At 39.9% G+C, this 144,179-nt stretch overlaps 3 protein-coding genes across 4 annotated transcripts; all 3 read left to right on the forward strand.

The window, feature by feature from the left end:
- The first annotated feature begins 7,299 nt into the window (after positions 1–7,299).
- DISP2 (dispatched RND transporter family member 2) lies at positions 7,300–50,450 on the forward strand. Its single transcript, XM_070756715.1, has 8 exons — positions 7,300–7,382; positions 31,085–31,540; positions 35,316–35,345; positions 37,548–37,671; positions 38,795–38,907; positions 39,460–39,578; positions 45,654–45,751; positions 47,043–50,450. The coding sequence occupies exons 1-8, from the start codon at positions 7,300–7,302 to the stop codon at positions 50,448–50,450; spliced, it is 4,431 nt and encodes a 1,476-aa protein (XP_070612816.1).
- A 9,628-nt stretch (positions 50,451–60,078) lies between these two features.
- On the forward strand, positions 60,079–79,728 carry KNSTRN (kinetochore localized astrin (SPAG5) binding protein). The gene is made up of 8 exons (XM_070734265.1): positions 60,079–60,173; positions 61,894–61,975; positions 62,918–63,053; positions 70,261–70,360; positions 72,563–72,677; positions 76,034–76,095; positions 76,457–76,531; positions 79,022–79,728. Exons 2-8 carry the CDS (start codon positions 61,906–61,908, stop codon positions 79,154–79,156), a joined length of 693 nt encoding a protein of 230 aa, XP_070590366.1. The 5' UTR covers positions 60,079–60,173; positions 61,894–61,905; the 3' UTR covers positions 79,157–79,728.
- A 2,369-nt stretch (positions 79,729–82,097) lies between these two features.
- On the forward strand, positions 82,098–115,116 carry IVD (isovaleryl-CoA dehydrogenase). Of its 2 annotated transcripts, none has more exons than XM_070756724.1 (12): positions 82,098–82,305; positions 90,151–90,240; positions 93,956–94,007; positions 94,158–94,327; positions 98,064–98,157; positions 101,001–101,137; positions 103,363–103,459; positions 106,409–106,502; positions 110,018–110,099; positions 112,372–112,476; positions 113,605–113,677; positions 114,538–115,116. In XM_070756724.1, the coding sequence occupies exons 1-12, from the start codon at positions 82,156–82,158 to the stop codon at positions 114,669–114,671; spliced, it is 1,278 nt and encodes a 425-aa protein (XP_070612825.1). In that variant the 5' UTR covers positions 82,098–82,155; the 3' UTR covers positions 114,672–115,116. The 2 variants fall into 2 exon arrangements, with proteins under 2 accessions (XP_070612825.1, XP_070612831.1); XM_070756730.1 differs by lacking the exon at positions 82,098–82,305 and adding an exon at positions 83,425–83,559.
- Positions 115,117–144,179: the final 29,063 nt, after the last annotated feature.

A 144,179-nucleotide genomic window follows, 5' to 3' on the forward strand; every position in this document is an offset into this window, starting at 1 on the left:
GAGGCAAGAGGTGGCCTGGATTAAATTGCAGGGAAATCATGGGGCAAAGCAAAAGCCAGGGCGGGAGAGAAGCGCGGGGGTGGGGAAGGAGGAGAGCCCGTCAGCGCTTCCCCTCCGCCAAGAGGTTATTGCCGCCGCCTCTGCCTCCACTCAGGCAGCCATCGTGGTTGAGCTGAGCGAGAGGAAAAGGCGCGGTGACCACGGTGGCTCCCTGAGTGGAGGCAGAAGCGGTGGCAATAACCTCTGTGCTTTCTACGGCAGCGTGGCTGAGCTGGACGGAGGGAAGCGGCAGCTCCCACTTGAGGAACCCACGGCAACGGGCGACGGCTTGGTGGGAGGCGACGGCGGGAGACACAGGCGGTGGGAGGAGAGGGAACTAGGAAGCGACTGTGAAGCCCAAGACCATCCACAGGACGACACTCAGGCAGGGGCGCCGGCAGCGCCCCGCCCAGCTGGAGCTTCTCGCGGCACACCTGGCCATGTCTCGCGGCACACTACTGTGCCGCAGCACACCGGTTGGGAAACGCTGGTCTAGAGGTTAAAGATACTGTCTTACAGGCAGACTCCCCAGGTTCAAATGCCGGTAAGGATATGGCTAGCTGATAAGAGAAAAATAGCTTGAAATAGCTCTATACCAGTCTCCCTTCCTTTTCATTATCTGCAAAAATATGTTACACATATAGAATATAGTTTGTCGGCTATAAAAATTTAACTGCCTTGGATATGGCCCCAGGGGGGGGGCAAAATGCAAAATGGAAATAGTATGCTCCCTCCCATATTTGGGTATACTAGGGTGATTCAACAGAAAATAACATATAACTCTTCCCTGGTCCAAGCTGGGAGGAGGAGAACCTGTGGTCTAGAGCAGTGATTTTCAACCTTTTTTGAGCCGCGGCACATTTTTTACATTTACGAAACCCTGGGGCGCATTGAGCGGGGCGGGGAGGGCTAAAAAAAGTTTGGACAAAAAAATTCTCTCTCTTCCTCCCTTTCGCTCTATTTCTCTCTCCCTCTTTCTCTCCCTTCCTTCCTCTTTCTTTCTCTCTCTCCATCCCTATTTCTTTCTCTTCCTTCTTCTCTTTTTTGCTCTTTCTCTCTCCCTCCCTATCTCCCTCTATGTCTTTCTCTCTCTCTCCTTCCCTCCCTCTCTTTCTCTCTCTCTTGCTTTCTTTCTCTTGTTCTCTTTCTCTCTCTCTTGCTTTCTTTCTCTCTCTCTTGTTCTCTTTCTCTCTCTTGCTTTCTTTCTCTCTCTCTCTCTCTTGCTTTCTTTCTCTCTCTCTCTCTCTTGCTTTCTTTCTCTCTCTGAGCTTCGCGGCACACCTGACCATGTCTCACGGCACACTAGTGTGCCATGGCACACTGGTTGAAAAACACTGGTCTAGAGGTTAAAGATATTGCCTTACAAGCAGACTCTCCAGGTTCAAATTCCCCGTAAAGGTATGGTTAGCTGATCAGAGCAAACTAGTTTGAAATAGATCTGTACTAGTCTCCCTTCCTTTTCATTATCACCAAAAATATGTTTTACATACACATGCACACACTTGTATTTATAAATTATAACATCCTTTAAAGCCCGGAGTCACGTTACAGGGGAGATGGGTGGCATAAAAGTTTAATAAATAATAATAAAGGCATGGTAAATCAGAAACAACAATAAAAATAGACTTTTCATTCTACCTTACTTGATTCATGAGCTGCTTAGTGAATTCCACTCCTGAGTTCCATCACAGCCAGTGAAGTTCTCTTAGCTTCTCAGGTCCTCTATCATTTTTTTCCCTTTCGGTACTTCTCAATATATATACACTGAACTTAAATAAAAATAGAAACAATAGGAAAAATAGTGATATTCAATGTTTTATAAGATGGAGTGTAGTGGTGCTTATAACAATGTAGGGTCATAATAGAACAAGTGTATCTTTTCCTGTTAATGATGTGGTTTTTTTCTCACTTAATTCTACAGCTGATCTGATTGTTGGCTTGTGTATAGAACTTTTAAAAAAGGCTCCACAGCTAGGAAAGCAGTATCTTGTCTTAATTATTAAGATTTTGGAGTTGATTATAACTTCCAAATTATAGATTATGGAGAGGGATTAAATTGGCTTCATTTAAATTACTCAACAGTGTTAAATTCACATTCTAAATTTCTATCCAGTTTTTCCAAATATTTCTGTTCTAGTATTTTAATTACATATTGCTTTTAATATATAATATATAATGTAAAGTATAATAAATACAGATTTAATATATTTTGTTTAAACTGCTGTATTATTGGAAGGGATTATGAGTGAGTATGTCAAATATATATCAGTTCTGATTACTCTAAAATGTATTGCCATACATAATATACCTCATATATCTTTAACAAATATTATATGCTGTCTAACACTGTTCAGCATACTTAACAATTTTCTCTTGCATGATATCCTTCATATATCAATTCCTATATAACAGTAGTGCTGTCTGAGATGAAAGTTATTATTTATTACATCTACATCATTACGACGACTTACTAATTCTCCCATACTGATTAGTGTGAAAATACAAAAGAACTGTACATAAAAATCTAAATTTTACTTAATATGGGATTTAAAATTAGATGTTGTAATGACACATCTTAAATAATACTCCAGAAATAATTAATCAATAAAGTTCTTAGATCTTTAATTGGGAGGAAGGGTAACTGAAATAATTTTACTAGCTCTTGAGCAACAACTGGAATAATACTCTTGAATGTATGGCATCATTTCCAGTTTCTACATTACAGTTATATTGAATACCATCACAAAATATTAATTTTTTAAATAATAATAATAATAATAATAATAATAATAATAATAATAATTTATTAGATTTGTATGCCGCCCCTCTCCGAAGATTCGGGGCGGCTCACAACACAATAAAAACAGTATTATACAGGCACAAATCTAATATTAAAAAAAACCTAAAAACCCTATCATAATTAAAAACCAAACAGCACATACATACCAAACATAAATTATAATAAGCCTGGGGGAAAGGTGTCTCAAATCCCCCATGCCTGGCGGTATAGGTGGGTCTTAAAGTCAAAATGGCAACAATAAAAGCTACAGTAAAAACAGTGATGGAAATAACAACAACAACAACAACAACAACAACAGAGTTGGGAGGGACCTTGGAGGTCTTCAAGTCCAACCCCCTGCTTAGGCAGGAAACCCTATACTACTTCAGATAGGTGGTTATCCAACATTCACAACTTCTGGAGTTAAATATAAGACTGCAGGTTCATTATTATCCGTTCAAAGTGCCAATGTAAAATTAATAATAAAAAGAAGTTGATTTCTACATGAGATGGGCTTCTGCAGAAAGCTTGCCAAATTGAAACATGATTTCCAATAAGATCTTAACGTCTATCATGAGCTCCATATCATAGAGAAGAATTGCATACAAATGCACATGTTTCTGCCCTAATGCTTTGAAAATAAATTTTAGTGAACACACTAAAGCCAACATCCTAATAAATATGCATAAAAAGATTGCCCGTATCACATTACCTCTTGAGGATAAGTCTTCCAGTGTCTTTTATTTATTTGTAACATATCTCAAGAGAGACATTAATTGTTATAGACTTTACACCAAACATGTCTTCATTTTAATTAAAGATGACTCAGACAATGACACATATTGAAATTCCAGAATGCCCACCCACCTAGATTGTTTTTTTGAATTTGTTAGATCCCTGCTGAATTGTTTAGAGCTGAAGTGCCTAAATTCCCAAATGAAGATCTAGTTTAGATTTTCATATCTGTGCTTCATAATAAAGTCATCATGATTGATTGCGGGCGTCACTGAAAAATACAGTGACATGTTTTTAGAACCTTGTCAAGTCAATTTGCTCATAAACCTCAGCTGCTTACTTAATTTTTGTAACTTCTTTAGAAAGCTTCACAAGAGAACAAATCATTTAACTTCTAATGAATAATCCATTATCCTTTTGTTAGATTATTTATTTTTCTGCTGATATACTAGTTAGCCATCTTAGATCTATCAACTCTTAATCTTGTAAACCAGCAAATTTACCATGTAAAACCAGTAGTTTATGACTTAAGCAAGTTAAAAAGATTTTTTGAATTCAATAGTTGGGAGAAATTTTTCATTTAAATCTTGCAATTTGTGGAAGAGTCATCCTTTTCTCTCCATCATACCAAGGCTTGGCACACTTACAGGCAAGAGAAAATTAAGTCCTGTTGAACTCGTTGGGATTTGCATAGAAGGCATGCAAAAATATGTTCTCTCAAGTAACTGTACTAAAGAAATATGCAATGTGACATCACAGAAGGGCCTCTGTTCTTTGCTCTCTTAAGACTTCATTTAGAAGGGGGAGTCTTACTTGAACTGCAGTGAATTAGTAGATTTTCATAGCTCCCAGAGTTTGCAAAATATTCCTCCATGAGTTGTGGATTCACAAGATATGAGGAACAAAGACACTGCTCTCATCAATAGGAAATACTGTAGTGCCAAAGACCCAAAGAATATTATGCAGTTACGATTATGTCTATGGAGATTCTCAATCATCTAGATCATGATTGTCCCAAAGGTGCTTCTTTTTTCCTTTTGAAAACAAACAAACAAAAAGTCTGGTTGCCTTTTGAGGAAAAAAAGAAAGCACCTTTGGGGCAGCTACTATTATGATACAGAAATGATAAAATCAAGATGAGTTTTGCTATTATTCTCAGAGATATTTACAGTATATTACCGTGTTTCCCCGATAGTAAGACACCCCCGATTGTAAGACATATCGGGGGTTTCAGGGGGGTCGGCTAATATAAGCCACACCCTGAAAGTAAGACATATGTCTTACTTTCGGGGAAACATGGGGGGTATTGCCGCCGGATCCTCTCTAGCGAAGGCAACACCCCTCTGCGCCCACCTCGCGCGGCGAAGGGGGAGGGATGGGACGGAAAGCAAAGCTAAATGAGTTAGCACGGCGGTTTTGCTCTCGCTGGCTCCCTTTTGCGCTTCTGTTACGCTTGCTTTTGCCGCTGCCGGCAGTCTACGAGCGTCCGCTGGCCGCTGCTGCAGTCACTTTCTGCCTCCGCTGGAGCCGGCTGTGGTTTCATCCTCTGCTTGGAGAGGACTTTGGAAGTGACGCCGGCTGCTGTACCAGTTTCTTTCCTTCTCCCCCACCCCCATTTTTGTAAGGAAGTGCTGAAAGACACCGCGGAACTTACTGCTGAGTAAATTTATTATTTTAAAGCAGCCGGTGTCACTTCCAAAGTCCTCTCCATGGCAACTCCTGTCTTGTTTGCCTTCGGACCCCAAAATACCCCCCCGCACGCCCTTTTCCATGGGCGCGCAGTCCCCATCCCCCCGCCCACCTGATAAGCTCCCTCTCCTCTTCCGCCGAAAGGCAAACGGCGCACCCCGCCGCTTAGGCTTTTGCTGCTTCTGGAGGGGTGGGCGCCGATGCCGAAAGCCTCAGTGCCGTTTGGCTGCCGGGGGGGCGGGGAGGAGAAAATCCTCCCCCCCTCCAGGAGCAGCAAAAGCCTAAGCGGCGGGGCGCGCCATTTGCCTTTCGGCATCGGCGCCTTCCTCTCCACGAGCAGCAAAAGCTTCAACGACGAAGCCGAAAGGCAAAAAGCGTGCCCAGTCGCTTAGGCTTTTGCTGCTTCTGGAGGGGTGGGCGCCGATGCCGAAAGCCTCAGTGCCGTTTGGCTGCCGGGGGGGCGGGGAGGAGAAAATCCTCCACCCCCCTCCAGGAGCAGCAAAAGCCTAAGCGGCGGGGCGCGCCATTTGCCTTTCGGCATCGGCGCCTTCCCCTCCACGAGCAGCAAAAGCTTCAACGACGGAGCCGAAAGGCAAAAAGCGTGCCCAGTCGCTTAGGCTTTTGCTGCTTCTGGAGGGGTGGGCGCCGATGCCGAAAGCCTCAGTGCTGTTTGGCTGCCGGGGGGGGGAGGAGAAAATCCTTCCCCCCCCTCCAGGAGCAGCAAAAGCCTAAGCGGCGGGGTGCGCTGTTTGCCTTTCGGCTCCGACGCTTAGGCTTTTGCTGCTCGTGGAGGGGGGGTTGGTGGTGCCGATGCCAAATGCTTTCCCTCCGCGGTGGGGGGTGCAGGGCAGGCACAGTCAGCCCCAGGAGACAAAGAGAGAATGAGAGAAAGGAAAGAGACAGAAAGGGAGGGAGAGAAAGAAAGAGTGAGAGATAGAAAGGATAGATAGAAAGAGGGAATGAGAGAAAGGAAAGAGACAGAAAGGGAGGGAGAGAAGGAAAGAGTGAGAGATAGAAAGGATAGAGAGAAAGAGGGAATGAGAGAAAGGAAAGAGACAGAAAGGGAGGGAGAGAAGGAAAGAATGAGAGATAGAAAGGATAGAGAGAAAGAGGGAATGAGAGAAAGGAAAGAGAGAGAGAGAGAAAATAAGAGAGAGAACGAGAGAGACATATAAGACATACCCCGAAAGTAAGACGTAGGGGGGCTTTTGGGGGTAAAAAGAAAGTAAGACGCTGTCTTACTATCGGGGAAACACGGTATCCTCATGTGTTGTGAGTACATGTTTATTTATTGTTTATCCTTGGTGGAAGGATGTTCAATAATAGTAGATAGGAAATTGTCTCTTTGCGGACAGGAGAGGCCAGGCACCCTAACCCTAAACCAAATCCCTGATGTGAGCCAAGCCAGTCACATCATCTTTAAGCCACCACCCGGTCACATGATCATCAAGCCATTCCCACCTGGTCACATGGCCAGCAAGCCACACCTACAAAATAAGCCACACTCACAGTGTGGTAGTTTAAAAAATGTGCAGCCCTTCACTGCTGGTACCTTTCAACTCTGAACCCTGTTACCCTAATCAGTAGGGACCATGTAATCTGAGACCCATAGAACAGTGTTTCCCAACCTTGACAATTTGAAGATATCTGGACTTCAACTCCCAGAATTCCCCAGCCAGCATTTGCTGGCTGGGGAAATCTGGGAGTTGAAGTCCATATATCTTCAAGTTGCCAAGGTTGGGAAACACTGCCATAAAATATGTCTTTTAAGACACCCAGAGCATCGGCGGGCAAGGAACCTCCACCAACGGGGCCGGGCGGTCCCTCTTTCTCTTCGCCAGCCGCCGGACCACGTGGCCGGCTCGACCCGGGTCTCCTCCTCGATCCGCTCGGCCAAGATTAGCGCACGCGCGGTGGTTCGGTAGCGGGAGTCGCCGCCGCAGCGTTTGGAACCAGCTTTCAGCACCGCGGAGCTGCGGACAGCGCCTTCCGCCCGCCCTCGGCTACAGCCCTGCCAAGACTCCGTTCACAGAGCGGGAAGGGCGCCTTGAAGGGCCATGGAGGGCGCGGCTGGCTCCCAAGTGCTGGCCAGCCAGAGGGCAGAGGCAAAGCTCCCCGAGGAAGGGTGCTGCTCCTCCAGGTAGGGCTCGAGGACAGGGCAGGATCTTTGCCTAGTCAAGGAGGTGGTGGGTTTGCACCCCCTCCGTTCCCTGCTCCCTCGTCTCTCTTTCCTTCCCGGGGTTTATTTATGCTTATCCTTGCTATCCACTCCTTCCCTGTCAACAGAATTCCCCCTTCCCCAAGCGAGCCGTTTCATTTCCCAGACAATAGAGGCATCTCCCTTGGGCGATGGAAAATGGTGGAGTGGGGAGGGGATCTGTTTGTTTTCCCCCACCACCACCACCACACTCATCCAACTGATATGGCTTTCCCGTCGTGGCATCCTCTCCTCTCCACCCACGCCCACATGCTTCATCTAACCAGACCACCCTTCTTTTCAAAAGTTGCTATTGTAAAGAGGTGGAGTAGATGAGGGAAAGCAAAAAAAGAACACGCTTCCTTTTGCACAGCTGGGCCATTGAGAAGGTCAATCCTAAGACTGGGTACAGCCGGTCCATGCCAGAGGTCTTTCTCCTGCTCCATTCTGTAGGTGTGGAAGACTAGATCGCTGCAGGGAGCTTTATCCAAAATGCATCCTATGTGTCTTTGGGAAGCCATATGCAAACTAACCTCCTCTTGAGTCAGCCAATGCCTAAGTCTTTCCCTTGCTTATTTATCAACAGGGGGAATCCTAATAATAATAAGAGAATAATAATAATAATAATAATAATAATAATAATAATAATAATAATAATAATAATAATAGACAGGAGAATCCTATCTCCTTATATCTTCTTTTTTTTAAAAAAAAAACCTATTGATTATAACACAGAAAAACAAAGACAGACATACTACAGCTATTGGGTTATTTACAACCCCAATTTCGTAAGAAGTTCTTGTCAGAGGTACTGGAGGCATTATTATCTGAAATTTATACATTTTGACATTTATTTGTTGATCCTATATCTAACACTTCTTATACTATATCCCGAGTCTGCGGAGAGGGGCGGCATACAAATCTAATTAATAATAATAATAATAATAATAATAATAATAATAATAATAATAATAATAATAATAATAATATATGACTAACATTTCTTACACTATATATAGGATTGCTTCAATTTTTAACTACTTTAGATTATCTCTATAGCTTGGTTCTCTTCACTACTTCTCTCCTCTAACCACTTATAGAATTTGTCCCATACTTTATAGTACCTGGGGTTTTCCTGCCCTTTCAACCTCCTTGTCATAATGTCCATTTCTGTGCAGTCTGTGAATTTTGTGACTGCCCTCTTATATCTTCAAATTAGCATGATATGATACATAAATCCTTGAGGCATATAACTGCCATTTGTGTCAGAGAACACTTCTTCCTACACTCCAGCATAAAACAAAACAATGAAGTGATGCCCTCATCTGTGGCACTACAAAGAAACAAGATAAATTTTTTTTGCACATGCTTGCTAACTATTTAAAAAGTGGTTGCCAAGGCAAGACTGGACACTGCCTTCACAACCAAGAGGAGGTTTTTTTCCCTCCTCTTTCCTTTTCCTCTTCCTTGTTTTAACCAGACTAATTCAGTGTCTTTAATTGCTGGTAGAAGAGTAAGAAGTGAAAATATATGTAACAAGCAATGAACATTGCCACCCAGAAAAATTGCATACAGTACTATACTTTGAAATATGATTCTCTTCTTTTACAAGAAAAAGAGATCCTACTAACAGTTCTAAAAGAAGAAAGCAAAATGTGGCATTTCAAAACGTTTCCTGTTGGGTCAAGTTTGTGAACTACTCAGTTGCTAGTTAGGGAAAATTATTATTTTCATAAACAATAAGCATTCATCCTAATAGCTGGGACCAGGGGTGGGCTACTTCCCAGACAGAGGGGTGGAATGCAGTGGGGTAGTGAAAATGGAGCTCCACCCCAGAGCACCCAATTTGCACTGAAAGATGTTGAAAGAAAATGCAGGGCGTCCTGCATAAGCCACGCCCACAGTGTGGTAGTAAAAATTTTGGTAGCCCTTCACTGGCTGGGACAATGTAAATGTCAATCTTCCCAATCTGATACCTTCAAAGTATTTTGGGAAAAGTGGAAAAATTCCCAGCCAGTTTGGATGGGGTTAATCTTTGTTCAGTATTCTCAGCTGATTAATCATGTTAAAATTAGGCATAATGGAACTCTCAAAAGCTATTTGTGAATAATTGTGGTTGTGAATAATTTGGACTGATGTTCTGGATAACAGAAGCCACACAGTTAAGAAGGGTTGGCGATTGTTTATCATTGTTTCAATAATTTGTTGGCAGGGAAAAAAATGGGTAGTCTGCTTTTATTGTCATTTCTTCTTACCACTTCCAAATTGGGCATTGCATTCTACTTTTGCCTCTTTATAATCTAATGTTTACAGTTTGGTGAAAGCCAATTTGATGTACGGATTAAGATACAGTGATCCCTCGATTTTCGCGATCTCGTTCTTCGCGAAACGTTATATCGTGATTTTTCCCACCCGATGACGTCACTCTCTTCCTTCCTTTCTCATCTTTCTTTCTCTCTCTCTTTCTCTATCTTGCTTCTTCCTCTCTCACACTCTCTTCCTCCCTCTCTCATCTCTTTCTTTCCTTCTCTCTCTTTCTCTATCTCTCCCCCTCTTGCTGGCGGGCGGCGGGCGGGCGAGTGGGGGCATCAGCGAGGAAGACCCAGGGAAGGTTCCTTCGGCCGCCCAGCAGCTGATCTGCTCGGCACCGCAGCGAGGAGCCAAATCGGGGTTTCCCCTTTGTGTGGGCGGCGGGGAAACCCCGATCTTCGTCTGCTCGCTGCTGCTTCGCTGCTGAGCAGATCAGCTGCTGGGCGGCCACAGCAGCAGCGAGCAGACGAAGATCGGGGTTTCCCCGCCGCCCACGCAAAGGGGAAACCCCGATTCGGCTCCTCGCTGCGCTGCCGAGCAGATCAGCTGCTGGGCGGCCGAAGGAACCTTCCCTGGGTCTTCCCCGCCGCCCACGCAAACTCCACCATCTGCGCATGCTCAGCCATGAAAAAAAGGGCGCGCATGCGCAGATGGTGTTTTTACTTCCGCAACCCTACTTCACGAAAAATCGATTATCGCGAGGGGTCTTGGAACGGAACCCTCGAGATAATCGAGGGATCACTGTACTGAGTTAAAAATTACTTTGGGAGAACCCAAAAAGACTGTAAGCTACCCTAAGTTAGGTAGAATTGGTGGATAAATAAATAAATGAATGAATGAATGAATGAATGAATGAATGAATGAATGAATAAATAAATAAATAAATAAATAAATAAATACACAGGGCACTGTTTTATGTTGTATGATGTGCAGTCTGTGTGTGTAACATTTAAAAAACTAATAAAAATATGATTAAAAAAACATTTATATTTCAAAAATAAAAAATAAAATAAATAAATAAATACAGTTTGAATATGTTCAATAAACACAGTTGTTGGAATATTACTACTAGAAAGCACTTAAGGGCAAACATGAGCAATTCATGGGGTCCCCATGCAACCCCATATACCTTTTGTGAGGACTTGGGATCCTCCAAGATCACCTTAGAAAATTACAAAGCAAATTTGAGAACATGGAACAATTTTCTAGTCTTTATTTTATTTTTTAAAAGGAATAAAACTTGTGTTAAATATCCAACAAATTTTATCATGCTGATTTAACTTAGTCTTGCCTCCTCCAAGTTCACATAGTGATACCAAGTGCATTCTGGATGGAAACATTGAAAAGTCTTCAGAGAAGGGCGCCATACAAATCTAATAAATTATTATTATTATTATTATTATTATTATTATTATTATTAATAATAATAATAATAATAATAATAATAATTTAAAAAAAATTAAAAATTAAGAAGAACTTCCTAAGCATTTCTACAATACGGTTATGTCTTTAGCCTAACCTATTGCTCATTCCTACAATACAATCATTATTGAACCAGCCTCCAGTGTTGCTACTGTTGGCTCTTCATAATTCTCTTTTAATTCTTTTGCATGTTTAATCACAAATTGATTAGAGTTTGCCAATTGTTGTTAAAGTGCCTAGAAACCAGGAGATTGTATGTACCGGTCCCATTTTAGGCATGAAAGCCAGCTGGAGTACTTTCTTTCAATCCAACCCACCTCACAGGATTGTTGTTCTGGGGGGAATAGATGGAAGAAGGAGTGTTATATATGTTCAACATCTTGAGTTGTTTATAAAATAATAAGTGTCAGGGAAAAAATCAAAAGCATAAAAATAAATAAATGAACTTGGACAATGAGAAAATAATCTAAAGAATCTATAGAATCTAGGCATCTAAGGCCTAGATGGATACAAAACACTCTTATTAGAGTACTAAACTTCCGACCTTTTGGACAGTAGTTCTTGCCAGAAAAGCAAGAATGTACAAAAACATGTTTACATCCTGTAACAAGATGAAGAAATCCTATTGTTGAGGCCAATAAACATTCGTAAACAGGATAAATAACTTGATGGATTAATCTAGAGAGTTCCAAGGAACTATGATGAAATTGGATGCAAGACAACCCCATATATGGACAGGAGGAAGGGGGTGTAAATTAGACATGAAACTACTATAAAAGATGGTTCTTGAAGTTAGGTACTTTACCTTTTTGAGTACACCTTTTGAGTGTCTTTAATTGGTCCTGATATGATACAGTGGTATCATATTGGTGTCTTTATGTTATGTGTTGATATATGTTATGTGTTGATATATGTTATGTTTAATAAATGTTTATATGATATATATATCATGTGGTCTTTTAGCTTTTATTCTCATGGTCTGGGGAATTTTTTTAACAATTGGCGCCCAACGTGGGGCCCGAGAACTTTTTTCCTGGATGGAGGACGAGAGAAACCTGGCAGGGCCCTTACTGGAGTTTTTTCCAGTGGCTGGTTTTCTCTTGCTTCCATGTCCAGGAATTAGCTTCTTTTCGAACTGAGAGGCCAAGAGAATAAGAGGTTTCCCGGGGGAAAAATTGCAGCTGCCGGCGAGAGCAAGCGTCCTTGGTGAGTAAAGGTGGCCAAGGGGTCTGATCCTGAGTTGGTGATATGCAGTAGCATGATTGAATACATGTGGGCACGCAGAGCATGTGAGAGAAATGTCTCTATATTTGTGCTGGGTTCTTGTGCACGAGAACTAATTTAAAACACATGTTGGGTGGTGACACTGTGGAGTAAGAGTTTTAAAAGGATCAGAGTGGATATTTACATAGTTGAATATCGGCTTGCTTATGTTTCACTTCAGGGTGAACGTTTATGTCATAATGAAACAGGGTTTTTATTATGGAACAAAAATATGGGTGTTGACTTTAAATTTAGGACATAGCGTATGCTAGGAATGGGTTTCGTCTACTTACAACTGACAGCAGATGCTGTGGTAGAAGTATGTGTTTTGTTTTGTTTTGTTTTTCTTCTTTCTTTTTCTTTCCCCCTCTCTGACAAAGGATGACGGCTGCTGGTAAGTTGTATCTTAAAGAGCAGAATGGTGTCTTTATGGGGGGATAGCAGCTGTGCTATGTAATATTTTGTCCTTTTGCTGGTATGATTTAAGAAGTGTAATACATATGGTTATAGTTAGATTGCTGGTAGAGCGAAAAGATTATTGCAAGAGGTGTAGGGAAGTCTAACTGATATTTTTGAATTCTTGAGAAATAGAGCTTTTGATAAATGTGATTAATAATCGAAGATAGAGGTTTTGGGTGAGCAGATGGTAAGTACTAAGGGTTTTTTGTTTTGTTTGATGAATAGGAGTTGAGACTGTATGTGTAGGGTTTATAGTATTGCTTGTTTAAGACAAGGAATGTGAGAATATGAGGCTGTCTTGAAGTTAAGTGGGTTGACAGGCTGTGTTTTCTTTTTGAGGAGGTAAGTTGTTAATTGTTGAGGGGCTATTATTGTTCCTGGGATAGTTTGGTGCAGTAGGTTTGAAGGAGAATTAATTTATTATAGCAGGCTTGGTTTATAAGCAGCTGGAGATAAGGGGATTTGTGGATATTTGTTATGTGAGAGAGTAGAGAATTTAAATATTGTATTGGGATAGATGGCATGTGTTTAATACACAGGTGAAAGGTTTGCAGTTCTGTGGCTGAGTTGTTACGTATATTAAGAGGTTGAGGATGAGAAAGAGTTATAAAGGGGTTTTTTTTTATGGCTTTATGTGGCAGTTGGAGGGAATTCCGTATAGGTGAATTCCAAGATTAGTGTGTAGATGTGGGTATGAAAGAGGTTTTTTTTTTCCATGTATAGTAGTGTGTATGTTTTACATATGATGAACTGGAGTCCAGTATTGAGGAAAATAACTGGCTATTTTTGATGTTTTTTGATATAAGTGTATATCTTGGTTTGAATCAGAGAACTGAGATGGAATGTCAAGCCTACTAAGTTACTAGTAATTACTTATTAAGTTAAAGTAAAAGCTAACACTGTATCTCTAAAACAACCTAGTTAAGATACATAGCAGGAATTGGATTTTTTTTTAACAATTGCCTTTTATATCTGTTGGAGGTAATAGTCTCCTATTGTATGCCCATAAGAAAATTGCTAGCTGAGAGATTTTGAAGGATATCTTGAGATTCAAGATGAGGGGAATCATATTTTTTTTTAAAAAAAAGCTTTGATTATGAATTATGAATTGTACACAAATCTGATAAATGAAATAAAGTACTGGTAGGGAGTCTTGTGGTGTTATGAAATGAAAATATTTAATTGTTGCTGTGACAATTGTTGCTGGATTTTACAATGCTCGTAAGGAAGCTAAACATTTTAGGAAAAATTTCACAATTGAGTAGAATTCGATGATAGATAATTGTTTTCTGGATTAAATCTGTGGCATCATTGAATACAGCTGAGAAGCTCGTGTAGATTTAGATAAATTGGTTCTGTGACAATAGATTTTTGCACTGTATGGTAACGTATTTCTGGATTTGGCTCTGTTTTAAGGGAAGAAAAAGTTGTTTATGAGTGTATGAATGTTGATTGTGCAACATTTTTTTCTTTTACATATTATTTTCTCTGGTTTGTAATGTGGTTTGTAATCTGAGAGAATGCAGGGAAGTGTGGTTGTTTTGTACAGTATGGTATAAGTAGTGTTTATACATATGTTTGGGATTGTGGTTCTGTGTTTTATATTGTTTATTGATGAAGAAATACTCCTATGTGAAAACTGTTAGAAGATATGATGTGGGATGATACGTATGAGGATGCTGGAATGCAGCCAGCGATTACATAGTGGAGCGGTTTGCCTGTTGTCATTTTTATGAATTGGTAGAGAGCTGTTTGCTGAAGAAAGGGGGTTGGATTAGATGACCTTTGAGGTCCCTTCCAACTCTGGCTGTTATAATAGTAGTGCTGGTATTTGGGTTGTTTGTGGTAGTAAATGTTGGGTTAGCTACAGAATGTAATAAAAAGTGTATAGCTATATTAGATAAACCTGTTGTGATTTAGAAGACAGGTAGTTTTGATAATTTTGGATTGATGATTTCCTGTGGTGAAGGAAGGTGTTAGAGGCTGAAGGCATTTGAATGGATTAGTATAGACTGATAGGGTGTCTGTTTATAGTATAATTTTGTTTAGCTGCTAGTAAGTGAACTGGGAAAGGTTTTGTGAAAGGGGGTTGCTTTACAAATGTAACAAAATTGGATAGAAGAGATTTAACAAGCAGTGGTAGTAAGCAATGTATGTGATAAGTAGGGGTTTTTTTACATGCTGTCTGAGAAAAATAAAGCTGAATGATCGGTGTGACTGATTATAAGAAATGCCTGTATAAGATGTGGATTATTGAGTAAAGATGAGGTGCTGTAAAAGAGGCAGTAGGGAAGAAGAAGGTCAAATAATTTAACTTAGTGTGAGAAAATGTTGGACATATGCATGAAAGGATGCATAACTGTTTTTCATTCATTGTGAAAGAAAGTTTGTTTTTGATTGAGTGTGAATGAGTGTATATACTAAAACATGGATATTGGAATAACATAAATAAGGGAATACAGTGGTTGGGATGAATAACCTGATACTGTTGATAACAAAAGTAAATCTGGTGTACCTGGTGAAGAAGGTACTCCAGGACAAACTGATATTAGTAGTAGTCAGCCCTGCTGGCTTTAGTGGTGTTGCTGGGTTTTTTTTTTGTTTTGAATTACTTGGTTTTCCTGTTGACCAGGAATCTCCAGGCGAGCCTGGTGAACCTGGTTAAACAGGGCCTCAAGGTTTTTGTGGTTCAATAGGTTTTTTTTGGAGAATCTGGATCTTGTGATCCAGGGTCTTATGGCAAATATGGTGATACAAGGTTTAGGTGGTGCTATTAGTCCCCACTGGTGAACCTGGTCTGATGGGTCTATGAGGTCTTCCAGGACAATTTGGAAGCCCAGGTCTAGGTCTTCTTGGTTCAACTGGACCTGATGGTTGCCCTGGTCCAGCTGATCCAGCTGGTCCACAAGGTGAACCTGGTAATATTGAATTCCCAGGACCAAAGGGTCTTTAATGGTGAACTTGGAAAATCTGGAGAGGAGAGTATTTCTGGATCTCAGTGTACTGTTTGAATTCAAAGGAATGAGAGGACTAATTGTAGTAGGTAACCTGCTGGCTGGTTATTTCAGTGAATTGAGTGGAAAAAAAAAAATGCCAGCAGTTGAGATATGTATTTGGGTAAGAATTGAATCCTTTAAGTGGATGGGTGAAAGCATTTTCATTTGTAATGATAAATACTTAAGATAAGAGTGAATATAATAGTAAAATAAATATGCCTTGGTATGGAAAAGTATATGTATATTAATAATGTATATTAATAATGATAGAGGTACACGTTTTATGGTCTATTTAGTAGAATAGGGAACTGAAAAGGATTCCCTTCTGTCTGAGTATATTTGGCAAAGGCTGGGGAGAAAATTGAATCCCAGAAGCAGTATAAAGTTATAACAACTTTGAAACGTTTACCTTTAGCATTTGTATGTGTATAAATGTTTGTGCAATGTATATTTAAATGTGTAATACTGGAACGAGATGCACTGAGATGCTAAATTGTCTCTGAAACAACTAAAAGAACTTGTCCCAGTTTTTTCTCGTTTAAGGTCTGACGGGCTGGTGGCTTATTTACAAGTGCATAATTTTAAGAGTGGTGACTGATTCCTGAGTGAAAACTTAAAAGGACACAACTGGAAGCTTATTTGGGACTGTCCATTGAAAAGACTGATAATGATTGAGATGACTGTGCATGCCATGGACACATATGAAGGGTTTTATGCATGAAGGAATGGACTTTGTCAGTTTATCAGTGTCTCCCGGAAGCAGAGTGAGAGAAAGAAGGACTGAGAAACCTTTTAATGTTTTTTTTTTCATAAATGGAACTTTGGAGGGTGGATTTGTGAATCTGGATAGGAATGTTTTATTTTGCCATTGTCATTTTTATATTTGAATAAGTCACATTTATGTTGTGGAAATTTGTGAATGTAAGCCCCTGAATTCAGAGTGTTAGTGTATACAATACTATCACATATACACATGACATGCAACTATACGTTGGGGGGGCCTAGTACACATAATACATAGCAGCATGAATGTGATAATAAAGTTGGTGATTGTTTTGTGAAATGTTATACTGTACACAAAGGGGATGGGATCAGAGGCTGTGTTATCTAATCACCTGGTGATAGGATAGCAGCTCTGTTGCCATACCGGACAGGATCATTGATATACACAAACATCATCACTAGCATTAATTGATCCAGATTTGAAAACTGGAATATGCCTCAGATCCACTAGCTATGAAGTGGAAGTAATTTATAAATAATTCTTTTAAGGGTATAGATTACACACCTTTTGTATAAGAAGTGAAGGATTATAGAAGAAGAATCATTATTGCTATAGCATGAAACAAAAACACCTTCCAAACTGGTATTTTTATACAATGTAGCCTTAGCAAAACTGTGCAATGAGCTATGTGAATGAAATGAGACGAAGTTAAACAAGGGAGATGGGAGACACATTAAGAAAAGGGGAATTAACATATCCAGATACAATGCATATATGTCCCCTATTGTTTGAAGAAGTCAAGATTGTTATGAAATCTAACTTGCAAGTGTGGTTACGTGGGATGTTCTAAATGGACAGAGTAAAATATGCCTGGTGATTGTAGGGAAATATGTTACCAGCTAATTAGTATGTAACATATAGGCAAGAGGTGTGAACACAATTATCCATAGAGTTGCTGGAAAAGGAAAAAGCTGAAGCCCTAGGACAAGTGGGGTTTTATTTGGTGACTTATATGTTCATGCTTATGCATTCTTGCAACTGGATTAGATGAGCCCTGCACAATAGACAAATCTAACATTTATGGAGGTAACATTTTTTTTGTAAACAAATGGGTCATTTGTGAAAAGGTAACTGAGCAGAAAAAATCATTCTACACTATAACATGATAGTCATGTATTAGTAGGCATTACATAAACATGTCCCAGAAGGTGGAGAAATGGTATATGTACCCCATTATAAGCATATACCAAGATAATGGTTTATTTAGAGGCCTATCTTTACAAAAATTGTTTGATCAAGGCCCGGAGAATAGAATGTAATTGGTGACATATCCCACACTTATGGATAAGATACAAGGAGTAGTAAGGTGGGAGTAGTATAAACATATAAGATGATTTGTTGAGTATACGTCCCTGGTATGCCTTAAGGAACTCAACTTAAGCAAATGAGGTATTGTACCTGTGCAATAGAAAGGGAGATAATGAATCGATAATGTGAAATAGAGTGACCATAAAGACATATGGATATAGCCATGGGAGATGAGTTATTCAAGTAGAAATAAAGCACAAGGAACTGTAGTTAAGAGTAGAATCATACAATGCTGCATCTAGTGAAATATGGAACACCCCAACTCTTGGTTGCCAGACTCATTTGTAGGAGTTATTATAAGCATTGTATTAAGTTATGTACTAAGTTCTGTGTCTGTATCAAATGTATGCTGGTTTGCTTTATCTGATGGAAGGCCCGCTGACATAAGGATGAATATCCCCATGAATTGGGTGGTCTGCATTGTGATAGACATGTTCTAAGAATTTGAGTAAAAATTCTTAGAAGAAAGAGAGCAGGGATTGAGAAAATAATCTAAAGAATCTATAGAATCTAGGCATCTAAGGCCTAGATGGATACAAAACACTCTTATTAGAGTACTAAACTTCCGACCTTTTGGACAGTAGTTCTTGCCAGAAAAGCAAGAATGTACAAAAACATGTTTACATCCTGTAACAAGATGAAGAAATCCTATTGTTGAGGCCAATAAACATTCGTAAACAGGATAAATAACTTGATGGATTAATCTAGAGAGTTCCAAGGAACTATGATGAAATTGGATGCAAGACAACCCCATATATGGACAGGAGGAAGGGGGTGTAAATTAGACATGAAACTACTATAAAAGATGGTTCTTGAAGTTAGGTACTTTACCTTTTTGAGTACACCTTTTGAGTGTCTTTAATTGGTCCTGATATGATACAGTGGTATCATATTGGTGTCTTTATGTTATGTGTTGATATATGTTATGTGTTGATATATGTTATGTTTAATAAATGTTTATATGATATATATATCATGTGGTCTTTTAGCTTTTATTCTCATGGTCTGGGGAATTTTTTTAACAGACAAAATTCATCCTACTGATTAATATTCATCCACATACCAGCACTTAAATACTAAGAGATTTTTGTGAAATGGATTACTTTGTTACTCAAAGAAGAATTTTCGAAGAGCATGTCCACAAGAGAAGTATTAGATTGAGAAGTAGAGGAGTAACAGTCTTCAATATAGTAAAAAAAAATATGTTCTAGCTGATCGTTATAGTATAATATTATGAGTTAGATCTTATTATGCCTTGGCTGTTTCCAAATGTTGCAGCCTGGGATAATGCAGAAGACAAGCCAAATCAATTGGTCTTGGTCTTGGGAGCATTTTAAATCTTGGCAGATATTTGTCTATTGCCTTGTGGAAATCTAAAATTCTATGTTTCAGATATTCATCAATTATAATTGATGTGGTTTTAATTGCTCTATGAAGTTTCAGGTCCAACCTCCATCCAAATTTAATGAAAAAATTGATCTGCATCTTCTTATAGCTTTAAGTATCACCTAAGAAAGAAAACTGAGAATTATGGCTATACTGAATTAAAAGTCAAAGCAACTCCACAAAAGGTTGTAAATTGAGTACAGTACTTACTTACAACTGCTAAGCGAGATTAATTTTACCTCATTTTACGACCTTTCTTGCCACAGTTAAACGAATCACTGCCGTGGTTAAGTTAGTAATATGGTTGTTAAGTTAATCTTGATTCCCAATTGACCTTGCTTATCAGAAGGTCACAAAAGGTGATCACATGACCCCAGGACACATGGAACTGTCATGAATACATGCCAGTTGCAAAACGACCGGATTTTGGTCACGTGACTATGAGGATGTCACAATAGTGAAAAAGGGTGAAAAAAGTTCGTAAGTCTCTTTTGTAACTTGTCTCTTTGTAACTAAATCTCGTTTTGCCATTGTAACTTCAAATGGTCATTAAATGAATGATTGTAAGAGGACAACCTGTGTAGAGGTGCGGCCCGGGGCCATATTGTTAGCACAATTTATATTGCAAATCAGTTTTCTCTTGATGCTTAAAATATAGCTCCTCCTTTTTTGCCTAGCTGTTACAATTATAAAATTGTCGTCAGTGTTTTAAGCCTAACAATTTGACAGAGCAGAATACATCATTCTTCTTTTAAAAAATGGAACTGCCAGGAATTAAATAATTCAAAGTTTCCAAAATACAGTGGTACCTTTACCTAAATTGCCTCCACTTAAGAACTTTCCTAGATAAGAACTGAATGCTCAAGATTTTTTTGCCTCTTCTTAAGAACCATTTTCTACTTAAGAACCCAAGCCTGGAAACTTTCCCAGGAAATTTGAGAGCGGCACGAAGGCCTGGCTAGTTTCCTGCCATTCCTCCTTTAATCCCGACCATCTTGGGCTTTTCTGAGCTGCCAGAGGAGCCTTTCAGTGGTGCTTAAGGAGGCTTTGGCAGCCCAGAGCAAACGGAGCGTTTTCCTTTCTCTGGGTGCTAGGAGAGGGAATAAATCACTTCGCTGTGGTGACTCCCTCACGCTGCCTCCCATATACCCGGTGTGAGGTTGCCTCCCGGAGTGTCTGGGCACGGAAAGGCAAGAGAGGGCGCTCACCTCACCTTCTTCCTTCAGCAGCGACTGTCCTCCTCCTCTTCTTCCTCCTCCTCCCACCCTAATTCCGAGCTTTTATTTCTTTCCTAATGGGTTTGCATGCATTATTTGCTTTTACATTGATTCCTATGGGAAAAATGCTTCTACTTAAGAACATTTCAACCTGGATGTCAGTCCCACTGTGACCTTCTGGCCAATTAGATGAGGAACAAGAGAAACCATATTATGAAAGATCTACAGTGGTACCTTGGTACTCAACTGCTTTGAAAATCATTGAATTTGGTACTCAACATATTTTCATGTGAAAACTTTGACCCAGTACTCCTCGTTTGTTTGATACTCAATGCACAAGCCAGAACTTGTCAGTGTCAGCTGCTTTGTGACTCACTACATTATTCCTTATGGGAAAAATTTGTTTGGTACTCATCATTTCTGGTATTCATCACACCTCACAGAGCAAATCAATGATGAGTACCAAGGTACCATTGTATCTCTACCATTTAAAAAAGAGCTAAAAGCTTTGTCCTCAGAAACATGCCTTAAGAGGTTCCATAGAGTTTCCTTGTTATCTATCATGATTTTAAAATATCTATACATGAAACTAGTTAGGAATAGGTAGTTAGGAATGATGCACTATTTATGTTCAGCTTTATCTCCCTTAATTAATAAAAAGAGTTCTCACAGTAGGAGCCTAAGCATGAATAGACTAAATATTCCAGGGGCGGGTTCCTTACCTTTTCCTACCGGTGCGCATCATGATGTTTTGTGTATGTGTGCTCGCTATACTTACGCATGCAATTTGGCTTCCATGCATGCGCAGAGGGATGGTGTTCTATCTGCGCATGCACAGAGAGCCGAAAAGTGGCTGAAAATTAGGGGGGAAAGATGGTGGTGTGCACGGTTGCGCAAAAAACAGTCCCGGAGGTGTCGCACCAAAATTGCATCATCATCGGGCCACTACTGGAGTGGTGCACTGGACCACACTAGCAGGAACCCACCTTTGAAATGGTCCAAACAAGAGAGAGATACTCAATTATGGGAAGGCAAACAGTCCTGTAAAATACTGCTTTCGACTTTAATTTTGCATTGTCTTTGAAGGCTCATGCACACAATTTGAGGATAGAATAGAATAGAATAGAATTCTTTATTGGCCAAGTGTGATTGGACACACAAGGAATGTATTTATTTATTTATTTATTCATTAGATTTGTATGCCACCCTTCTCTGAGGACTCGGGGCGGCTCACAGCATATAATATAACAATACAGTACAATGGCAAATCTAATTAAATTTAAAATTACAATCTAAAAATCCAATATTTAAAAACAATCATATCAGTTTAATCATACAACATATATCTCATTTCGTTGGCCAGGGAACTGAGACCTAATTTCCCCAAACTTGGCGACATGGGTGAGTCTTAAGACAAGGCAAGGAGGGTGGGGGCAGTGCGAATCTCCAGTGGGAACTGATTCCAGAGGACTGGGGCCACCACAGAGAAGGCTCTTCCCCTAGGCCCCGGCCAGCAACATTGTCTGGCTGATGAGACCTGGAGAAGGCCAACTCTGTGGGACTTAATCGGTCGCTGGGACTCATACAGAAGAAGGCAGTCCCGCAAGTAATCTGGCCCGATGCCATGCAGGGCATATGCACCAATTATCTTTGGTGCATACGCTCTCAGTGTACATAAAACAAAATATACATTTGTCAAGAATCGTGGTGCTTATGGATATGGCACTGCTACTGGTTCAGAAAAAAGAAACATCTTAAAAGTTCCTTTCATTGACAGGCTGAGGCAACACTACAACTTCTTAGTAAATTGTGAATTAACTGCCATGACATAAGCATGAACAATGTCTAGCTTTGACAGCCACAGGATGTTTGATCTGTCTTTAAATACGGTTTCAAAATTTCAATTAATTCCTACTATGACAGCCTGCAGGCTTGAATCAGTGGGAATATTTAAAGGAGCATATTGAAAAATTAGCATTGCTTCTCATTTGGTTTCAGGCGTTCTTGTTCCAGTGTATTAGCTTTTGAATGAGCTCCTGAAATCTTCAAAGGAAATCCTGCATTGGCCTTTCTTCAGAAATTGGAGTAACTAATGAAAATGGGGAGAAAAACTCAACAGAATTCACACAAAAACTTATTGGGGTGGGTGGGCTGTGTTATATATTTTATTTGATTTTGAACTCTTTCAATATTTTATATATTGTATGAATGCCAAGCAGTCCTTAGAACTATAACTGACTATTGGCATATCCTGAACTAGAATTGAGGCTAAAGAACAAACCGCATATTATTTCCACCGCAGTTCTGCAATTCTGGTTATTTGTTTTTTGCGGCCGAAACCAAATAAGACACGGACACCAGTCTGGATTTTAAAATGGGTCACTTTATTGTTATTTAAATTTTATAAAACTATTTAGACCTGCAGAGGTGAATTTAAAAGGGGCAGAATCCCTGTCAACACCTTTCTAAGCAGCAATAATAATAATAATAATAATAATAATAATAATAATAATAATAATAATAATTTATTAGATTTGTATGCCACCCCTCTCCGAAGACTCAGAGCAGCTCACAACAGTGATAAATAATGTAACAAATCCAATATTTAAAAAGATATCTAAAAACCCATATCATTAAAATAACCATACAACTCAGTCATACCATACATAAAACATATTAGCCTGGGGATACCTCAATTACCCCATGCCTGGTGAGATAGGTGGGTTTTCAGTAAGGTGAGATAGGTGGGTTTTCAGGCAAGGAGGGTGGGGCAGTTTTAATCTCTGGGGGGAGTTGATTCCAGAGGGCTGGGGCCACCACAGAGAAGGCTCTTCCCCTGGGGCCCGCCAGACAACATTGTTTAGTCAACGGGACCCGGAGAAGGCCAACTCTGTGGGACCTTATCGGCCGCTGGGATTCATGCCAGCTATGGGCGAAGCTCCTTGCTGAGCCTGGGAATGTTCTCTTGGCCTTTCCCTTGCTCTCCGCCACACCACCTGGCATGTGGGGAGGCTCACCCCAGATCCCAAAAGAAAGGGATCGAAGCTCTTGCAGAGCGGCCTTTTATACCCGGCGCTACCTCGCCCACCAAGTGAAGTCGCGCCCGCACAGCTTAGTGTGAGGCATGTTGGGAGCTATCTCATGCATTCGTGTGAGATCGCCCCCTCCTTCCTCAGAATCATGGCGGAAAGACTATGTTCTCGGCCCTGATGCAAATTCGGCCAGCGGGTAAGCCCACTTGCCTCTACATGTGTTAAATATACAACATCATCAAGGGAGTAAAAAATAGAAATAGATATGGGCTGGTCACAAAGCAAGAAGAACTGATGGCAGGTGGACCAAGGCAGACATAGAATGGATCCCATTTTTATTTATTTATTAGAGTTGGAAGGGACCTCGTAGGTCATCTAGTGCAGCCCTCTGCTGGTGCAGGAGATCATAGACAAATGGCAGTCCAATCTCTTCTTGAATGTCTCTAGTGTTGGAGCGTTCACAACCTCCGCAGGCAAGAATGATAAAAAGCATCCACGAAAGAGGCCTAAAACAAGATGGATGGACAACGTCAGCAAGTATTGAGGGCCCAGTTGGCAAAAGAAAGCTTAGGAAGAGGCCTTCATGCGGTACTGGATAGACCAGTGTTTCCCAACCTTGGCAACTTGGAGATATCTGGACTTCAACTCCCAGAATTCCCCAGCCAGCATTCGCTGGCTGGGGAATTCTGGGAGTTGAAGTCCAGATATCTCCAAGTTGCCAAGATTGGGAAACACTGGGATAGACAATGGCTAGGAGGAGGAGGATGCTTTATGCAACTTCCCCCACTCAGTACTATTTCCTTTTTCCTTGTTTTGCTTCTCAGAATATTTTTGGCTTCTGGCATAAACAGAGACATTTTGCGCTAATGAAAATGATAGGGGAGACAAATCAAGAAAAGCAATCAAGCAGCTGCATTGCCAAAGTCGAGCTGTTGTCCCCCACTTTTTCTTCTGTGTTGTCTGCTTTGTTGACTCCCTTCTTTGTTTCATGGCCACCACCAGCTGGGCAAGGCAAACGAAGCTGAGAGACCCACATTTGGAAGCTGCTGCTGCTGTCTCTGTGCTATGATTGGGGAAATATTTCAGCTCGCACTACAGCATCAACATTATTATTATTGTTGTTGTTGTTGTTGTTGCTGCTGCTGCTGCTGCTGCTGCTGCTGTTATTATTACAGAGTTATAATAATGGGAGAATTCACTGTCCATTATAATCTTATTTTGTTGCTCATTGTGATGATAGATCATTATCCATAAATCAATGGATTAATTTAAATACGACAATCTGAGAGGGTAATGGAGGCAGTTGTTCTCCTTGGTTAAATAGACCAAATGACTATAATAATAATTACAATTAATAATAATAATTTATTAGATTTGAATGCCGCCCCTCTCCGAGGACTCGGAGCGGCTCACAACAACAATGCATCATGTACAAATCTAATGTTAAAAACAATTTAAAACCCTTATTATAAAAAGAAAACAATCACACAACCTAACAGACCATACACAAACCATAATAGCTAGGGGTATGTTAAAAGTTAAACCATGTTACAAAGTCACCCTAAAAATGACACCCAAAGGAAAGATTATATAGATTGCCTCTGACAAATTAGTCCTAATGGTATTACTAATTTATGAAGAAGAAAAAAGTTAATTGTTTTAGTGTGCAATTTAAAAATGGGTTTGAAGTTTCACTTAAGATATAAGTACAGTACATCGTTGGCCAACTATTTGCTCAGAGATAAACCATATAAAGTGTCAAAGCATTTTAGCATTTTCCCTGTCTCACTAATTAGCCTGCCCCTATCTTTAGCTTAAAAACATGAAGTTGGGTGTAATTTGAGATCATTCTAAGAATCCAAAGAGTATTTAAAAATAAAATAATTCTATGCGTCATTGCATCAATCCATCTTATCATTCTCTATGCAAAATGGCATCTTAGCCACTGGTGTAGTTCATGAGAAGAACAGAAAAGATATCTGATCCGTCAGTTTTAAAATGTATGGGAACAAGTTCAGTTTGTTAAACGTGAGACGAACTAGGATAAGAGTCACCCAGGGAAAGGGAAAGAAGGAGAAAGAGAAAGTAGAAAGGTGAAGGGAGAAGAGAAGGAGTAGTGGGAAGTAGGAAAAAGGAGAGAAGGAGCAAAAAGGTAGAGGGAAAAGATTTAATTTTAATTTAATTTATTAGATTTGTATGCCGCCCCTCTCCGCAGACTCTATCTATCTCTGCAGATGGAGATAGAAGGAGGGGAGTGTAAAGAAATGAAAAACAAAAGACTGAGGAACAGTAATATAAAATAGGTGCAAAACAGGATATTGGTTTAAGAATGATTGATAAAAATGTATAATTGTGTATATTATTGATATGTTCTAAGGTATATGTGAGGCCAGAACAAGGCCAAAATAGCGCTATCCTAGTCTCCCTTAATTTTATAAATTCAGCAAAAAATGTGATACATATTTTCATATATATGAAAATTGTGAGAAAAAAATAAAAAAATAATCAAAAGAAATTAAATATGTGTGATATCAACCAGAAAGATGGCATAATGCCATTTATGTGTAATAGGAGTAAGCATAGAAACATAGAAACATCGAAGACTGACAGCAGAAAAAGACCTCATGGTCCATCTAGTCTGCCCTTATAATATTTTTTGTATTTTATCTTAGGATGGATCTATGTTTATCCCAGGCATGTTTAAATTCAGTTACTGCGGATTTACCAACCACGTCTGCTGGAAGTTTGTTCCAAGGGTCTACTACTCCTTCAGTAAAATAATATTTTCTCATGTTGCTTTTGATCTTTCCCCCAACTAACTTCAGATTGTGTCCCCTTGTTCTTGTATTCACTTTCCTATTAAAAACACTTCCCTCCTGAACCTTATTTAACCCTTTGACATATTTAAATGTTTCGATCATGTCCCCCCTTTTCCTTCTGTCCTCCAGACTATACAGATTGAATTCATTAAGTCTTTCCTGATACGTTTTATGCTTAAGACCTTCCACCATTCTTGTAGCCCGTCTTTGGACCTGTTCAATTTTGTCAATTATCTTTTTGTAGGTGAGGTCTCCAGAACTGAACACAGTACAGTATTCCAAATGTGGTCTCACCAGCGCTCTATATAGCAGGATCACAACCTCCCTCTTCCTGCTTGTTATACCTCTAGCTATGCAGCCAAGCATCCTACTTGCTTTTCCTACCGCCCGACCACACTGCTCACCCATTTTGAGACTGTCAGAAATTACTACCCCTAAATCCTTCTTGGATTGATCTACAAGAGTTGAATAAAAAGTAATGTCTCCACCTCCAAAGTTTTAGTGAAATAAGGATGTCTTAATAAATGAAACAGGAAAGAAATCCTTAAAATGAGTTGTTATAACTCTATTATTCACTTCTCCACACAACACTACTATTTATACACTTCTGACAGCAATGGAAAATGGCTTAAAGCCATCATGAAATTTGCCTCTTCAGCCAACCTCTGGCAATCCTTTCTTGAGTCAAACAGATGCCATGAAGCCCTTCTTTCAATTTAGGGAAAGGATAAAATTGCAATGCAACAAGTCTGGATTGAATGATTGATGAGGAGAGATGGTGAGATCCAGGTTCGCAATTACCTCTTAGGTGACTTGTGAAATGTAAGCCCAGTGTTGTTAGTAACAATCCCATTCTTGTCTTTGCAAACTCTGTGTAATCAATGTTTCAAAAATTTGTGCATTGCAATCTCGTGTTCTGAATTGATAGTAGTTTCAGGTTCCACGAAATCTATGTGAATAATACCATCTGCATCCCAATAAATCTGTAATCATTATTTTCTTGCAAAACCTGGTTTTTATTTTTTATTTTTTGCCCGCAGGTAAAGCTTTGTGATGATATTTCATGGACTAATCAGATGTCAAAATGCTGTAAACAAATCCCTCACTTTAGTTCTAGTAGCACAACAACAATTACTGGCAAATGTCAACTCTAGTTCTACAACTTCATTTCATTTTAAAAAAAAGTCTAAAATAAAGAAAAAACAAAAAAGGAACAAGCGGGGGGGGTAACCAAAATTATGGGGTACAAACAAGGAAATGGAAAAGGAAAATACAGTGATCCCTCTATTATCGCGAGGGTTCCGTTCCAAGACCCCTCGCGATAATCGATTTTTCGCGATGTAGGGTTGCGGAAGTAAAAACACCATCTGCGCATGCGCGCCCTTTTTTTCTATGGCCGCGCATGCGTAGATGGTGGAGTTTGCGTTCCCCGCCGCCCACGCAAAGGGGAAACCCCGATTCGGCTCCTCGCTGCTGCTGCGCTACCGAGCAGATCAGCTGCTGGGCAGCTGAAGGAACCTTCCCTGGGTCTTCCCCCTCTTGCTGGCGGGCGGGCGAGCGGCGGGCATCAGCGAGGAGCCGGGGTTTCCCCTTTGCGTGGGCGGCCGGGAAGACTCAGGTTGGGGGTTCGGGGGGTGCTGGGAAGCCCCCCAGGCCGGCTGCAACCTTTTAAAACAGCCGCGCCGCTTCCCAGCTGAGTCCTGAAGCCAAACACGGAAGTTCGCCTTTGGCGTTTGGCTTCAGGACTCAGCTGGGAAGCGGCGCGGCTGTTTTAAAAGGTCGCAGCCGGCCTGGGGGGCTTCCCAGCACCCCCCCAAACCCAGGTTGGGGGTTCGGGGGGGTGCTGGGAAGCCCCCCAGGCCGGCTGCAACCTTTTAAAACAGCCGTGCCGCTTCCCAGCTGACTCCCGAAGCCAAACCCGGAAGTGGATTTTTTTTAAATTAATATTTTTTTAAAAATCGTGATATAGCGTTTCGCGAAGATCGAGATCGCGAAACTCGAGGGATCACTGTATAGAAAAAATAACTTCCATATTTCTTTGGTAGTGATGCAAATTTCAATTCTTGAAGCTTTCATTTCTGTAATCATCATGTGAGGAACCCATCAAGCATGTTCTCTCCTTCTAATATTTTAAAACATCAGTAATATAATGAATGCATTCCAGTGAGATGCAATTGTCAGTAATTTCCTATTGAACAATCCACCTATTGCCAGTTAATTAGTTCATCAATATGTCTCCTGTGAAATTATTGGCTATTGTCATGAGCTATTCCCTTGGTTCTTGACCACAGAAATCAGCTCTTCCACTTTGCCATCTTTGTATTTTTTTAAAGCAATGCAGAGGGCTGACATGAATACAGCCATCACCACAATCAACCTGAATCAATCATGTTGCATTGATAAGTACATGTTGTAGGTTTCTAGCAGCACAAATTTCTCACAGCAACTTTCTACCAACTACTAGAGTGAAAACAATGGGTGCTAAACAGGACTGTAGCACATCAGTGCTGCCATCTGTTGGCACTTACAATATTGGAGGTATTACTTTTCATTCAGCCCTCAGATCATCTTTCTTCAAAAATGGTTTATTTTAGTTAATGATCCTTAAATTAATCATCACTAGCACTATCGTGCTTTTCTTCTAGGAGCTTAAAGTGGCAGACTACAAAAATACTGGTTAAACTTATTGCATGTTTATTTTTTCTTCCAGTGTAAAGAAATAACAGGAGTAAAATAAATGTTTTTGATGTGGCTACATGAAGAACCTAAAAACTGAGCTCATTTGGGGGAAAGATCAAAAGCAACATGAGAAAATATTATTTTACTGAAAGAGTAGTAGATCCTTGGAACAAACTTCCAGCAGACGTGGTTGGTAAATCCACAGTAACTGAATTTAAACATGCCTGGGATGAACATATATTCATCCTAAGATAAAATGCAGGAAATAGTATAAGGGCAGACTAGATGGACCATGAGGTCTTTTTCTGCTGTCAATCTTCTACGTTTCTATTTGACTCATCCATTTCTCTGGATTCGTAATCCTAAATTTTGGGAGCATAGGTTTGTGAATGATAAAATTTGCTAGTTGTTTTGATTTTCTCTCAAGATGAGAAGTGCCTATAGATTTGAGAAGTCACAACAAAGTTGGCTTGAGTAGGACAACAGGACTTGCATCTTCATTGCCCCATCTCTTCTCTTTCCATCTGGTTGCTAGAATATTATTGCTTTCTTCTGTTCAACCATTGATAGGCACAGTAGAGTCAAAGGAGATGCACTACCAAGGCTGAAATCCGATTCTTCAGTGATTCTATCTGAGGAGCAAAGCATTCGGTCAGGAACCATGCTGCCTGCATGGAAAAAAGATATATTGGTGGAACACGATTTGATGATACTCTGCTAATTATGGAAGATTCAAGTCTGTTCATTCAATGTTTGCATAGGTCATGACAAGTTGAAATGCTCCCAGTTCGCTCGTGCCTGTCGATCATCAGAGAGCAGCACGAGGCTCCACCCACCCTCCTGGACACTGCCATTTGGGTTCTTTTACCCTCTGCGCATGCACAGAATGCTTTGCACATGTACAGAGGGTAAAATAATGCAAATGGTGGCATCCAAGTGGGTAGGCGGAGCCTCACACTGCCTTCGCAACTGGCTCTCCAACAATTGACAGGCACAAGCGAACTGGTAGCATTTCATCTCTGACTTAAGGGGTAATGTCCTTGGGGAGGGGTGGCATGTAAAACTAAATAATAATAATAATAATAATAATAATAATATAATAAAATAATGATAATGATAATAATAATAATAATAATAATAATAATAATAATAATAATAATAATAATAATAATAATAATAATAATAATAATAATAATTGCACAGACTGACTACAAGCACAGACATGATGCTGTGGCACAGATGATCCACTGGAACTTGTGCCGGAACTACCATTTACCAGTGGCAAAGAACTGGTGGGATCATAAGCCCGAAAAAGTGGTCGAAAATGAGCAAGCAAAACTACTGTGGGACTTCCGACTTCAGACTGACCGAATTCTGAAGCATAACACAGCAGACATCCTGATTGTGGAGAAAAAGAAAGTATGGATCATCGACATCACAATCCCAGGAGACAGCAGAATTGAGAAGCAGCTAGAGAAATTAGTGAAATACAAAGATCTAAAAATCAAGCTGCAACGACTCTGGCATAAGCCAGTGAAAGTGGTCCCAGTGGTCCTTGGCACGCTGGGTGCAGTGCCAAAGGATCTCAGTGAACATTTGAAAACCATCGGAATTGACAAAATCTCCATCTGTCAATTGCAAAAGGCCGCTTTACTGGGATCGGCAAACATAATTCGCCGCTACATCACGCAGTCCTAGGTGCTTGGTAAGCGCCCGACTGGTGATGAAATACGAAATCCAGCATAGTGATCTCATTTGCTATGCTGTCTTGTTGATAATAATAATAATGTCAAGTGTTATACAGTATATTGTGCATCATATAAGTCATTTCATTTTATTTATTAATTGGATTTATATGCCACCTATCTCTGAGGACTCGGGACGGCTTACAGCAATTTTATTCCATTTTGCGGGGAAAGCAGATAGAAACAGAAAGGAACGATGCAAAGTTAACGTTTTCTTTTTTGCAGAGAAAAAGCAAACCCAGAGCTTGGTCAATCCTATCTTAATGTACCAGAGATCAGGAAGGCTGAGTCCAGCCCCGGTGGAATTTCCTGGGGAAGGAGATGCCCAGTCCATCACTGTCTGCTCAGTGCTTCCCCCAGCACAGTGAGGTACCATCAGCCCAGTTCCAGTCAAAAGCTTGCACCCATCTCCACTCGGTCCAATGGCCAGGTGCCATCTGGCTCTCAGGACTCCTTCCAGCCTCACCTGTATTATCACTGCAACCATCAAGAAGCCCCCAGAAGCAGCTATGCTTTGCCCCCTCTGCCGGGACATGGGGACCGAGCTACTTTGTGCTCCCATCGCTCCAGTGGGGATTCATTATCAACTCCCCGACATGAGACTACAGAGAGTAGATGGAAGCAATGGCCCCACAACCAGCAGCACACACGGCCAGTGCAACACCACGTTGTAACAGTCAGGTAAGAACCACACATTCCGGCAGCTCAGCATGTTTCTATAAGAGTGATGGGCCATGTGGAAGGCATCTGTTCCTGTTTATTTATTTGTTTATTCATTCATTCAATCATGTTGGGCATAGCTACTTGGCCCATAACCGGTTGGGCAGAGAGAATTTTGTACACATGGAATTTAACCCACCCAGTAGCCACAGTTAACCAATATACCTAATTGAAGTCTTCAATGAAACACAGCAGCAAGCTTTCTTGTAAATATATTTTACTTCTCTTTTATCAAACTGCTTCTCTAATGTTCTGTCGAGCTCTCTGGTAGAATCCTCCCGAAAATGCACAGATACAATTTCAGACACACACACGTTTGAAAATTCAAAACAATGTTCTTTATAATGAAAATTCAAATAAACTAAGCACTATTTTGGTATAACAAAGAGCACCTTTCTCCAAACAAACTGGTAATTTGTACAAGTCCCTTATCAGTTCTGTGATACTTAGCTTGCAGCTGTGAGGCAATTCACAGTCCTTCTTCTTTCACAAAGTGAAACACACTTTGCTCTGGTTTAGTTTCAAAGCGGGGAAAAATCAGCACATAAAAGGTCAAAGTCAGTAAAGCAGTCACGAAACACAACGATCAGATAATCCTCCACAATGGCCAAACCCACAGGCTGATATTTATAGCAGCCTCACTAATTACCACAGCCCCACCCAACCACAGGTGGCCTCATTTTCTTTGATAATAATCTCTCAGTTGTTGCTGCCTATGCATTGCTCTCCACATGCGTGGCTGTATTATTAACTCTTGTTCCGAATCCAAGGAGGAACTAGATAATTGATCTCCTTCTGAGCTGTCTGCCACACTCTCCTCCTCCCTGTCACTCATGTCTTCTTGGTCAGAGGAGCCTTCACCAGCAGATTCCACCGGGAGCAAAACAGCCCTGCAGCATGTGGATGTCTCCCCCACATCCACAGTCCTTGGGGCAGGAGCTGGGCCAGAGCTAACCACAACATCTAAATAAACTATCATACAATACTAGTATATAACTCTTATTAAATATCCACCATTGCAACCACCAAGCACTAACCACTAAATTATAAACTACTCTATGACAAACCACTCTGTATCAAACCACTCTGTAACAAAACCACACCCATGCAAGGGTGTTCCTCCTTATATAGTATACAGCCAATCAGGTTGCAGCACAATTAGCAAACCCATGATTACAAGCTGATAATGGCTTTCATCAGCCTCTCCCATGGTTACAAACCATTTACTTGCATTATGATATTACAGAAATGAACTTATTTCTGACAATTCATTCATTCATCCATTCATTCAAAACATATACAAGACAGCAGGCATTGGTATAAATATAAATATATAAATAAATACATTTATAAATATAAACAAAGGAAACACAGTGGTACCTCTACCTAAGAATGCCTCTACTTAAGAACTTTTCTAGATAAGAACCGGGTGTTCAATATTTTTTGCCTCTTTTCTACTTAAGAACCCGCGCCCGGGTTCTTACTGTTCCTGTCCTACTGTTCTACTGTCTTTCACCATTACTTTTTTATCAATGCTTTTCTAATGTTATGTTATTACAAATTACTATCCTATAAGTGTCTGACAAATATATATAAATATAGATATAAACTTAAGATTGGATATGACTCCTTAGCCAAACTAAATTCAATAGCAAAGTGTGATATGATACCAGAAAAGGTATGAAAAAAACCTCAGGATACAAGATGGTTTATAGCCTAATTCTCATTTAATACCCTTCCCTTCATTAATTTCTCATTGGACCATATCTAATGATAACAGACATTTTATTTTTAACAGCAACATTAGTAGCTGAAGTTTAATTATCCTCTTCCTGGTATCCGGCCAATCTAGGGGTTGCTTGTTGTGTTATTTTGAAGCATTAGTACACCCTTGGGAGCTAAGTCTAGCTCTAAAACTCCACATACTATAAATCAATGCATCTGCCTTTTCAAAGTGAGTTTTGCATTTTATTTTTTGTTTATTTTTTATTTTTAACTCCAGAGAAAGTTCTTAAAGATCATATTTTTATAAAGTTTTAGAGGCAGAAACAATATTAATCTTGTTGGACTTCAACTCCCACAATTCCTGAGCCAGCAAAGCTGGCTGAGGAACTCTGGGTATTGAAGTCCACAAGTCTTAAAGTTGCCAAGGTTGGTGACCCTGCTGTATGCTATATGGCTAATATAGGATTTTATCCGGACTGGGCAAGCAATCTGCTTTTATTTTAGAATAAATTAGAGGGGGGAGGAATTGACAAAATAAATTATTTCTCATGACATAATTCTAATAAAAACATTCCTAATTTAAAAGTAATTTTCAACATTCTCAATTTTGGATCCTGCATACTGATGCTTTTAAAATTGGTACAAATCACAAGCTAGAAAATTGGGATTTATCTGTTTTGTACTTTAAAATATTTCTATGTCAGCAATATTACTGAGCATTATTCCTATATCGTTAAGGAAACTGGTAAATCCAATGTTTCACTAGCTTCCTGGCTGTTTCGTATCTTATTCTGCTATATTTGCATAGTCTCCTATCCATTCATCCACCTGCTCCCCATAAGCTCTCCTATTTCAAGCAGCATAGGCAACTTTGAAGGACATTGTCCATAAAGGCATGATTTGTGCCCCAGAGAAGTGGTGGATTTTAACTCTTACCCCATGCAACCAGCACATTCCCTTACTGATGTAGAATTCAAGAGCTGAAAAGTACCATCTAAAAAGGTGCCAACATTTTAATGGGTATCATACTTCACTTCCATTCTATCATAAAAAGTCATGTCAATATTATGGTCCTAGTAGAGCTTGCAAATTATTTGAACTTTCTATTCATGCCTGGCTCTTGGCAGAGGTCTTGGCAGTGCAGATTTCTTAATCTGGACATTCTTTGTACTTTTTCTTGATCTATAAGGAAGTAAGAGCTGGGCATAAGGAGTTAATGGATAGCGAAATATTGCATTGTATGCCTTTCCTGAGGAGCAGTAAGAGAGTTAATATTTTGCCATCTTTCTTATCTCTATCAGAGGTATGTTGTTGTCTATGGCCTGCTTTTGGGGCAACTGCAGGTCAAATTTCAATTTGAAAAATCTTATAAAGTATTGCCTTAGGAGAGGTGGAATCCTAGCAGTCCTGATCTCTTGAAGGTATAGAACAAAATCCTTCAAAAGATCCTTAACACTAACACAAAATTCAACACCATAGAAATTATATTTCTAATGTCAAGCAAGATTTAGAAGTGACCATTTTATCTCCAAAGAAAGTCCTGATGAGTTTGAAAATCTAAATAAACTCTTTAACTAAGACAGTTATTCACATAGGTCAACATACTATAAATATGAAAGTAAAAATCATGTATAAATTATCTTTATTTAGCATGATTTTGAATTTAACAGAGGAATATTTTTTTTAAAAAAAACACCTTAGATTAGCCTTCTCCACATTACCACTCACTAGCTTTTTTTGTTGGTCTAAATTCTTCACTTTAAACCCACAAATAGCAGTGTGAAAAACACTGGTGATTTAAGTCACATAGTTACTGATCAGATGAATAAACTTCACTCCTAGTTGAAATAAATAATCAAATATAGATGCTGTCCATTAGGGCTTATTGCCTGTGCTACAACATGGAATTTTGACTTTGCATTTTTCTTGTTCAACAGGCTAAATGGTCAAATCAATAAAAACTATGCTTGGCATGAAATTAATAAGCAAATAATTATTTTTCTCCCTACAGACATGACAAAGTGTTCAGGATGCCAAAGAGGTAGGTTAAAATCCATTATTTCATGCCCTTCTATTATTTCACATTTTCCCCTTCAATCCAGTTATTTAGAATGAGCCAAAATATTACCCTTGCATAATTCGGGCAAGCCAAGGCAAGATTAAGAGTTCCTGGATCTCATTAAAAAGCTTCCCACTTGTTTGGATTCCACTTTGCGATGGATATAGTTTGCTTTCCTAATACTTGTTAGATCATGGTTTGGTCTTGGTCAGCTGCTTTTTTTTGGATCTGGATTACAGGATTTATACAGCATTTTTAGAGAAGCAAACTGTCTAATGGAATGTAGTTCCCATGTATTTAGAATGTTAGTTTAAGAACAATTTCACTTTATTAATAATAATAATAATAATAATAATAATAATAATAATTTATTAGATTTATATGTCGCCCCTCTCCAATCCTAGCATTGGTCCTTATGTTGCATATGGCATTCATTTCTGAGCGGGCTGCTTGCATGCATAGTTCTCTGTTTGTTGTCACTGTTTTCTTCTATACCATAGCTCAGTGTTTCTCATTATCATCAACTTTTAAGATGTGTAGAGAAAGAGGGCCATGGAATTCTGGGAGATAAAGTCCACAACAGTCTTAAAGTTGCTGAGCTTGAGAAATACTGTCACAGCTTGGTCCCTTTCTCTATTATTCATGCACCATTTCTAGAATCATTTATGGTTTCCTCAGAGTTTGAACATGGGAGAGGGGTCATACAGTCACTCTGCATTGGTGAGTTTTGTGGGTTTTTTCAATGTATTCTTTCTAAAGCAGATAAGAAGACTGCAAAAATCAGGCCCATGTAAAAAAAAAACCCTAACATACCCAGAAGCAGGCAAATTTACAAGTATGCCTACACAATATATCAGTCATTCTTCATCATTACTTTCCTTGTTTATAGTTTTTAGCTTGGAACTGGCTTTATTAATGCTTCAAATCTTTTGTTTAAAGAATTAAGATTCAACACAGATACTATATGTCACTGAAATATTTGCCAGCTGACCTTGTTTGTTTTTCTTTTAACTCATTTGTTTTCACAGTTTTGTACATTTTCTTACATTCAGGCTTCAGTTATACTAGATTTATTAAAATTCAATTTCTTATGCTTCAGACTTTCCCATCTATGTAGGTAATAATCTAAGTCTATGCTGTTTCGGTTAGAAAGTTGGTGTGTCAGAATCTCCACCTGTTTTTCCTATCCATCACAACTCACATAAAAACCAGATGAAGCTCCAATTAAACCCACCATAGCCAGATGTAAACTTTTTCTTACTGTGTTCTGCAAATTTGTTGCATGAAATGAGTCATGTTTTGTGTTTTACATGCTTTAACTTCAAATTGATGGCATTGTTTATTTATCGTGCTAAGGCATCCATTACTAAAATGTAACCTGAGGATGAAGGACTAAACCAGTACCTGTATTTCAGGAAAAAAAGAAAAACAAATCTCAAACTATCTTACTTCAAAATATAAGTGTGTGGGATGTTGGGATGCTTCCTAATAGTGTAAACAAAAGCAAAAATAAATCTCATAAAACTTCAGTACATTGGAAATTGTAATTAGATGGCAATCTCCACTATTTGAGGTACCTGAAGACATCTGGTTGACTATTGTGTCAATAGAAATGGCCCCTGGTCTGACCTAATAGAGATCTTATGTTCGGAGTTTATGTAGTGGGCAGTAGATGTCAACAATTTTGATCCGATGGAGGAAAAAGAACCACTTCTCTGTGAAATCTTTAAAACAAAATTAGAGCATGCCCCAAATTTGGTAAAAAGCTATATCAAAGGAAGGAAACATGAAAGATTAGGGTTTTGTTCTCACAATACAGTTTGTATGTTTGCCTTTGGCGAAGTGGACATCAATTACATTTTACATAAGAGTTTGGTACAATCTTCCTTGATCAACTGGACCGCAGCGTGCTACAATATAGTCCTCATCCTATGGGGATTATGATACTTGTTGTTAAGTTAAAATAACAGATACCTGTGTAAGGAGGCAAATATGGACAATAGTACCATCTACTCTCTTTGCAGAGAAGTCATCAAATGACATAACTAGATTATTTTTAAAACCCATCTGTTTTGCCTATTTACTTTTCTATCCTTTGACAGATCATCAAATCAAATGGAATAGAAAAAAAAAAGAAAAAGCAGTTGCTTGAGTTTTTATTTTACTTTATTTCTTCTTTCTTAGTTTATCCCAAGTGATCGCTGAGTGGCCAATCACTGTCTTAGTGTTCTGCTCGGTGACTGTGTTGATCTGTACTTTGGTGGGCCTACTAGTAGGAAATGTGCCAGATTTTTCTGAGCCCATGTGGGTAAGTGCATACTGATTACATAACTTGGGAGTTTATTTGTGATTTCAAAGAGCCATGCCCAATTTGATGCTTCCCAGACTACAGCTGAAATTTCCACAGGGATAGGAGATGGTGGGGTTATTAGTCTGGAGGACTAGAGTTTATGGGTGATTACTTTAAAAGTTTGCTATCTGCTCTCCATCCAATAGCATGCAGAAGTAAATCTCAGGATGACAGCTGCACTTTGCCATATTTTCCCAGAAACTTGATTTTAATGAATTTTGAATGCTTTAAGAATCCCTAAGTTAAAATGTTAAGGGCCATGTACTGTACTGTAGTTCAGTGCTTTATATATAAAGAAGCTAAACTCAATTGCCAGATAGAACTGAAAGTATGCCTGAAGGCTTTTAGTCAGACTAATTAATACTGAACTAGATTCACAATGCTTAACTTTTTGTTTATTGTTAGCTACTTTATCCACCATTTTCCTCTTCCTATAGGGTACCAATGAAAAAAGCTAGAGACTAATCCTTAAAGTATTTTTTTTAAACGATAGGTCATTTATACACTCTGGGGTAAATTATGGGCTATTTTGGAATGTGAATGGGTTCCATTATATATTTGATAAACAGGATTCTTAAAGATTCCTTGCAAGGCAGCATCAACATTAAAAAGTAGTCAAAACAAGTAAGTGGACTCATTCACATATTAAAAAGATGTTAAAATTAAAGTTAGACAGCCCAGTGTAAGTCTTCCCCATATCTACTCACATAAAATGTTCCCAACTGGTTAGGAATGCGCGGCCATGACTGTCATCTTGTGTCTTTTGAACCCTCCCTCTTTAGGTTGTTCTTGCCTAAGGCCCACCTGAATGAATAAGAATTACCTAATCTGAAACGAAATAATTTGAGGTTATACAAAGCCTTTGATGATAACAAGAATGTCTAAAGACATTCTGAAAATCTTGGATAGACCTATTCTAATTTTTCCATTCTCATGACTTTGGGATCACCAGGATGTACATACCGTATTTTTTTAAAAAAATTGATTTGGACATGTACCAAAATAACTGTTGTAGCTGATAAAATATCACACTTTTATTTTTTATTTTTTAAAAAAATCTTGCTTTCTTTTTTATAAATAGGGTTTTGAACCACGAGACACAGAAATTGGCAGAAAGCTCACAGTTTGGAAGAATATGAAAAGTCAAACAGGCTATAAAAAGATGCTTTCCCTTTCTCCCTTCATTGACAACAGGTTGCTATTATTATTTCTATTACTATTGTTTTTTTTCCAGTGACAATAATAGAATGACATGCATTAAAATGGTGGGGAAAAGGTCTTTGTGAAGAAAGACCCATGTGTACAATTATTTTTTTGCTTCCTGCTTCAACAGTCTTAAGATTATTGCCTGAGAATTCTGGGCCCATTAAATGAATGCAGACCTTATTTGGGGGGAGAGGGACATAAGGAACTTCTGGAGTTTGGAAGATATGAATGGCATTCCTTGAGCCCCAGGTGCAAAGTATATATTGTTGTTGTTGATGATGATGATGATGATGGTTGCAGGAAGCATGGATTAAGGACAGTGAAAGGGCTACCAAAAGTTTTACTACCACACTGTTGGCATGGCTTATGCAGGATGCCCTGCATTTTCTTTCAACATCTTTCAGTGCAAATTGGGTGCTTTGGGGTGGGGCTCCATTTTTGCTATCCCACTGTGTAATGAAATTATGTCAATCAGCTGAGCTGGTACAGTACAATGCTCAGTTCCAGAGTTTCTGAAGACAGCCTTATTTCTTTCGTCAGCTTTGGAGATCTGGGCATCAGCAAAGGACAGAGAGCTTCCCAAGGAGAACGAGAAACGAGAATAAGAAGGATGGTGGAGCCAGACTACGAAAAAGATGGCTTCTTCTGTAGTCCTCCAGGTAAGATTAATTTGAAATGAGACTTCAGAATACAAAACAGCAAGAATGGCGACATTTTACTTAATAAAATAATCCTAACAATGAAAGATGCTAACACACACAAGCAAACTGCCGTACTAGCCTATATAGAAATTCAAGATAAAGCATTCCCAACAAATGGCTGACCATTATCTGTTCCGTGTCCTCATTTTACCCACCTCGGAAGGATGGAAGGCTGAGTCAACCTTGAGCCGGTGATGAGATTTGAACCACTGACCTACAGATCTACAGTCAGCTTTAGTGGCCTGCAGTACTGCACTCTACCTGCTGCACCACCCCGACTTAACACCTCCCTCAATAGCAAGTTCTACTATTGAACTCTTCCTCTTTTTAAGATTTATTTATTTTTTTTTTATTTTTATTTTTTTTTGTCAAGTACGTATTGGTGGTATACAAAGATATAAAATATTTATATACATGATACTAATAAAAGAGATTTCTGATTTTGTCAACCGAACGTATATGTAACAGCCGACTGTAAATCTACATTTCTGAAGACACAGGAGGTTGTGTATATGCGCGTTAAGACTATTCTGATTAAAAGCAGCATTATTTAAAAATTTAAAAACTTAACCTAATTTATATGAGGCTATTTCATTACTTTTCCATAACATGATCCAACTGTCCAACTACCATTATCTAGTAACAATTCATTCAGGTCCTCAGTAGCTAAAGTACTACAGTAAAAATGAGGAAGCAACAGTATTTGTTGGTTTGTTTGTTTGTTTGTATGTTTGTTTGTTTGTTTGTTTGTTTAGTCCAATACACAATGGAGGTAAAAGAGAATAAACATGTAGTAATAATAGATGTCAAAGGAATGATAGAAGAAAAGATATAAGAATAAAATACATCAATGGAGAATAGAGGAAAAGATATATGAATGGAAGAAAAGATAAATAAGATATAGGAGAGGCAATTGGACAGGGGACGGAAGGCACACTAGTGCACTTATGCACGCTCCTTATTGACCGCTTAAGAACCTGGAGAGGTCAATCGCGGATAGTCTAAGGGGAAAATGTTGGGGGTTGATACTACAGAGTCCAGTAATGAGTTCCATGCTTTGACAACTCGATTGCTAAAGTCATATTTTTTACAGTCAAGTTTGGAGCGGTTAATGTTAAGTTTGAATCTGTTGTGTGCTCTTGTGTTGTTGTGGTTGAAGCTGAAGTAGTCATTGACAGGCAGGACATTACAGCATATGATCTTGTGGGAAATACTTAGATCATGTTTAAGGCGTCATAGTTCTAAGCTTTCTAGACCCAGGATTGTAAGTCTAATTTCATAGGGTATTCTGCTTCGAGTGCAGGAGTGAAGCTTATTTAAGAGGACCTCGCGGGGGGGAGGGTGTAGCAGAAATAAAACTCTAAGGAACCACAACAATAAAAATCATTCCAAAACAGCTCAGTTATGAGTGAAGGCATGCAGTGAGCACAAAATTCTCTACATGGTTCCATATGAATATGGTAGGAAATGGCATAATGTATCCCAGATGAGAGAATGGCTGGTTGGCTGCCATGGAAATTTCCATAATAACATTTCCAAATGTTTCTCATTTTAAATTGCTCAGATTGCTAACACTGCTGTTCTCAAAATATCATGCGGCAGTTCACTAAGATCTCATTCCAAAGCTTCCTTCAGATTTGGGTGTAGAATGTATAATTCACTTATTATTAATGTGAAGCTAGTTTTTTAGATGTACTTCTCTCATAGGCCTTCACTTTTATGCGTGTCTGGATAGAAATAAATCCTACCAAGATCAAAGTGATTTACTTAGAATTAAAGGTGTACAGGAACACAATAAGCCCCGGTTTCATCATTGTCATCAATTGAAATAGATATAAAATGAAGCAGCTATTTAGAAACATAGAAACATAGAAGACTGACGGCAGAAAAAGATCTCATGATCCATCTAGTCTGCCCTTATACTATTTTTTTGTATTTTATCTTAGGATGGATCTATGTTTATCCCAGGCATGTTTAAATTCAGTTACTGTGGATTTACCAACCACGTCTGCTGGAAGTTTGTTCCAAGGATCTACTACTCTTTCAGTAAAATAATATTTTCTCATGTTGCTTTTGATCTTTCCCCCAACTAATTTAGGAAAACTAAAGCCAGGAAGCATGCAATAAGACATATACTGAACAAGAAACGCAACTAGATTTAGATTTAATTGGATTTATATGACGCCCCTCTCCGAGGACTCGGGGCGGCTCATAGCATGTACAGAAAAAACAGGAAACAATAACAACAATCCAATTATACCTTAAAAAAACAATGTTAAAATTCTAATTAAAAACTATCAATATCATTCATTCAGCAGTCAAACTAAGCATTCATCGGTCAGGGGGAAGGTCTAAGGAACCACAGGCAAAGTTGAGTTTTTAAACTTTTTTGGAAGGCAGGGGGGTGGGGGCAGTACGAATCTCTGGGGGGAGCTGATTCCAGAGGACTGGGCCCCCCACAGAGAAGGCTCTTCCCCTAGGTCCCGCCAGTCAACATTGTTTGGTTTTAACTAGTTTTAAGTGTGCATCTTTCTCCAATATATATACTCCTCTAGACATTCTGGTAGCTGAATCAAAAATAAAATTTAATTTAAAAAAACAAGTAATAAATAATATCAATAGAGGCAAGAACACATGGCCATACTTTATATTTCGACTAAGAAGCAATTTGGATTCATTGTCTTCTCAAAACAAATTTACATTAATAACACTACATTAAAACAAGTTATATTTTTTATACAGTTCTTTTTTTGAAAACTATAATCTCTACTGATAAGTTTAACAGTTCTAGTTATTGTTCAACTTTGGAAAAGCTGTGGAGAAGAGGTTTTTTTAAAATATTAAATATACTGTAGACTTTCTCTCCCCCCCCGTTTTTTGCAATGAACTAGGCAGCATTAAAACCCAAGCTTTAATTATCGTCATTTCATCGTCGTCGTCGTCATCATCATTCCATGTTTATTGGAAAGATTCAGTACATTTTGGATAAAAATGTCAAATCCAATCTAAACATCTGGTTGACTGTGAGACCTACAATAATAATAATATTGGCATACTGCATACCATACCACAAAAACTTGGACAGTGCTCAGAAAATGTATCCATTGACAACATTTCCATCTGTCAAGAGCAAAAGGAAACATTGCTAGGATCCGCATACTGTATATACAGTGGTACCTCGTCTTATGAACTTAATTCGTTCCGTGATGAGGTTTGTAAGTAGAAAGGTTCATAAGATGAAGCAATGTTTCCCATAGGAATCAATGTAAAAGCAAATAATGCGTGCAATCTCAAAACTCACCCCTTTTGCCTTGGGCCGTGGGAAACCCCACCTCCAGACTTCTGTTGCCAGCCGAAGCGCCTGTTCTTGCGCTGCTGGGATTTTCCTGAGGCTCCCCTCACTGGGATTCAAAACAGCGCCGGCAAAAATGAAAGGAATCCCATTGAGAGGAACCTCAGGGAAATCCCAGCAGAGCAATAACGCGCAACGGAAGTCCGGAGGCGGAGCAACGGAAGTCCGGAGGCGGAGCATCTTAGCGGCTTGGGTTCATAAGGTAAAAATAGTTCGGAAGAAGAGGCAAAAAAATCTTAAACACCGGGTTCATATCTCGAAAGGTTCGTTAGAAGAGGCGTTTGTAAGATGAGGTACAGCTGTATTACATCAATATAGTCTTAGATTCTTGAGAAGAACTTGATGAGCTCTATGGAAGGCCAACATCAGTTAATGAACTGACATCTGTGATTTCAGATTGCTGTGTTTAACAGTAATAATTCTGGTTGCACAGAACCAAGGACAAATGTATGCAAAGCCAGAATTGAGCTCCAAAAAAAAAAAATACTGCCTCAGCAAAGAAGCTGAAAAAATAATGGATCACCTGATTAGCTACTGCAGAAAATCACACAGACAGACTACAAACTACAAAGAAGCGACAATGGTGCACTGGAATATTTGAAAGAAGTACTCTTTGCCTGCAAGCAAGAAGTGGTTGGAATATAAAATAGACAAAAATAATAGAAAGCAAAGGAGCTAAAGGTCTCTGGGATTTTGGAATGCAAATAGACAAGCAGTTGCCACATAAAACCCAGACTTAACCACTGTCAGTAAGAAACACATACAAAAAGTCTACATAGTAAACGCTGAGGCGCTTGGAGACAATGGAGTAGAAGAGAAGGAACTGAAGAGAATCACAACATACAAAGAGCTGAGAATAGAAGTAGAATGCCTATGGCAAAAGAAAGCAAAGATGGCACCAATATTAACAGGCATCTCCCAAAATTATCTGGAGCATCACTTGAACATCAGCATTGACAGAATCACCATCAATCAATTGTGAAGGCAACTTCACATGGAACAGCTTACATTCTGAAAGGATACCTTTAACATCATCAAACAACAACCTCTACTTATATTAGGTCCTTGGAAATAGTATGTGGATACGTGAATAAAAATGCCAAACCCAGCCAAACATCTGGCTAATTGTGTGACCAACCCTAATAGCAATAAGCAGACAACTTTTCTTCCTGCAGTCCTGCAGCTTTTGGTTCTGGATGCTCATCCAACAGTCCTGATAAAAATGCCAGGTCCTTTCTAAACATCTGGCTGAATTTGCAACCAACATAATACATAGAATGTGGCAAAAGAAAGCAAAGATACTATGATACTACCAATAGTAATAGGTACCTATGATGCAATTCCAAATCATCTGGAACACCATTAGAACACTATAAGCATTGACAGAAGCACCATCAGTCAGTAGCAAAAGGCTTTGCTTGGAATTACATAAATCCTATCACAACACTTTGAATATTATTAAGCAACATCATTTGCCTATTCCATGTCCTTTGAAAGAATTTAATAGGTAGACAAAAATGTAAAATCCAGGTTAAAGCAATCTCAGGGACCGCCTTCTGCTGCATGAATCCCAGCGACCAGTTAGGTCCCACAGAGTGGGTCTTCTCCAGGTCCCGTCAACTAAACAATGTCGCTTGGCGGGACCCAGGGGAAGAGCCTTCTCTGTGGCGGCCCCAGCCCTCTGGAACCAACTCCCCCCAGAAATTAGAATTGCCCCCACCCTCCTTGCCTTTCGTAAGCTGCTTAAAACCCACCTCTTCTGCCAGTCATGGGGGAATTGAGATACTCTTTCCCCCTAGGCCTTTACAATTTTATGCATGGTATATCTGTATGTATGTTTGGTTTTTATAATAATGGGTTTTTAACTATTTTTAGTATTGGATTATTATTATATGCTGTTTTATTACTGTTGTTAGCCGCCCCGAGTCTGCGGAGAGGGGCGGCATACAAATCCAATAAATAAAATAAATAAATAAATAAACATCTGTCTGACCGTGCAAGCAACATAATAAAAAATCAATTCTTAAGGGAGGTAAAGAGTAGTTAAGAACAATGATAAAGTTTCTTCTTCAATTAATTGTTCACAAAAGAGAAGTTATGCAATGGCAATCAAAAGACCTTTTGCAGCATTATTATTATTATTAATAATAATAATAATAATAATCTGTTTTATTCATTAAACATGAAACTCAGCAAACTGAACATTTAAAAATGTGTCACAAATACCATTGACTGGTGCTAATCATTGAAACGGGTTGTTGCCAGCATCCTAGGTATCAACCAAGTATCTTCTTAAAATATACAATGTTCTGAGTAGCTCAGTTTTTTGCAGTTCCGCTGGTGTTACTGCAGGAAGCTGCAATTTCTTGATGTGTTTTGTAAAATTCTTGTACATGGTGCCAAGTGCCCCAATGACAATGGGCACCACTGTTACATGTTTCATCCATAGCCATGTAATTTCCATATTTGATGGCTAGGTCACAATATATTATTACTATTACTATTGTTGTTGTTGTTATTTCATTAAAAATGAAACTCAGTCAACTGGACATTCAAAAATGCATCCCAGGTATCAGCCAAGTTGTTGTTATTGTTATTGTTGTTGCTGCAGGTGTTGTTATTCCAAATAATTTGTCTGGCCATTTACCTTTGTTATTACATGTATTTTGTTTTCCTTTTAGGGAAGAATTATTCTCAGCTGGTTTTCATGTCTACAACTGCTGGGAGCTTGTGGAATTTGCAAGCGATACAATCCATGTGTCAAATGGAACACAACAAGGTTTGTAGAGCTTTGAGGAGTAGACACATTTCCCTAGAGTGAGAGATTCCAGTTTCACACTTCAAATGAAATGTATATGCTGTCCATCTCCCTGAAAAAGTGAGTCTGGACGGCTTACATATCTAGTATAAAAGGTAATTAGCATATGGAATAAATGTTGAAGTGGTTATCTTTCTTAACTTGGAGAATAAACACACATTTGTGGCTGTCATATCATCATCATCATCATCATCATCACCTATGTTTATTTTTTGCAGCAAAAGATAATTAGTTCCTGCTCACTATATTCTTATTATCATTTATTTATTTATTTATCAATCAGATTTGTATGCCGCCCCCCTCCGTAGACTCGGGGCGGCTAACAACAATAATAAGACAATACGTATAAACAAATCTAATATTTAAGTTAACAATCTGTTTCTCCAAAATTATTGGAAAGATTTCTTGTAGATAAATTCAAGAAGCTGTTTAATTTATTTACATATTTAATAAACTGAAAACTAATATTTTTTCAACAAAAACAACTACTAAATGATGCTCAGCAATAGACAAGAATAGCATCTGGAATTTTGTTTTTTTTGCAATCATTACAAATTATTTTTAATATAATATGCTTTTTGTAATAACATTAAATTTATTAAAATTTCTACCTACCACCATTAAAAAAACTCGCTGCAGTACGTAATCTCTAGCAAAGTTAAGATTGCAATCATCACTTGTAGATACAACCTGGAAGCAATTCATTTCTTCAGAGAATAAAATAAATAATAATAATAATAATCTTTTCACAGTTTTTGCACACTGATTTCCAGTCGCCAAGATTATTTGATTTTGTGTTGTCATTAGCCCAACAAAGCCACAGAATGACAAAAAAAATTAGGATACAGTAATACCTCGCTACTTCGCGGTTCATCTTTCATGGATTCACTACTTCATGGGTTTTTTTCAAAGGGGGCTTAAATCCATTTAAATTTTTAAATCCATTAAAAATTCATAAAATTCTTCTACAGCACTTTACTCTATTAAAGAAACTGGTAGGATATCACATATAGTTCCAGCTGAGAAACATTATAGAATGACTGCTTAATGCAAAGGGTGGGCTTTAAAAGTCCAAATACTCATTAAATACATTCAAAAAATATCTTTCCTCTACTTTGCGGAAATTCATTTTTCATCGGTGGTCTTGGAACGCATCCCCCACGAAAAACGAGGGATCGGGGAAAAATAAAAAGAGAAAAGAAGAGAGAGAGAAAAACCTAATGCATTATTTTTTGTTTTGCCCATTTTCCAGATCCGTTCACACCCACAGTTTGGGAACCTGTGTCAACGCACCGAAGCTAACGAATGCTGTCCAAGCTGGTCTCTTGGGAACTACATTGCTGCCCTACACAACCGATCTTCTTGCTTCGATATTACCCAGGCGGATGTTTCCCACACCCTGACCCTCCTGCGTTCTTGTGCCCCTGACTATCATAAAGGCATCCTTGTTCCTTCGTGCGTCGGCTTCAAGACTGAAAGAGACAAACACATGCAGTGTTCTAAACTCCCAGAGAAATGCACTCGGTTCCACGCAGTTTACCAGCTCCTTCATTTCTTAGTGGATAGAGATTTTCTCAGCCTACAGACAGTGGGATATCAAGTGCCAACCCTGAAATATAGCTTGTTGTTTTTGCCGACCATGAAGGGAGCTTCCATGCTGGGAATCTACCTAAATAATCTTGAGTCAGGGGACTTGTTTGATAATTACACATCCATCATTGGGATGGACTTGGGCCTTAAGCAGAAACTATTCCAGCACTACCTTTTCCTGGATACCGTGTATCCAATCCTGGCAATACTGGCAATATTTCTAAGTATATTTTGTTACTTACACTCTGTCTTTATCACTTTTGTCATCGTAATGATTGTCTTTGGTACCCTGATGATTTCGTATTTCTTGTACAAGGTGGCCTTCCAATTCTCCTATTTCCCTTTTGCAAACCTATCTGCAGTGATCATTCTCAGCAGTATTTGTGCCAACCACACCTTGGTCTTTTTCGACCTCTGGAATCGTAGCAAGAGCCAGAACCCATCTGCGGGGCTGTCGCAGTGGGTGGGAACTACCATGCATCATTTTGGTTACCTCGTGATGGCATCTTGCCTGACAACCGGTGCTGCTTTCTACACAAGCTACATGAGTTACATTACGGCCATACGCTGTTTTGCCATCTACATGGGCACATCTGTCCTGGTGAACTTGATATTTATGTTGACGTGGCTCCCTGCTTCAGTTGTACTGTATGAACGATTCATAGCAAGGAAGTGTGTTTATAAACCAGAACACTACTGGAATAACACTGGGCATAAAAGGGTCATTCTGTCTTTCCATCATCTCCTCCAGAGTATCCAGACTACGTGGCATGAAACTTCCAAGTTATTATTTGAGAAAGTTCTTCCTTGTGGAGTCATCAAATTCCGTTATATCTGGATCTGTTGGTTTGCTGCCTTGGCTATAGGTGGTGCCTATATTTCCTGTCTCAATCCTCGACTAAGGCTCCCAACTTTGGAGATGTCATCTTTACAAGTGTTCAGGTTAAATCACCCCTTTGAGAGATATGACGCCGAATATTGCAACGAGTTCATGTTTGAAAGGTTAGAACGAGAAGACATGCACATGCCTATCACTATTGTATGGGGTGTGCTCCCAGTGGACAATGGGGATCACTTTAATCCTAAAAGTAATGGCACTCTGGTGAGGGACTCGGCCTTTACCATTGAGAACCCTGAAGCGCAAAGGTGGCTCTTGCAATTCTGCCAGAATGTCAAGAATCATACTTTTTACTATGCTGACGAGGGACAAAAATCCACAGTTTGTTTCATGGAGGAATTTCAGCAGTGGATGGAGAGCAGGCAGTGCTCCAAGAGAGATCACAGCTTCAACCTCTGCTGTAACCACTTCTCCTTCCCGTACGGCAGAGAAGTCTTCCTTCATTGCATCAAAATGATGATCGTGGAGCACAACAGAGAAGAATCTGAAGCTCGTGACTTTGGTCTCCGGTTCGATGAGAAGGGCAACCTCGTTGCCCTGGTGCTAGAGTTTCAAACGATTTACCACTACAGCTCCAACTACAGCAAGGTAAAACATTTTTATGACGAGCTTGGCTTGTGGATAAGCCAAGAGATAAAGGTAGCCCCCATGGGGCTTCAAAATGGCTGGTTCACCAGTAAATTGGAGCTCTATAATCTCCAGCACAGCACCGACACAGAGACCATGGTGGTGCTGGGCTTGTCGATAGCCATCTGTTTTGTGGTTCTCTTGCTCACCACTTGGAATGTCCTTCTGACTGCCTTCTCCGTCATCACTGTAGCAGGCACTGCGCTGGTAACTGTGGGGGTTTTGGTTCTTCTGGAATGGCAGCTGAATGCTATGGAGTCCCTCTTCGTTTCGGCAGCAGTGGGCCTCTCCGTCGACTTCACCGTGAACTACTGCATTGCCTACCACTTGTGTTCCCACTCCGATCGCCTGAGCCGGGTGGCCTTTTCCCTGAAACAGATGAGCTGTGCCACCATCATGGCAACTTCGGCATTGTTTTCCGCGGGTGTCATTATGTTACCTGCCACTGTGTTAGCGTACAGGAAGTTAGGGATTTTCATGATGATGATCAAATGCATCAGCTGTGGCTTTGCCACATTCTTCTTCCAATCTCTGTGCTGCTTCTTTGGCCCAAATAAGAACTGCGGACAAATCCTCTGGCCGTGTATTCATATTTTGAAGGACTACTCCGAGAGCCCTAACTCCTCCAACAGAAATTTCCCTTGTGGAGGAAATGAGAAACAGAGCCGGTTAGCGAAAGATCAGGAATCCAATGGGACGAATGAACAGTATGAACTCCAGCCTTTGGCCCGGAAGCTCAGTGACAGCTTTGACAATAGCACTTCCACAAGCAAACTGTCCAATCGTCCATCTGTCTTATCTGAAGATATTCAGCTCCAGGACAACCGGTGCCCTAGAATGGAGCTTCACTCATCTTTTGAGAGGGACAGACCGAAACTAGAGCAAACCGAGGGATGCCATATATCTCTCTGCCAGTGCCCGGCCTTGCAAACATCTTCTCCTTACAAGCCTGGAAATATCTCAGGAACAGAAGCAGAAAATCATCACCACGAGCTCTGCAGAGAGTGCAGGTGCCAAAAATACGATCCGAAAGCCTGGGAACATTCCCAGTCAGCCAGCACAATAGATGACAGACTGCTAAACAAATCTCACTATTCCAGCAGTGCCAACCAACAAAAATCAGATTATACCTCAGAAAACGGTAGTCTGCCAGAAACCGAACTGTATGATCTCCACAGATGCCTTTATTCCACCGGTAGCTCGTTCAGTGTTCAGAACGTCTCCAGCGAGACCTCCCTCTGTGAGTTTGAACCCAGCATAAAAATTGGGGAATCAGCCAGCTCCTGTCCAGATCATTTAGATGTAGTGGATTCTTGCTGTTCCACCCAGAGAGGCCACCTGAATGGAAAGAGAGACACCTTAAGGCTGGACCTAAGAGATACTGTCTTTGACACCTCTCCATCAGCATCCCAGCAAAACAATGGCTTGAGAAGAACACGGTTGGGAGGATTCGGAGATGTGGATCCAGTTGTTCTACCAAATAGCAAACCTGATATGCCTGACGTTTGGATCAAACGGTCTGGGGTGCAAAACTCTGGATACTGAGGGCAAAAAAATATCACGAAGTAGGACAACTGCTATTTTAGGGGCCTAGAAAACAAATCAAATAGCAGATTTAAAACCCTTCCCTTTTTTTCAGCATGAAAACAAAGTGCATTATTGCAGAAGTGAAGAAAACACTTTTAAAAAAATACTAAGCCAGCCAATTTGAAGTAGACCAGAAGCAAGTTTTAATGCAGCGTCCACTAATCAATTGCCTACCTTTATAGTCAGTGCCATGGTGTGGATTATATTCAGGTTTCCTTGTTAAAAAGAGCCAGTTTGCTCTAGTGGTGAAGGCATCAAACTAGAAATTGGGAGACCAGGAGTTCTAGTCCTTTCTTAGGCACAAAGCCAGCTGGGTGACCTTGGGCCAGTCACTTTCTCTGAGTCCTAAGAAGGAAGCAATGGCAAAACACCTCTGAAAAACCTTGCAGAGAAAACTGCAGGGATTTGTCCAGGGAGAAGCTGATAGGATTGAATGGAAAAGAAGTGGGAGAAAAAGAAAGGAATCCTGATTAAGCTTAATCAAGAAAGAGTTGTTTGTAACTATCTCTGATGTGAAATGTTTTGCAACATCACTTGGTGGTGGAAGCAGCAGAGAGTCCCAGAGATCACAGAAATAAATGACTTAGTAGCTACCGAACAATAGAGGGGAACTTTATACCTTGGAGCATTTGGTGTTCAGTCATTAAGATCTTGTGTATTGTTGATGTGACAGAAATGTTTTCACTGAATCACTTTTTATGAATTATGCAAATCTCGTCTAGAAATTATATTCAAATAGGGACAGGGGGGGGAAAATCTCTTGGTAATTTTTTTTCAAATAATTATTAGTACTCTCTAAAAGTAAATGTTAAAAGAGTATAATTTATTTCTAACTTAGGAGTGTGATTAAACTCTTTTCTCTAAGGACAGCGCATTTTAAATTTCATCCAACTTTTTCATTATATATTTTTCATTACTCATCATATGAGTAATTTGTCTTTCATCAAATAGAGTACACTTTTTGATTTACAGTAATGCTCATGCTCGGTATATGTTATTCAAAGCTATCAGTTTTTAAGTAATTATTTTTGTTTGAAACTGTACCTATAATTTTAGCCTAGTGTTCTACGTTGATTTTCCTACATTTCACTTGCAATGTCACACTCTTTTCCATCTTTTTGTGGTTTATCCTGCATCTAGATGTAATAATATCCTAACCTAAAAAATTTAAAAAAAGTCTTCAAGTGGATTTTTTCTTTTACAATTTATACTATGATTTACAGTACTTTGTAATATACAAAGGCTTTGGACCCCTGTGTTTGTTTCTCTCTCTGCCCTGTGCCTCATGGGCGTGCATGGGCTTTGTGTCCGCACTCATGTGTAGTGGCAAAAAGTCCAATTTTTTTTAAAAGCCAAAAACAATATGGTGACTTGTTGGAGTGCCAGAAACTCTGCTTCTGTGCACGCTCAGAAAAAAAATAGATTTTCTTTAAAAAAAAAAAAAAAAGATGGCGGCGCCCACGGACCGGCACAGACTGAACCAGGTCGGTGACATCATCATGATGTCACCAGCGGGTCACTACTGGTTCATCTGACCCAGTCCAAACCGGGAGGAACCCATCCCTGCATGAGTCCCTCCTTTACTACTTCAATAATATTTAGCAGACATGTGTAGATCCAGTAAAAATTGTATCACATCCACATCCTGCACACCCTTTTATTTAGACTCTTTTCCTTCTTAAAAATGTACCATGGTTATATTGGGGAGGAGATGGTGTCCCTTTAACTGTATGCAACATAATGTATTGAGAAAACAATTTTGTTCAGTATGAACTAAATAAAACTAATTTGAGTTACTTTTACAGTATCTGTCTGGCTGCCTACTGAGAGAAGAATCTCATGAGAATTACAGTATATTAGGATGTGCAACTTCCATTGATATTTATAGAATTATATTAATAGATTAATATAATTGGAAGAGTTGGAAGGGACCTTGTAGGTCATCTAGTTCAACCCCCCATTCAAGCAGGAGATCCTACACCTGTGATGGCGAACCTATGGCGTGCGTGCCACAGGTGGCATGTGGAGCCATATCTGCCGGCAAATGAGCCATTGCCCTAGTTCAGCTCTAGCTGATTTTTGGCTTGCGCCGAGGCTCTGGGAGAACATTTTTGGCCTTCGGAGGACCTCCAGGTGGGCAGAGGCTATTTCACCCCTCCCCAGGCTTCAGGAAAGCATCTAGTGCCTGGGGAGGTGAAAAATGGGCCTACCCGGCCTACTGGAAGTCAGGAAACAGGAGAGCAGGGGGTTTCATGCTTGGGGGTGGGAAATTTTTTTGGGGGGGGTTCATGTGCGCAGTATTGGAGGTAGGGAACAGGAGCGTTGAATTATGGGTATGGGCACGCACACATGTGCAGTAGAACATGGGCACACATTCTGGGCACCTGAAGAAAAACAAGTTTGCCATCACTACTCTACACTATTTCTGACAAATGGCAGTCCAATCTCTTCTTGAAAGTCTCAAGTGATGCAGCTCCCATAACTTCCGAAGGCAAGTTGTTCCATCAGTTGATTGTTCTGTCAAAACGTTCCTCCTCCGAATCTCTCCTTGATCAGTTTCTATCCATTATTCCTTGTCTGGCCTGCAGGTGCTTTGGAAAATAGCTTGACACCCCCCCCCCCCTCTCTGTGGCAGCTCCTCAAATATTGGGACACTGCTATCATCTCTCCCCTGGTCCTTCTCTTCCTTAGACTAGCCATGCCCAATTCCTGTAACTGTTCTTCATATGTTTTAGTTTTCAGTCCCCTAATTATCCTAGTTGCTTTCCTCTGTACCTTTTTTCCAGAGTCTCAACATATATTTTATAGTGTGGTGATCAAAACTGAATGCAGTATTCCAAATGTGGCCTTACCAAGGCATTATAAAGTGGCATTAACATTTCACAGGAGCTTGATTCTATCTCTCTGTTAATGCAGCCTAGAACTGGGTTGGCTTTTTTAGCTGCACATTGCTAGCTCATGTTTAAATGGTGGTCCACTAGAATTTCTATATTCCCCTCACAGTTACTACTGTTGAGCAAGATAACACATATACTTTATCTGTGCATTTTGTTTTTCTTGCCTAAATGTAGAACCTTACTTTTTTCATCATTGAATTTCGGTTTTTTTAGGTAGCGTCAAGTCTGTCAAGATTCTTCTGTATTTTGAGCCTATCTTCTGGAGCACTGGCTAGTCTTGCCAGTTTGGTGTCATCTGCAAATTTGATGAGTTCCCCATCTATCCCCTCATCCAAGTCATTGATGAAGATGTTGAAGAGTACTGGGCCTAAAACAGAGCCTTGGGGTCCTCCACTGCATACTTTCCTCCATGTAGATACAGTTGCATTAAGCACTACATTTTGACTGCAACTGCTCAGCCAGTTTTGAATCCATCTGGTGGTGTTGCTGTCTAACCCACATTTTGCTACTTTTTCTAGTAGTAAGTTATGGTCTACTTTATCAAATGCCTTATTGAAGTCTAACTAATTATATCAACAGCATTCCTCTGGTCTACTAATTTTATCACTTTGTCACGGGCCTGAATCCAGACTGCTGGGGACCTATATAATCGGCTTTTTCCAAGGACCGCTGGAGTTGGAGCACCACCACCTTCTCGACAACCTTCCCCATAAAGGGAAGGTTGGAGACTGAACGGTAGTTATTAAGCACGGCTGGGTCCAGGGAAGGCTTCCTGAGGAGGGGGCACACAAGTGCCTCCTTATAAGGAGCTGGAAAGGACCCCCTCCCCAAGGAGGCATTGACAATCTCCTGGACCCAGCTCCATGTCACCTCCCTGCTGGCCGAAACCAGCCAGGAGGGACACGGATCCAGTAAACAGGTTACAATGAATACTTACAAATATATATAATTTCAAAATCAGTAGTAGAAAGTGAGACCCCAGGCAAGAAGGTTGTCACTGGAAAAGAACAACAATGCGCTACAAGTAGTATAAGAAAGGATGGCGTAGGAGCCTGAATGTTGACAAAACTTAATGACAAAAAAGACCGATCTAGAATAGAAGAAAATAAACAAACGGAACATACAAAGCATGACTCCTAGGAAGCTAAGCATCATCAAAAAAGAAATAACAACGATCAAAAGAGCATTCTCAGCACCAGTAAGAGCAACTGAAAAAGCAAATGGTCAGATGGATGTATAGTGTGCTATTTTATAAATGAAAAGATGAGAACGAATGGAGGAGCACTAATTAAAAAAAACCAAGAACATCACCAACTCAGCTGAAATCTGCCTGCCGCCATACAGTATAGAATAATGGCTCTTTGCATGCAAGTTTTGCTTCACAATTTCCAAAACTTATTCACTAACCACAGATGTATCTGAAAAGCAGACACAATGGTTTTATGCCAACAGTCAAGAACATTCATATTCAACAAATGTGAAAAGGAAATATTCTGTTTATATGTACGCATCTATGTATGATTTCAGTGCCCAAACTGAAAGCAAAGATGCATCAGAAATATTGGCAGATTCAATGTAAATCCAGAGAATGAGCATTGCAAATATGTGGGTGGAAAATAGAATTCTTTTTGCCCTAAAACATTTACTATATAAATAAAGAGCAGATATTGGGAGGAAACTGAATGAAAAGCAAATGAAAATGAAAATGAAAAAATACATTGAGGAATCATAGCAACATACCTCCACCACATAACAAACTGAAATCTGAAGAACAGTCAGAAATATTGAGACATGAATTAGCAAAAGACATTGGAACAGCTGCCAGAAAGAAAAGCCCCTGGAGCCAACAGCATGCCATGAAAACCAACATAACAACAGAAATATGAGACAATTACAATTGGCTGGAAAACTGGGAAAGGGTAGTGTTTATTCCAATACAAAGAAGGCTAAAAAAACACAACTGAGTCAGTTAATAAAAGTTAACATAATTTAGATCTGTAAAAGCACAGACATTAATCTTATTACCAAACGGAGGACAGTAATTTGTATTGTTTTTCTACATTGTGTGAAAGTTGGACTATAAAAAAACTGAAAGAAGCAAACTAGACTCCTTGAAAATTTGGAGATGGTTACTGCAACTAAAATAAAACTTTAGAAGATAGACATAGTTACTGTAAGATATTCATAATGGAGTTTGGATAATAAGTGAGATGGTCAAGTTTTCTCAACATACCAAGATGTTCAAAAAAGAATTTCACAGAGCTCCAAAATAACCATGTAACTTAGTGTAAAACACATGAAACCATAAGAAAAGAAACTGCAACTATAACTGCAGCTAAAACACTATCCTTATGTAAATCAATTGTGATATTACACTAGAAATAATGTACTGTATATCATTCTGATCACTGTTGCTTTACACCCAAGCAGAAGCTAAAAAGCCTCAGGTGTTGTAACCAACATCTGGGGCTTTTAACTGGAACTGAAAGCTGGTAAAGGAAGGTAAGAGCAGTGAAGGGCTACCAAAAATTTTACTACCATACTCTGGGCGTGGCTTATGCAGGACGCCCTGCATTTTCTTTCAACATCTTTCAGTGCAAATTGGGTGTTCTGGGGTGGAGCTCCGTTTTCACTACTCCACTGCGGCGGCGGTGCCCCCCCCCCCAGTCCGGGCAGCAGCCCACCCCTGGGTAAGAGCCAGAGGTGGGTTGCTCCTGGTTCAGCTTGGTTTTTAGAACTGGTAGCAGCAGTGGTGGAAGGCTCCACCCACCCACCTGTGATGCTTACGCACATGCACAGAATTGTTTTGCAGAAGCTTGAACATGAACCAGTAGTAACAGGTTTTAGAACCTACTACTGGTAAAAGCATATTAAATCATGCACGACATTAAAAATGTAATCAAAGATGAATTTGTGTTTAGAATTCAGGGTAATCCATCAAATCTAAGTACGGTGAGATTTAAAATCAATCTAGCCTCAATCTGCGCAACACATACAGTAATTAAAGTATATAATATAACAATACATTGGCATTGGACCAGAGTACCTCAGGAACCGCCTGCTCCCGTATGAATCCCAGCGACTAATAAGATCCCACAGAGTTGGCCTTCTCCGGGTCCTGTCAACCAAACAATGTCATTTGGCGGGCCCCAGGGGAAGAGCCTTCTCTGTGGCAGCCCCGGCCCTCTGAAATCAACTCCCTCCGGAGATTAGAACTGCCCCCACACTCCTTGTCTTTCGTAAATTACTCAAGACCCATCTATACCGCCAGGCATGGGGGAGTTGAGACACCTTTCCCCCAGGCTTTTTTTATATTTATGTTTGGGTATGTATATGTTGTTTGGTTTTTTAAATATGATAGGGTTTTGTGTGCTTTTTAATATTAGATTTGTTTTCGCTGGAATATTGTTTTTATTATTGTTGTGAGCTGCCCCGAGTCTTCGGAGAGGGGCGGCATACAAATCTAATAAATTGAATTGAATTGAATTATGTATTGTTATTGTGAGCCACACAAAGTCCTCGGAGAGGGGCGGCATACAAATCTAATATATTATTATTATTATTATTATTATTATTATTATTATTATTATATAACCTTTAGCATGTAAAAGCTGTAGAGATGGCCACTAATTTAGACAGCTTTTAATGATCTTGGCTTTTAAAAAGAACTCAATATAATCGTGGAGGATCTTGCTATCAAAAGCTGTTTAATTCTTTCAATACATCTGCTAGGGATCAACAATGAAAGAGAACTATTGCTTATGACTGTAAGTCTTCTCAATATATTTGGTTTGCCAGTGTGGAACACAAAATGCTGAAGCAGATAAGATTTTAGCTTGATTGTATGGTATACAGCTCAGGATGTTACACAAAACAACATTTACTGTCATGTTTTTATACTTTTCGTAAACAATTCAAAATCAGACTGGAGCACCATACAAATGTTCCGAAATAAACAGACATGTAAAGAGCGTCTATGTAAAATGGACAAAGGGAAATTAAAACTCCTAACATCCTTTCTCTGCAATTATTAAAAGCAGCCAGAGCTATATACCATTCATCAAGTTTTTCCTAATGAATAGAAAGCAGCAGAGTTTAAGATTAAATAAGGGTTAGCATGAGAGATTCTCAAACTCTGGCCTGCAAGTAGCATTCAGGTGATTAAAAATATTCAATATTTAACACTAGAGAGACTTGGCCTTCAATTTTGTCTCAACCACAAACGATTGTCAGCCAAACTACACTAGGTTCAAGAATTTAAGACATTCAAAATACGCACTGAGCTTTCTACTACTTCTTTCCTACATCTTTATCATTTAATTGTGTAGCCTAAAGACAAGCTATTGACAATGTAGCACATCCTCTGAAAAGGACGTCAAAATGAGAAAAAGACTATCCAGTGTTCCAGCAAGTGTCCCTCCTCGCCTTTCCCAAGAGTCTTTTAAGACTCATTTATGCTGCCAGGCTTGGGACAATTAGATCTTAGCCCGACCGACGAATGTTGTACAGTTGTTGTTTGAATGGGTATGACTGATTTTTAAAAAAACATAACTGGGGATTTTAGATTGTTTGTTTAATTTTAATCAATTGAATTTAAGTATTGTATTCTTATTTGTTTATTTGTTTATTTATTTGTTTTGACTTCTATGCCACCCAATCCTGAAGGACTCACGGCGTCTTACAAAAAATATAATACAGATACAAAAGATACAAAGCAGTAGAAGAAGTCGAACATAATGTCTAAAACTAAACCCCGTGATAAAATCCCATTTGCTATTAAAAAAAAACCAGTAATAATTGCATGCATACACACCATTCATAGAGTTTGGCCAAGAAAGGTGTACAATTCATGCTCCCCAGGCCTGCCGGCAAAGCCAGGTCTTTGTGGTCTTACGGAAGGCCAATAGGGTGGGAGCAGTACAGACATCTGGGGATAGTTGGTTCCAAAGAGCCGGGCCACAGAGAAGGCTCTCCCGCGCAGTCCCGCCAACCTACATTGCTTAGTCGATGGGACCTTTTTGTATGCTGTTTTTATATGTTGTAAGCCGCCCCGAGTCTTCGGAGAGGGGCAGCATATAAATCCAATTGAATGAATGAATGAATGAATGAATGAATGAATGAATGAATGAATGAATGAATGAATGAATGAATGAATGAATGAATGAAACATAGAAACATAGAAGATTGACGGCAGAAAAAGACCTCATGGTCCATCTAGTCTGCCCTTACGCCATTTCCGGTATTTTATCTTAGGATGGATCTATGTTTATCCCAGGCATGTTTAAATTCAGTTACTGTGGATTTGCCAATTACATCTGCTGGAAGTTTGTTCCAAACATCTACTACTCTTTCAGTAAAATATTTTCTCACGTTACTTCTAATCTTTCCCTTTTACTTACTAACTTTACTTATTAACTTACATGTGTTACTTTCTAATCTTTATTTATTTATTTATTTATTTATTTATTTATTTATTTGAATGAATGAATAAATAAATAAATATCCTTAATATTTCCTTACTATTCCTACTTAAAACAACCATTTAGCAAATAAAAACTCAACAGGTGAAGCCTTCCTTATACCTTATGATATTTGCCTGGTGGGGGGAGAAGGCTTTACTGCAAAATAAGAGCTTAATCCAGTCTAGGACAAATAACTAGATGTCATTTACTATCCAAAAGGTCAAAGTTCAGCAGACCCCCTCCTGTCAATAATTCTAATGCATACGCAATTTCGGTTTCTAAAAGGTCCCTAAATCAGCCCATCCAACAGCTACAAATCCATACAGTTAATCACATCTGAGGATGCTGTGCTGCTGCAGTTTGTTTTGAAGAGACCGGCTGGTCTGCTAGGGCTGTTCTGAACCTTCCCGATTCGAGTGTTATCGGCTCATCTGATTTACAGGACGGATTTACTTCTGAACATAAGAGATCCTAATCGCCCTAATGTCCCGTTTCTATGGAGATTCTCAGTCATCCAGGTCATGGTGGTCCCAAAGATGCTTTTTCAAAAGGCGACTGGATTTTCTGAATCCAGCCTCAGTCTCTAACCACTCACAGTGGCACAGCAGTTAGAGTGCAATACTGCAGGCTGTCAGCAGTTTGGTAGATCGAATCTCACCAGGCTCAAGGTTGACTCAGCCTTCCACGTTCAGGAAAATGAGGACCCAGATTGTGGGGGGCAATAGGCTGACTCTATGAACCGCTTAGAGAGGGCGGTAAAGCACTGTGAAGCGGTATATAAGTCTAAATGCTATTGCTATATTCTGGGGGTTTTTTGAAGACCTTTCGCTTCTCATCCAAGAAGCTTTTTCTTGGATCAGAAAGCGAAACGTCCTCCAAGAAAAATCAATTGCCTCTTTGAAAAAACACCTTTGGGATAAATGTCCCGTTTCTTTTCAGCAAAGAAACAAAGCTACTTCAGAACATTTTTTTTTCCCTTCGAAGAAAAGCCAAGGAATTAAACGACCCCACTTCTCCTCTAAATGAAGCCCGCCCCGTAAAACGAGGCCGGTCACAGCTTCTTCTAACGGGGCAGTCTCATCCTTTTATGCCACTCACGCGCTTGAAGGTTTGGCGGAAGTAGATTTTTCCCACTCGGGACAGGGCGTTTTGGTTCTTCAGCGCATGCGCGCGGGAACCCTTCCCGGAGCTTTTTAAGCTGTCGCGTTATCTTGCGCCCCCGTGCAAACGCCCTTTGCGATTCAAACGGCGGCGGGACGCTGGGTGTAGCAATAGCCTTCGGTGGCTCTGCTGGGAGTTTCTATGAGCGCCTTGTTTCGCAGGTTAGGAGTTTCGGGGAACAAGTTGGGAGTCTCGCCTGAGTGATGGTGTGCGCACGCTTTTGAGTATATGAACGTGATTTGAAGGGGGGGTTGGCTGAAAGCCTTTATTTATTTAAAATTGAATAATTCTGCGTTCGCAAGCAACTGAGTTCTTAACATCGGTTCCTGATTCATCACTTATTTATTTACTTACTTACTACTTACTCACTTACTTACTTACTTATTTACTTACCTATCTGCTTGCTTGCTTGCTTGTCAAACATGTACAGGAAAGTAGTTTGTATAAAGATGACATAAGTAAAAAGTAACAATAAAAAAAGGACAATAGGTCAGGGACGGTAGGCACAGTGGTGCATTTATACACACACACACCCTTATAGACCTCTTAGAAACAGGCAAAGGTCAACTGTAGACAATCTAAGGTTAAAGTTTTTGGGGTTTGGGGAAGAAACCGCAGAGTCAGGTAGTGCATTCCAGGCATCGAGACCACTTAATGATTGTTTTTTATAAGGGTTTTTAAAATTGTTTTTTAATATTGGATTTGTATGTCATGTATTATTTGTTGTGAGCCGTTCCGAGTCCTCGGAGTGGGCAGCATACAAATCTATTATTATTATTATTATTATTATTATTATTATTATTATCATTATCATTATTATTATCATTATTATTATTATTATAAACCAAGGGACCACAATGTGCTAAAGAAAAAGTTTTGAAAGTTTAAACGTTATAGTATGAAGTTGTTAGCAATAAAAGGGAATATTTTGTAGCCCCGGAGTTGAAATGGGGTGGTTGTTTTCTTGCAAATTGTTATTACCCAAATTGGGTAACATTATAAGCCTAACACCGATGAGGATGCCTAGTTTGGGTAACCAGATGCCTGCGAGAAAACAACCAAGCTTTGAAGTTGCTAGAATATGAAAAGACAAAATATATCTTTGATATCTTTATTTTATTTATTTATTTATTTATTTATTTATTTATTTATTTATTTATTTATTTATTAGATTTGTATGCTGCCCCTCTCTGTAGACTCTCTTTGTTTGGTCTATAAAGTTTTTTCCCCCCTTAGTGTAAAATGAACTCTCAAAGCACTTTAGAAAAAACATATATTCATTCCTTTCTATAAAATGTAATCAAATAAACTTACAACCCCATGAAATTGGAATGTATTTCTAAACAAACATAGATTACACAATGTGCTGCATCAGAATGGGATTGCCTTGTGTATTCCTCTAAGGCAGTTTATACATTAACCATTGTTATTCATAAAAGTATAAACCATGATTCAGTGTGCAACATGAACATGGCTATTTTTGATAAAAGTGAGATTTGAAGAGAAAGGGGTTAATGGCCTAAATAAAATTATTGTAAATTACTTTGAAGCTTGGGTGGCGAAAATCCCCTTATTTTGCTCCAAAATAGAATAGATTGTTATTAAGGAAAAAATTAAATTAAAACAATGGTTGTTTGCAATGCTCATTACTTATCCTAAAACTTGATTAACAGCTATTTTTGCCAACATCCTCCTGTTGCATACTATTGTCTTTTAGCATACCTACTGTCTAGAACCAAAACAAAATCTATTTCATTTTTTCATTTCATTTCTAGAAGGATATTTCTTCCAACAGTGACTACATTTTTTTTAGCAGGCTTGGCTTCATGCGTACTCTGTTATTGTAGGAGATATTGATCTGCTGTACTTTATATCTTTCAGACTTTAAATATCATGGAGACAGAAAAAACTAAGATCCCCATTTATATTTCCCAAAACTCCAAAACAACTCATATTTTAAAAGGTCTGTTAATGCATTATCCTACAATTAGAGAGTAATTATGTTATTTCTTCCTGCGTTGCAGAGTCTTTGCAAATACAACTTCAAAAGCTTTTCTTACCTGTGGCAGTTAATCTTAGATTAGCCTGATGTGAATTAGAATTTAATCAAACTTATAACTAGAACTATGTATTTAAACCTCATTCATCCTTTGAAATAAGAGTCAGGTAAGAGTGGAATTGCAAATCAAGATAGTATGTATGCTGTTATCAAATGTTTGGGGATGCAACCCTTATATTTTTATTATTTGTCAAGTTAGCTAGATTTCTTTGGATAATGCTATTTAAAATATATGACATCAGGTTCTGTGTACATGTATATATTTTCTGGGTCAATATCAATTCTGGCTTTGCATTTTAGAGAACAGGTTAGAAATTCAAATTCAGGCCTTCAAATTTGGTGACATATAAGAATAAGAAGCCATGTCTGTTGAAAATCAGAAATCAAATCAAGCTTTTGTAAGTGGACTTGATGAAGAAGTGATGTCTTCTCCTGCTAATACAGGGATTTAAAGATAAAAAAGCAATAGAAAATTTTTCTGCTGTCTCTTGCTTTATCCAAAGTTGTGCACAAATTAAATAAAAATACAGAACTTCAGGAAGAAAGATACAATCTTTTTTTTTCTTTTACTATCATGAGGATGCAGGGAGGCAGGTGGATATTGCCAGGCTTATTGCTTTAATCCTTAATATTAAAATTATTTTATTCCTCTGCCATCACATTATTCCTGTTATTGCTAAGTCCTGCAACTTTTTCCATTTACTGTACTTTCAAATTCCATTTCACTCTTAGGTGTTATAAAACCACCCTTTCAGTTTAGATCTCATCCTCAGCTTTTTCTCCTTAATGTTAACCTGCGGGCAGGGGTTTTCATTAATTATTTGCCCAAATTTTCCTTATTTGAAGAATTGCAGCCCTTTGATGATTTAAAGCAACAAAAGCAGAACCAAGGGATGGACTTGGTGCCCCTGAAAGATCCTGTTCATACTTTTGATGCCAAGAATCCTACTGCATGTGCTACTCTCAGAGACCCAAATCAAAGGTATATATACTTTTGCTATGATTACGAAAATATCTGTTTCTTTAGCAACTCCATTCCGTATACCACAAGTTCCATATACTTTCCTTTAAAAAAAAAGAAAAAGAATTTGAAACTTTTTTTCTTCCCTCCCATCAAAAAAGAAATTTGGCCTAATGTGTCAGGGCAGCTAAAATTAACATCTCTAATCAAAATGCTTTGTTTGCTCTCATTCTCTATAATGTTTGTTGTATTGAAATATTTAGATTTAAAATCCTTACTCTGTTGCAATATCTATTTGTCCATCTCATATTAAGGCTCACAAAATCATGGAAAAAAGCTGTGTTGCCACAACCTCCCAAGAAAGGAGGTCCAATAGCTACACGATCGTAAGTACTTGCAAACAAAATGTTCTCCTTTTTCTCCCCTCCCACTTTGTGGCAGAATGCCCTGGAATGGCTTATAAAACATTTTTTGGTTTTAAATATACCAAACATTTAATGTCTCTTTGAATTAAAAAAAAAACACGTTACAGCCTTATTTCACCTTAAAAAACAAACTATTCTGATAAAAATTGGAACAATTTGTTGTGAGAATAGAATAGTTTTAGCCATATAAGAAAAAATACCAAGCAAGAGTATCTACAGCCCAAATGTTGTACAGTGATCTCTCGGTTAGCGCGGGGGTTACGTTCCAAGACCTCCCGCGCTAACCGATTTCCGCGTTATATTGGTTGCGGAAGTAAAACCACCATCTGCGCATGTGCGCCATTTTTTTCATGGCCGCACATGCGCAGATGGTGGAGTTTGCGTGTGGGCGGCGGGGAAGACCAAGGGAAGATTCCTTCAGCCGCCCAACAGCTGATCTGCTCCGCAGCGCGGAAGCAGCGAGGAGCCGAAGATGGGGTAAAGGCAAAGGGGAAACCCCATCTTCGGCTCCTCGCTGCTGCCGCGCTGCGGAGCGGATCAGGTGTTGGGCGGCTGAAGGAACCTTCCCTTGGTCTTCCCGCTTGCCGCTTGCCAGTCCACACACGCCCCCCTGGATGAGCCGGCCACAGGGGCGAGGGGTGGGGATGAAGGGGCAGGACTTCCCGGGCGGAAGGCATGCTCGGCTCTGCCGCTCCAGCCCCTTTCGGCCGAGCCTCCCCGGCCAAGCAGCCAGGGAAGTCGAGCCAGGCGTGGCGGCGGCAGCGCTGCTTCTCCGGTCGCCCGGTCCTCTCCTGCCTCCTGCGCCGATGTTCCCCGCTGCGACGGAAGGCAGTCGCTTGGCTAGGGAGGCTCGGCCGAAAGGGGCTGGAGCGGCAGAGCCGAGCACGCCTTCCGCCCGGGAAGTCCTGCCCCTTCATCCCCACCCCTCGCCCCTGTGGTCGGCGGGGATGAAAGGGCAGGACTCCCTGGGTGGAAGGCGTGCTCGGCTCTGCCGCTCCAGCCCCTTTCGGCCGAGCCTCCCTAGCCAAGCAACTGCCTTCCGTCGCAGCGGGGAACATCGGCGCAGGAGGCAGGAGAGGACCGGGCGACCGGAGAAGCAGCGCTGCTGCCGCCACGCCTGGCTCGACTTCCCTGGCTGCTTGGCCGGGGAGGCTCGGCCGAAAGGGGCTGGAGCGGCAGAGCCGAGCACGCCTTCCACCCAGGGAGTCCTGCCCTTTCATCCCCGCCGACCACAGGGGCGAGGGGTGGGGATGAAGGGGCAGGACTTCCCGGGCGGAAGGCGTGCTCGGCTCTGCCGCTCCAGCCCCTTTCGGCCGAGCCTCCCCGGCCAAGCGGCAGCCTTCCACCGGGAGGCTCAGCATTCCGTCAGTCGTAGCGCTGGCTGTCAACTTTTCTTTTTAGCACTGGGGAGGCAAGTCAGCTCCTGCCCAGTTTTAAAAAGAAAAGTTGACAGCCAGCGATTGTTCCGCTGCCGCCAGCATGGCCTGGCTGGCAGCGGAAGATGTAACGGAGCCCACGGGGGATTCGCCTTCCTCCCACCCGCAGCCGAGACTGATCGTGGGCTCCTTCGCAACCTCGGAGAGCTTCCGGGGCATGAAAGCTCACGAAAACCAGGAAGCTCTCCGAGGTTGCGAAGGAGCCCACGATCAGTCGGCTGCCGGCGGGAGGAAAGCGAATGCCACGGGGCTGGGCTCGGCTCCCCCCTCGGCTCCCCCCCTTACCAGCCCCGCCGCGGAAGGCTCCATTCTGTTCCCTGCCGGCCCGATTGAGCGGCCGGCGGTCTCCATTCAGGGAACAGAATAAAAAAAAATTTATTTTTTAATATTTTATTTTTTTAAATAATATTTTTTGAAAAACCGCGTTGCAGCGTTTCGCGCTAATCGAGAACGCGCAAGTCGAGGGACCACTGTATTCTGAAATGTTTTATAAGCCTCTAATTCAGTGGTTCTCAACCTGGGGGTCGGGACCCCTTGGACAAATTTCCCATGGTGTTAGAAACTAAAGCTTCTATACTGGCGACTTGGAACATATTTTTGCTATCCGACCAATCAGACATTAACAGTGGGGGTGTCCCTCTGACCTTCCTGCCAATCAGCTTAAAGCTTTGTTGGGAGAGTTGGTGCTAGACTACAACATGAGGAGCTGTATTAAGGGGTCATGGCATTAAAAACCATGGCTCTAATTCCTTACAAAAATGTCCAGGTATTCCTCAACTTACAATCACAATTGAACCCAGAATTTCAGTTGCTAAGTGAAATATTTGTGAAATGAGTTTGGCCCTATTTTATTAATTTTTTTGCCACAGTTGCACAGTTGCTAAGTGAATCACTGCAGCTGGAAAATTAGTAACAAAGTTATTAACTGAAACTGGTTATCCCATTGACTTTGCTTGTCAGAAGGTTGCAAAAGGTACATATTTTTCGGAATATAAGATAACCACCCACCCCAAAAGAGGGTAAAAACTTGGGTGCGTCTTATACACCAAATGTAACCACCCTTTCTCCCACACACACACACAAACACACCCTTTGGCCTCTACCTCCCAGCAATTTGCCTCCTTGCAGCAAAAAGAACAGAACCTGTTAATCCAAGGAACTCATTATCAACTTCCTGACCCTCAGCTGTGTAGAATGTCCAAATTATTAGACTTATTTTTTAAAGACTGCTTTGTTATTATTCTAGAAAACAAAACGAAGAAGCCTTTTAAAATAAATGCTTGATTTGAAGAAGCCCAGTGCTACTGTATCTTCTTCTAAATAGCAGAGAATAACTACAGTGATCCCTCGAGTTTCGCGATCTCGATCTTCGCGAAACGCTATATCGCGATTTTTCCCACCCGATGACGTCACTCTCTTCCTTCCTTTCTCATCTTTCTTTCTCTCTCTCTTTCTCTATCTTGCTTCTTCCTCTCTCACACTCTCTTCCTCCCTCTCTCATCTCTTTCCTTCTCTCTCTTTCTCTATCTCTCCCCCTCTTGCTGGCGGGCGGGCGAGCGGGGGCATCAGCGAGGAGCCAAATCGGGCTTTCCCCTTTGCGTGGGCAGCGGGGAAACCCGGATCTTCGTCTGCTTGCTGCTGCTGCAGATCAGCTGCTGGGCGACGGAAGGAACCTTCCTGGGTCTTCTCAGGTGCGGAAGTAAAACACCATCTGCGCATGCGCGGCCATGGAAAAAAGGGCGCGCATGCGCAGATGGTGTTTTTACTTCCGCACCACTATATTGCGAAAAATCGAGTATCGCGAGGGGTCTTGGAACGTAACCCTCGCGATACTCGAGGGATCACTGTATACAGTACTTCCAGAAAGCCACATCAATTTTAAAGATCTGTAAAAGTATAAGCTGAAATGTAACAGTGTCCTGTTTAGTATTAAGATAAGTCATGTTTGGAGTAGATCTATTTAAATAATTGAGAGGAGTTAGTGTGACTACATTTAAGAAAACTTTCTGGCATTAATATACTACCAACATTTCTCCAATTCTTTGTTATTTCTATGGGTCAGGCATACATGCACAGAAATAAACAGCAAAGAGTGTACAGTGTTCCCTCAATTTTTGCGAAAAGTCTATACAGTAATACCTCATGATACGAACTTAATTGGTGCAAGGAGGAGATTCGTAAGACGAAAAGTTCGTAAGACGAAACATTGTTTCCCATAGGAAACAATGTAAAGTCAATTAATCCGTGCAACCAAAAAAACCCCCGCAAAAAAACGGCTTTCCGGCTGTTTTAAAAGGTGACAGCCGGCCTGGGGGGCTTCCCAGCACCCACCCGGGTTCGGGGTTCGGGGGGGTGCTGGCAAGCCCCCCAGGCCGGCTGCGACCTTTTAAAACACCCGTGCCGCTTCGCAGCTGTCTCCTGAAGCCGAACGCGGAAGTTCGGCTTTGCCGTTCGGCTTCAGGAGACAGCTGCAAAGCGGCGCGGCTCTTTTAAAAGGTCGCAGCCGGCCTGGGGGGCTTGCCAGCACCCCCCTGAACCCGGGTTCGGGGTTCGGGGGGGTTCTGGCAAGCCCCCCAGGCCGGCTGCGACCTTTTAAAACACCCGCGCCGCTTCCCATCTGTCTCCTGAAGCCGAACGGCAAAGCCGAACTTCCGTGTTCGGCTTCAGGAGACAGATGGGAAGCGGCGCGGGTGTTTTAAAAGGTCGCAGCCGGCCTGGGGGGCTTGCCAGCACCCCCCCGAACTCCGAACTTTTGCCGAACTTCCGGGTTCAGGGTTCGGGGGGGTGCTGGCAAGCCCCCCAGGCCGGCTGCGACCTTTTAAAACACCCGCGCCACTTCGCAGCTGTCTCCTGAAGCCGAACGCTAAAGCCGAACTTCCGCGTTCGGCTTCGGGAGACAGATGGGAAGCGGCGCGGGTGTTTTAAAAGGTCGCAGCCGGCTTGGGCTTGCCAGCACCCCCCCGAACCCCGAACTTTTGCCGAACTTCCGGGTTCGGGGTTTGGAGGGGTGCTGGCAAGCCCCCCAGGCCTTTTTAAACACCCGCGCCGCTTCGTAGCTGTCTCCCGAAGCCGAACGCTAAAGCCGAACTTCCGCGTTCGGCTTCGCGAGACAGCTGCGAAGCGGCGCGGGTGTTTTAAAAGGTCGCAGCCGGCCTGGGGGGCTTCCCAGGAACCTCCCGAACCGAACCCGGAGTTCAGCCAAATTTTGCCTCTTCTTACGAACTTTGTTCAAGTTACGAACCGGCGTTCGGGAGGCTTCTGGGAAGCCCCGCCGCCCGGCTGTTACCTTTTAAAACAGCCGCGCGGCTTCCCAGCTGTCTCCGAACACAGGTTCGTAACTCGAAAAAAGTTCGTAAGAAGAGGCAAAATTTTGCTGAACCCCGGGTTCGTATCACGAGTTGTTCGTAAGACGAGGGGTTCGTATCTTGAGGTACCACTGTACCTCGGTTTTTCAAAAATATTAATTAAAAAATACTACGCGGGGTTTTTCCCTATACCACGGTTTTTCCCACCCAATGACGTCACATGTCATCGCCAAACTTTCGTCTGCCTTTAATAAATATTTTTTTTAATAAACTTTAATAAATAAACATGGTGAGTAATAATTTGAATGGTTGCTAAGGGAATGGAAAATTACAATTTAGGGGTTTAAAGTGTTAAGGGATGGCTTGTGATACTGTTCATAGCCAAAAATAGTGTATTTACTTCCGCATCTCTACTTCGCGGAAATTCGACTTTCGTGGGCGGTCTCAGAATGCATCCCCCACGAAAAGCGAGGGAACACTGTATATCAGTGTATACTGATATTGGCTAATTTGTGCAATTTGCTGGGAGGCAAATTGCTGGGATGCAGAGGCAGAATTTCTCCCCCTTGTTTTCCTCTCCCAAACGTTGTATCTTTTACTGCAATGCGTTTTATACTCCAAAAAATGTGGTAATCACATGATCCAACTGTCATAAATATAAGTCACCTGCCAAGAATCTGAATTTTGTTCAAGGGACCATGCAGATGCAATGGTCGTAAGTGTGAAAAATGGTTATACTTTTTTTCATTGTAACTTTTGGAACGATCATTAAATGCACTGTTGTAAGTCGAGGACTACCTGTATTTAACTTAAATTATTGAAATCTCTCTTTCATTTTGAAGAAAAAAAAGTGCCATAGGTGCAGCATTCGCTAACTATGTACAATTGCAGGACCAAATAAATTACGAAAAGATCACACAGTGTAAATATTTGGTTAGATTGTATCATGGAGATTGTACTGTATAGCAGTGTTTCCCAACCTTGGCAACTTGAAGATATTTGGACTTCAACTCCCAGAATTCCCCAGCCAGCAAATGCTGGCTGGGGAATTCTGGGAGTTGAAGTCCAGATATCTTCAAGTTGCCAAGGTTGGGAAACACTGCTGTATAGATTTGCATTAGTAGTGTGGATACATATTAACAATTTCCTGGCATTGGTCAAAGTTGGTTGATGGGAGCCACCCACAGTATATGAGCCTTATCCAAATAAATGGACAGGGCTGGACATGGACGAGAGGGGCGGCATACAAGTCTAATTAATAAATTATTATTATTATTATTATTATTATTATTATTATTATTATTATTATTATTATTATTATTATTATTTGGATACTGATATAGGCTAACCAAGTAGTAGTGCTTCTGGATGAAGACATTGTGGTGAATATCTTAAATTTTAATAATTTCTCTATAGTCTTCTTTTCCATCTGTAAAACAATGAGTATTCTTGATCTCGAAATACAGTTGTTTCCTCGATTTTCGTGGGTTTGAACTTTGCAAATAGCCTATACCACAGTTTTTCAAAAAATATTAATTAAAAAATACTTCACAGGTTTTTTTCTATACCACGGTTTTTCCTGCCCGATGACGTCATACGTCATTGCCAAACTTTCGTCTGCCATTGCTGATTGGCCGAAATCTCGCCCAATCAATGTTGTTATCGCAAAAAAATTATTATTGTTAATAAATAATTATGTTTATGAATATCAGGATCACTAAGTGTCTTATTCAATGGTGAGTACCAGTAATAATGATGAGTAAATGGTTGTTAAGGGAATGGGAAATGGTAATTTAGGGGTTTAAAATGTTAAGGGATGGCTTGTGATACTGTTCATAGCCAAAAATGGTGTATTTATTTCCGCATCTCTACTTCGCGGAAATTCGACTTTCGCGGGTGATCTCAGAACGCATCCCCCGCAAAAATCAAGGGAACACTGTATATACAAATGCAAGCAAAATTTCCATGTGAGAAGTAACCCTTATTCCTGTAAAAGACAGAGCAAAAGGCAATGCTATGTTTAGTCCCCGTCATGATTCATCACTAATGTTTGATTCGATAGGCCCATGAACAGATACCGACGGGAAACCGAACTCAGAAACAGAAACAAGTTGCTGGAGAATGTCAAGAGTGAACTGAGTTTAAAGGTGGAGGAAATGCAGGTAGGAAGCAAACAGGTTTTTTTTTAATTATGAGATGAACCAGGTAGAGTATGGGTGGTTCTTATAATTACCTAATTCTAATTAGCCTTTTGAACGTGTCTTCCTCTCCTTTGCTGTTTTCATCTTGTTGTATAAGAATGACAGGCTGGAACTTCTTTAAGGGTTTTATATCATCTCCCAATATATCAGTTTATAAGAGGATTAAAGTCTTTTTCTTCTGTTTGGTATGGAAAATATTTGAGGATTAATGTCCTCTTCTTAGAAGAGAAAATCTATGTAACTGTATTCTCTAATATACTGCTCGAAAAAATAAAGGGAACACTCAAATAACACCTCCTAGATCTGAATGAATGAAACATTCTCATTGAATACTTTGTTCTGTGCAAAGTTGAATGTGCATAACAGCATGTGAAATTGATTGTCAATCAGTGTTGCTTCCTAAGTGGGCAGTTTGATTTCACAGAAGTTTGATTTACTCGGAGTTATATTGTGTTGTTTAAGTGTTCCCTTTATTTCTTGAGCAGTGTATTTCCCTTTATAGAACCATTTTAAATTCTTTCCTATTTTTTTGCTTAGTCCAGAAAAAGAATTAAAAGTAGAGGGAATAATCTATGGGCTGTTTTTCTTTTTCTTTTTTAAGCTTATATTTTTTTTTTAAAAAAAACAATTGTTTCTCACAGTTCCACAAATGTAGCATTCTACAGATATGGATAAATTTCATGATTTTCCACGGTCCACATATTTGAAGGGCATCAAGTTAGGGGAAAACTGCAATCTCCTTTCTTCCGCTCTCTTGACCGCTTCCACTGCCAGACATGACCAAGGACAAAGCGAGGAAGCATGATAAAATAGTTTGCCTCCGTACATCTGGCTTTTGAAGGAAGTCATTTGCTTTTGAAGTGCAGCACCCTAACCTTCCTAGGTTACTACTTAGTTTTTGCATGGTATCCATTTGGATATCTCTCATAGCAAAAGAAAAGATAATTTGGTACTTGCTGTTAAGAATTCATTTTCATAACCTGGATCTATCTTCAATGCTTAGTTCAGAACCCTTGAGTTACCAAGAACATGCACAGAAGAAAATGTGGGATTCCAACAGATACCCAGGAGATATGAGTAATCATTCAATCATACAAGACAGATACATTAAAGGGTATAAAATAGTGTTTACTTTAGAAAAAATAACAGTCAGGTTAGACAGTCCAGTCATTCACATTCAAATCAGTCAATATCTCTCAATACAATAATAATATTACAAGCCTGTCTTTGTCTTACACATCAGACATACATTACAGCTTACAAATACATTAAACTATCATCGAAAGCAAAGAACTTACTACAGTGTTTCCCAACCTTGGCCACTTGGAGATATTTGGACTTCAACTCCCAGAATTCCCCAGCCAGCAATTGCTGGCTGGGGAATTCTGGGAGTTGAAGTCCAGATCTCTTCAAGTGGCCAAGGTTGGGAAACACTGGCTTACGACATCAGTCACAGTGAATCAGCAGAAAGAGCAGAAAGAAAGAATCATACTTTCTGGCTCCCTCTTATGGCAATTTGCGACACTACCTCTTAAAGCTATAATGCTTTCAATACAAACAAACATTCATTGTTAGCTTGTTTATATGTTGCAAACCCAACTGTTTTGTACATAGTGCTAACATACTCTGCCATGGGGAATGGACATTTCTCGCACTTGATATGTCTCTGCCTGCACATTCAAATATTGTGACTAGCACTTCAAGCTAATTCATGAAATAAGGGAGGGGAGGCTTCCAGATAGGAGAGGAGAAACGGATCAACTTTCCCTTTTCCAGGCTAAGTTTGCTATCCAACCGTACCAAAACAAGAACTATCTCAAGATACACCAAAGTTGCATTCTCCCCCATACATTTTTGAAATGATGGAACACTGAGTAGGGAATGAAATTCGCCCACCGAGCCAAATCCAGCCACCAGCACTAAGCTACTATTTATGAGAAAAAATAGTGAAATCCTACTTCACGCCACACCTTTTCTAAATCTTAAGAAATCTTCATCATTGCTGATATTTATGAAAGCCATGAGAGAATAATGTCCTTCCAAATGAAAAGGTTGCTCTATTGTACAATTCTTCATCTTTTACTGTGCCCTTATTTATTTTTTTAAAGGCCTAATAAAAACAGGTGCTTTTCTTAATCTGCCTTTTGGTTTGGTCTTCTGCAGAAGGATATGACAGATAAGATGAAAGTGTGTGATAGTCTTGAAAAGGAAAATGAGAAGCTGAAAAAATTTCGGGAAAGCTGCCTCTTGATATTTGAAGCCAAGAATTGGGACCCAGGTAAAGCGTTTAATATTCTGAGCCTATTCATTCATTCATTCATTCATTCATTCGATTTCTAGGCCGCCCTTCTCTGAAGACTCAGGGCAGCTTACAACATTAAAAAAATACATAAACCTAACACAGTAGAAATCAAAGTTAAAACTAAAGCAATTTAAAACTAGAATCTGTTAAACATACTAAAATCCAATTTAACAAACAAGTCGCAAACAAGACAATCGTATACGGTATTATTTCTTTCTTCCAGCAGAAGGCTAAAACTCCTTTGATGGTAGGGCTCTCTTCATGTAATTCAGAATGCCTAAACTAGTTTCCCAAAAGGTGATCCATGAGCCATTGGTGCTCTAGGAAACTTCACCAGGTAGCCTGACACTGTTTGTCACTATAGCCTGCACCTGCGTCCAAACTATCAGTCACCTGCTCAGTCTTTTTAATATTAAATAATTTTAATATTTAAAGGTATCTGTTGAACATCCTCAAACAGCGAATTGGTGCTAAAAGTAGTCATTGCTATACAGCACTTATACATAAAGCCATTCAAATGTTGAGTACATTTTTAAGTTTAAATTTTTAATAATAATAATAATAATAATAATAATAATAATAATAATAATAATAATTTATTACATTTGTATGCCGTCCCTCTCCGAGAACTCATTTTTAAATATTTTATTTTATTTTTTATTATTTCTATTTGGGTTTTTTTTTTCAAATATAACATAAAAAGAAAAGACATATACAGAAACATACACATACAACATTTGGGAAATGAAAGTTTCCCCACTTTTTAGGTGTTCGATCAGAAAATTTTACTTCTTTCACATAGTATTAATTTTTCAAAATGCTTTAAAAATGGAGAAGATGGGAAATCATATAGAAATGTAATGGTAATAATTATATGCTGAAAACATTTATCTTCTTAGAGATTCAAACATTTAATTATTTAATTGGATGGGGCCCACATTTTCCCATTGTTTGTTTAGTGTAGAAAGTTTGTGAAATATTGGCCTAGACCGGAAACGGCAACTTGTGTCTCCCAAGCCGCCTGCAGCTCTTTGGGCCCCTGCTGTGGCTCCTTTCCCATCACTGGCTGGCCTACCCCCCCCCCCCCTCATCTGGCCTGAGAAGGAAATGGCAATGACGTAAATGGAGAAGAGGCCGGGGCTGATTCTCTAGCACTGGTTGAAGAACATAACTACCCCCAGCCGTGGCTTCTCTTCAGGCAACCTCTTGTGACTCCCTGGCTTGCTGTGGCAAAGCCAGGAATGTGCGCATGCGGGACGAACCCGCCAGCGAGCACCAAAATGCAGCGAAGGCACACTCGGATGATGGGCGGCTGCATGCTTAGGGAGGATCTTTGGACGTGGCATCTCTCCTACCCTTAGGATCTGGTCATTGCCTTGTTGTGCCCCATCCTGTTTCTCTCCCCACCCCACACAGCTCTTTGGCCGAGGAGGTGGGCAACCCTCCTCCCCCTCCTCTCCTCCTGAGGGGTTGTGGGGGCACAGCAAAGCGAGGCCAGGAGAGAAGTGGCTCTGTAGCTGCTTTCATGCCATATTTGCGCATAAGGCAGCCTTCGCTTCCTGCCGCTTCGGGCTGGAGCTCACACCCTCCCCGCTTGGCCGAAGAGCTAATGGGGGGGAACGGATGGGACACAGCAAGACAATGGCTGGGTCCTTAGGGCAGGAGAGAAGCCACGTCCAAAGACCCCCCCTTAAGCAAGTAGCCATCCACCACCTGCCCTTTGTGCCTTGAGGGCAGGGGTGGACTACTTCCCGGATGGGGGGAGACGCAGTGGGTTAGGGAAAATGGAGCTCCATCCCAGAGCACTCAATTTGCACTGAAAGATGTTGAAAGAAAATGCAGGGAGTCCTGCATAAGCCACGCCCACAGTGTGGTAGTAAAAATTTTGGTAGCCCTCACTGCTTGAAGGTATCCCTATGCGCGCCACAACCAGCAACGGAATTGCAAGATGAGAAGAAGAGAAGCCGTGAGTGGCGATAGTTCCTCAGCACACAGAGAAGGGGAGAGAGAGGGAGAAAGAGAGAAATAGGAGAGAGAGATGAGAGAGGGAGAGAGAGAAAGAGAGAAAGAGAGAGAGAGAGAAATACCTTTTTCTCATAGAAAAGGAAACAGGGCCACAAAACCTGGGTAGGCGTAGCTGGGGGGGGGTCATGTGACTCGCGAGTGATGTTGAGTTGGCCACGCCGACCCAGGTTTGTTGCTCCTGATGTTTTGTTTAGTCTGGGAAACGGGTCCAAATGGCTTTTTGAGTTTTTAAGGTTGCCGACCCCCTGGCCTATGCTATGTAGTATAAAGTAGAATCTAGGTGGTTAAATGCAGGGAAATGTTTATTTTACTCTGTTTTGTTATGTATGGACTAAGCCACTTTAAAGTTCAACCGCTAAATAAATTATTAGATAATTAGTCATTCTTACAATTAGGCCAGGACAAAAACCTTTCCCATTTTTGCTGCCCAACTGAAGGTGTGATGGTTGAATGCTTTTTTTCATTCAGAGCGTATGCTCTGCCTCTGAAATATGATTCCTTTGTGTGACATCATTCTGGTTCATGGGATATTATTCGGAAACAGATGTTTGTGAATTTCTTACCAAAGGAGCAGCAGAATAACTCCAAAGTTTATTTATTTTATTTATTTATTTATTTTGTCCAATGCACAAGAATACACAATGAAGATAATAGAGGACACCTTTGAGGAAGTAGAATTAGAAAAAGAATAGAAGAGAGAGTATAGGATAAAATAATCAATGAGAGAATAGAAGAAAGATATAGGGATAGAAGAGAAGATATATGGGATATAGGAGAGACCATAGGACAGGGGACGGAAGGCACTCTAGTGCACTTATGAACGCTCCTTACTGACCTCTTAGGAATCTGGAGAGGTCAACTGTGGACAGTCTAAGAGTAAAATGTTGGGGGTTAGGGAATGATACTACGTAGTCCGGTAATGAGTTCCACGCTTCGACAACTCTATTACTAAAGTCGTATTTTTTACAGTCAAGTTTGGAGCGGTTAATATTGAGCTTGAATCTGTTATATGCTTTTGTGTTGTTGTGGTTGAAGCTGAAGTAGTCGTTGACAGGCAGGACATTGCAGCATATAATCTTGTGGGCAATACTTAGATCATGTTTAAGGCGTCTTAGTTCTAAGCTTTCTAGGCCCAGGATTGTAAGTCTACTTTCATACGGTATTCTGTTACGGGAGGAGGAATGCAGGGCTCTTCTGGTGAAGTATCTCTGGACATTTTCGAGTTGCTTGCTTTCTATGCTTCCAGTTGAATGAGAAGCAATACAGCCTTATGTATTTGAAATAAAAATAAACTCTTTAAAAATCAGTTACAGGTGAACAAATTTTGGAGGAGGAAGAAATGAAGAAGATGACACAAACGGAGATAACGGTAAAAACATGATTCTTTTACTATTCCCAAGGAGAAATATAATCCGAGGCAGTCTAAGATTTTGTTTCTAACCTACTAGTTCCAAAGCATGCAAATGGAAGTAGGTAAATAGATACTATTTTGGTAGGAAGGTACAGGCTTCAGCATATAGTCATGCCAGCCACAAGACCACAGAAGCGGCTTTGGACATAACGTTGTGATACAAGGTTGTTGAAGGTTCTGAGTGTGTCCCTTTGCAGTGATTGTTTCTGAGGTAGCTTCTCTATTCTATGGCTAGCTGCTGAATTTGGTTTATGAACCTAGTCGTGGCTATAAAATATAAACGTTGATAATAGTGCTATTTCTAATGTCTGCCTTTCAGGTTTTATCAGACAAACTTAATGATGGTCTTGAATTGTTCATCCAAAGGGCTAAAGAGGAAAAAGAATATATTCAGGTAAAACTAGGATGGATATTCCTCTTTGCCTTTTTAGATATATACCATACAACATCCGTGTTTAATATTTTTAATGCTTTTATTCTAACATTATTCTAACAATTTGTGTACAGTGTTCCCTCGATTTTCGCGGGTTCGAACTTCGCGAAAAGTCTATACCATGGTTTTTCAAAAATATTAATTAAAAAATACTTTGCGGTTTTCCCCCCCTATACCACGGTTTTTCCTGCCGAATGACATCATATGTCATCGCCAAACTTTTGTCCACCTTTAATAAATTTTTTTTTAATAAACTTTAATAAAGAAACATGGTGAGTAATAATCTAAATAGTTGCTAAGGGAATGGGAAATTGCAATTTAGGGGTTTAAAGTGTTAAGGTATGGCATGTGATACTGTTCATAGCCAAAAATAGTGTGTTTACTTCCGCATCTCTACTTCGCGGAAATTCAACTTTCGCGGGCGGTCTCGGAACGCATCCCCGCAAAAATCGAGGGAACACTGTATATCTATAGAAAAAACACCTCAGAATTTGCATGGGGTGATTATTATTTATTTGTATGTATGTATCAATTCCAAAAGACTCACTTTGTTTACTGAAGCAACCTCTGACAGATATTTTGCACCTAACTGACACATATAAGAAGGAAGAAATCTATTCTGTTGAAACTAAAGACAGGAGAAAAACCCACAAGTTGAAACTAAAGTAGATTTACATTGAATCCTGTACTAGATAGTAACACCTGTTAAACAGTAGAAGAGCGTGCCTAAAAGAGTGTGGCACATCCATTTTATTTCCTGGAAACTTTGAAAGGAGATGGATGACCCCTTGTTAGATCAGTGGATTCGTGCACAAAGTAGGGAGTAACTAAATGACATCAAGTCAGCTCCAGCTCCTAGATTGTTTCTTATACAGATGATCCTCTACTTACAATCATTTATTTAGCAACTCTTCAAAGTTAGAGCAGCACTGAAGAAACTAATTTGCAACCAGTCTTTGCACTTATAACCATTGGAACATCCCTGCAGCCATGTGATCAAAATTTGACCTTAAAAACGAAATCAAAACTGAAGAATGGCAACTCTTATGGAGCAGGAATCTTAAATTGACTCTAGCTATACCATATAAGGAACATTTAATCAAAATGTACTACAGATGGCATATTACCCCTATAAAATTAGCAAAGTTAAACAATAAATTATCATCCAACTGCTGGCAATGTCAAAAAGAACAAGGTACTTATTTTCATCTATGGTCGCAATGTAAAGAATCACAGGCCTATTGGAAGAAAATAGGAAGGTGGCTAGATGAAACTTTGAATTTGAAACTTGAGAAAACACCAGAATGCTTCCTTTTAGGCATTCTAAGACAAAATCTTTCTAAAAATCAAGTCCATCTAATTATCCATATAACTACAGCAGCCAGACTAGCATTTGCGCAATGCTGGAAAAACGAAGACATACCCCAAGATGATTTAATAATAGGAAAAATCAAATATTGTGCAGAAATGACTAAACTAACTATGATAATTAGAAATAATTCTGAGTCCTCATTCAGCAACTGCTAGGATCCCTTCTACTGTTGGTTAGAAAAAAAAGAACAACTTGCCTAATAAATGTTAAGAACTGTATATATTCAAACAGATACAAATCTGGTATCCAATCTTTCTTTCTTTTTTTCAACAGATGTATGAGATATCGATATATATATTAAAATTAGACTGGCTTTTTAAAAAATACCTCTTTATTTTGATTTATTCAACACTTTCTCTTATTTATCAAAAAATTTAAATATTAGATATAAGGAAATGAGCTACTAAAAATATATCTAGTTCACAATTGTAACACAGATCTACCGTACACCCTCCCACCCTTTCCTTCATTCTATTTTCTCTCTCTTCTTCTTTCCTTTCTTTTTTCTGTATGTCTGTACATCTGTCAACGTTCTGTGTTTATTTGTCTCTGTTCATTGTCAAATGCATACCGTTTAAATTATAATTCGACAGTAATTAAATAAATAAATCGACAGCTTCAATCTGTAATTACCCACTATTCGCACTTTCAGTAATTTGACATGTCTATGTTGTTAATTGTAACCAATGTATTTAATGTATATTTGTAAATAAAAACTTTTATTTTTTTAAAAAAAATGGGCAATTGGCTATCCCCAAGTATTTACAATGGTCGCAGCATACTGGGGTCACATGATCACCATTTGCAACCATCAAAGCTAGATTCTGACAATAAGGGTAAGCCTGATTCACCTAAACTGTGTCATAACCTTAATATGTGATTCACTTAACAACCATGGCAAAAATATCATAAAACAGCACAAAATTCATTTAACAATTCCCTTGCTTAGCAACAAAATTTCTGGTCTCAACCTGTGGTCCTAAATTGAGTACAACCTGTATATCAATATTCATAACTCTAGAATTTATTAAATGCAATTGAAATAGACATAGCTACTTAACCACTTTTTTTCTTTACAGAATGCTCAGACCAGATGGAAGCAGATAGAGGAGGAGAGGACTCATTTTTTAGAGGAGCAACAGTCTTTTGATAGAGAAATGGAAGAGCTACTTGCTGCCTTAAATCAGGAAGATGACTTCTTAAGCCCATCATAGACTTGTATTAAAATGTGTTAAGTTTACCATGGATCACTTAAACAATAACTCATATTTTTCAGAATAGCTAGAAATGTTAAGATTTGAAACTTAAGTTTAAACTGTACCTACCAGAGAAATTTAAAGAATATTTATTTTTCATGTTAAAAAACGAGAATGAATTTTTCTTTGCTTTAGAAGAAGTTAATCTAGCTATGTGAGATATATTCTCTGTCATCTTACATCTCTCAAGTTTTTTGTTTTCTGTTCCTGAAAAGAACTCTCTTCTCTAAGTATTCATTTATAGACAGAAATGTTTATACATTGTATTTCTATTTATTAGGATTAAAGAGCTTTACATATGTCATGTACAGGCTCTTCAGATTCCATCAGTCCTAGCTAATATGGAAGATTGACAAAAGATTGTGGAAGTCATTTCCACAAACGGGGGGGAGGGTATTAATAAAAATCAATTAAATTCTGAGTGGTTATATAATTTGGCTCAATAGGTGATCCATTTATACTGTTGATGTTTTGATTAAGTTCTTGATGTTATTGGCAATACAAAATTATTTAATAGCAATAGCATTTAGACTTATATACTGCTTCATAGTGCTTTTTCAGTCCTCTCTAAGTGGTTTACAGCAGTGTTTTTCAACCAGTGTGCCGTGAGACATGGTCAGGTGTGCCGCGAAGCTCATAGAGAAAGAAAGCAAGAGAGAGAGAAAGCAAGAGAGAGAAAGAGCAAGCGAGAGAGAAAGAGAACAAGAGAAAGAGAGAGCAAGAGAGAGAAACAAAGCAAGAGAAAAAGAGAGGGAGGAAAGGAGAGAGAAAGAAAGAAAGAGGGATGGAGAGAGAGAGAAAGAAAGAGGAAGGAAGGGAGAGAAAGAGGGAGGGAGAAAGAAATAGACCGAAGGGAGGAAGACAGAGAGAGAGAAATTTTTTGTCCAAACTTTTTGTAGCCCCCCCCCTCAATGTGCCCCAGGGTTTCGTAAATGTAAAAAATGTGCCGCGGCTCAAAAAAGGTTGAAAATCACTGGTTTACGGAATCAGCCTATTGCCCCCAACAATCTAGATCCTAATTTTACCTACATCGGAAGGATGGAAGGCATCCCCTGCACTCTGGGAAAGTATAGAAAACATCTTAGGCTGGTTGTTGTATTTTAATCTCTTATTTTTGCTCCGTAGAAGCTTTCTAGTCAGCTAGGCTAGGTAAAAATACCTCAGCATATTTTAAAAATATGTAAGATTTTTGAAGACTTGGATAATCCACTTTCAATTTCTGTTTCTGAAAGAAAAGTATTTCATTATTAAGCTGCATTAGATTTTATTGCTGTACCTGGAAACTCCCATGATTATTGCTATCTTCTATAATCAGAATAGAATAGAATTGAACAGAATAGAATTCTTTATTGGCCAAATGTGATTGGACCCAGAAGGAATTTGTCATTGATGCATATTGTCCCAGTGTACATAAAAGAAAATATACATTTATCAAGAATCATGAGGTACAACACGAATCCCAGCGGCCGATTAGGTCCCACAGAGTTGACTTCCAGGTCCCGTCGACTAAGCAATGTCGTCTGGCGGGGCCCACGGGAAGAGCCTTCTCTGTGGTGGCCCCAGCCCTTTGGAACCAGCTCCCCCCAGAGATAAAAACTGCCCCCACCCTCCTTGCCTTTCATAAGTTGCTGAAAACTCACTTGTGCCGCCAGGAATGGGGAAAATGACACCTCCCCTAACTACTTGGTTTATGTATGGTTTGATTGGGTTGTGTGATTATTTTATTACAAGGGTTTTTAAATTGTGTTTTAAATATTGGATTTGTACATTGTTTATGATTGTTGTGAGCCACCCCGAGTTTTCAGAGAGGGACGGCATACAAATCTAATACATTATTATTATTATTATTATTATTATTATTATTATTATTATTATTATTATTATTGATTGTCATAGGGGTGAAATAAAAAACCGGGAAACAATATTAATAGAAATCTTAAGGATACAAGCAACAAGTTACAGTCATAAGTGGGAGATGAGTGATAGGAATGATGAGAAAAAACTAGTACTAATAGTAGTGCAGACTTAGTAAATAGTTTGACGGTGTTGAGATGATTATTTGTTATTTGCTCTCAGTATACATAAAATAAAAGATACATTGCCAAGAATCATGAGGTACAATATTTAATATTGTCATAGGGGTCAAATAAGCAATGAGGAAACAATATTAATGAAAATCTTAAGGATACAACCAACAAGTTACAGTCATAAGTGGGAGGAGATGAGTGATAAGAATGATGAGAAAAAACTAGTACAGTACTAATAGTAGTGCAGACTTAGTAAATAGCAAATAGTGTTGAGAGGATTATTTAGCAGAAACGGTTCTTGTGTCTAGTTGTCTTGGTGTGCAGTGCTCTGTAGCGACGTTTTGAGGGTAGGAGTTGAAACAGTTTATGTGCAGGATGATTGAGGGGTCAGTAAATATCTTCACAACCCTCTTTTTGACTCAATGGAAGGCAGGTTGACATGCATTGTTAAGTCAGGCGTGCATTGTTATGCCATTCTGCTGTCAGTAGGGAAGAGCTCTTATCTTTTCCCCATTTATGAGAATCTGTCTATTTTCCGGGTTAATTTCCCTGTTTTTGAAACTTTTAAGCCGCGGGTTGCGCGCTTAAAAACGATACTCGGGGGAGGGGGGACGCTTTGTTTGCGTTGACTAAGGAGAAAGGAGTCTTAAAAAGCAAGAATCGGGCTGGAGGCGGAGTAGAAAGAGGACGGCGCCAAATCCTCCTCTGCCTAACGAACTCCCGTTAGCCAGGCGACGCAGCCGAGAGAAGCAAGCGACTCTTACACGTAATGAGAGGCACGGCACCGTCCTGCCGTCGATTGGCTACTCCTTTTCACTTCGAGAGTTCCCAGTGGACAGTGGAAGCCTCGCCCTCTCTCGCTGATTGGTCGAAGAAAGAAGTGGGAATGCTGCCAGAGTCCACCGGAGTGAGGTCGCTGCGGAGTTCGTGATGGCGGCGGCTGCCGGGATAATCGGGAAGGGCGCCACCAGGTGCTCCCGGCGCGGCTTCCTTGGCGGGTTGTCGTCCCTCTGGCGGCGGGGCTGCGCCGGGGTCTCGGTGGACGATACGGTGAATGGGTTGAACGAGGAGCAGCGGCAGGTATGCGCGGCGGCTTCTTTTAAAGCGTTAGCGGACGAGCTTTGCTTCCTCCTTGCAGCCTCCGCCGACCTGCTGCTGAGGCTCCTCCTGTCCGTGTTGTGTGTTCACCTACGGATGCTTTTCCATGAGCGGAACCGGACCTATCCTGGATCCTCCCCAGAACTCTGATCTTGGGAATAAAAATCCAAAGAGGCAAACGGGGGGATCCTGTATGCGCCGGCGATGAGGATCGCATCAACCCTGTTGAGGCCATTAAAAAAAAAGCATTCGCAAATAAAATGACTTCAAGGTGTGAGAAATAGTTACAATGTTTGGAGATTTATTCCTCCAGAAAAACTTGAATAAGCGTGTTATGGAATCTGGTGGCTTAGAATGCTGGTAATGAGCTCTGATCTGGATGGCCTTGGAGGTTTAGATCGTGTCCTGGAAGGATAAGGTTATTACTAGTCACCATTTAATTAACATTGCTAGTTCACAATTTAATTCTGCAAGGCGGTTTTGCACGTTATTAGTAATTTGCTTCAAACCCCTCTTAAAGAAATTTGAATTGAGCACTGACTGGGGAACAATTCCAGATTATTAAACTGTGGGCCTTACTGTGGGCAGATGGGTTGATGAATACCAATTTAAATTTTTTAAAAGACTTAAAAAAAAAATTTTTTGAAAAAGACCAAAGAAATGCAAAAAAACCCCAACCTTAAAAAGTAATTATTGAGCAGTACGTCAGGATAGTTTCCAGGTTGAACTACAAAGAAATGTTATGAAATGTTAAGTAACCAATAACAGTTTTGATATATAACATGGGTTTTTTTGTGTGTGGAAGGGTCATACACATTTTTTCTGATTTTTAAAGTCTCTTTTCTTGTTCTTTCAATTAAAATTTTCAAGGGATATTGATATACCTTTTAAAGAAAGGAAGTTGAATTTTACAGATTCATTTTATTCTTCATTGCAAAAAGTAGGTTTTTCTCATTTGTGCCTAGCAATAGAAAGCCAATTTGATGTAATGGTTAAGGCATCCCACTGGAAATCAAGAGACTTGAGAGTTGTAGCTCTGCTTTAAGCATAAAGCCAGCTGGATGATCTTTGGCCACTTATTCTCACACCATTTTAGGAAGAAAGCAAACCACTTCTGAAATCTTGATAAGAAAAGTCCAGGGACTTGACCAGGCAATCACAAGGAATCAAGAGTGACTTGAGTAGAAGGTACTAAAACAAACAAAAGCGACCACTATCTTATAGCCCTTGCAACAGGTAAATTTAAAAGTAAAAGACAAAATGTCTTCAGGTGTTTTTATTTTTATTTTTTACTCTTGTCTCTAGGTCTGATTATTTTTACTCTGTCTTTAGGGCAAGCCAACAAAATGTAAGATTTTTTAAAATAAACAGATATTTTTTTAAAACAAACATGACAAATCATATATGTAGTGACCATTCAAATAAGTTAAAAGATTGTTGTAGATTCTGTTGCTTACATGAATGATCTAGATAGCAGACATGAATTTTATAACTCCAAGACAATTGAAGTTGTCATTGTTTATATTCTAAGTTCTAAGTTCATTTTTTAATAGTAGAATCTATGAGTGATATTCAAAATTAGCAAGATAATTCAGTAGAGCTCTTTGGTGGAAATGTGGGCACCAAATATAATGTGACATTGGTTTGGTTTGATTTAATGTATTGTCTGAGCCTAGCATTGGTTTGTAAAACATAGTTTATGGCTTAGTGTAATCTGCACATCAGTCAAAGGGCATAGCAGGGTATTATAACTTATCAAGTAGCCTACTTTGAACCAGATTTCAGATGTGGTTTGTGTAATAACTAAACCTAATAAGCTGCACTATTCCTTTTTAGCACATTGCATTTTTTTTTCTTTTGTGGAAATATCGTTGACTGCAAAGGTAAAAATAATAGATTTTTTAATTTAAAAATGTTTTGGGCATGCCCAAATTATAAATTTTTGTAATTGGTGCTACTAAATCTTATATTTATGTACTTAAACATACTAGGCATTGAATAATAAACCAAATTTCTCCTATGAAGTATTTGTTTGGCAATCAATACTATTATGGATATGTTTTACACTGCATGGAATTTAAAATATATAAAATACTCCAGCTGAGTACTGTATCTGTAATGTACTACAGTGAAAAATAGCTGTCACATATGGATTGGTTGAACAACTAGCAACTTCATTTGCAGAATTATTTATGTATTTGGCTTTTATGCTGCTTCAGTCTACAGTCTCCAAGCAACTGACAAAATGCTGTTTTCGTAATCCATTCTAAATCATAATAGATAATAGAATAGTCAACAATAAACAAAGCACTACAAAATCAATAATATAAATACAAACTGGTTAACTGTTAACCATCAGTTAATTTTGAAATCAACAATTCCATGTTCAATTATGTCCAAAGCCCTCCAGAAGAACCAGGTCTTAACAGACCTATACAATTCTGAGTTGGGAATATCCATGGGCCTAAGGATAAGATGCTGTATATGAGTTATTTTAATTCTGTATCCATTTGTTCTCTGACTTGCAGTGAATGCTGCTTCTCTCCTTGATTAATGGAAACTAATAAAGGAGAGAAGCAACTTGAAATTAAGGGGAAACTTCCTAACAGTGAGAACAATTAACCAGTAGAACAAATTGCCTTCAGAAGTTGTAGGTTTCATCACTGAAGGTTTTCAAGAAAAGATGAAACAACCACCTGCTCCTGCTTGAGCAGGTAATTGGACTAGAAGACTCCAAGGTCCCTTCTAGTTCTGTTCTGATTGGTTGGTTGGTTGGTTGGTTGGTTGGTTGGTTGGTTGGTTGGTTGGTTGGTTGGTTGGTTGGTTGGTTGGTTGGTTGGTTGGTTGATTGATTGATTGATTGATTGATTGATTAAGACAAATGTTCCTCTTAACAAACTTGAGCTACATCTTCACATGGCTATTTTAGAAAGACTCTGTTGATCTTGTTGATTTGCGGTTTGTTTGTTTTTTAAAAGAAAACATTTAAAACAGATTACTTGCTTTGTTTCACTTTGTTACTATAATGCCATGATTGGTTATGTTGATCCGCTAAAAAAATCCGTTGTATTTTCCTTCTTCCTCTCCCTCTGGTTTAATGAAGCATAACAATAGGATTATAATCTATACTATAAGTACTTACCGATAATAAGTACCTACCTACTTGATCACTAGGTAGTAGATAAATTATGAAAGGGATTCAATGTATCGGTGAATAAATGCTTTGACAAAATCTTTTTTGTCCTCTTTCAATTCTATTAATGTTAATAAGGAAAAAAACCAATAATATAGTGGTGAAAAGACAATATAAACATGGGCAGTCTGTGACTTACAACCATTTTTTTAGTGACTGTTCACAGATATATAGGGTACGTTCCAAAAGTAATGCATTTTTTAAAAGTAATTTATTGAACAGATTTGCACAAATACTTAAAATTCTTCAAAGTACTGTCCTTGGGCCTCTACACAGTTTCTCCACCAACTCTGCCATGACCGGTACGTGCCTTGGAAGGCGTCTTCGGGGACCTCTTGCAAGGTCTTCGTCACGGTTGTGAGAGCTGAAAATTTAAAAAATTAAAGTTTTGTATATAAAAATGTGTGACCATTGTATGAACTCTCCTTTTGTGACTGATTAAAAGTTTTTCCAGTGACATTTGTAGCAAGAAACAGAAGAGTGGAACAAACAGTTAGGTGTTGCTAAAACTTGTGATAGATGGTCAGCAAGAATAGATAATCTACTATTGCTTGTGTCCCATCTTGAAAGACAGGAAACCAAAAATACCTGCACGTAGCTTTTTAGAGGAGGATAGTGGATAGGAGAAATGCGCGTATCGGGAGTTGAACTTAGTTTGTAACCCAGTGTATCAGATTAGCTGATGTACCTGGGAGGGATCTGTGTGAGAGTATAAGTAATCTTCATTTTGTTTCTGTAAGTGTGCACCTCCAGGGGGCACCATGCTTTGCAAACCGCTTGGGACAGTAGAGAGATTATTGTGCCCAAATAAATCCTATTTCCCTCTCCAAAGCCTTCTTTGTCTGATTATTTCTTTTTAGGAATTTCAGCAAACAGCTGATTGGATCTCTTCTGTGGACGAAAAACGCGCCCTGCCACAACGCGCCATGAGTCTGTGAGTTCCTGGCCAAACACCAGGTGCCAACACTGCCCCACTCCCCCTATAGTCCTGACATCGCCCCAGCAGACTTCTTTTTGTTCCCAGCCCTGAAAGGAACCCATTCTTTGTCCATAGAAGAGATCCAATCAGCCGTGACGAAGACCTTGCGCGAGGTCCCCGAAGACGCCTTCCAGGGCGCGTACCGCTAAGTCACTGGAAAAAATGTATAGAGGCCCAAGGACAGTACTTTGAAGAATTTTAGGTGTTTGGGCAAATCTGTTCAATAAATTACTTTTTTTTAAAATTGCATTACTTTTGGAACGCACCCTGTAATTACAAATTGACTTAGGACTGTTTTTCACACTTACTCTTTTTTTGGTAATATTTTTTATTATTTTTCTCAAACAAACATAACAAACACAACATATAACATTTAGTGGAGCTACAGTCGCTCTGCTCAAAATAGAAGTTTTCATTATATAAAAAGAAGAAAGATCTTATTGTTTAACACCGTCTACAAAATATATTAAAATATCTATTATAAGACACTACATAAAAATACATCTAAAAGTTTATAAGGATATATATATAGAAATTCTTAATTTGTAGATTAAATCAAACTAAAATAAAGAAGATAAGAGAAAAAGAAATTACATTTATATTATAGATAATCACAATCTAATACGCTTTTACTATTAAGTTCAAATTTTCAAAGTAATATAACAACAAGCTTATCTCTTTTTCTTTTTATCCCACCAAGTATATACCTTCTGCCAGATATCATAAAATTCTGAGTCTTCTTGATAAAGAAGAAAAAGAAGGTAAAGAGACTATTATTTACACAATTAATTAAAAACAGAACAATTCGCACGATCAATTAAGGCAAAGAAAAAAGTTAAAATAATTTGCCGGTTTGCATAGAAGAAAGGAAAAAAAACCGGAACAGCTTTCACTTTTAAATTACCACGACTACATTAGAGCATTTTTTTTCTTTCCTTTTTTCTCTTTTCTTTACAGTATAAATAGGTCTGAGGCTAAAACAGATCAATAAACAATTGTATGAATTTAATTAACTTCTTTTTTTCTGTTTTTCACACTTACAATGGTTGCAGCATCCCCATGGTCACATGATCAAAATTTGTGTGCTTGGCAAACGGCTTGTATTTGTGGCAATTGCATTGTCCCAGTGTGATATAGGTGCAGGAAGCAAAATTGCGCCAAAACCTTGTGAGGAGATGCACAAGAGAGAGAGAGATTCCAGTGATTTTTTGCTTCCGCACATGCGCGGAAGCAAAAATTGCTGGAATCTCTCTCGTGCATGTGTCCTCTTACAAGATTTTGCTTCTGTGCATGCATAGGAAGCAAAAAATACAAAAAATTAAAGAAAAAATATGGTGGTGCCTGAAGGAGTGGCACCAGAGCACTTGTGCGCAAATTGCACGATCTGGCGCCCTCTACTGGTGTGCAGTCACCTACTGCACTGGTAGCAACCCATCCCTGGTCACAGGGTCACGTGATCATCATCCCAGCTAGCTTCCGACAAGCAATTGCGGAAGCCATATTCACTTTAATGACTGAATGATTCATTTAACAACTATAAACAACAATTTAGATTAATATTGATTGTTTCCTGATTGCTTATTTGTATCCTATGACCATAATTAAGTGTTGTATCTGATGATTCTTGACAAATGTATCTTTTCTTTTATGTACACTGAGAGCATATGCACCAAACATTCCTTGTGTGTCCAATCACACTTGGCCAATAAAGAATTATATTCTATAGTGGTAAAAAATGTGGTTAAAAAAAGCCATAGTGTGGAATAAAACTTACTTAACAAATGCCTTGCTTTGCAATGGAAGTTTTGGGGTTAATTGTTGTATGTCAAGGACTACCTGTATCAAGTAATATTAACAATCTGATCTAAATTAACAAATAATGGTATAAGCATCTACATATAACAAAAGAGGGGGGAAAGATCATGAAAATTTCTATCATAGTTGAAACAACTTCAGAAAACCTAGCCAGTTTGTTCATATAATTTTATTCCTTTGTCCTCTATTCAAAGAAAGTAAGATTTAGTCAAATGTTGACAAACAGCATAGCGCAACAATCCTCTATTGCAGGGGTCCCCAAACGTAGCAACTTTAAGACTTGTGGACTGAGTTGAAGTCCACAAGTCTTAAAGTTGTCAAGTAAGAAGACCTGCTGTAATGCAAATTAGATAAAATTAATCATGGATGGACAGCCCAGTGCCCTCTGCTGGTTAAGTCAGGGTAGATGGGAATTCAAATCTAAAACATGTGAAGACCATGTATTGTCTTTACTTGATTTCACATTTCCTGTACCACTTGTCAACATTGTTGGGCTGAGCCATCCTGTTGAGCTCTTCAGAATCTCTACTGAGTGTAAAACCTTTAAAGAAATTAAGATTATTGCTACAGGGACAGGAATCGGTGTGAAAAGCTATCTACATCTCCCTCCTGAACATTTTACATTCATTCAATTTATACACATTATAAAACCATCGATCTCATTGAAGAAAAAAACTAATAGCACAAAGTATAAAACAAAATACAAAAGGAACAGGTTTCCATATTTATAAATTTATAAATTATATTTATAAATTTAGTAACATAGATTTTAAAATTAGAAACATCTTTTTAAAAAAACAACTCAGTGGTACTGCTTAATTTTTTTTAGTCCAATAGGTTGTGGGTACATCCAGGTCTTTAATATCTCATAGAAAGACCACCCAGATTTCTGGGAAAACACACATATTTAATGTTAGAATTACATAGATTCCTTGATGATTAGGGTACATGCTGGTAGACCTGGGCCGCTATTGTTTTCTCTACATGCTTTTTCTCTCATAATTTAAAACTGTCCAGAACCTTTAGGGGCTCAGGCAGTTCGATAATCAGATAAAGTAAATAAAAATTGGTCTTTATATGTTGCGACTTTGATGGGGGTCCTTGGGGAATACTAGATTATTAGCAATAGCTCTCCAAATAATTTATTCATTAGAATCTTGCTCCATCCCAGGAACAAGTTAGAAGAAAAACAATCTCTCCTGTTGTAACCTATGGCAACATTCTTGAAGCCATAGAATTGAATCCTAATTGTTGCTATTCATCACAATTTTTTTTTCTCAATGACACAAATTCATTTCATTTGTTAAATAATAAAACTGTCCTTGCCTCAGTTCACACAAATACAGAGGGGGAGTCTCCTACTATGGACAATAATAGATCTTGTCTCATAATATGCTTGAGATATCATACAGATGCAGTAGTGAACGCTCTACTAAGATTGAATTGTAAGATTAAAATCCAGATTTCCCTCGGAGGAAGTTCAGGTAACTACTCAGGGACAAACCCACCCACCTCCAAGGGATTGTGCAAGGAAAGACAGAATATGGGAATAATAGAAACCTGTTTACGACTATGAAATCATACCCTAATGCAGATAGGCAGGTCTCACTGGAACTGTTGCTATTCATCACATTTTTTTTCTCGATGACACAAATTCATTTCATTTGTTAAATAATAAAACTGTCCTTGCCTCAATTCACACAAATACAAAGGGGTAGCCTCCTACTCAGCTGATAACTATCTTGTATTGCAAATGATATTTATATTTTTAATGTTAAGCAAGAAAAGGAAATTAACAATGTTTATTTCTAATATGCATTTTTCGTTGTATTTTGGACAGCTTAGGCAAACCATGACCAAATTCTGTCAGGAACACTTGGCTCCAAAGGCTCAAGAAATTGATCATGATAATGAATTCAAAGATATGAGGGTGAGTGTTTCAATAGCCATGCATCTGATTCAGTGATTTTTAGTAATTTAGTTTCTTAGCCAAATGCCCCTCAGGTAGATTTCACAACTCCTATTACCCCATATTGACCTGTAAAGCATCAACTTGGAGAAAATAAAACTCTGTATTAAATTTTTAGAGTATAAATGCATGTAACATAAATATACAAATACTAAAGAATCAAGTAAGTCTTCGGGGGAGTCTTCGGAGAGGGGCGGCATACAAATCTAATAAATTATTATTATTATTATTATTATTATTATTATTATTATTATTATTATTATTTATTATTATTATGAGATAGTGCTTGTTAGAAAGAGTGAATTTAATTAAATGTCTAAGTAAAATCTTTCTTGTAAAGTTAATTTGAACACTGACAAAAAGAACCCTCTGTCCCTGGTTTTTATTTATTTTATTTGGAATTTGTTGCAATTAAAAAAAATTAAAAATAAATAAAGAGGGGGTCATGTTATAAAAATAAATAGTATTAACAGTGTTAATCTTCTAAAACAGGGAATTCCATCCAAAAGTAACATTTTATAAACGGGAGTTATTTTATGGGACTTACTTTTACTGTTGTGTTTTAATTAAATCCTTTAGTATTTAAGAAGTTTATCCTCAATATTTTGTACACCTTTTGTATTATATTATTAAGTTTATAAAAATATGCTTGTTTATTTATAAAATCAGTTCTCGATGTCCTAATCTAGTCTATGATCATGCAGATGCATCTTAAAAATAATAACTAGTTGTTAGTATCTCTCACAGAGGTGATTTCCTCATGGTTTGGACCATAGCAAACTACTGGTGATGTCACAATGACATCATGGAACTGGTTCAGATGGTGCCAGTCCATGGGCATTGCCATATTTTCTTTTTTAGATTTTTTTTGGGGGGGTATAAATTTCCAGGGGTTTTTTTTCTGCACATGTGCAGAAGCTGAGTTTCCAGCACTGCATACATGTTGCCATCTTGTTTTTGTGTGCCTGCCAGAGGTGGGTTTCTGCCAGTATTTTCCCCCTCTCGCCGAACTAGGAGTGATGGCCAGCTTGGCCACGCCCCCGAACTGGCTCTCTCAGCAGTGCCATAGGCGCTGCCATTTTGTGGAGGGTTTCTTCTGCACATGTGCAGAAGCTGGGTTTGTAGCACTCACACTAATGGCTGAGAGATGATCCGGAGCAGGCAGTATCCAGTAAGATCTGTGTCTCGCGGCCCTCCCACCCCATCTTCCAGCCCCAAATTGCACCCCATTGCGAGACACGCATCTCTCCCACTCCTGATCCCACTTCTCTTTTGCCTTTCTTTAACATACCCTGCTTCCCTCCCCCAAACCTCGGGAGGCGGCTGCTCACGGCCTGTGAAGGAAGAAGCCTCCGCGCAGGCGCCACAAAGCCCTCGCAGCAGTAGGAGGGGAAAAAGAAATCGGCTCGGCCTCTGAAGTTTCTGGAGGGAGAAGTCCTTGTGTGTGTCTGTGGTGGCATGTTACGAGAGCCAGGACAAGGGAACCCATGACACCACGCTGGCTGAGAAGCGATTGGCCGGCACCCACCTCTGCCTCCTCTCTGCTAACACAAGTCGGAGAGGAAAAGGCAGTTTTCCTCTCAGAGCAGAGCGAGTAAAGCAATAAACTTCTGTCTGCTTCTAAGCTGTTTTTTACTCGTGAACATGGTTTTTTAAATTTTTTTGTTTGTTCGTTCATTCATTTATTTTTTTATTTGTTCATTCATTCATTTATTTATTTATTTATGGGATTTGTATGCAGCCCCTCTCCGAGGACCCGGGGCGGCTCACAACATATCAAAACAATAAACAATATGCATATCTAAAAAATTGAATTAATATACCTAAAAAACTTGAAAAACTCCAATAACATTTAAAATCATTCATTCCCATTCACACAGCAAGACATACTACACTCGTCGGCCAGGGGGCTAGGGTCTAATGGCCCCAAGCCTAGTGGCACAGATAAGTCTTTAAACGTTTACGGAAGGCAAGGAGGGTGAGGGCAGTACGAATCTCCGGGGGGAGCTGATTCCTGAGGGCCGGGGCCTCCACAGAGAAGGCTCTTCCCCTAGGTCCTGCCAAATGACATTGTCTAGTAGTTGACGGGACCCGGAGAAAGCCGACTCTGTGGGACCTAACCGGTCACTGGGAGTAATTCGGCAGAAGGCGGTCCTGGAGGTAATCTGCTCCAATGCCATGTAGGGCTTTATAGGTCATAACCAACACTTTGAATTGCATGGTGCTCATGAGTAAACTGAAAATTGTCAGCCGCCCCGAGTCTACGGAGAGGGGCGGCATACAAATCTAATAAATAAATAAAATAAATAAATTACAGGCAGCTGCAGATTGCTGGCTTGCTAGCTCTGCTCTGAGAGGAAACCTGCCTAGATGTTACTTAGTCTTACCAAAGTACCCACAGTTCAACGTTGGGCTACACATATTCTCTTCCATCAATAAAAAACCAGCTTGATCTTTCATTCCTAGTTTTTTCTGGAGATGCTTAGAAGCTCTGTAACAGAAGTCTTCAAACTTGGCAACTTCTGGGAGTTGTGTACTTCAACTCCCAGAATTCTCTAGCATTGCTGGAGTCTTAAAGTTGCCAAGTTTGAGGACTCGTAGTTTAGAAAGTTGTTTTTTCAAGCATGGAGACCAGGCGAGAAAGGAAGGATTAACCTTCCATTATCCTGTATGTGACAGTCTTGCTCAGATCATTGTGGCTAATGCTGTTTGCAAAGATAGGTATAAAACAGCCAGGTGCTGAGATAGGACCAAAAAGGAGGACATCTGAGCTGTAGTGGCACAGTGGTTAGAGTGCAGTACTGCAGGCTACTTCTGCTGATCGCAATTTGGCAGTTCGAATCTCATCAGGCTCATCCTTCTACCCTTCCGAGATAGTTAAAACGAGGACTTAAATTGTTGGGGAAAATATGCTGACTCTGTAAACTGTTTAGAGAGGGATGTAAAAACACTGTGAAGCTGTATATACATCTAAATGCTATTGCTATAATGCTATTGCTAGTTTGCTATGCAAACTGAATTTGGTTGCACTTTTCTGTGATATATTGGTTGTGATTTCTGGGCAAGTATTTAATCACGTTTCATTGTTAAATTGGGCAAACAGCCAGAATTAGTAAGCTGAATATCAATATTGTAAAAACTGTAGCATTCCACATGCTTGCAAATTAATTATTTGCAGTCCAAAAGGGACTAGGGAAAAGACTTTTTAGAGTTTTCCCCTCTTAAAAGTGTTGGCTGTAAGCTGTCACTGATTAAACTGGAAAATAACAATTCAGCAACTAAATCCTAAACCTGAAATGTAGCCGTACAAGACACTTCATATTAAAATGGTCTTTCAATGCAGAGATTCTACTAACTGTACTTGATAAATAATGTCAGTTTCAAATTTTAATTAATTTCTCTCACTGCAGGGGAAATTCTCATTTTTTATCTTAGTGAGCTAATGATTACCCACAATGATGATAAAGTGTTAATTTAGAATTGTACCAGATGGAACAGCAAATGAACCAATCTTCAACTGACCAATCCTTCATTTGTAATGTTGGGCAATAGATATTTTACCCAGCATTTTATATTTGTAGTGATATTTAACTAGGATACTTAAGGACATTGTAAAACCCAAGTCTTCTTACATTAGGCCAAAATCTTGCTTATAGCTTTGTTCCATTCTTTGTAGGAATTCTGGAAGAAGCTCGGAGACCTAGGAGTTCTGGGAGTAACAGTTCCAGGTACGTATATGCATTCAGCGTTGAACAAGCCTTTGGGGCCTATGGATTTGCAGTATGTGGCGATATGGATATATTGGACTAGGGGCAATTTCTAGGCTAGTCAGTCTAATTATAAACTTTTCTACCTTTCCACTCCCCAATTCCTTCCAGTTGAGTATGGTGGATCAGGGATGGGCTATCTGGACCATGTACTGATAATGGAAGAAATATCTCGGGCTTCAGCAGCTATTGGATTAAGCTATGGTGCTCATTCCAATCTGTGCATCAATCAGTTGGTGAGGAATGGCAACGAAGCGCAAAAAGAGAAATATCTCCCCAAGGTTTGTAGAAATAAGCCGATGACATAGTAGGACAAAAGCATGCAATAACTTGAATTCGATATACAGGTAGTCCTTGACTTACAACATTTCATTTAGTGACCGTTGAAAGTTACAACGGCGCTGAAAAAGTGACTTATGACTATTTTTCATACTTGCAACTGTTGCAACATTTCCATGGTCATCTAGTGAACATTCAGATGCAGGGGTCAAGTGATCCTGTTTGTGACCTTCTGACAAGCAAAGTCAATGGGGAAACCAGATGCACTTAATAACCATGTTACTAATTTAACAACGGCAGCGATTCACTTAACAACTGTGGCAAGAGAAGTCATGAAATGGGGCAAAATTCACTTAATGACAGAAAATTTGGACTTGCTTGTGGTCATAAGTCAAGGACTATCTGTATTCATTTTGTTTTAGACTATATGCAAGTAACATTATTTTGCCTCAATTGTTTTACTTAATCTTTATAAAATATCTTTTGTTTATCTATGTATTGTAGGGGGGGAAATCAATGTAAAAACAGCTGGACTTAAAACCATCTTCAACTTTCATGTCTTATTTGTCGCTACAAATTAATGAGAAATAAAGAAAACAATCTTAAATCTGCAAAGGATATTTTTGTGAGAACAACAAAAACTGAATTTCATTTTATTTAACTTCTAACTTAACCTTAAAATTTCCTCTAACATATTAAGCATTTCTACTTGGTGGCAAGTTTGAAGAGGCCCCTAAGACTATGCCTTAGATCAGGGGTCCTCAAACTTGACAACTTTAAGAGTAGTGGACTTCAACTCCCAGAAATCTCCAACCAGCTCAACATAGCACAGCACAGCACAACAGAATTCTGGGAGTTGAAGTCCACACGTCTTAAAGTTGCCAGGTTTGAAGACCTCTGCCTTAGATACTACATGCCCTTCTGCAGGCTCTTTGAGATCTGGTTCTGTAGTTTTCAGTCTGGGTTCAGCCACAATTACAACTTGAAATTTAATCTAGTTTTTTTGCAATGGGGATCTTGTCCCAAAGGTGCTTTGTCAAGAAGCAACTGGATTTTCTTGTTTTTCTTAGAAGATATTCCACTTCTCATCCAAGAAACTTCTTCAGCTCTGACTGGATGGTGGGGAATGGAAGGATTTATATTTCTTGCAGACGGCTGGTCATTTGTATTCTTTCAGAGAGTCGTTGAGGCCATTTGGAGGGTCACCTGAGTAGTGCAAATGGGTGTGGAGCCTTCTTGGAATTGTGTTATGGAGCTGTGTTTTCTGCAGAAAATTTTCTGCCCTGTGTCCCTTCACTATTGAGCACAGGTGCAGGCTGTTGGGGATGAGTCTATGTTGTCTCTATCTCAAACTGAACCATTTGCGCGTTAGAGCTGAAGCAGCTTCTTGGATGAGAAGTGAAACATCTTCTAAGAAAAACAAGGAAGTCCAGTTGCATCTTGAAAAAGTACCATTGAGACAACCATTACCTTAGGAATCTCCATAGATAATGAGGGTCTACTGTTGTGCTTATGCATCTATGAAAATATCCATACAGTTGTGAAGTAGTTACAAGACTTTGTTCTTCTTAATTCATCAAAAAAAGACAGTTCACAGCCCTAATATGTATGCTGCCTATAGGAGACCTTTAAAAAGATGCATTTTTTCTCCTCATTTAGAGAATAAAAGAATAGATTTTGGATATGAAGAGGCTTTTGACTTGATTAGTCTCCTATTCTTACCCTTTCACTGATATTCCAGTGAGAACTGTGCAATCACTGCCCAATTGATGTAAAATGAAATATCTACCATTTGCACCATTATATTTTTTTTACAGAGTAGGGATATTCTAATTTTTATTTAAATCACCCTTCCCCAAGAGAGTACCCATTATTGCAAGAGAGCATTTCATTAAAAACAACTTTGCATTAAATAGGCGAGTGCCAGAGCTGATGAGCTAATAGTGCTTTAAATACAAATTAAATAAGGAAGGATGATAGTTTCCATATGATGGACTTGGTGATATTTTTAAAATAATGCTCTGACAGTTATTGTTTTCCATTTATTAAAATCTGGGCTGGAACAGTAAAGGAGATCCCAATTTTTGCATTCTGTTTCCATGAAGTACATTTTCCTTATTCCGAACTATTCTTTCTCCAATTAGTGAAATTATTTTCACCCGTAATGCTGTTAAAAATGGGTAACTTATATGGTTTATCCAGCGGTGGGCTTCTACCCAGACAGGGGGGAATGCAGTGGGGTAGCTAAAATGGAGCTCCACCCCAGAGCACCCAATTTGCATTGAAAGATGTTGAAAGAAAAAGCCGGGCTTCCTGCATAAACCATGCCCACAGTGTGGTAGTAAAACATTTGGTAGCCCTTCACTGGGTTTATCTATTTCATTCTTCCTGAGAAATGTACAAGTTTACCCAAGGACCCCACTGTCTTAAATTGAAAGACTGAAATCTACAGAGTCTAACTATATTGCTTCATTCCAGTGTACTAAATGAGCTTGGAAAAAGAATAGATGTAAATATGAAGAGGGGGAGAGAAATAACAGAAAGCAAGGGAATGAAAGGGCTGTTGTGCCAAGATGACATAACATTTTTTATTTTTTATTTTTTTTAATTTAATTGGATTTGTATGCCGCCCCTCTCCGAGGACTCTGGGCAGCTCACAACATATATAAAAACATAGTAATACATCTAATCCAACTAATATAATTAAAAAACCCTAAAAATCCTAAAATAATTTAAAACATTCATAATCATTCATTCCATAAAACACAGTAAAAAACACTTGCTGGTCAGGGAAAAGATCTAATGACTCCTGGCCTGGCGACAAAGATGAGTCTTTAAACTTTTTTGGAAGGCAAGGAGGGTGGGGGCAGTGCAAATCTCCGGTGGCAGCTGATTCCAGAGGGTCGGGGCCCCCACAGAGAAGGCTCTTCCCCTAGGTCCTGCCAGCCTACATTGTCTGGCTGATGGGACCCTGAGGAGACCAACTCTGTGGGACCTGACCGGACGCTGGGATTCATGTGGTAGAACGCGGTCTCGGAGGTAATCTGGTCCTATGCCATGTAGGGCTTTATAGGTCATAACCAACACTTTGAATTGTGTCCAGAAACCAATCCGCAGCCAATGCAGTCTGCAGAGTAATGGTGAGATATGGGTATGTCTTGGAAAGCCCAAAACCGCTTGCATGGCTGCATTTTGGACGATAACTGAATATTATCTACAATTCTATTTTGAGAGTAAAGGACTATTGCAATTTTAACACATGGGCTGAGATTTTGACATCTTGTTCCAGACCCATGGCTCCTGTCAGATTTTCAAACTCTTGTTTTCAATGATCTGATCATTTCTCAAGTATACATCAATTTGGTCCTGTTTTCAAAAGGCAATAAGGGAGAAGACATCATGGACAGCTACTAATGCTTTTGTCTTGGTACTATAGAGTCCTTGGAGAGGGGCGGCATACAAATCCAATTAAACTTAAATTTAACTATTCTCCTCCGTTCCGAACAATATTTCATTACTCATTTGCTATAACAGAATTACAGTATATTTTCTTGTTTGGTGTGACGTTCTACAATGTCATTAATAAAATTATTTGGAGAATTCTGCCAGTGATAACACTTGCTATTTGCAGTTCCCCAAAGCATAAAAACCAGATTCTTGTGAATATTTTAATATATTTTTTTAAAAAACAGTAATGATAGCAGCAAAATAGACTTATTTTTCATCTTATCCTTCCAGTTGATTAGTGGAGAACATATTGGAGCACTAGCAATGAGTGAATCCAATGCTGGTTCTGATGTTGTCTCCATGAAGCTGAGGGCAGACAAAAAAGGTAAAAAATATTGCATATACATGGGAAAAATATTTGTAAAACGATACTTAATGACGCCTGGACTTCCACTTTAACACATCAAGCTTTTCTAGATATTCTTTTATGTCCACACTTTAACTTATACTAATTCTGATGTCCCGTATTTTTCAGAGTATAAGACACCCCCTCCTCCTACTCCCCCCCCAAAAAGAGACTGAAAATTTGGGTGTCTCTTATACTCCGAATGTAACTTTTTGGAAGCTTTTTTCCCCTGCCCTAACGAAGTGCTAATGATCTTCCCGGCTTGCAGGATTTTTTCATTGCTATTCTGAAGTTTTTTCCCAGTCCTAAGTCTTTGCAGACTTGTTTTCATTGCTATTCCTTCCGGAAAAGGTTTTTTTCCCAGCCCTAGCCAGGGGATAAAATGATGTGTTGAAGCTAAGGATGCTAGCCAGATAAATATTTGGTAGGTAGATTTCCCCCCCCCCCCCTATTTTCCTGCCCCCAAAATAAGGTACGCCTTATACACCAATATGTCTTATACTCCGAAACTGTTCTCAGGCTAAGCGCAGCTGACAATGCGTTATCCAGCATGGATCCTTATTGTCCCATCCTCAGATTCTTTATTTTCATTGATGATCACTGCCAATCAACCCATATCCATTGATTGTGAGTGGGAAAATGTAGCCGTGATTTTTCCTTTCTGCAATTCTACCCTGTACTTGTTGCATTCTGTTTAAATAATTCTGTCAGATTTCAAGCTTTAGATACAAAGTAGGCAAAGCCAGGAAATCCTCATTGCTGATGTAGAATTACATGTCTCCTTTTCTGGATTCAAACCACCCCCAGCCCCATATCACTCAATTTGGGGCCATGATTGCAGTAGTGTAATAATAATAATAATAATAATTTATTAGGTTTGTATGCTGCCCCTCTCCGAAGACTCGGGGCGGCTCACAACAATAATAAAAATAATGTTACAGTGGAACAAATATAAATATTAAAAGAGAAAAAAATATATAAACCCCCATCATTTAAAACCAAACAACACATACATACCAAACATAAAATATAAAAGCCTTGGGGAGGTGTGTCAGTTCTCCCATGCCTGGCGATATAGCTGGGTCTTGAGTAATTTATGGAAGACAAGGAGGGTGGGGGCAGTTCTAATCTCTGGGGGGAGTTGATTCCAGAGGTCCGGGGCCGCCACAGAGAAGGCTCTTCCCCTGGGGTCTGCCAAACGACATTGTTAAGTCAACGGGACCCAGAGAAGGCCAATTCTGTGGGACCTTATCGGTCACTGGGATTCGTGCGGTAGCAGGCAGTTCCAGAGGTACTCTGGTCCAATTCTATGTAGGGCTTTAAAGGTCATAACCAACACTTTGAATTGTGACCGGAAACTGATCGGCAGCCAGTGCAGGCCACGGAGTGTTGTAGAAACATGGGCGAATCTGGGAAGCCCCACGATGGCTCTCGCGGCCGCATTCTGCATGATCTGAAGTTTCTGAACACTTTTCAAAGGTAGCCCCATGTAGAGAGCCTTGCAGTAATCGAACCTCGAAGTGATGAGGGCATGAGCGACTGTGAGCAATGACTCCCTGTCCAAATAGGGCCGCAACTGGTGCACCGGGCAAACCTGGGCAAAAGGAGTGAACGTGGTGACCTAGAGGTGGAGCTCTCGCCTCACAGTCAGGAGGCTGTGAGTTCAAGCCTAGGTAGAGGCAAATATTTCTCTTTCTGGGCACACTGAGAATATATCTACCGAACAAAACTCTGTTTAATGGCATCCAGCCATTAAAACACTGCTAGCTCCAATCAGTTGCCCAGACTCCACCTTGCCTGATGGGATCTTTAAAAGAAGAAGATGCTTTCCAATGGTGCAGAAGGATCATCTAGCTGAAGTTCATACAGTCACCTTTGAAAGATATTGCATCCATCCAGGTGTGTATTGATATATAAAATAATTTCTGCATCTTTCTGATATTCACATTTACTTTCTATTATTATTATTATTATTATTATTATTATTATTATTATTATTATTATTATTTATTAGATTTGTATGCCGCCCCTCTCCGTAGACTCGGGGCAGCTCACAACAATAACAAAAACAATGTAAGAACAAATCTAATAATTAAAAAACAACAACCACTAAAAGCCCCATTATTAAAATCAAGCATACACACAAACATACCATGTATAAACTGCATATGCCCGGGTGAGATGTCTCAGTTCCCCCATGCCTGACGGCAGAGATGGGTCTTAAGAACTTTACGAAAGGCAAAGAGGGTGGGGGCAGTTCTGATCTCCAGGGGGAGCTGGTTCCAGAGGGTCGGGGCCACCACAGAGAAGGCTCTTCTTCTTGCTTCAAATTTGAGGGTTGGGTTTATTGGCAGGCATGGGGAACACAGAGAACAAAGGTTTCTGATTGTTTCGACCACTTTAAGCAAAAATTGTGTGGAGCAGAGTTGTGAGGTGAAAAATAAAATATTGAATAGAGGTATGATTGAGTCATAACTTCAGACTGTTCGAGGTGTACTGACCTGTGGGCCAATCCTTCTAGCTGACTAATTCTTTGATGAATGTGTTGTTTGCGTAGGACAAATCTGCTCCTTTTTTTCAAGGAAACTGGCTGATTATGGAAAGACCTAAATTATATAATAATTCTCTATATCTAAGTATAAAAATGATCTCACGAACATAGATATAAAAGCAAACAGGTATTCAGAATTTGAGAAGAAACACTTCTGGAAATTTCAATTGTCTTGGGAATCCAATAAATAAATATAGGACTTTCTAGAAATACGTTGACTTTGAGTGTTTTGTGAACCAGATAAGTAAAGCAGTTCATCTTTCCTTTCCAGGGGATTATTTTGTTCTGAATGGAAACAAATTTTGGATTACTAATGGGCCAGATGCTGATGTTCTAATTGTTTATGCTAAAACGGACCCCAGTGCTGTTCCAAGTTCTCACGGTATAACAGCATTCATTGTGGAAAAGGTATGTCTCCAGGGTTGTAAAAAATGCTTGTTTTCTTGTTCCACGTAAACTATTTTACACACATTTATGGATATCATGTCCTTTCAACTGGATATAGAAGAACTTATTTATTAGAAAAAATTTAAAAAGTCATAATCCTGAATTCACTGAAACAACATTGTTTCCAAAATAGAGGCCAACAGTTCCATCTTCTCTAGCCAATCTTGAAACTCAAAAGATGAGACATTTTGCTGGTTTCCTTGAGTGTTCTGAGCCAACAGTGTTGACTTTGGCAGAGATAGAGTTGCCTTTGTCCATATGGTAAGAATAGTTCCTTAAAAACCACTCTAAATTGGCAAGATTAGGACCTTAAGATAATAATTTACCTTGTCATGTTTAACTTCAGTGAGCTCAAGGAAGTTCCTCTCTTGAGTTTTTGAACTGGAACAACATATCCTACAAGATGATGTGAGAAAAGTTATAAACCTATTTGATGGCATTCTTACTTTAAAATATTTTTATAGTCATTCCCATGTCCATCTTTGTGTAAATTAAGAAGTACCTTGCCACATATGATAGAAAACTATCATTTATATTTATTTTTATATTTTTATATTTATATGCCGCCCCGAGTTTGCGGAGAGGGGCGGCATATAAATCCAATAAATCTAATCTAACTCTTGTTAGAGGGATAGACCCTTTATTATTTTCTGTATGCATATTCATAATTAGTGAATCACCCTGAAGCCTCAAGCTGATTATATAATGGAAACAGTTTAATAACTAGCAAGACGCAGATCGTCCATGATGATGTTTGGGCGGGTAGGCGGAGCCTCCCACTGCTGCCGCTACTGGTTTGCCCGAACCTGGGTGAAATGGAAGCAATCCACCACTGATTTACAGCCATTGTAAAACATCTCATAAAAATCTGATAGGTTAACGCCCTGCCAAATAAAGGAATAATTACTGCTTTTCATACAAATTATATAACAACCCTAATTTATTTAGAACCTACATTATCTTGGGGTTTATAATATAATATAATCTCAAAATGGGTGAACAGTGCAGTCAGGCGGTAGGGAAAGCAAGTAGGATGCTTGGCTGCATAGCTAGAGGTATAACAAGCAGGAAGAGGAAGATTGTGATCCCCTTATATAGAGCGCTGGTGAGACCACATTTGGAATACTGTGTTCAGTTCTGGAGACCTCACCTACAAAAAGATATTGACAAAATTGAACGGGTCCAAAGACGGGCTACAAGAATGGTGGAAGGTCTTAAGCATAAAACGTATCAGGAAAGACTTAATGAACTCAATCTGTATAGTCTGGAGGACAGAAGGACAAGGGGGGACATGATCGAAACATTTAAATATGTTAAAGGGATAGATAAGGTACAGGAGGGAAGTGTTTTTAATAGGAAAGTGAACACAAGAACAAGGGGACACAATCTGAAGTTAATTGGGGGAAAGATCAAAAGCAACATGAGAAAATATTATTTTACTGAAAGAGTAGTAGATCCTTGGAACAAACTTCCAGCAGACGTGGTAGATAAATCCACAGTAACTGAATTTAAACATGCCTGGGATAAACATACATCCATCCTAAGATAAAATACAGGAAATAGTATAAGGGCAGACTAGATGGACCATTAGGTCTTTTTCTGCCGTCAGTCTTCTTTGTTTCTATGTTTCTATAATAACAGAGTTGGAAGAGATCTTGGAGGTCTTCTAATCCAACCCCCTGTTTAGGCAGGAAACCCTACATCACTTTAGACAAATGGTAAACGAACTCAAACTTAAGCTTGTTTTGGCTTTATGTTAAGAATTGGGCACATGTATGTTGATTTGTGGTCTCTGATTTGCTATCTCTGTAGGTGTTAGATCTCTTTCTTTACCATGTTGCCATTAATACATTTTGCATGAGTCATTTCTGTGATTAGCTCCTATGCAGCACAGAATATGGTGTGAATGGTGTATATGCATATGATTATGACTGGTTTTTTTTTAAATACAAATGGGTTTTATTACAAGGTTTAGTTTTAGATATATATTCAACTTCTTTTTATTGCTTTATATCTTTTTGTATTGTATTATATTATTTTGTAAGCTGCCCGGAGTCCTTTGGGATTGTGCAGCATAGAAGTCAAATCAATCAATCAATCAGTTGGAAGCTTTAAGAATTGTGTTTTGGTCCAGCTTCTAAGGGAAGAGAGTTTCCCTGTGCATTTTCTATCTCTCTTTTCTTCAGAATATGTCTGGCTTTAGCACAGCACAAAAGCTGGATAAACTGGGAATGAGAGGATCAAATACCTGTGAATTAATCTTTGAGGACTGCAAAGTTCCTGGTGAGTAACACAATAGCTCTGCTACTTTCAGCTGTAAGGACAACTCCCCCGTTTCTCTCTCCTTAGATTTGTCTTTCTGAATGTTAAATAAAATATTTTTAAAAACTGAAAAATCAAGTTGAAAGTTGTTTCTCTACACTTAACCTCTTTTTTTCCTTCTGAATCTCATTTTCCTTCCATTATTTTCCTTCTCCTCTCTTTTCTAACAACAATGGTTTGTTTAAACAGACTCCATTTTTTGGACATATTACTTACCCAGCAATGCTTTATTGTCCTTTAAGGTAACAGTGGACAATCTGCAGTGGCTACTTTAAGATGTCTGGATGTCTATTCCTAGAATTCCTCGGCCAGTTTGCTGGTTGGGCAATTCTGGGAGTTGAAGTCAGCCAGATTTGACAGATGCTGTCTACAATTTATTTATGGCCATTCTAATAATTCTGTCTCCTGATTTCCATAGCGGTCCTGCCTATGCCCATTCCATTTCTTTATTCTCTTAATTCAATTCAATTCAATTCAATTTATTAGATTTGTATGCCACCCCTCTCCGAAGACTTGGGGCGGCTCACAACAATAATAAAAACAGTATAACAATGGAACAAATCTAATAATAAAATTACATTAAAAAACCCCAACAATTTAAAAACCATACAACACATACATACCAAACATACAATATAAGAAAGCCTGGGGGAGATGTCTTAATTCCCCCATGCCTGGCGATATAGGTGGGTCTTGAGTAACTTGCGAAAGACAAGGAGGGTGGGGGCCGTTCTAATCTCCGGGCGGAGTTGATTCCAGAGGGCCGGGGCTGCCACAGAGAAGGCTCTTCCCCTGGGGCCCGCCAAATGACATTGTTTGGTCGACAGGACCCGGAGAAGGCCAACTCTGTGGGACCTTATCAGCCGCTGGGATTCGTGCGGTAGAAGGCGGTCCCGGAGGTATTCTGGTCCAATGCCATTAAGGGCTTTGAAGGTCATTACCAACACTTTGAATTGTGACCGGAAGCCGATCGGCAGCCAGTGCAGGCCACGGAGTGTTGTAGAAACGTGGGCAAATCTAGGGAGCCCCATGATAGCTCTTGCGGCCGCATTCTGCACGATCTGAAGTTTCTGAACACTTTTCAAAGATAGCCCCATGTAGAGATCGTTGCAGTAGTTGAACCTCAAGGTGATAAGGGCATGAGCGACTGTGAGCAATGACTCCCTGTCCAAATAGGGCCGCAACTGGTGCACCAGGCGAACCTGGACAAACACCCTCCTCGCCAGAGCCGAAAGATGGTGTTCCAATGTTAGCTGTGGATCGAGGAGGACGCCCAAGTTGCAAACCCTCTCTGAAGGGGTCAATAATCCACCCCACCCCCCCAGGGTAATGGACGGACAGATGGAATTGTCCTTGGGAGGCAAAACCCACAGCCACTCTGTCTTGTCTGGATTGAGTTTGAACTTGTTGACACCCATTCAGACCCCAACAGCCTCCAAGCACTGGCACATCACTTGCATGTATGTATAAAATCTCTTTGTAATTGCGTCTTGCCTTCATCTACCTGATGAAATGAGTTTTAGGATAAGTATGAGTAAGTTTTAAAAGCATTAATAATTAAGGTGCCACTGTCATCTTTTGTTAAAAACATTAAATAGAAACTGCTCATGATTAACATTACCCATTTTATCTTGATGAGTATTCAGCATAGGATTCAAGATTGTAATTTCCTATATTAGATTTCTGGAGAAGGAAATAAACATCTTTTACTTGGTTTTCTCTGTGGATCAATTTTCTCCCCAAATTTGCTCATGGTACATGTTGTTAAGGAACTGTAGGAGACGTCATTTTTCTACTTTTGAAAATGCACCTTCTCATTTTTCAGATGTTATTGGCAGTAAAGTGGATTCTTGGCTTCCATCTTTTTAGGTAGAATTGAGAACTTGTCGTTTCCTTTTTGTAAAAAATAGATTCCGTTTTCTTAGCTCAGTGGAAGACAGCAGCAGTCCTACTAAATGCCAGTATTCTTGCTAACCTCCCTGATCTCCAGGGTCACTTCCATTGTTGTCCAATGTTGACATGTTGAGCTTTTAGAGTTCTTTCACTTGGATCAAAATGCATTTTAGAAATACAACTCTGTCACCCATGGCTTTGTGTCACATATGCTATTCTGGGAGTTGAAGTCCAGATATCTTCAAGTTGCCACGGTTGGGAAACACTGCTGTAGTGGGTGTAACACAAGCTGCTTTGATCCCCATAAGCATCCACCGAATTATATGTTTAGGTCATATAGCAAAGACCAAAAACATATTCAAAAGATTCATCTTGTATTCTGCTCAGAGAATTAAGACACTACTCTCTTTTTTTTACATTTCACAAAAAAGGCACCCGCTCCATGTAATTACATAATTTACAGTTTGCTACTATTTGTTCTACTTATGCTGGGGAAGGGAGGAAAACATTTAAGTTAAGCAAACCGCACAGCTATATATATATATATTGTGGAATAACATCAATTGCTGAGCCTTGGGTTTGATTCAACAGTTGCATATCAGCATAAACAATGGGTACACTTCCTTCAGTATTGTTACTTACTTTGGTATGTTTTTAAAACCAGGTTATTACTACTGTATTTTTTTAATATTGGAATTGACTGATTTCATTTTAGACACAACAAGTTTCCATTATTGCTAATTTATTTATAATTTGACTTTATCACCATGGCACTGAAATCAAACCTTAAATTGTGCATGTTTAATTATTTTTTGTCAAGATATGTAAGAAAGGGGGTTTGTAACAGTACTTTTTCTTTGTTGCTAAACACTACTATTGGTTAAAAATGTAACTCTCTACATATATCATATACCACTGTTTATATGTAGGCTTATACATAAGCTATCCATGGTATATTTCTTTATCTGAACCAGTGTTGAAGTTATACAAGTAACCAACTTGTCTTTTTTCTTATAGCTAAGAATATATTGGGACAATTAAGTAAAGGAGTCTATGTATTGATGAGTGGCTTGGATCTAGAGAGACTCGTTCTGAGCGGTGGACCACTGGGGTAAATATGAGTTTATTTTATTATTCTGAGAACATTGAGATACTTCATCAGTTCTCTCAGTTGGTGATAATAATTCCTTATGCAAAGTAGTATTCACATGAGAAATTATTCCTGCATTTCAATTAATCTTTTTACTTGTTTTTCTTACATTAAGTTCCCTTATCTTTAAAAGTATTTTAAACAACTTGTTTAAGCAACCCAGAATTACTCCTCCCCCCCCTCACAATTGTCTCCAGGAGCATATAAAAAGTGATTTTAATAGCTTTGAGGTGATTTATTCAAAGCAATGACTTACAAGTGCAGTTGTTCTTTTTTCTATTAAGATACATGAAAACAGTAGCTGATATAATTCTACCATTCTTAGTTGCTGCCCACCTGTCAGCATAGAATGTCTGCCTCTAATAATTTGAGGAGTCATTCAGTTCATGAATTGCCGATAAATACTGTCCATTACTTTTTAAGGAGACTGACAACATTGAAAGACTTCATTTTACTTACTTACTTACTTACTTACTTACTTACTTACTTACTTACTTACTTACTTACATACATACATACATACATACATACATACATACATACATACATACATACATAGACACTTATTCATTTTGAGGGTTACAGAACAGTATGAAATAATGAAATGATCATCACCAGAGTGATTTTCCACCAAAACAATGCTGTCATTTCTAAGTATTATTTTTAAAGATTTGAGACAAGAGACTTGTGCGGTTATGTTACTGCTTGATTTGAAAGAAAAATCATTCTGCCAAACATAGCCTCTTTTCTGATGAACTTTGGCAGCATAATCTGAACACCAAAATAAGGGGATTGTTCAGGGAAGAGGATCCCAGAGTAACAGGAGCCGGTTTGCAGGTGGGACCCCTAACATAAGGTATTAAAAGAAACGCCTAAACTTCTTTAAACTGCAGCTGCACAATACAGAAACCTTGCATAAGACACCATAACAAAGTACAGTGGTACCTCTACTTAAGAACTTAATTTGTTCTGTGACCAGGTTCTTAAGTAGAAAAGTTTGTAAGTGTTGTGGTTGGCTCTGGCCCAGCTCCTGCCCCAGGGAATGTGGAGGTGGATGCAGGGGAAACATCAACATGTCATAGGCCTGTTTTATTGCCGACAGAATCAGGTAGTACAGTTTCCTCAGATGAAGAAGAAGGTGGGAGTGACTTGGAAGAGGGGGGCTTGGCACACAATCCAGGAAGCCAATCTCCATTAACTTCGGTCGATTCGGATGAGGAAGTGTTAGACCCACGCATGCGCAGAATTATGCATAGAAGAGACCAATTGAAGAAATATTACAGGAGATAAGAGAGGCCACCTGTGTTTGGGTGGAGCTCCAGTAATTATAGCTGCTGATATAAATAGCAGTGTGCTGGCTTGGCTTATCTGATTGTTCTTCAGGACCGTGCCTTGCTGTTTCCGGACTTTATTTATTTTGTTTATTTATTTATTGTTAGAGTTGGAAGGGACCATGCGAGTCATCAAGTCCAACCCCCTGCCTAAGCAGGAACCCTATAGCATCCTAGCCAAATGGCAGTCCAATTTCCTCTTAAAAATGTCCAGAGTATTGGAGTTCACAATGTCCGCTGGTAGGTTCTGACCGTCAGGAAGTTCTTCCTTATTTCCAGGTTGAATCTCTCCTTGGTCAGCTTCCAGCCGTTATTTGTTGATTTTTCACGACTTTGAAACCAAAGCAGAGCAGTGTATGTGTTTCACTTCGTGGAAGAAGGAGGGCCGTGACGTTCCTTCACAGCTGCTAACTAAGTACTTAAGGACTGATTAAGGGGATTGTACAGACTACCAGGTTGTTTTGGGACTAGTGCTCTTTGCAATACAAAAAGGGCACTTTGTTTCTTTTGAATTTTGTGATAAAGAACATTGTTTTTGAACTTTCAAGTGTGTGTGTCTGAAATTTGTACCCTTGAATTTTTGGGAAACTCATACCATAGAGCCCGGCAGAACAGTAAGTAGAAGCAATTTTTCCCATAGGAATCGATGTAAAAGCAAATAATGAGTGCAAACCCATTAGGAAAGAAATAAAAGCTCTGAATTTGGGTGGGATGAGGAAGAGGAAGACGAGGAGGAGGACAGTCGCTGCCGAAGGAAGAAGGTGAGGTGAGGTGAATTAAAAAATCCAAAACTTTAAGGCTTTTTTAAAAAAAGAGGGACTCTGAGGCCTCCCATACACCCGGTGCGAGACTGCCTCCCATACACTGTGCCAGAGAGAGAAACCCAGGGGAATGGCAGGAAACTGGCCGGGTCTTCGTGCTGCTCTCAAATTTCCTGGGAAATTTTTCCAGGCTTGGGTTCTTAAGTAGAAAATGGTTCTTAAGAAGAGGCAAAAAAAATCTTGAACACCCGGTTCTTATCTAGAAAAGTTCTTAAGTAGAAGCGTTCTTAGGTAGAGGTACCACTGTATTTGGGTCAAATTTGAATTTATTCTTATCTGCAGAGTAATGCAGCCTACTATAATTTCTTGCTGCCTAACCAGCGAATCATAAGACGGTAATACTGCAGTTCAGCATTCCATGAGCAGAATGAAAACCACAAGAGACCAAGTCTTCTAATGAACCATTATACAGAGAAGCTGGAAGCGATAATCCCCTCCTCCTCCTCCTCCACCTCGCCCCCCAGCATTTGTACCAGTAATAATGATGAGTAAATGGTTGTTAAGAGAATGGGAAATGGTAATTTAGGGGATTAAAGTGTTAAGGGATGGCTTGTGATACTGTCCATAGCCAAAAATGGTGTACAGTATTCCCTCGATTTCGACGGGGATGCGTTCCGAAACCGCCCGCAAAAGTCGAATTTCCGCGGAAGTAAATACACAATTTTTAGCTATGAACAGTATCACAACAGCCTTCCCTTAACACTTTAAACCCCTAAATTACCATTTCCCATTCCCTTAACAACCATTTACTCACCATTATTACTGTTACTCACCATTGAATAAGACACTTAGTGATTCTGATATTTATAAACATAATAATTTATTAACAATAATTATTTTTTTTAATTTATTTGCAAAAATTATTAGTTTGGTGATGACGTATGATGTCATCCAGCAGGAAAAACCGTGGTATAGAAAAAAACCCGCAAAGTATTTTTTAATTAATATTTTTTGAAAAACCGTGGTATAGGCTATTCGCGAAGTTTGAAGCCGCGAAAATCGAGAGAACACTGTATTTACTTCCGCATCTCTACTTCGCGGAAATTCGACTTTTACGGGCGGTCTCAGAACGTATCCCCCGCAAAAATCGAGGGAACACTGTATACTATTTTATTGAAATGCTTAAGTGGGCATGGTAGGTTCAAGGCATTTCCTAATATTTTGTCAATTTCTTTTAATCACTGTGTACTGCTTGTCTTTCTGGTTTTTCTTAATGTTTCATGGTTTTCTGGATTCACTATGTTTTTCATTGAATTTTTATGGGCCACCAGAGATATGCTACAAATTCGTAAAATCAATTTTAGGGCATTTGTTTCCCTTGCAGACTCATGCAGTCAGTGCTAGACCATGCTGTTCCGTATCTGCATATCAGGGAAGCATTTGGGCAGAAAATTGGCCACTTCCAGGTAAGCATAATGAAAGTGACACCAATTAATTTTCAGGGAAGAATTCAATAGTTGGCTAGTATCTGATCATCAATAAGAACAATATTAAAGGCAGAGGTGACATGTTACTATTACTTCCAGTGTGTGCCAACCTTGTGAGGACTTACAGAAAACGTTTGACCTCTGTCATTGTCAACAAAGGATATATAACTAGTGTTGGGCGAACCGAACTCGCAAAATTTGGGTCCGTACCAAATATTGCGGTGTTCGGTATGCCGAACACAAACCCAATTTTTTTTGAAACTTCGAGCAAAGTTCGGGGTCGCGTTCAGCGTTCAGAGCTTTGACATCACTGGCAGGTTGCTAAAGAGACCAAGGTGATCACTTCCTGGATTCCATGGAATCCAGGAAGTGATCACCTTGGCGGCCTTAGCAACCTGCCGGTATACGTGACATCAAAGCTCCGCCCCCAGAATCTCTTGGTGGGATTCCCCGTTCGGGTTCAGCCGAATTTTGTGTAAAGTTCATCCGAACTTGCCGAACCCGAACACCATTGGGTTCACCCATCACTATATATAACTAGTGTTGGGCGAACCGAACTTGCACAGTTCGGGTTTGTACCGAACTTTGCAGTGTTGGCATGCCGAACCTGAACCCAAACTATTTTAAGAGTTAGGGTTCAAGTTCGCCGTTTGTGCCGAACACCGCGAAGCGCCGCTGCCCAGCTGTCATCTGCTGAGAAGAGGAGGAGGAGCTGGGCGCCGGTGGCGGCGGAGGAAGGTGAACACCGGGGAGCTGTCAGCCGGTTGGGAGACTGGGAGGGAGGCGCAAAAGGAGGTGGGGAATCCCACGGTGGGATTTCGGGGGCGGAGCTTTGACGATAGGGAGACTTCTTCCTGGCTCATGGCTTTATTTCAGCCAGCCAGGAAGAACTATCCATGACGTCAAAGCTCCGCCCCCGGAATCCCATCGTGGGATTCCCCACCTCCTTTTGCTTATAGCACCGCTGTGGCATCCTTTTCTGTAAAAAATTTTTTGTTATTTTTACGGAAAAGGACGCCGCAACAGCGCTGCAAGCAAAAGGAGGTGGGGAATCCCACAATGGGATTCCAGAGGCGGAGCTTTGATGACACAGAGACTTCTTCCTGGTGCATGGCTTTATTTCCTGAAGTGTTCGGATTCGGCAAATTTACCCAAACTCCGCCGCCAAGTTCGGGTAAGTTCGCCAAACCCGAACTTCGTTGGGTTCGCCCAACACTATATATATAACAAAGTATTGAGATGAACTTTAGTTATTGACCAAATACTTATTTTCCACCATAATTTGCAAATAAAGTCATTAAAAATCAGACAATGTGATTTTCTGGATGTGTTTTCTCATGTTTTCTCTCATAGTTGAGGTCTACCTATTATGTCAATTACACAGGCCTCTCTCATCTTTTTAAGTGGGAGAACTTGCACAATTGCTGTCTGACTAAATACTCCCCCCCCCCCCTGTATGTATGCTTTTAAGGTGGAGAAAAATAAAAAAAATACTGGGGGGAAAAGAACCATATTAAATAGATTTTGGATTAATTGGCTTTTATTTGTTTCCACACTAATTATATTGATATTTGCATTCTAGAGGACAAAGTGCAAAATCATTGAACTTTCCCCCTTATTTCAATTGCTGGGTGATTCAGAGTAAGAGAATATGGCATTTTACTGCTAGAATATCCAGATATTCTTTAAATTGAAGTTTAGTATCTTTGGGAAGCAACTTTTGGATTAGATTTGCTCATTATATTACTTCTATACACTCACTGTCCAGGATAGCTGGTAGTTGGGGACTATGTAAATTTAACGAACAAACAGCTATTTAATTTCCAGTGCCCTTTTAGAGAACAAGTAGGACTGGATTTTCAAAGTACTTTGGCAGTACAAAGACTACTGTGATTTAAGGGATGTTGGATTTCATCCAATTATTGTTATCACCGTTTTCCTCCGGTAATAACTGTTCTTCCAGTGACATTTCACTAAGGCTTGCTAATCCAATGTAAGTAGTTCTTGCTTCTATTTCACTTTGCACTTTGATTTGTGGACAGCAGCTGGAAATGTATGTTACTTCTGACTTCTGTATACCAATAATGAAACATATTTTTAATTTTTCCTTTCTTTACTGCTATTATAAGTCTGAATATAGCAATGTTCAGTAATGGAAGCCAATATAATACAGGTCTTTAGACATAACATTGGAAAATACAGTAACTTCAGACATTTTTCTTTTTTTACCTTTTTATGCTGCTGTATATAGTTGATGCAGGGTAAAATGGCTGATATGTACACCCGATTGATGGCATGCCGGCAGTATGTATATAACGTAGCCAAGGCGTGTGATCAAGGACACATCAACGCAAAGGTAAGTTTGCAGGAGAATATTGTGGTGCTGTTTCTATTTTATTTTAGCATTTCTATTCATAGCACTGAAACAGAGAAGCAATAAAAGCACAACAAAGCAGTAAAGTTCCTAACTGTGCAACTTATCAGAAATTCAGTTTATTTTAAAAGGTAAAAGAATTTAATGTTTGATTCAGTAATTACTGAATGGATTATCCGTTCAAAATAATAACCACTTTTACCCATCTTTCCAAACCACATACTGAGTTTCCCAGATTGTGGGCCTACTTATAAAATATTATTTAATTTCCACACAGCTTCTTCTGTATTTCGTTTTGCCAGGAGTATGTTAAGATTTAGTACTACTGGAAGACGCAAAAAGTATAACATATTTTAAATATAGTGTTTTCCATTTTAAGTGCTGGAATATATTTTCACCTATCTACGGAAGATTTATTTGTAGTGTAGCATAAGAAGTCAATATAATAAAAGGCTCTAACCACAGAATGAACAACATGGCTATATTCCCTTGTCTCCCATTGCTCAAAACCTGCCACAGCTTTGTTGCCTTATTCTTCATGACTACCTGGAGCACTTATGGCCAATCTTCCATCCTGTCTTTGTCCAGAGGGCTATGAGCAGCCATGCTGCTCATGTAATGGAATAAAGGAATGGAAGGGATGGAATATATTGGATGACCTTGAGAAGCCAGGGAAAGAGATGCTCTCTAGGAAATCCCTCTCTACTTCCTCTTTCTCCCTCTTAACCTTCCCTGAGTGATCCTAATCCTAATTCATTTTATATTTAACAGATCTGATAACATATTCCCATACATCTTTAGTGATGTCACTTCTAAAATAATTGTTAATATCATTTCTATACATGTAACTCTTTATTCTAGGTATATGCTTTTATTGATTTCATTTTTCATGGAGCTGTCTTTTATCTGCCATTTCTTTTGGGGGGGATTCAGCTCTATGATGATTTTTAATAAGAATATAATAAATTTTGCCATAATGATTATGTATACCATATTTAAATGTATAGCGGGACATGGAAATAAATGTGCGATTCTGTTGGGTTGTTTTTCAAATCAGAATTGCTTTACATCCTTCCATTTCAGTGCAAGTGATCTTGTCTTCTCCTTCAGGACTGTGCGGGAGTGATCCTCTATTCTGCAGAATCTGCTACTCAAATTGCTTTGGATGGAATCCAGTGTTTGGGTAAGAGTCAAGATATCCGACTGTTCCACTAGGAGACCAACTAATTAAAAGTTTGCATATCATTATATAGCTACTTCCATCTCATCTTTATTGATTACCACTGTATCTTATAATTTCAGGGTTTTTTTCAAGTAGATTTAATATTAATTAGCATGCAAGCTTTTTTGCATGTGAATACATTATTATTAGTAGTAGTGGTAGCAGTAGTATTATTAATATTATAATAAGCATTATTAAAGCCTTGGTGGCACAGTGGTTAGAGTCCAGTAGTACAAGCTACTTCTGCTGATCACCATCTGCCAGCAGATTGGCAGATCGAATCTCAGTAGGCTCACGGTTGACTCAGCCTTCCATCCTTACAAGTTCAGTAAAATGAGGACCCAGATTGCTTACTCTCTGTAAATCGCTTAGAGAGGGCTGTAAAGTACTGTGAAGCGGTATATAAATCTAAAAAAATCTAAACCTAAATTATTTAAGATTTAATTTTCAATTTACTAGTCCTGCAAGCTGAGACTGGTAAAAACGTAACAGTGCAAGTCCTAGCCAATTAAGGTAACATCTGAGTACATATTTGTATCCCGCCTTTATTATTTTTACAAATAACTCAAGGCGGCAAACATATCCAACCTACCTTCCTTCTCTTATTTTTCCCACAACAACCTGCTGAAGTGAGTTGGGTTGAGAGAAGGTGACTGGCCCAAGGTTACCATTTGGCTTTCATGGCTAAGGCCGAGCTAAAACTTATTGTCTCCCTCTTTCTAGCCTGGTGCCTTAATCACCAGACTAAAATGCTTCTCTTTTAACCTTCCATCAGGGTTTCTGGCCCTCATTTAACATTTAGGTTTTTTCTTTTATTTCAGGGGGAAATGGATACATCAATGATTATCCCATGGGACGTTTTTTGCGTGATGCTAAATTGTATGAAATTGGGGCAGGAACAAGTGAGGTGCGCAGAATAATAATTGGTCGGTCATTTAATGCTGCATTTGTTTAATAAGACTGTTGTAAAGAAGAATTGAACTTCAAACCAGGATGCCTTTTCTTTCCAAATCTTCAACCATGCACCTGGATACAAGGATATCCACTCCATTTATCCTTTTTAAAATTATTATGCTGCTAAATTTAAGAACATGTAACTGTTACAATTACAGTGGAACAAAATAGGCACTTCAAGTAGAAGATGTGAATAGCTGCCATCAAGTCTTATGGTAGAAGATTGAGATTTCATCCAGTTTGAAACGTTGCCTATGTGAGAATCACCAAACTAAATTTTCCCACCTGACATGTCACTTTTATGACTGGAAATAGTGGCGTTCTAATGCATCCCATTGCAAAAATGCTATCAGAATGTATGGAGATCTTTGATTACCGGGTTTTGTGAAATTTTAGGTCTATTTGAATATTAAAGAGGCTATTATTAAAACATTGTTAAAATGTGAGGTATGTATTTCTGTGTATTCTGTCTCAGTGTTAACTGAAGTATATTAGCACCACATGAAGCTTGCAGTTATTGATAAGACTGCCATTTCATGTTTGATTTGTGTCAGAGTGTCACTATCTACTCCAGGAGCAATTAAAATACAGTGGTACCTCGTGAAATGAACCCCTCGTCATACGAACTTTCCGAGATACGAACCCAGGGTTCGGAAATTTTTTGCCTCTTCTTCCGAACTTTTTCTGTCTTACGAACCCGCCGCCCGAACGCCGAACCCAGAAGTTTGGCAAAAGTTAGGGTTCGGGTGGCCACCGAGAAGCCCCACCATCCGGCTGTCGCCTTTTGAAGCAGCCGGGGGGCTTCTCGGCGTTCTAAATGCCGAACCTGGAAGTTCGGCAAAAGTTCAGGTTCGGCGTTTGGGTTCAGGAGAATGCTGAGAAGCCCCGCCGCCTGGTGGTCAGCTTTCCAAAAGAGCCGCAGAGCTGTCAGCCGGTCAGGAGGCTCAAACGGAGGTGGGGAATCCCAATAGGGAATTCCATGGGCAGAGCTTTGACATCACGGAGATGTCCTTCCTGGCCGGCCAAAACATGGACTCCAGGAAGGACATCTTTGTGACATCAAAGCTCCGCCCATGGAATTCCCTATTGGGATTCCTCACCTCTGTTTGAGTCTCCCGACCGGCCGATAGCTCCGCAGCTCTTTTGCAAAGCTGACAGCCGGGCGGCAGTGCTTCTCAGCGTTCTCCTGAACCTGAACGCTGAACCCGAATTTTTGCCGAACTTCGGGGTTCGGTGTTCTGGAGAACGGCGAGAAGCCCCCTGGCTGTTTCAAAAGGTGACATCCGGGCGGTGGCGCCCAGCGGAGCGCCATTTTTGCAGGGGGGGGGGTTCTTGCATGAATTAATTGATTTTACATTGTTTCCTATGGGAAACATTGTTTCGTCTTACGAACCTTTCGCCTTACGAACCTCCTCCGGGAATCAATTAAGTTCGCAAGACGAGGTATTACTGTATTAGGCAACTGCTTCACTGGGAGATTGTTGATTCTCTTGAAAATTTCCCCTTGATTGATGCAGGATATATTGCAAGTAGGAAAAGGACCAAATGTTTTATGTTATGCCAGAGTTTTTGTGGGGCAGGCAAGAAAAATCTATAGTAAACATCAAGAAAGTCATGAACACAGCCAATCTGACCAGAGGGAAAATAACTGGTAATTCTTTTTACAAATTCAGGTGGTTTCTTTGACCTAAACTAGCAGCACAGAGTATACATTTTTTTAAAATACCCCTATCCAATTTTTCCTTCTTAACTTAAGTCATGAATCAGAAAGGATTGTTGCTTCTGAATTAACTTTTTTTATTGCAGTGCAATCCACATGATTGAATTAATTCTACGTTCTAGATATCAGTGCCTGACTTAAAAATGCATTTGAAAATCTCAATGAAAAAATTATATATTTTACAGACTGCATATAGGATTCCTGAAAATGTTAATATTTAAAAGGAAGTACATTACATTTGAAGATGAGAATTTCCAATACAGTTCTGTTAAGTTGCAGCACATATATAGTATATTCCAATTACGGTTTTTCCATATCACATATTAATTAGCCTGTGAATTTTGGTTTCATCTTTTTAAAGTATTAAATATGCAGCATGGAAGCAACTACTCAATATAGAAATGAAGTTTTAAAATGCAACTGTATAACTTTATCCTATGTGTTGAACTCAAAAAAATCAATTACTGTACAATATTTTTCCTTAAAGATCAGGAAGTGTTGTTATAATATAATTTTATCACTTCTATTGAACTACTATAATATAGCCAATCAAGCAAGGCATTATTAATAATTCAAATTAATCTGGAACTTGGTTCCAAAACTTGCCACGAAAAACATAATTATTAAAAAGCATTTAATCAATCTTACGAGATTTTTCATAGATCACTATAGAGTATATTGATCCTTTTTATACAAAGGGTTCTTTCTATTCTTTTAAGCTGATTTTGCTGTAATTAAACATGGGGAAATTGCTGGTTGATTAGTAGCTTTGTAAAATCACTAGTATTAATAAACAATTATAAAACAAAGTTGTTGCTTCTCTGTTTATGCATCAACTGTTAGTGTATCTGTTTCCTCTAGCAGAAAGTGGATAAAACTTTCTACATTCATTTAAATTATATAATCATAAATAAAAGCTTGAACCCTCCCTCATCCCGAGGAGGCAAAAGATGTACCTTTTTAGCTATAATAACTCTTCCTTCAACATTATCTTACAACGATTTAAGTTGTTGGAATATTGGTCAGATTTTGAAACCTTAAATTCCTGTGGAATCTCAATTTATCATCTGAAATTTCATCAGATCAAATTAATTATTGTTTCTATTGTTGTATTGCTTTACAAGGGATACATAGCATATTCTCTTTAATAATTTTTGTATTTTTTCTCCATAGTTTTCAAAAATAAATCAATGCATATACCTTAGAATATATCAATAATATACACAATTATACATTTCTATCAATCATTCTTAAATTCATGTCCTACTTTGCACCTTTTATTTCTGTTCATCAGTCTGTTATTCTTCATTTCTTTAACCTCCCCTCCCTTTCTTCCTCTCTTTCCTCTACCTTCTTACTCCTCCTCTCTCTCTTCCTACTTACTTACTTCCAGCCCTTCTGTTCTCCCTTCACCTTTCTATTTCCTTTTTCTCCTTCCTTGCCTTTCCTTGAGTGAATCTTATCCTAGGTTCAGACTGATATTTGTTCCCATACACTTTGAAACTATTGGAGTCTCTTCTAAATTTGTTATTTTTGATTATTTCTATACATACAATTCTTTATTTTAGGGATATGCTACTTATCTCATGCTACCTCCTCAAAATCTAATTTTGTCATCTGGGTCTATTATTATTATTATTATTATTATTATTATTATTATTTATTAGATTTGCATACCGCCCCTCTCCGCAGTCTACCACCATTCATTCTCCGTTTTCTTCTTTTATAATCATTCTGACTTAATTTCTATTTATATTCATTTTCTATCCAATCATAAAATTTCACCCAGACTTTATAACATTCTTTTTCTTCCTTGTCTTTAATTTTCATTGTCAGTCTATTCCTCTGCAGAGTCCAAAATTTTCTTAATCACTTCTCCAGAATATATTTTTGTTGCTTTCAATACATACCATATTCATACATTTAAGTCAAACCAGAGTGGGTTACTCCCAGTTCAGACTGGTTCTATAGAGCTGGAAGTGGGAATTTCCCCCTACATGCTTAACCAGGAGCGATTGCCAGCTTGCCATGCCCCCAAACTTGCGGTCTCATTTTATTTTTTGCTTCTGCGTATGCACAGCAGCTCTTTTTTGTTTCTGTGCATGCACAGAAGCTAGTTTTTTGGCACTACATGTGCGCCCATGTGGCACAGGAAGAAGCGAACCAGCAGCAAGTTAAGTTAGAATCCACCCCTGACTCAACCCCTTTTAATTTATTGTTTAGATCTTTGGTTTTTATTTTATGGATTTGAGGTTTGGCTTCTGATTTTCTTGTACATTATCCTGAAAGCTATTTGTTATAGAGCAACCAATTTTAGAATAAATGTATAAATAGACTGATTTTATCCGTGTTACATTTCACATAATATTCCATAATTTATTTATTTATTTATTTTATTTATTAGATTTGTATGCTGCCCTTCTCCGAAGACTTGGGGCGGCTAACAACAATAAAGAAAACAATGTAACAAATCTAATATTAAAAAGTAGTCTAAAAAACCCCAATTTAAGAAACCAATCATACAAACAAGCATACCTTGTATAAATTCTATAAGCCTAGGGGGAAGGGAAAAAATTTCAATTCCCCCATGCCTGATGACAGAGGTGGGTTTTAAGGAGCTTGCGAAAGGCAAGGAGGGTGGGGGCAACCCTGATATCTTGGGGGAGCTGGTTCCAGAGGGTCAGGGCCGCCACAGAGAAGGCTCTTCTCCTGGGTCCCGCCAAACAACATTGTTTAGTCGATGGGACCCGGAGAAGGCCAACTCTGTGGGACCTAACTGGTTGCTGGGATTCGTGCGGCAGAAGGCGGTCCCGGAGATATTCTGGTCCGATGCCATGAAGGGCTTTATAGGTCATAACCAACACTTTGAATTGTGACCGGAAATTGATCGGCAACTAATGCATAATAATTGCTGAGGCTATGCAATCATATGCATCAGTTCTGTTGGTCTATAAATGCATTTTCAGGTGCAAGTTGGGTTATTTGCTAGTTCACAGGCAAAGTTTGTAGCCTGTCATGTGAATGAATTCTTTAGTTGTAATTTAATATAGTGTTAAAGTCCTTAAACAAGATTATTCTGAATCAATTTTCCAGAGAAGAGCCTAATGCTGAGAAAGATTGGGGGCAAAAGAAGAAGCAGACAACAGAGAATGAGGTGGCTGGATGGAGTCACTAAAGCGGTTGGTGTGAGCTTAAATGAACTCCAGAGGATGGTAGAGGATGGCCTGGAGGAATGTGGTCCATGGGGTCATGATAGGTTGGACACAACTTTGCACGACTGTAACAACAACAAAAACATTTATCAACTTAAAAAATACACACCTACATATAAACCATAGTTTTGATTCTACCATAGACATGTGATAGAAAAGTCCTAAATCAAAAAGTGGATGGAACATTGTCTACCCATCATTTAATACCTTGTCCTACAAGAGCTTTAAATTGTCTGGCCTAAAGCATGTAATTATAGTTTCAAGAGTAGTAGGCTGATCCTAACCGTGTAAGGCAAGCTGTGCTGTTTTGCTGATGACAGCAACTATAGCTGTCCAAATGACAACCTTGTATGACTCCTGACATACCAAATATTTGGTTGGATGGACAATCCATTCTCCCTCAGTTATACAAATAAAAAACCCAACAACTAAGAACCATATTTAGACCAGCATTTTATTTTACTCATGGGAGACTTCTTTAAAGAATTATTTAGAATTTTAGACTATTTTCCCTATTAGGAAAACTGACCTACATAGAAACATAGAAGATTGACGGCAGAAAAAGACCTCATGGTCCATCTAGTCTGCCCTTATATTATTTCCTGTAGTTCATCTTAGGATGGATAGATGTTTTATCCCAGGCATGTTTAATTCAATTACTGTGGATTTACCAACCACTTCTGCTGAAAGTTTGTTCCAAGCATCTACTACCCTTTCAGTGAAATAATATTTTCTCATGTTGCTTCTGATCTTCCCCCCAACTAACCTCAGATTGTGTCCCCTTGTTCTTGTGTTCACTTTCCTATTAAAAACACTTCCCTCCTGAACCTTATTTAACCCTTTAACATATTTAAATGTTCCGATCATGTCCCCCCTTTTCCTTCTGTCTTCCAAACTATACAGATTGAGTTCATTTAAGTCTTTCCTGATACGTTTTATGCTTAAGACCTTCCAACATTTTTGTAGCTTGTCTTTGGACCCGTTCAATTTTATCAATATCTTTTTGTAGGTGAGGTCTCCAGAACTGAACACAGTATTCCAAATGTGGTCTCACCAGCGCTCTATACAGCAGGATCACAATCTCCCTCTTCCTGCTTGTTATACCTCTAGCTATGCAGCCAAGCATTCTACTCGCTTTCCCTACCGCCTGACCGCACTGTTCACCCATTTTGAGACTGTCAGAAATCACTACCCCTAAATCTTCTGAAGTTTTCAATAATGGAATGGAATCAAATGTGCTTTGTTTAATTAAGCATTTGTTTTTTACGGAATGTCTTCCGTTGTATGGGCCCATTTTTAAAAGACAACTGGCAGGCAAAGGCTGGGGTTCTCCTTACCCAATTTTTGCAAGAGCAGGCTTGTCCTTTAGAGCAGGGTGCTTGCCATGACCAGCTTGAGAATATCACTCAGTGTCTTTTCTGAGGAATCGCTGTGCAGAAAGTTTGGGAAGACGTGTCACTTCGGCGCAAAGGAATTAACAACTGTGAAGAGCAAACAAAAACATCTTTCACTCAGCAGCCCATTTTGTGGAGGTGGGAGGTGGTGCGAGGATTACTGTTAGCAGAGTTAGGATCTTTCCACTTGCACCTGCTGTTCTATGAAACATTATGAAAGCCCAGTTGTCAGACTGAATGAAAAAGCCTGACCGGTTCTCTCGATAAAAAAAAGCAGAAGTCACACATCCCCTGTCTGCATATGCAGGTTAGAAACATAGATGACTGACAGCAGAAAAAGACCTCATGGTCCATCTAGTCTGCCCTTATATTATTTCCTGCAGTTTATCTTAGGATGGATAGATGTTTTATCCCAGGCATGTTTAATTCAATTACTGTGGATTTACCAACCACTTCTGCTGGAAGTTTGTTCCAAGCATCTTTCAGTAAAATAATATTTTCTCATGTTGCTTCTGATCTTCCCCCCAACTAACCTCAGATTGTGCCCCCTTGTTCTTGTGTTCACTTTCCTGTTAAAAACACTTCCCTCCTGAACCTTATTTAACATCCCAGGTATGTTTAAATTAAGTTACTGTGGATTTATCAACCACATCTGCTGGAAGTTTGTTCCAAGAATATACTACTCTCAGTAAAATAATATTTTATCACCTTGCTTCTTTTCCCCAACTAACCTCAGATTGTGCCCCCTTGTTCTTGTGTTCACTTTCCTATTAAAAACACTTCCCTCCTGAACCTTATTTAACCCTTTAACATATTTAAATGTTTCGATCCTGTCCCCCCTTTCCCTTCTGTCCTCCAGACTATACAGATTGAGTTCATTCAGTCTTTCCTGATACGTTTTATGCTTAAGACCTTCCAACATTTTTGTAGCCCGTCTTTGGACCCGTTCAGATTTATCAATATCTTTTTGTAGGTGAGGTCTCCAGAACTGAACACAGTATTCCAGATTGTGCAGCAGAGGAAGGGCAGGGGGAGATAAGTTGGGTCAAGATGAGATGACCAGCTGAATAATACACACTATTGCAGTGGTTCCCAACATGGGGTCCACACCCCACAGGGTGGCAATTTGATTTTTAATGGGGCAACTGGAACCTTATTTAAACAAAATTAATGGCCTTTTAGGCTTCCTCCGTGTGAGTAGGAGTTCACTTTTTGAATAGTAAGAATTATGTGTCACATGGGGGATATCAGGATTTTAGAGATGCTTAGGTGGGGCATGGCCAAAAAAAGGTTGGGAACCATTGCACTACTGTATTATTAAGCGTCAGTCGTATGGATTACAGTTACATAGAAACATAGAAGTCTGACGGCAGAAAAAGACCTCATGGTCCATCTAGTCTGCCCTTATACTATTTTCTGTATTTTATCTTAGGATGGATATATGTTTATCCCAGGCATGTTTAAATTGAAACCTAGAGCTGCAGCAGATTCAGAGAACCAAACCTTTCCAGCAGGAGCATGTGTAAGCCATGCATCCTCTTCTCCCCCATCTCCATGCCTGTGATCTCTCTTACATACTCCCCATTTTTCAGACCATACTACTCTAGAAAGAAAAATGCAACAAGGAAAGGTCCCTTTTTGTCAGCAGGGGGAAAAAGAAAACAGCTGTGTTCTCAGTGGCTGCATAGCAAAACAGCAACTATTCTCTTTTCTCCAGTAAAGGCATTCTGTAAGGTCATTGGAAGGTCAAGAAGAGGTCTCACCGGCAATTGCTTGCAGCCTAAGAATTGTGCATTCTTGATATATCTTTTAAAGGAATAAGAATTTACAAAATCTTTCACATACACAATAATCCGAACGGATGATACACAAGTGCAGAATGAACAGCATCCCTCTTGCCATCTTTCTGGCAAAGATGGGTTTCAGCAGGTTCTGACCAGTTCTAGAGAACCGGTAGCGGAAATTTTGAATAGTTCGCAGAACCAGCAAATACCACCTCTGACTGGCCCCATCTATTCTCTGCCTCCCAAATCCCAGCTGATCAGGAGGAAATCTTCCCCTGGAGTGGGAAGGGAATGGAGATTTTACAGTATCCTTCCCCTGCCATGCCCACCAAGCCATGCCCACAGAAACAGGAGCAAAAAAAATTGAATCACACCATTGCTTTCTGGTATAACACTATCTTAAATAGTGCTGAATGTAAAATAATGCACTTGGGGAAAAGGAATCCTCAATCTGAGTATTGTATTGGCAGTTCTGTGTTAGCAAAAACTTCAGAAGAGAAGGATTTAGGGGTAGTGATTTCTGACAATCTCAAAACGGGTGAGCAGTGTGGTCGGGCGGTAGCAAAAGCAAGTAGGATGCTTGGCTGCATAGCTAGAGGTATAACAAGCAGGAAGAGGGAGATTGTGATCCCGCTATATAGAGCGCTGGTGAGACCACATTTGGAATACTGTGTTCAGTTCTGGAGACCTCACCTACAAAAAGATATTGACAAAATTGAACGGGTCCAAAGACGGGCTACAAGAATGGTGGAAGATCTTAAGCATAAAACATATCAGGAAAGACTTAATGAACTCAATCTGTATAGTCTGGAGGACAGAAGGAAAAGGGACATGATCGAAACATTTAAATATGTAAAAGGGTTAAATAAGGTTCAGGAGGGAAGTGTTTTTAATAGGAAAGTGAACACAAGAACAAGGGGACACAATCTGAAGTTAGTTGGGGGAAAGATCAAAAGCAACATGAGAAAATATTATTTTACTGAAAGAGTAGTAGATCCTTGGAACAAACTTCCAGCAGACGTGGTTGGTAAATCCACAGTAACTGAATTTAAACATGCCTGGGATAAACATCCATCCATCCTAAGATAAAATACAAAAAATAGTATAAGGGCAGACTAGATGGACCATGAGGTCTTTTTCTGCCGTCAGTCTTCTATGTTTCTATGTTTCTAAATACAGATCCTCTATCCACCCAGTTTCCATGCCCAATTGATTGTTCTGCTTGAAGCAGGAAATAGATGGCAATAGCATTTAGCAATAGCATTTAGACAGTGCTTTACAGTCCTCTCTAAGCGGTTTACAGAGAATAAGCATATTGCCCCCAACAATCTAGGTCCTCATATTACCGACCTTGGAAGGATGGAAGGCTGAGTCAACCTTGAGCCTACTGAAATTCAATCTGCCAAACTGCTGGTTGCTGGTGATCAGCAGAAGTAGCTTGCACTCTAACCACTGAACCACCGAGGCTCACTGAGATACATAAACATAAACTCCAACTTATTACCTAATAATTTATCTGTTATACACTACATGCCACCTTACTTTCAGGAACTCAAGGTGGCTTACATAGGGATCTCACATTTTATCTCTGCAACAATCCCATCAGGAGTTCAGGCTGAAAAAAAATGACTAGGCCCCAGAATCACCCATAGCTAAAAGTAGACTACCATAACATACTGTAGCCCTAGTTCAGCATCTTAACCACTCTTACATCTTGGTTCTCATTTCTTTTCTAAAAATAAAGTGTAATAAATGGAATTAAAACATGTGGCTACACACTACTCTACAGAGTTCATGAAAACAAGCATTTGACCCCTATTAATTTAACAATGTCTTTGATGTCTATTTAAAATTTATTATGATTATTGTCCACATATTTTTAAAAGTATATTTCTTTGAACTTTATTGTATCCTACCCAAAGTCACTTGGAATTAGGCTATACATTTTAAAAAATCATTCAAGCGAAATGCATTCATGAAAATACCTATTTCAAACTTTATTGCTAACAAAGTGCATTTCTGCTTTAAAAAATAAGTCTCATAAACTCAATTTTTACAAATTGCCAACTGCTTTCTGTTCTGTCTGGGTTTTCCCAGACCTCAACACCAACTGAAAAAACAGCCAGACACTCTGGTAAAAGCCAAAAGTATTTTATAGCTGGAAAAAATAAGCACAAAGGAAAACCTGTCTTCACAACAGACAGGCTATAATACGTTACAGCAGGGTCCTGATGTCCAGTCAATGCCACAAGCTTCTTGCTGGCACCCCCCCCCCCAAGGTTTCAATAGTCCAAGGCACAAACCAGGATTGTAAGCCACCAAAGTTCACAGACAGGTCTCACGAATCTCCAAGATAAAACTCCACAAGCCAGGAAGGGTGGGTCCGCCTTTTATCCTTTCCCAAGAGCACCACACCCAAACCCAGCTGTGACCTCTAATGCTGGAAATACTTAGCCAATTGAGTCCGTCTCTGATTAGCTCTCCTTTGTCGCATATCTATGATGTCTTGAGCATTTTCCCCTAAGGAATCCAGGCTGCTTGCTGGGGAGAGCTCCCCCTGGTGGGACTCTGGCTGTCCTTCTTCTTCAGCCTGGGATTCCTCTTCCTCGTCAGTCTGCACCTCCTGTTCCTCAGCCTCTCCCTCTGAGCTGGAAACCGACAGAAGGTCAGCCATTCCCGGAGGGGTCCCAGACTGAACCACAACACTTTCCATTAATACTCTTTAGGAAAAAAATTAATATATGCAGTAGGGTAATGCATTCCCTAGTACTAGGAGACACATTAAAAAGGGATCTAGATAAATTGAAATTAACCTTAGGTTACAAAAGGAGGTAGTACTGTGTTTGTCAAACCATTATTTAATGTACAAACACTACATACTAAAAGTCATTATATTGCTACATAAATGGCAGTGGCTGTCACCTATGAAGGATGGGCTGTTTAATTCAGCTTTTAGCAGGCTATTTATTATAATTAATGAGTTATTCATTTAGTAGTATTATACTGGGCTTCAATGGGATACTTTTAAATAGCCATTATCTCACAGACATTTCAGTTTTTCTAACTGTCAGGTATGTCTTGTACAAAAATAAGACTTACATACCTTCAGCAATGAACTATAAGCTTCCTAAAATGTGGTATCAAAAATCGGAGCAATGATAACAGCAAACATATACTCTCAGTTTGATGCCACAAACGCTAGTTATCAAAAAAAAAATCTTGAAATTTAGAATCAAGGTCATATGGAATACCAAAAGCCATATCTTATAAAAATCTACATTGGTTGTTTGCTGTTTTGTGTTGAAAGTAAATTTGTATTGTTGGGAATGCTTAGTTAACATGAAGTATAAATTCAAAAAATCGGGATGCTTTATTTAATTTTGTGGTATAAACTGCTCAGTTTGCTCTACAATCCTTCCCTGCAAGTACAGTGGTACCTCGTGATATGAACCCCTCATGATACGAACATCTCGAGATTCGAACCCAGGGTTCGGAAATTTTTTGCCTCTTGTTACAAGCTTTTTCCGGCTTACGAACCCACCGCAGATCGCAAAATGGCGCTCCGCTGGGTGCCGCTGCCCGGCTGTCACCTTTTAAAACAGCCAGCGGGCTTCTCGGCGTTCTCCTGAACCCGAACTTTCTGAAGTTCGGCAAGGGTTCGGGTTCGGGAGGCCGCCGAGAAGCGCCCGACTGTTTCAGAAGGTTACAGCCGGGCGGCGACACCCGGCAGAGCGCTGTTTTTGCGATCAGCAGCGGCGTTTTCGGCCGATCTGGAGGGTGAAACGGAGGTGGGGAATCCCAATAGGGAATTCCATGGGCGGAGCTTTGACGTCACGAAGACGTCCTTCCTGGTCGGCCGAAACGTGGCCTTACTTTTCACCTTACGAACCTCATCCCGGAACCAATTAAGTTCGTAAGATGAGATATTACTGTACTCAATGGATCTGAAAATATTTTTAAGGTTTACTAGCATATCTCAAAATTGTTACTTTAGTCAGGATAAGCTTTTCTATACAGCAGGAGCTTAATGAACATCTCCATATTCAGTATGAATTATTACTGAAGAGTATAGCATCTTAAGTTACAAGAAATCAATATCCAGCGAAATCAAATAATTTGCCCCCAGTGCTAGAAAACCTGCAAGCTAAGCACTACAACTGAGTGTATCCCCCCCCCCCCCCCGTGCCCTGAAGCTAAGCTTCAAGATAATCATCTGAATCAGTAGGGTTTTCTCAATGAATTAAATTGTTTGCGTGTTATGTGTATGATGTATTCTAGATCAACATGCCTCTTCTTGAAAACTCTGTCGTCCATAAAACTTTCTTCCATATGCAGTATTATCCCGTTTCAATATTTTTGTTCATTTTAAAGTATGGATTTTTAAAAATATTTTTGCCATTTAATAACCATAGCCTCATTTCTTAATATTTAGCAGAGCTTCAATCCCCCAAGTAATATCTGTTCAGTAATACTCCATTGTGAGCTTGCTCTCACAGTTCTTCATTCATTCATTCATTCATTCATTCATTCATTCATTCATTCATTCATTCCTTCGTTCGTTCATTCTAAACCATTAAAATTCATCACACTCCTTCTGCTTCTCAGATTAATCTACTGGCATACTTTTGCAAACTCCAGAATTCCCCACCCCCCCATAAAGTATGCCAATAATTTCCTTTGATTTCACAGGAGCCAACTTTATTTACATGACTGTCTTACGGTTACAAATTAAAGGAAATGTTTGAAACATATTTCATCTCTAGGCTTAGAGGTTTCTTAATCAGTAATTAAAGTTGGATTCTGTTCCTACCCTAATAGCCAAATTATCAAACACTACTTTGAACAAAGTTTGAGACATTGATGTCTAATGAAGACCATATTGCAAGTATGAATATACATAATTGTTAGTAGAACTTTTTTCCCTGGATATATAAATAAATACAGTAAGACATTAGTCTTAAAACCTCTGCGTTGCTCAGTTGACCTTTTGATTATAGCAGGGTTACACCCTGGCTTGTTGCTAGCATAAACACAGAATGAGTTATGAAGACTTAGATGAGGGTTTGGCTTTCACAAATTAAAAGTTGCCTGGCCAGCTAGGCCAGAAATAATTATCTCCTTAGTAGCCAGCTGCTCTTTAATAATTCTTCAGATGCAAAAGCATCTTGATTGCAATGACTTGTATCTTGGTATCCCACTGGAAAGACACTGCAAGAGTGTCTGGTCAGATCATTTCCTACTGCGGCTTAACTTCCTGGCTCCAATCCTTCCCCGCAGGGAGGCGGAACCAATTAGGAGGTTCCGCCCCAGACGCCTGATGGATCCAGAAGGCTTCCAGATGGCGCTTGGGGTTATTCCAGATACACTTGTCCACAGTTCGGCAGAGTCTCTTGCTGAGGCCTGGAACAAGGCTGCAGGGGAGGCTCTTGACCGGATTGCGCCGTTGCGACCTCTCCGCGGCACTAGACCCCGTAGAGCTCCATGGTTCAACGAGGAGCTCCGGGTGTTGAAGCGCCAGAAGAGACGTCTGGAGAAGCGATGGAGGAAGAGTAAGTCCGAATCCGATCGAACACTTGTAAGAGCTCATATTAAGACTTACAAAGTGGCGCTCAAGGCGGCAAGATGCGCGTATCATGCCGCCTTGATTGCATCAGCGGAATCCCGCCCGGCCGCTCTGTTTAGGGTAACCCGCTCCCTTCTTAATCAGAGGGGAGTTGGGGAGCCCTTGCAGAGTAGTGCCGAGGATTTTAACACGTTTTTCGCTGATAAAATCGCTCGGATCCGGGCCGACCTCGACTCCAATTGTGAAACAGAGTCGACTGACAATGAGTCAGTCGAGGTGACTGGGGCTAAACGTCTTTGTCCATCTGTCTGGGGGGAGTTTGACTTGGTGACACCTGATGAAGTGGACAAGGCCATTGGAGCTGTGAGTTCCGCCACCTGTTTACTGGATCCGTGTCCCTCTTGGCTGGTTTCGGCCAGTCGAGGGGTGACACGGAGCTGGGTCCAGGAGATTGTCAACGCCTCCTTGGGGAGGGGGTCCTTTCCGCCACTTTATAAGGAGGCGGTTGTGCGCCCCCTCCTCAAGAAGCCTTCCCTGGACCCAGCCGTGCTTAATAACTACCGTCCAGTCTCCAACCTTCCCTTCATGGGGAAGGTTGTCGAGAAGGTGGTGGCACTTCAACTCCAGCGGTCCTTGGATGAAGCCGATTATCTAGGTCCTCAGCAGTCTGGATTCAGGCCCGGCTACAGCACGGAAACTGCTTTGGTCGCGTTGATGGATGATCTCTGGCGGGCCCGGGACAGGGGCTTGTCCTCTGTCCTGGTGCTCCTTGACCTCTCAGCGGCTTTCGATACCATCGACCATGGTATCCTTCTGCGCCGGCTGGAGGGGTTGGGAGTGGGAGGCACTGTTCTTCAGTGGTTCTCCTCCTACCTCTCCGGTCGGTCGCAGTCGGTGTTAGTGGGGGGTCAGAGGTCGACCCCGAGGTTTCTCCCTTGTGGGGTGCCTCAGGGGTCGGTCCTCTCCCCCCTGCTATTTAATATCTACATGAAACCGCTGGGTGAGATCATCCAAGGGCATGGGGTGAGGTATCATCAATATGCCGATGATACCCAGTTGTACATCTCCACCCCATGTCCAGTCAACGAAGCAGTGGAAGTGATGTGCCGGTGCCTGGAGGCTGTTGGGGCCTGGATGGGTGTCAACAAACTCAAACTCAACCCAGACAAGACGGAGTGGCTGTGGGTCTTGCCTCCCAAGGACAATTCTATCTGTCCGTCCATTACCCTGGGGGGGGAATTATTGACCCCCTCAGAGAGGGTCCGCAACTTGGGCGTCCTCCTCGATCCACAGCTCACATTAGAAAAACACCTTTCAGCTGTGGCGAGGGGGGCGTTTGCCCAGGTTCGCCTGGTGCGCCAGTTGCGGCCCTATTTGGACCGGGAGTCATTGCTCACAGTCACTCATGCCCTCATCACCTCGAGGCTCGACTACTGTAACGCTCTCTACATGGGGCTACCTTTGAAAAGTGTTCGGAAACTTCAGACCGTGCAGAATGCAGCTGCGAGAGCAATTATGGGCTTCTCCAAGTATGCCCATATCACTCCAACACTCCGCAGTCTGCATTGGCTGCCGATCAGTTTCCGGTCACAATTCAAAGTGTTGGTTATGACCTATAAAGCCCTTCATGGCACCGGACCAGAATATCTTCGGGACCGCCTCCTGCCGCACGAATCCCAGCGACCGGTTAGGTCCCACAGAGTTGGCCTTCTCCGGGTCCCGTCGACTAAACAATGTCGTCTGGCGGGACCCAGGGGAAGAGCCTTCTCTGTGGGGGCCCCGACCCTCTGGAACCAGCTCCCCCCTGAGATTAGGATTGCCCCCACCCTCCCTGCCTTTCGTAAACTCCTTAAGACCCACCTTTGCCGTCAGGCATGGGGGAACTAAAACACCTCCCCCTTGCCCATGTTGTTTTGTTGATTGATTGACTGTGTGCCTGTTTTTTATATATACTGTTTTGTTTTTGTTTTTTTTATGAGATTATTAATTTCAATTGGAATCTGGATGGGTGGGCATTGGATTTGGTATTGTGTACTGTACTGTTTTTTTATTATTGTTGTGAGCCGCCCCGAGTTTGCGGAGAGGGGCGGCATATAAATCCAATAAACCTAAACCTAAACCTAAGAGAAAGATCTGATGATAATGAGGATCCTTTTTATCTATTTCCCCTCTTTAAGTCAGGCTTCTCGAGCATTATGTCCAATATGCTGACTGAAAATCCCGAGTTACAGTATTTCTATATATCTGGAAAGCTTATGGATAGGAAAGCTTGAAGCAAGTGAGTTGCAGGGAGATACTGAATGATCTTGTTCCTTATTACCCCCTAATTTGATGGATCCTTTTTGATATCTTGTAGCTTATTGTGCAATATTGCTGCTTTGTAAATAATTTTAAAAGCTAAAAGGAACATTTGTATATTTTAAGGGGAAAGAGACTTGAAGGAAATATGTTATTTACCTTAATGGAATGGCCCACATTTTGACCTAGGTTTTCCCCTCCCCCCTTTTAGATTTAGATCCTGCTTTTTTCTCCAAATGCCGAAGACGGCATTCGTAGCATTCCTTCCTCCAGAACTTCTCCCCTTGGAGAACATTGCCAAAAAGGCAGTAAGAGTTGTTAACATAATCTTGCATAGCTTCTTCTCTGACAATATTAAACTGCTAACCAGAGCATACAAAACATTTTCCAGACCAATCCTCGAATAAAGCTCACCCATCACACTGCATATCGGACAATTGAGAGTCCAGAAATATTTCACAAGAACAGTCCTCCTCTCCTCTGCTCGCAACAGAATACACCTTATTCCGCCAGAATTGAAATGCTGGGCTTAGAAAACCTAGAGCTATGTCGCCTTTGATCTGATCTAAATGTAATTCATAAAATCATCTACCACAATGTCCTACTGGTCAATGAATACTTCAGCTTCAACCGCAACAACACATGTGCACAAAATAGATTCAAACTCAATGTAAACCACACAAAACTCAACCGCAGAAAATACGACTTCAGCAACAGAGTTCAATGCCTGGAATGCATTACCTGACTCTGTGATTTCCTCCCCAAACCCCAAAAACTTTATCCTTAGACTAGTGGTTACCAACATGGGGCCCATGCCCCAAAGGGGAACAATTTGATTTTTAAAGGGAACAATTGGAACATTGTTTAAACCAAGTTAATGGCATTTTAGGCTTCCTCCATAGAAGTTCACTTTTTGAATAGTAAGAATTATATGTCACCAGGATGGGGTGAAGATCAGGATTTTACAGATGCTTAGGTGGAGCATGGCCAAAAAAAAAGGTTGGGAACCACTGCCTTAGACCAGTGATTTTCAACCTTTTTTGAGCCGCGGCACATTTTTTACATTTACAAAATCCTGGGGCACACCACCAACCAAAATGACACAAAATGACACTCTAAGACAATACATATTATACATATTATCTCCCCCTTGTGTGTGTGTGTGTATACACACTCTTGAACCATTTCCAAAAACAGGTGAGGGCTGTGTTTTTTCCTCTCTTATTCCTTCCAAAAACAGGTGAGGGCTGGGAGTTTTCCTCTTATTCTTTGGGTGCTTTTTATCATATGCTTTAAATCAAGAGTCACTTCTCTCTTTTGTTTCTCTCTCTTTCCTTTCATTCTCCGCCTCAGTCATTTTCTCATTTATTTATTTTCTCTCATTTCTCTCTCCCTTCCTCTCCTCTCTCTTTCTTACTTTCTCTCTCTCACTCACTCACTCTTTCTCTCTTGCTTTCTCTCTCTCTCTTTCTCTCACACCCTCTCTTTTTTTCTCTCTTTCTCTCTCTCTCTCTCTTGCTTTCTTTCTCTTTCTCTCTCCCCTCTCGCGGCACACCTAACCATGTTCCGCGGCACACTAGTGTGCCACGGCACACTGGTTGAAAAACACTGCCTTAGACCATCTACAGTCGACCCCACCCCATTCCTAAGACATCTGTAAGGGGCGTGCATAAGCAAACCATCGTGCCTACCACCCCTGTCCAAATTTACCTATACTAAAGGGGTAGGCAAAATTAGCTCTTCTATGACCTGTGGACTTCAATTCCCAGAATTCCTGAGCTAGCATGATTGGCTCAGGAATTCTGGGAGTTGAAGTCCACAAGTCATAGAAGAGCCAACTTTGCCTATCTTTCACCTGACCTATATCTACTTTGCTTTTCTCTATGTTTATACCATACCTATTATCTTGTACACGTTTTGGCAAATAAATAAAAATAAATTTGTTATTTATATTTAAATGTAAAAAAATATTTAAAAAAAATAAATTTGTTTTTTTAAATAAAAAACAAACAGCGATGAACAAACAGCAGAGGGAAAGGAGTTCATCATCGAGGCTCCACTTCTCAGCCCCACAGCGAGCGCAATGAAGAGGCGGCCTCCAGCCGAGCCGCGTCGGGAGGGCCTTTTCCCCTGCAGGCCAATCCGCCCCTCCTGCTGGGCGGCCACCGCTGGGAGCCCTTTGAGGAGCGGCCGCCGCTCGCGCGCTTTCCCAGCGCTCGCGTTCTAATCCCTCCTCTGTTCCTTCCCAGCGCCCCGGTTTTATAATCTGCGGTGGCGGCAGCAGAAGCCTGGAGGGCACCGCTGAAGTCATGCCGCCCCCTGGAGATTGCCCGGGGGCGGGAGTGTGTGTGTGTGTGTGAGGAGAATCGGCGGCCTCATTTCGGCCTTGTGAGGAAGAAAACACGCATACACACAAACACGCGCAAAAAGCCGGACGCTTTTTGGCATCCCGGCGACGGAAGGAGAAACAGGCAGGCTGTTCCCGTTTCGCCCTGAGGCCAGCAAGCAACGGGTATTGCGAAGCCTGGGGACGGCTCACAGCGGATTTCAAAGAATCCTACGGTTCAAATTGGTTGAGGCGGGATGTGCGACAACACTCCGCCCCTAACAAACGAACGGAGGTTGTGTTTTGGGGGGTCACTTGCCTCGCATGCGAATTTTATTTTATTTTATTTTAGTGTTTTGTCACGTGGTATACAAAGATATAATATTTATAGACATGATACTAGTAAAAGAGAAACATTAGGACAGGGGACGGAAGGCACTCTGGTGCACTTATGCACACCCCTTATTGACCTCTTAGGAATCGGGAGAGGTCAACAGTGGATAGTCTAAGGGTAAAGTTTGGAGGGTTAGGTGATGATACTACTGAGTCTGGTAGTGAGTTCCATGCATCAACTACCTTACTAAAATCGTATTTCCTGCAGTTGAGTTTAGAGCGGTTTATTTTAAGTTTGTATCTGTTGTGTGCACATGATTTTAGTGTGTTGTTGTGGTTGAAGCTGAAGTAGTCGACAGGAAGAACATTGTAGCAGATGATTTTATGTGCTATGCTTAGGTCATGTTTAAGACAATGTAGTTCTAAGCTTTCTAAACATAGGATTGTAAGTCTAGTAGCATAGGGTATTCTGTTATGAGTGGAGGAGTAGAGGGCTCGTCTAGTAAAAAAAATCCTCCACGGTTTGTGCAAGAATCCAATTAGTCCCTGTCGTCCTTGCATAAGAATCTGACCATGAGTGTTGTGACGTGGGCACCCACAGTCAGCAGCGATGCATTTGATCCCAGCGTTCAAACAGATTGGCTGCATCAATCGATTTAAAACACTTTGTAGCCGACTCTTGAGTTTGTCCCCATTGCTAAAGAAGCAATTTTAAATGTTTATTGATTCATAAAAGGACGTTGAAAGGTAAGGCTTTTAAAAGAAAAAAAAAGTACTGTTTTTTTCCCTTCCCCTTACTTTGAAAGTAACATTCGCGACACTATCATCAATAACATATGTAGACTTTCCTCATTTGCAATTTACACCATGCTGGCACTTGCAATTTTCCCATTAAACTCACAGCGCTTACACACAATGCTATGAAATTAAGGAGGAATGTGGGTCTAAGCAAGTGAGTTCTGAAAATATTCACCCCACTACCATATAGAACAATAAGGGGCAACAAAACTAAGGAGTCAAAACTTTACTTGATGAAAGAATAATATTCATCCGTACAGTACATCATGAGATAGGCCACAAGACCCGAGTGAGGACAGACTCTTAATATGGCTTCAGAAATAATTTTATCCATTTGTTATTTCCAAAAATGTTTGGGTGAAATTTCAATTTCAATCTAAAGACGGCCAGCTTGGTGTAGCAGATATGTTACCAGAATGGAAACTCAGAGACTGAGTTCTAACTTGCCTTAGACACAAAACCAGCAGGGTGATCTTAGGTTGCTCATTTTATCTCAGCCCTAGGAAGGAGGCAATGGCAAATCATTTCTGAAAAACCTTGTCAAGAAAACTGCAGGAACTAGTCCAGATAGTTGCCAGCAGCCAATGCTAACTTGAAGGACAGTACTTCTATTTAAACAGCTTGGAACAAAATAATTAATATTGTACAGCAGGGGTGTCAAATGCAAAGCCTGTGGGCTGAATCCAGCCCACAGAGTGCCTAGATCTGGCCCACAGGGCTGCCTTAGAAACTGAAGGACCAGTCCGCAGTGCCTCTGCCAGCGAAAATGGAGCTCAGGAGAGCTGTGTGCAGCCCTCCGCAGCTCTTTTTTCACAGGCAAAGGGTTGCAGGAGGCCATTGCAATGGAAAATGGAGCCCATTTTTACTGGCAGTGCATTCCGGCCAGCACAGGAACCGACAACATGAGTGACAAGTGATGTTGAGCTGGCCACCCCCCAAGCCCACCCACCCCATCCCCGGTCAAACAACTCTGACGCAGCCCTCAAAACAAGTTTGACAGCTATGTTGTAGAGTATATTTTTAGACTGTGGGTTTTGTATTTTGCAAGTTTTTGTATCCTGTATTCTGTAGTGGTATTTAAACAGCTAAAATAGTATTTAAATGTCTGTTATTTGCTTGTGCAGTGCACTCTAAAAGAAAAAACCAACCTAGGCTTGCGTTGAAGATGAAAGTAAAATCACTGGATTCATGGTGGAACTTCATCAAGCTGCTATCTATATATCCTTATAATAAAATATAATTTTTACTAATATTTCAAATAAATAACCTTTTAGAGACAGAAGTTGAGAATACATTGTTTCCCAAATCAGCCATAATTTGAGATTATGTGAGTATATACAGTGGTGATACTGATCTATAGAAATGTTTTAAGTGACTGGGTTATTTGTACTATAGACGTTCTGCCAGATGAAAGTCTATGTAGACTCATAATTGCAATTGGGAGGGGTATTAATTATAGGTTACAATACTTCAGATCTTCCATTCTAGTTGTTATTTGGGGTTAAATGTATGATTTAACCGTATATTTGCATTTCTCCATCCCTCTCATCTTTCTCATCTTTCTCCTGCCTTCCATTCCGAACTGTATCTTTGCATTTCCCTACAGACCCCCAGTGCTCGTAGCTTTCTCCTGCCTTCCATGCCATCCCAGATCTTTGTAATTCTTCCTCCCAGCGCGTCCTAGTTTTCTCCTCCATTCCTGTCACAGACTCCTGGGGAGGGTGGAACCTGCGGAGATTGTAGAAGGCCAGTTCCCATGCATGCAGGGCAGAGACCCGAAAACCAGCTGGCCGGTGGGAGGTGCACGCATGCGTGTTGGATCTAGGCTGGGGCAATGGCTGGCGTGCCCGCAGAGAGGGTTCTGCGTGCCATCTGTGGCACACGTGTCATAGGTTCGCCATCATGGATCTAGAACAGTGATGGTGAACCTATGGCACGGGTGCCACAGGTGGCACGGAGAGCCATATCTTCTGGCACGCGAGGCGTTGCCCTAATTCAGCTCTAACGTGCATGTGATTTTTGGCCAGCTGATTTTTGGCTCACAGAGGCTCTGGGAGGGCATTTTTTGCTTCTGGAGCGCCTCCAGGGGGGTGGGAGAGAGCATTTTTACCCGCCCCTGGCTCCAGAGAAGCCTCCAGGGGGGTGGGAGAGAGCATTTTTACCCTCCCCTGGCTCCAGAGAAGCCTCCAGGGGGGTGGGAGAGAGCATTTTTACCCTCCCCTGGCTCCAGAGAAGCCTTTGGAGCCTGGGGAGGACGAAACATGAGCCTACTGGGCCCACCAGAAGTTGGGAAATAGGCCGTTTCCAGTCTCCAGAAGGCCTCCGGGAGTGGGGGAAGCTGTTTTTGAATTGTGGCTGTGGACACTCACGCATGTGTGATAGTGCACGCACCCACTCTTTCGGCACACGAGGGGAAAAAAGGTTCGCCATCACTGATCTAGAAGATCAAATTATCCCAACATTCTACTCCCTAACAACTATCCCTGGTTGAACGAACATGTTCGTTCAACTCTCCGCCGTATGTTAGTTCCATGTTCACTTACTGCATTTTCTTGCTACATTTCACACAAACAAGCATCCAGAAAGTAGGGACCAAACTTTACAAGGCTGTTAAAAAAAAAATCATAAGCCACATTCCCGCTTCCTTTTCATCAGGGAAGGAACATGCCGTGGCAACCTGTTTATTCATATGATAATGTCTTTATCTTATCCTCAGCCTATGAGTAAGACAACCATAAGACGTCATTGTCTGTTACAATTTAACCTTAAGCCAGCAGGATCCCACAGCAATGCCGAAGGCAGGTAAAGCAAGATAAGCTTCCTTGGCTGTTCTGTCAGTGGCACATTCAGCTGACTGGCAGGTGATGCAGAAAACCCATTGTCATACCCCTTTCCCTTGGATCCCAACACTCTTCTACACCATTCTCCACTCGAAACAGAATATCCTACGAAAATAGACTTACAATCCTGGGCCTAGAAAGCCTAGAACTACAGCGTCTAAAACATGATCTGAGTGTTGCCCACAAGATCATATGCTGCAATGTCCTACCAGTCAATGACTACTTCAGCTTCAACCGCAACAACACAAGAGCACGCAACAAATTCAAGCTCAATACGAACCGCGCCAAACTTGACTGTAAAAAATATGATTTCAACAATCGAGTTATCGAAGCGTGGAACTCATTACCGGACTCAATTGTGTCAACCCCTGACCCCCAACACTTCTCCCTCAGACTCTCCACGATTGACCTCTCCAGATTCCTAAGAGGCCAGTAAGGGGCGTACATAAGTGCACTGGGGTGCCTTTCGTCCCCTGTCCAATTGTTTTTCCTTTCTCTCACCTATCTTATATATTCTCTTCCTGTCATATTTCCTCTCCTCTAAGCCCACTTTCACCCTTTTTATATTATCACATGTCTATTTTCTTCCTATGTACTTGTGTATTGGACAAATGAATAAATAAAAATAATTCCTTTTTTTTAATCCCTCCTGGCAGAAGATGCTAGGCATATCAGCCAGCCCCCATTTTGTTCATCCCCGTTTTGGAGCAGTGTTCCCTCTAATTTTTTGGGGAGGTGGGCGGAAAAGTATAGTGTCTGAGCGGCAGTCCCTTTGGGACTGGGCGGCACAGAAATAATAAATAAATAAATAAATAAATACAAATCTAAATAAACTAAATAAACAAACAAACAAACAAATAAATAAAAACCCCACCCTGTTTTGCCTCAGAGAATTTCAAAATAAAATACTGTACTGTACTGTACTGTGTGTCTATAACACAGTAAGCTCATAATAGGGCAACTCTATCAATATCAAAATGCCACTTAAATAGTTGAGCTACTTTCAAACTAGATTTTGATTTTCTTTCTCTCTTCCTTACTCCCATTCTTTTTCTTTCTCTTTTCTTTCCTCTCTTTTTTCTATCTGTTTCTCTTCCTCTCTCTCTCCTTCCCTCTCACTCTTTCCCTCTCGGCTTCTGGGCAGATTTGGAAAACTCTGAGTTGATGATGATTTTTAAGTGAGCGATTGCTCACTGCTCAGCTTAGAGGGAACTATGGTTTGGAGTGGGTGAAGTTCTGAGGTGGGTGAGTGATCTGGCTTCAGGCTGCTCTCATGGCTTGGTACTCTCTCCACTCCTGTTTAATATTATAAGAAGCTGCTGGGTGAGATTTTTTTTTTGTCCAATACAGGTTATAGAGGATATACTCGTAGTAAAATATATCAGAGAAAGAATAGAAGAGATATAGGAATAAAATATAGGAATAAAGATATAGGATATAGGAATAAGATATAGGAATAAAATATATCAATGAAAGAATAGAGAAAAGATATAGGAATAGAAGAAAAGATATAGGAGAGACAATAGGACAGAGGACAGAAGTGCACTTATGTACGCCCCTTACTGACCTTAGGAATCATGAGGTCAACCGTGGATAGTGTAAGGGTAAAATGTTGGGGGCTAGGGGATGACACTACGGAGTCCGGTAGACAACTCTAAAGTCGTATTTTTTACAGTCAAGTTTGGAGCAGTTAATATTAAGTTTGAATCTGTTGTGTGCTCTTGTGTTGTTGTGGTTGAAGCTGAAGTAGTTGTTGACAGGAAGGACGTTGCGGCATATGATCTTGTGGGCAATATTTAGATCATGTTTAAGGCATCGTAGTTCTAAGCTTTCTAGACCCAGGATTATAAATCTAGTTTTGTAGGGTATTCTGTTTCGAGTGGAGGAGTGAAGGGCTCTTCTGGTGAAGTATCTTTGGACATTTTCGAAGTTGTTAATGTCCGAGATGCAGTATGGGTTCCAGACAAATGAGCTGTAGTCGAGGATGGGTCTGGGGAAAGTTTTGTAAGCTCTGGTAAGTAGTGTGAGATTGCCGGAGCAGAAGCTACATAGGATTAAGTTAACAACTCTTGAAGCCTTCTTGGTGATGTTGTTGCAGTGGGCTTTGGCACTTAGGTCTTTTGTTATTAATATTCCGAGGTCTTTAACCGAGTGGGGGTTATCTGTGATAATTTGTTTATTCAATTTGCAGATATGTAGGACAGAGCATTTGCTGGTTGAGATTTGGAATTGCCATGTGTTAGAGACCAATCAGAGACAGAGTCTAGGTCTTTTTGGGGAGTAGCTATGTTATCGGTGATGTTGAAGAGTTTTACATCATCAGCGAAGAGAACACAGTTGCTTGTGATGTGATCGCAAATGTCATTGATGTAGAGAATGAAGAGCGTTGGTTTCAGTACGCTACCTTGGGGAACACCGCTTTTAACAGGGTCGGGGATGGATGTGGTGCTCCCTATTTTGACCACTTGTGGTCTGTTTTACAGGAATGTTGTAATCCAACTGTGGAGGGATCCTGAGATGGGATTATATCTCACCATGGGTTAAAATATCATCAATATGCCAATGATACTCAACTTTGCATCTCCAATGACTCAAGTGAAGCGCTATGGGGCAGTACATAAGCCTAAATGCTATCCCATTGGTCAAGGAACTCCGACTGATGTGATCCAGGAGAAGAGCTTTTCTGCTATAACGCTGTTCTTTGCAACATCCTGCCTCTCCAGGTGAGTTGTGCCTTCATTCTGCAAAGGCCTGAAGACCTGGCTTTACCAGTTGGCTTGGGGAGCTGATAGGGGAGTACATCACTGTGGTTGCTGGACTAACTAGCTGACCCCACATCCTGCCTCTGCACTTCCTGTTCCTCTTCCAGTCATCTTTTTAATTTTATATTATGATATTTCCTTTGTTTAAATAAAGTTCAGGAGGGAAGTGTTTTTAATAGGAAAGCGAACACAAGAACAAGGGGACACAATCTGAGGTTAGTTGGGGGAAAGATCAGAAGCAACGTGAGAAAATACTATTTTACTGAAAGAGTAGTAGATGTTTGGAACATCTGCTTCCAGCAGACATGGTTGATAAATCCACAGTAACTGAATTTAAACATGCCTGGGATAAACATATATCCATCCTACGATAAAATACAGGAAATAGTATAAGGACAGACTAGATGGACCATGAGGTCTTTTTCTGCCCTCAATCTTCTATGTTTCTATGTTTATTTTTATTGTTTCATTCATTTACTATTATTATCATTTCCCCTTGTTCTATTGTAAGTTGCCCAGAGTAGCCCCACGGTGAAATGGGTGGCCAATAAATTTAATAAGTAAAGAAATAAATAAGTAGAGGAATGCTCACCCTTTCAAATTGAACAGGATTTTCCATGCTGCCTGCCAAGCAGCTGTTCAGGAAGGCTGGGACAATTGCTGGGCTTTGGTCATATGATTAGCGCCTTCAAAACTGGATTTCTGGAAGCTTATGGGAATTTTTCAAAGAAGGCTAAATCTACAGTTAAAATAAGCCAGTTGAACAGTGGACATGTAGGGTTGATAACATGGCACAAGAACATGCTCCTTAAGATACTCATAATAGGAAGCAGGAGTGATGGATTCAAGTCTTTACTGCCCAGACTCCAGTTCTGCATCCCTTTCTTCATTTATGGACAACTTCCCCAAAGCTGGAAAACTTGTGCAGAAAATGGAAGCACCGGAAAGGCACATGCACAATTACGACACCACCATTCTATGGCAAGACAAAAGAGAGGCAGTAGATGAATCAGAAAAAAGAGATAACAAATTATACAGTGGTATAATTTTCTGTCAGCTCAAAAGCAGGATAGCATTTTAACTCAGCAGTAGGGATGGGTCCATAATCACCATTTATCATTCTCTGTGCTCGGTGATTGCCACTTTTAATCCTCAAGTAACAACTGGGCAGACCTCTTCTACAATCTTATTAATTTATGTAATACCAATCTCAGTTTTCTTAATTATAGCTATGAAAATAATACGCTTCCTTATTCCTGTCAACCACTTAGAGATTTGGGACATCTGTGGAGAACCTCAAGCTTCTGGCATTCCGGTTAAGATCAGAATAAGAATTTTAATTCTTAGAAAAAAAATATTTTAAAGGTTTTTTTAAAAAAAAATTAATATAGAAGTGATTTAGAGCCTGTCTTTGGAGAATACGAAGCAAGGCAATGAACAGATGATTCAAACAATATTTATTTTGTATTTCACAAGTCTCAGAAGTGTAATAATTGCATGACAATCAGTTTCAGTGATTTTGTATAACAACATGTTTATCCATTTTTCTCATTAGCGTTTTCTTGCTTGTTGCAAAATTGATATCCATTGATTGCTATCTTTGTCTGGTGTGTGTCAGAATAAAGGGAGAATACTACTTTAATACTACTATTAATTGAGCCCATAATTGAGATAGTGCAGCTGAAGATAAGATTAAGAATGTGTTATGGAGTGTCAACCAGAAAAAGATATTGTAAGGTCATATTGTGCCCTACTTTGTTGCAACTAGGGGAAGGCTAATAAGACCCTATTTATTTATTTGCATAGCATTTCCAAAAACAACTCTCTGAAGTACATTTCCTCACACTGGTAACACCACTCCAATTTCTGAACTGCTATCAGATCAAAACTCTTTCCTCCCGCAGATTCTAACAGACACTGCAACATTTTAATCAGGCCGCCTCCTTTTGGCCATTGCTTACCTTTAAACCCTCTCCTGAGCGCAGATACACAATATCACATCTAACTCAATTCAAAACGCTATTGTACTGCTCTCAAAATACAATTCCCAAGAAATATAGTCTTTCTAGCAGCATATTTTGCAAGTACAAAGACAAAAAGTCGCATCAACACTGGTTATTGAAGCAGAAACATCTTTTGGCTCCATAAATGGAACTACATGGTTTCAGTGTCCAAGCTCCCAGATTGCTATGCCAGGCCACATGTTTCTTTAAAAAAAATATTCCTCAAAGTAATCTATTTGGAAAAGCAAAACAATATTATAATTTTGATCAAATGTGCATTGTAAAGGTTTCTCTCTCATGTGCATGATTGATAATGAAATCTGATCCTAACATGATTCTCCTCCATCCATTCTCTACTCAAAATGTGCTCTGTTAGACAACTACAAATCCCCCTTACACAACAGAAATGGTATTCTTCGCTACCATGCCTTTCCTGGGGTAATTAAGCTTATCCAGCCTTTATAGGAGATGTAAAGGTCCCCTAGGAAACTGGTTGTCAATCATTGACTGCTTTGGGTCTAAAATTGTGCCTATTGGGGTTGTGGTGAACAAGCTAATGAAAACAGTCAGGCTCAAGATACTACCTACTTATGCATGGACTGCAAGAACAGACCAGAGCATCGATCAATTCGCAATGCTATACTCCATGGGGACATAACCAGTGGGATGCCTAAAATGGAACTGTCTAATATATTGTGTTATGTCCTGAGAAGTGGAGAAGCTTTCACTCCAGTCCAACAAGGAAGTGGACCAGGGAAATTTTGATTGGCTCTCTCCCAAAAGGATTCCCTATTTAAACCACTGCCAAAAGCAGGCAGGGGCTGATGTCTGGTTGGTTGCTTGGTTATTTATTTTATTTATTTATTTATCTATCTATCTATCTATCTATTTAATTTATTTGGTTGGTTTGGTTTGGTTTGGTTTGGTTTGGTTCGGTTCGGTTCGGTTCGGTTCGGTTCGGTTTGGTTTGGTTTGACTTGACTTGACTTGACTTGATTTGATTTGATTTGTATGCTGCCCTTCTCCTAAAACTCAGGGTGGCTATATGCCACAACAATACACGAGCACACAACAGATATGAACTTAAAGTGAACTGTTCCAAACTTGACTGTAGAAAATATGACTTAAGCAACAGAGTGTTTAATGCATGGAACTCACTGTGATTTCGTCTCCTAACCCTCAAAACTTTACCCTTAGACTGTCCACTGTTGACCTCACCCGATTCCTAAGGTCATAAGCCCACCAGTGTACCTACCATCCCTGTTCTAATGTTCCCTCAGTGCCCATCTTATATATATATATATACTGCATATATGTATATTATGTGTATATAAACAATGTATATTACCAATACATACTTGACAAAATAAATAAATAAATAAATAAACATAAGTAAAAGAATGTACTGCCAGTCCTTAAATGGAATATAACCATGCTTTGTTCTAGCTAGGTCATTTCTTTCCACACTGCAGATTTAACATTTAAGATTCTTTATATTTTCTCCTTTGCTTTTGCAAATCCTTTTGCTAATTGTGATACTCCTTTCAATATAAGATAGGAAATAAATAGTATCTATGCCTTTTTTAGACAGGCCATTCAGGATCCCAGTACCAAGAAATAATGTCATTTCCCCATTAGTGGTAGGATAGTATTTAGGTGGTAAGAATCTAACTCTGACTGTAGTATGTAGTAAAACAGTATGTTCCAAATCATTCAGATATTTATTTGTTTGTTTGTTTGTTTGTTTGTCTATCTATCTATATTTATTTATTTATTTATTTATTTATTAGATTTGTATGCCGCCGCCTCTCCGTAGACTCGGGGTGGCTAACAACAATAATAAAACAACATATGACAAATCTAATATTTAAAATAACTAAAAACCCTTATTAAAAACCAAACATACACACAAATATACCATGCATAAATTGTATGCAGATATTTTCTCCATACATAGGGTATATCAACATGATACCATATTTAATTTATTGAATTATAGTTTTACAAATGAGAATTAGTTTGGCTAGTGGTTGAGACATCAGTCTAGAAATGGAGTGACTGTAAGTTCTAGTCCAGCCTTAGGCGCAAAGCCAGCTGGGTGACCTTGTGCCAGTCACTCTCTCTCAGCCTTAGGAAGAGGCAATAGCAAACCACTTCAAAAAATCTTACCAAGAAAACTGTAGGGAATAGTCTAGGTCAGTGATGGCGAACCTATGGCATGGGTGCCACAGGTGGCATGTGGAGCCATATATGCTGGCACGCACGCTGTTGCCCTAGTTTGGCTCCAACGTGCATGTGTGTGCTGGCCAGCTGATTTTTGGCTTGCACAGAGGCTCTGGGAGAGTGTTTTCCTGGCTTACAGAGAAGCCTTTGGAGTGTGGGGAAGGCAAAACACAATCCTACTGGACCCACCAGAAGTTGGGAAACAGGCCATTTCTAGCTCCTAGAGGGCCTCCAGTGGGGGTAAGGGAAGCTG

Source organism: Erythrolamprus reginae, chromosome 1 (genome assembly GCF_031021105.1).
Source record: "Erythrolamprus reginae isolate rEryReg1 chromosome 1, rEryReg1.hap1, whole genome shotgun sequence".
Classification (NCBI taxonomy): domain Eukaryota; kingdom Metazoa; phylum Chordata; class Lepidosauria; order Squamata; family Dipsadidae; genus Erythrolamprus; species Erythrolamprus reginae.

What these genes read in the sequence shown, in the direction of transcription:
- IVD (XM_070756724.1), top strand. Translation starts at nt 82,156, where the DNA reads ATGGCGGCGGCTGCCGGGATAATCGGGAAGGGCGCCACCAGGTGCTCC. An exon ending in GCTGAGGGCAGACAAAAAAG is followed by an intron (nt 98,158 to 101,000) that starts GTAAAAAATATT and finishes TTTCCTTTCCAG; the next exon opens with GGGATTATTTTGTTCTGAAT. An exon ending in AAGGACACATCAACGCAAAG is followed by an intron (nt 112,477 to 113,604) that starts GTAAGTTTGCAG and finishes CTTCTCCTTCAG; the next exon opens with GACTGTGCGGGAGTGATCCT.
- KNSTRN (XM_070734265.1), top strand. Translation starts at nt 61,906, where the DNA reads ATGGAGACAGAAAAAACTAAGATCCCCATTTATATTTCCCAAAACTCC. An exon ending in AGCCAAGAATTGGGACCCAG is followed by an intron (nt 72,678 to 76,033) that starts GTAAAGCGTTTA and finishes TTTAAAAATCAG; the next exon opens with TTACAGGTGAACAAATTTTG. An exon ending in AGGAAAAAGAATATATTCAG is followed by an intron (nt 76,532 to 79,021) that starts GTAAAACTAGGA and finishes TTTTCTTTACAG; the next exon opens with AATGCTCAGACCAGATGGAA.
- DISP2 (XM_070756715.1), top strand. Translation starts at nt 7,300, where the DNA reads ATGGAGGGCGCGGCTGGCTCCCAAGTGCTGGCCAGCCAGAGGGCAGAG. An exon ending in TCTCCCTTCATTGACAACAG is followed by an intron (nt 38,908 to 39,459) that starts GTTGCTATTATT and finishes TTCTTTCGTCAG; the next exon opens with CTTTGGAGATCTGGGCATCA. An exon ending in CTTCTTCTGTAGTCCTCCAG is followed by an intron (nt 39,579 to 45,653) that starts GTAAGATTAATT and finishes TTTTCCTTTTAG; the next exon opens with GGAAGAATTATTCTCAGCTG.